The sequence below is a fragment of the Electrona antarctica genome, assembly GCF_951216825.1.
Source record: "Electrona antarctica genome assembly, chromosome: 18".
Lineage (NCBI taxonomy): Eukaryota > Metazoa > Chordata > Actinopteri > Myctophiformes > Myctophidae > Electrona > Electrona antarctica.
The window spans coordinates 32,988,400-33,132,578 of NC_136799.1; the positions used below are offsets into that span (position 1 = coordinate 32,988,400).

Consider the following 144,179-nt stretch of genomic DNA (forward strand, 5'->3'; position numbering starts at 1 on the left):
TAAAATAATTGATATAAATATTTTTGAAAATCTCTATGAAAAAAATGAATGGCTGATTTTTTTAGTGGGTCCAGAAAACGCTGCTCTATATGTGACTTTATTATATATTATTTTATACAATTTTACAGTAAGTAAACATGTGACACTTCTCTCTTTAATGGGTTAAGTTTTGTCTGTCTAGAGCTTGTGGCAACAGCTGTGTTTACAGTTTTCATGATGACATAGCAGGGTGACATACCCTGCAATATAAAATATATATCTAGATCCCTACAATTTATGTCCCTGATAAAAGTTGTTATTCTTACTGACAATCATTTTAAAGTCTAGGGACATTGGCAAATTTGACCACCATGTTTTAAGTTCCCCCATATTTGGTCACATTTGCGTGGTCACGTCTTTAAAATATTTTCTACTTCCATGGGAAACTGTCCTAGAAAGACTTTATCACCTATAATTTAATTTAATTTAATATGTTTCCAACAATTCCACTGAAGAAGCCAAAACTAAGTCAGACTAAATTAATTGAATAACAAAAATTGCTGAAATATATCAGTGTGCGCTGATGATGAATAACCTTTTAGAGCTATAAGCGTGGAACCTTAATTTATTCATATTATACAATCCTTACCATATGTTGACGAGATAGACAGGTAGGTACATGTATAGTTTATAGGCTACATAAAATATAAACACTGTAGGCCTACAAGATATACGATGTATATTGTACAATATACATACGGCAGAGATAAATGAATACACGGTACATGGAGGAGAGGTGCACCCATAAATACAAGGTGCATAGAAAATACAAGGTGCATACAAGACAGCAGACGGGTAAATAACTACCACACATAGGGGACAGTAAATACAGGGTGGACAGATGACAGGTACATAAATACAAGGTGCATTTACAGCAGGACAGGTACATATTGTCGCTGTCGGACAGAAACCTCTTATCTCGACATTGTACGTTTTTTAGTTTGTATTTTTCCCATAAATGAATGCCCTAAAAACCACAAAAGTCAGATCCGCAAGCTCAAAGCGCGTCGCGAAGTGACACGTTTTGAGCTTGTAGATCTGCTGCTTTCTCTATTTTTCAATTAAGATCCTGAAATGTAACCGTTTTGATCGGGAGGGAAACCTAGGTTAGGATTCAGAAGGCGGTTTTTAGAATGGGCCTCAGGTTTAAATGGGAAGTTGCACAGGAGAGGTGCGTGTATACTCTATACGTTACGGCCTCTCCGTTATGTATACTCTATACGTTACGGCCTCTCCGTTATGTATACTCTATACGTTACGACCTCTCCGTTATGTATACTCTATACGTTACGACCTCTCCGTTATGTATACTCTATACGTTACGGCCTCTCCGTTATGTATACTCTATACGTTACGACCTCTCCGTTATGTATACTCTATACGTTACGACCTCTCCGTTATGTATACTCTATACGTTACGACCTCTCCGTTATGTATACTCTACACGTTACGGCCTCTCCGTTATGTATACTCTATACGTTACGGCCTCTCCGTTATGTATACTCTATACGTTACGGCCTCTCCGTTATGTATACTCTACACGTTACGGCCTCTCCGTTATGTATACTCTATACGTTACGGCCTCTCCGTTATGTATACTCTATACGTTACGGCCTCTCCGTTATGTATACTCTATACGTTACGGCCTCTCCGTTATGTATACTCTATACGTTACGGCCTCTCCGTTATGTATACTCTATACGTTACGACCTCTTCGTTATGTATACTCTATACGTTACGACCTCTCCGTTATGTATACTCTATACGTTACGGCCTCTCCGTTATGTATACTCTATACGTTACGGCCTCTCCGTTATGTATACTCTATACGTTACGGCCTCTCCGTTATGTATACTCTATACGTTACGGCCTCTCCGTTATGTATACTCTATACGTTACGGCCTCTCCGTTATGTATACTCTATACGTTACGGCCTCTCCGTTATGTATACTCTATACGTTACGGCCTCTCCGTTATGTATACTCTATACGTTATGGCCTCTCCGTTAAACCAAGACTCACAGGAGAGGTGCGTGTATACTCTATACGTTACGGCCTCTCACAGGAGAGGTGCGTGTATACTCTATACGTTACAGCCTCTCACAGGAGAGGTGCGTGTATACTCTATACGTTACAGCCTCTCACAGGAGAGGTGCGTGTATACTCTATACGTTACAGCCTCTCACAGGAGAGGTGCGTGTATACTCTATACGTTACGGCCTCTCCGTTATGTATACTCTATACGTTACAGCCTCTCACAGGAGAGGTGCGTGTATACTCTATACGTTACGGCCTCTCCGTTATGTATACTCTATACGTTACGGCCTCTCCGTTATGTATACTCTATACGTTACGGCCTCTCACAGGAGAGGTGCGTGTATACTCTATACGTTACAGCCTCTCACAGGAGAGGTGCGTGTATACTCTATACGTTATGGCCTCTCCGTTAAACCAAGACTCACAGGAGAGGTGCGTGTATACTCTATAGTCGTTACAGCCTCTCACAGGAGAGGTGCGTGTATACTCTATACGTTACAGCCTCTCACAGGAGAGGTGCGTGTACTCTATACGTTATGGCCTCTCCGTTAAACCAAGACTCACAGGAGAGGTGCGTGTATACTCTATAGTCGTTACAGCCTCTCACAGGAGAGGTGCGTGTATTATGGCCTCTCCGTTAAACCAAGACTCACAGGAGAGGTGCGTGTATACTCTATACGTTATGGCCTCTCCGTTAAACCAAGACTCAATAGAGACCATTGTCGAATCATTCCACCTGAGATGTGAACATTTAAATCAACTCAAATATACTATACTACGTATATAATCCTCTCACATAAGCAGTTGTGGAAAAGTTGGATTAGATATTCATCACAGTAAGGAAAAGAGGTTGTGCATCAACGATGGGTTTTCTTAGTGGAGTTCTAGATCCAATATCCATAATATACTTACATATCAAACGAATACAAACAAACGCAAAAAGTGGAAATGTGAGTTATTTGTCCTCCATTGATTTTAAATTGTGGATGTGCTACCTTTTTTGGTATTTTTTCAATTCCTACTTTTGTGTTCTGTTGCATTGTATATATACTGTGACAGTGTCCTATAATTTGTGCCATGTGCGTTTAGCTCCAGTATTCGAATACTTCTATATCTCTCGTACTTTAAGATCTGAGTTGTTGTCTCTGTCTCATTATTATGTCCTTATATTTCCTGAGTACCCCAATACAAATGGCCGTGCCACCGTAGCATATTAAGGGCCTGTACAGACGAGGACGTATTCGGTGTTTCTGGGGCAAGTAATTAGCCGATCTACCCTTTTTGTCACACGGAGACGGCGTTTTGGGGGACTTTAACGGCTAATTTTGAAACTACCTTCCAGAGTGGGAAAGTTTGGAGACGCGACTTTCACGTCTCCGTGTGTACAGCGAATGCCGCCTAATTTGCTGAAACGGTGATGTCATAGTCCCCTCGCCCCTCCAAACTAACCAGTGTTAATGGTTTATTTCACCATAACCACTTACATATAAGTATCACAGCTATTTTATATTTGCACATAATGTCTATAAATCTCTTCTCCAAAAATAGCCGATCTGCAGCCCGCACGCATGCAAACCGTTGTTGAGATTGAGCAGGCATGCACGAGAGAGGAGTTGTGTGTGAGGAGCTGATCACAGATAGAGGGAAAGTGTTATATTTGGCCTATTATTTATGCTATATATTATTGACCGCGTCGCAGTCACAGTCACAGAGAGAGAGAGAGAGAGATGCTGCGTGTTAAAAAATAGAAGGGGCGCGCTCTCTCTCGCGCTCTCTCTCTCTCTCTCTCTCTCACACTCTCTCTCTCTCTCTCTCTCTCTCTCTCTCTCACACTTACTTTGTGCTTGCTGCTGTTTTCAGAAGAATGAATCCAAGGTTTGTCATATATTATGGTTTAGTAGGCATACACTTTAGCTGGTCAGTCAGTGTGTGCAGACTCAGAGAGAGAAGCAGCACTGCTCTGCTCATTAAATTGATATGACGCATATGCGCATCTGATCAAGATAATTAGTTATTTGGCAACACCTGTGTGAAATACCAACGCTTTCATATAGCCTTTAGAATAAGCTTTTTCTTTTTTTGTGGCCATCAACAGGCCAGCCATGTGTACTGCATCTTTATCTTGAAAACGAAGCAGTTTACCGGTCTCGAGTGGACGTCGTACATAATTAACATAACCGCAATGTAGACGCAGTAAAGTTTTATATCGTTCACAAAACTTAGGCGGGGAACAGCCCGCGACGTCCTCGTGAAGGCAGCCCCTAAAAGGACACCACAAATGGAGGAGCCCATACCAAAAGGTAACCTGACTCCGCCAGATGGGGCAGCAGAGAGTACACTGGGTTCCCCCCTCCTGCTCCCATCTGGGAACTCTCAGGCAGACTCGATGCCCGGCCACAAAACGGCCTGGCCAATCAGCAGCAGCTAGAGGCGGGATAGCTGCTGCTGATTGGCCAGGCATGTACCAAAAGTGAAAACTTTAACCTGTACATACAGGTCAGGAGTGTGTTAGGGAATTAAAACCTACAGCACTGCTGCTGTGTATTGTCACATCTATCCCCGTGCAGTGCTACCCTGCTCTCCTTTTAACTCCTTAAACCCCATATGGTTGAGCAGAGTCCCTCAGGGCTCTATGCTAGTGTATTTTCTGTTTTCTGTTACTGTGGAAAAGTTCATAATGCGCTTGTCGATCTTCTATTTTCTGAAAAAGCTTTCCACCCATTACGTGTACGGATGCTGGGGTTTAAGCAGTTAATCTGATGGCTATTAGGCTGCAGGTGTTCCACTCCTAGACCAGGGAACAGGAGAGAAACAAACCACACCCATAAGAGGTGTGACATCACACCACCACATCACTGCTTAAAGCAAACTTTAAAAGTCCATAGACTTGGCTGCCACATGACGTCATGTCTGAAAGCCAGATATTGGAGGGGGTAGCATCCCTCAAAAGTTGCAAATGAGGAAAAACAGGACATGAACATTATACACATGAAAGAGGAAACGGAAGGTTATAGAAGCAACAGTACAGGCCAGGGTCAACTAAAGCAGTGGTTCCCAAACTTTTTCACGTCAAGGACCCCCAAATTGACACTAATTAGCCTGTGGGCCCCCATTTGAAAAGTTATGCCAGGGACCCCCATAAGAGAATATTTTTACAGCTCTTGATTCTCAACCCGTTTCATTTCAAGGACCCCCAGTTTGACATGCATTAGTCTACGGAACCCCATTTAATGGAATCTCTGAGACTCCAATTTATATCGTAAAATCAATGTTAATTTAACTCTGAGAGTGTACAAATGGTGTACACTCTCAGAGTTACAGACCCATAAGGGTCCATTTGGTTCCAAACTATCATTTAGCTGGGGACCAGCTGGAACTAAAGAGTGAAGGTCAGAGAGAAAAGGTGAGTCTTGAGAGAAGCTTTAAAAAACATATCTGGACTGGGCCGATCGAATGTGGAGGGGTAGGCTATTCCAGAGCCTGGGGCCAGCCACGGCAAGGGCTCCATCAGCCCTGTTTGTTTGTTTTTCGGCTTAGCTTTCGGGCCGACCAGTAGCAGCTGGTCGGCCGACCTCAAAGATCTTAACTGGAGTGTGGCGGCGTACGAGATCGGCAAGATAGGGAGGCAGCCAGCCCACTGAGATCCTTTAAAACAAATAAAGGTTTTAAATCAATTCTAAAACTAACAGGGCGCCCATAGGTACACCTGGACAGGTACATACTGTACATACTGTACTGTAAGTATTGCAGCATATTGATGGTCAGCAACATATCTTTTAACCCGGGCATTTCTCTTCGACCCCCCTCTCTCTCTCCCTCTTCCTCTATGCGGTCCGCTCCATGGCCTCTCGGCGGCCCCTGCCTTCCTTACTATCTTGTTATCTCAGAAAGTGTTTCCTTTGAGCACCTCGCTCCTCTCTGGGACATGCGGTGCAGCTCGCGCTGTGTTACGTCCACGGGGTATTGTTCTCCTGCAGTTTGACCATCGTAAATTAGCTGGAAACGATTTGTCAGACATGAGGGGGGGAGGGGGGAGGGGGGGAGAGAGAGAGAGAGAGAGAGAGAGAGAGAGAGAGGGGGGAAACAACAACAAGAGCGTGGGCCTGATGTAGCCCCGTCACTGAACCATACATCGGGCAGATATGTTAATGGCTCTCTCTAATTGCTGCAATTCAGGCCATTAAAACATTATCCAGAGACCTCAGAAATACACTAACCGGGAGGAATTTTCTCATTTTATGCCTCCATGAGAATGTTTGACACCGATAGTACACGGTGAATGCCATATGCTTGGCATTTCCATATTATATCCCCCCGAGTGCTGCACTGCAAAAAGTCTGTCATAATCAAACCAATGCTGCCCGCTCATCATTTCTGCTTAATGGTCTGGGTAACTAAATGCAGATGAATGGGAAAAAAAGATTAGTTACATTTTACCTGACTGACACAAATTGATGTTTTCTTTTGTGTTCATGTAACCCACTGCCCAAGTTGGACAAATGAAAAGTGTGTTTATTTGATTTTGCTGCAGGAACCACCCCTGTTTATTCCGCAGGATGATTCCTAATTCTTATTGACCGGCGTCAACATGACCTTCTTTAATGAGGGAATTCCTGAACATCAGAGGATGTCTAATTGTCTAACGCACATCCTGGAACCTTAATCAGCTCTCGCGCTCTCACCTCGACTGCCGAGGGTCGCACAGAGGCGACCCTCATCCACAGAGAACTTCCACTCCTTACACACAGTAAAATCCATTCTGGCTCCATTTGAGTTAAATGAACACTGAGGATTTTATATGTAAACAGATGGCCTGCCCTTATCGGGAGCCAGCGGTTGTCTAAGTGTCCATGCTTTAAAAACACGTCCCCCTCCCCACATAATGTCTGTGACACAACTCTCCAGAATGATGCCGTCTCTCAAGCCTAATCCATTCTGTCAAGCACTTGCCTGTGCCTTCCCCTCCGTGCGTCCCCAGTGTCAGGACCAATGTTCCCATGGATGGAGACGGTGACCCCCACGGCGAGGCAGTGGGGTGACACTAGGCAGGACGGGACCAGAACTTCAAGGTCGCCGAGCAGTCAAGAGGCCCGTCAGAGGAGCTAATATAAAAAATACACTAGTATAAAACATGTCCACAGCATCAGAATGCCACTGGGACATGGGAACACCCCCGCCCTCCTCCCACCAACTATCCTGATAGTCTTACCCCCTGGACGGGGCTGTTGGGCCCTCCTCCCACCAACTATCCTGATAGTCTTACCCCCTGGACGGGGCTGTTGGGTCACACAGGGGGCCCCTGGACGGGGCTGTTGGGTCACACAGGGGGCCCTCTGGGCCTCAGCAGCTGCAGGGTTCCTCCCTGCTACCTCATGCCAGGCTAAACTATGCTGGGAACCAACTTGTGTTACGCAGACAGACTCGAGATTATAGCCCTCGATACACATAAACGTCCGTCAATGCCCAGTGTGGCTTTTGATATAAGGCCAAATAAGTAACGTTTTTAACTAAATTGCTTTGATAAGGAAATGTTTCAAGGCGAGGGAAAGAGACTCTGGCAATCGTCAGGAACATGAAAAATGGCCGTGATTCAGTAAGAAAACAACTCCCCCCGCCATGAAATAACAGTAATCCTGCAACTGTGGGGGAAATCAGAAGGAAGTAGAAGTGAGTTCCTCTCTTATAAGAGACTGGATTGTTCTCGCACTCTTATTGTTTATGCAAAGCTAAGCATGTTTGCTTTAAATTATGTCACAATGTATCACAGGCGTGCCTCTGTTGTTGCACAGGAACAAATACTGTGTATGCCTCATTGGGAACGAGTGTGCATTTGTTTAACACCACATTTCTTCATTTCCTGTGAGGCAAAGTCTAATGCCGGGGCTCATGACTTAAACAATTAATTACACGGCAGATGTTTCTGTCTTTGTTCTTTTGCAAACCACTGTGCAATTCCACTGAAGACATAATAATTGCCATATACAGTCAGACCGAGTTTTAAACAGACACTTTTATGCGTTTTGATGCATAATATTTCTTTCTGTTTCAGACTCTTTGTTCCTACAATTCCCATGATGCATTTCACAGATAAAGCGGTTCCGTCCAATTACCTCAGCCCGATTAATATTTCGCCAGGATCGCCTGAAAATATGCTTTTTCCAACACAAATTTGACCTAGTTTCAGAGACGCACAAAGTCTGTTGGCAACAAATGGAATAAATATACATATGTGTCTCTTAAGTCTGCCAGACCGATAATCTTATCACTAAGTCACCAAGTATGAATAAAGTATTGTTCTCTCTTTTGCACCAAGGGAGAGGGGAAGATGGCCGCTACGCCAGTCTCCTTCCTGCCTGCTTGAAGCATGGTTACCATGGCACCCATGGATGTTGGAAGAGGAGAGGCGGTGACATAAACAACGGCAAAAAAACAAAACAAAAAAACATTGATGTTGTGTGTGTGATGTTGAAAGACACAAATGCTTGTTGGCTCCCCTTCCCCCCTTTGGAGTGCAGGTGTGTGTGTGTGTGTGTGTGTGTGTGTGTGTGGTGGTCTGGTGGAGAAAGGCGCACGTCCAACTGGAAGGGGACCGTGGGTTTGGCTCAGTGTGTCCCTCATGGGCGTCCTGAGGTGGACTTCCTGTCGAGCTTAAGATCTGGCTGCAGATCAGAAGCACTGCAGATGCAGTGAACCTGGTAAACCACATCCGTGACCGGGGTCGTTTACCAGGGTAATGTATGATAAGAAAGAGGCAAAAATTGAGCTTGTAGATCGGCTATTTTCACAATATTTCTCTGTAGAACAGAGTCCAACTAAATCTAATGCTTCAACTCCTACAATCCCAAGTGCTTGTCAGGGTGGGGGTGGGGGGGGTGTCTCCAGTTCAATTACGATTATTTTGGGGGGACGCGGCCTGAAAAGGTCGAACCACTGATCTAGAGGGACAACAAAACATGAGCTGATCTACAAGCTCGCACCCCGTCACAACATGGTGCGTTCCAAGCTTGTAGATCTGATGTTTTTGCTGACTGTTCGTTGCAGATTAGGGATGCTAGGCTGTGATTAATCAACTGATTAAGTCTTGCTTTGCAGAAACTTGCAATTTTTAGCATTTGTGCTCAATTGCTTTAATTGACTATAAACTGCATTTACCCCCACTTGCACCACAAGCTACTGAGTCCAACAGTTCTCCAAGTATATATATTAATACTTCCTGAGACTGCAAATAACTTCTGGCAACATTGTGTTAAACCTGCGTTTCCCTGTAAATCAGTGGTTCTCAAGTGGGGTCAAACAGGGTCAAACATTGAGACTGAGTCTCTTTTACAAGTCGGAACTGGCCAAGAGGCAGAAATAAAATGACACTTCAATGCTTCATTGTGTCAAATTACAGAACAGCTAATAATACATCCATGATACACCTCAAAGTACCTATACAATTATACAACAAATCTTACACTATTAGTAACCGGGCACAAAATTGTGCACAGAGCAAATACACAATGTACAATATAAACATAAATAATAAATATATAGGCCTATACAAAGGCTAGTACACATGCGAACATGTGCAGGTGTTGAACTGTACATCGAAGATGATCCTTTCAAACTTCTCAATGGAACTTTCAAGACCATTTTTTACCCGCCTCAGATTTGAATGCTGGTACTACACAGTACACACCGTAGCCAGGCATTTGATCTGAGCTTTAGACCATTTTTAACCAAATTGAATTTGGAGGAAATGTAAGGAGGCAGATCACCAAGAATGGGCTTCAGCTAAATTAGTTATACAGTTAATACAGCATCACAAAGGCTGACACTGCATTATCCATAATATAGTATGACTAATAGTAGTAGTAGTAGTAGTAGTAGTAGATAGTAGATAGTACTAGTAGTAGTAGTATATAGTAGATAGTAGTAGACAATCTCTCTGAGTGTCTATAGACGGGCTCGTCGTGAGACAGAGAGATAAGCATCTGGACCATGTTCAGTCCGGTTCCTGTTTGTCCTGTGTGAGAAGGGGGGGGGGGGGGGGGGGGGGGGTTCTGCTGCTAAACCTATCAGGGTACGGAGGAGAATGGAACCCTCTCCAGACAACATGACTCCTCCTCAGACAATGAGCCTGTCCTCTGGACCAGTGGCTCCCAAACATTGTAGCTCGAGACCCAAAAAGAGAAATTAGATGTCTCCCCGGGACATGAAGTAGTGAAAATAGCAGATCTACAAGCTCACAACAACGTCGCGCTACTTCTTAACTTAAACGTTACCCCACTTTGAAAACCACTGCCATAAAGGGTCAAAAAATAAAATGAACAGTACAGCTTTGATTTGATCTGTTTGCATTCCTATTCAGCCTCATCATACCAGATTGGTCCATGAGGAGAAAACCAGGCTTGCGTTTTACCACGTGTAGAGCAGCAGGGAAGGAACCAGAAAAGCACTGAATTAGATTGGAATTGTTTAATTCCGGGTGATGTCATCTCGCTATGAAAGGCACACAAAGTCTAACTGGGCTCATGATGTCGTTTTGTTGCTGACACAATTAAGTCTGTTGGAAGCCGTGTCATTTCCCTTGCTAATCTACACCCATTTCCCCCCACGGTGGGTGTCATCCCCCGGCCCGGTGCGACCCACTCATAGAATTACAGGGGTTTGTCACTGTCACAAAGCACAATGTGCATTGTTCCTCTGGGTGCAAGTTGGTTGACAAGGCAAAGAATAAAGAACCAACCAATGTCCTGAACGAAAGAGAGAGACATAGCGACAGCGGTTTCGGTTGATGATGGCTAGAAAAATTGTTTTACCGACATGTTTGAAAAATAAAAAAAGCGTAGAGGTACAGTTCCAAACAAAAGGATGCTAAAGGGATAAACCCAAGAAAGCACTATGGCTTGTTTCTATTGGGGTACTGTAAATTACTTTTATGTGTGTAAGTGTATGTGTGTGCATGTAGTAGTACACGAATTGTACATTTATTTTACAAATGTGTGTCTGTGTAAGTGAGTGTGTGTGAACAGTACGTGCATTGTGGGTGTGTGTGCGCGTGTGCGTGCGTGTGCAGGAAGAGGCAGGAATGAATGTATTATGTGTCATGTTATGTCAGAGCGAGCGGATCGGCCCACCCCTGCAGTGACCTGTTCCCTCTAGGTTCCCATGGCTCCATCATGTCACTCCGCAGCGCAGCCAGGCCTGCAGAGCAGACCTCCCCCTGATTAAAGTACAGTAATACCTGGAAACCATTTGGCTTCACTCTTTCCTCTCGACCTCTCATCATAATAATGGGGAAGTGCTCTGGCCCCCACTAGCCACTGGGGAGCCTGCTGTGGGCACGGGCCTAGTGATGGGAAACTGTGTGTCTCACCGCAGGAAAAAAAAATCTCCTTTTAGGCAGTGGTGGGAAAAGTACTCATTTTTTTGAGAGGCACTAGCCCCTCCTATATACAGCTTTTGTCCACACACGTCTCATATTTGCCAAAGGAGAAATTAGGCCATATGTCCGCCAAATATGATGTAAATTTGTGGCAACACAAACATTAAATGCCATTGACAATGAAGGGAAAATGTACGTCATATGTAGACGAGCAAATTGGCGAACCACTCACATAAATTCAGTTAATTTAAACACTTCAGCTCAGAATGACCATTAACCATTTATTGCAAAGCTATTGCATTTAGTATGGCGGTGTGGCTCTGCTCATATGATATCATATCATCTGATATCATATCGCATTTGATATCTCAGATTATCTGTGCACCGAGACACAGCTCTGATATCAACAACAAACCCCAGAGCCCAACATAACTTTCAATGCATTCCATATACCACATATACTGAACATACATTTCAGATCATAATACAATCCATAAAACACATTATAATCACAGATACCCATAACATAACTAGATACCACATATAGTACAATCCATAAATCACACGAATAATCACAGAATCGCCCATTACAGAACTAATGCCACAGGGAGGAGGCCGGGGAGGTGGAGGAAATTTTAACGCTGACATCTGATCAACAGAGACACAGAGTCAGCTAGCATGAAGACTGAGGACAGGGTAGTTCAATCAGGTGTTCACCTGATTGAATGTGGCCGTGAGTGACTTAGCTGGCAGCGAATGAGAGTGAGGGGAGTTGACATGGAGAGACAGCTGATTTAAAGGGACAGAATTAATTGCTGATAGAGAACGAAGGGGAGATTAGATTATAAACCTTCTGCTTGAACTATCGCCACGCTGGATTTGTTCATGAGATGATGTATGATGATGTATAATGATAAGAGCGCTCCTCACTTCACACGGGTGTGATTTTTTGAGGGGCGCTAGCCCCTCCTATATACAGCTTTTGTCCCAACAAAGTTTTCAAAAAGTTCAGAATTTGACACATTTCGAGCTTGTAGATTGGCTGTTATCAAATGGCCAAAATGTATATGTTACTGTAGGTCTATGTTTTGTATAATGAAATCATCAAAAATTATCAAAAATAACTAGTAACTAAAGTTTTCAAATAATTGTAATGGAGTAAAAGTACAATATTTGCCTCTGAGATATAAGTAAAAGTACAGAAAATTAAAAAATACCACAAAACGCTACTTGAGTAAATGTACTTAGTTACTTTACTAGACTGTGTGACCACCGCAAAAAAAAGAGTAATCTCCTTTTAGGGCACTGAGTGTGCCGGTATATACACCCACACTTTGGCAGTGCCACATAAATTGCAATGATGAAATCGCATGTGGGCTCTTATCTTTATTTATACAACATGACGGATTTATTGCTTGCTTAGAGAAAATGACAAAAATGACCTTCAGGCTATATATTCTCACAGGCTTCATTTTGTGACAAGCGAGGTCATTTTCTTTTCTCTCTCTCCGTCTCAAATGTGTCACTTTATCACTTAAAAACTCAGATGTTTTGGTAGTCTGGTTGCAGGTGCATGGCACCGACTGCCAAGGCACAGTGTTTTCACACGGGGAGGAAGGGTGCGTTTAATGCTCGCGTTGTTGGCAAATGCGCCCAAGCGTTGCTGCAGCGGATTATGCGATGCCAAAACCAAACTGCTGAAAGTCTACCATTATGAAAAAGTATTTAGAATCTTTCTGTTTCTAAAACAAAACAGTCCCTATTAGCAACCAATGCCCTCTTGTGGTTGCCGCCAAAAAGAGAAATGTATGTATTGTATGTGTAGTACTGTCTTTCTTATTGTTAGAATGTAAGTGGGGTTGGCATTAGAGCTCTCTAGTCTATTGGATAGCTAAAAGACTATGCTGGATGCCATGGTAACCAGGCTTTAAGCAGAAAACTCAACAATCCAAATGACCACTATTGAGTTTGAGTCTACGTGGGCATTGAGTGTCTGCTGATTACTGTATTGTATTTTGGAACACAGTTGTTACAGTTGGAGGCCATCGATATTGTCCTTTTCTTTTTGCTGAGGTTTGCATGATCTGCGCAAAAGGACAGTTAACCCATTTTGGGCGGGAACCCCTTTTGGTGTTTTAAACATTATGTTATAATTTAGCTATTGAAAAATAGCAGCTATACAAGCAATACAAGCAATACAAGCTCATAGCGCGCCACCGAGTGGCGCGCTACGAGCTTGTAGGTCTGCTATTTTTTGAAAAATCGTGAAAATATTTCAGAAAACTGGAGGATTTAGAAGGATTTTTTAAAATTTTGAGGTCAGGCCTAAATGGGTCAAATGATAAGGGACAATATCGGTGGCACCCAAATGTACATGATGTGATGTTAAACACGTCGTTGGGAATTCAGGTAGGAATGGGTAAATTATGTCAGAATTATGTCCAGTGCTCTATGACAGTGGTTCGCAAAGTGGGGTCTGGGGACCCCCAGGGGTCCTTGTAGCAGTTCCAGGGGTTCCCAAAGTGGGGTCTGGGGACCCCCAGGGGTCCTTGTAGCAGTTCCAGGGGTTCCCAAAGTGGGGTCTGGGGACCCCCAGGGGTCCTTGTAGCAGTTCCAGTGGTTCCCAAAGTGGGGTCTGGGGACCCCCAGGGGTCCTTGTAGCAGTTCCAGGGGTTCCCAGAGTGGGGTCCGGGGACCCCCAGGGGTCCTTGTAGCAGTTCCAGGGGTTCCCAAAGTGGGGGCCGGGGACCCCCAGGGGCCCGTTCCAGGGGTTCCCAGCTAAATGATAGTTTGGAACCAAATGGGCCCTTATGGGTCTGTAACTCTGAGTGTGTACAAATGCCATTAAATGGGGGTCCGTAGCCTACTGCATATTATCAAACTGAGGGTCCTTGAAATTAAAATGGTTGAAAAAAAATATCTTATGGCAGACCCTGGTATATCTTTTCAAATGGGGGTCCGCGAGCTAATTAGTGTCAATTTGGGGGTCCTTGACGTGAAAAAGTTTGGGAACCACTGCTCTATGCAATGGTGGGGGGACGTTTGTTTATTGAGTGTACCACCCGTTTACACTAGTGTCCTTTTATGACACCTGATAGAGAGGGGGATCCAGCTGTGGAAGAGTGAAGGATGCTGGGAATAATGGGGAGAGGAACACCCACACACACACACCGCTTCCTCCACAAATCACCCGGGACCCTCCGTTGACAAGACCACCAGACCAGCGGACCAACATGTCACAGTCAGCCCCAGAGAGACCCTCCTCATCAGTGTGAAACAAAGCACCGCGGCCATCAACCGACCTGTGATTTTACAGCTGGCGCGTTGGGGGCCATTGTTCTCAGGGCCGCTACTCACATTGTTGTAACTTAAGTAAAAGTATTAATACTGCCATGTAGAAAATGTACTCGAGTAAAAGTACAAAAGTAATGGTATAAAAATGTACTTAAAGTACCAAAAGTAGAAAGTATACTAATTATGCAAGTTTTCAAATGTATAAAACTAGAGGTTCACATGCCTTCGGTGCACTAGCAGCATGCAAATAAAAATAAAATGGGCTTCCTATCATGCACCTGTAACCCTGCACCGCAACGATGCGCGTGTCACGTGATCGGCCGTGGCCAATCGGAAGAAGGAAACACAGCCGTCCACTTCCTGTTTCTGTGCCGTTTTAAAAAACCTTTTTTCTGAGAATGTAGGCTGCATCCACAGTGATTGAACAGAACGCTCATTTATGATGTTATGTTGCGTCGCGGTTACAATATTAACGCATGGGAAAGAGCCCTGGCCCCCACTAGCCACTGGGGAGCCAGAAATGTGTCACAGTGTCACCAAAACTGTTGCCAAGAGGAATGTGGGAGTGGAATTCTTCCAATTGTAATAATAGATGTATAAAGAATCTTTTGAAAATAGCAGATCTACAAGCTCACAATGTGTCACGATTGTGAGCTTGTAGACCAGGTATTTTCAAACGGCCATGATGTATATAGGGCTGAAGTGGTTAATGTACGTTTTGTAATAATAATCTAAATCTGCAAAGTGACTAGTAACTAACGTTTTCAAATAATTGTAGTGGAGTAAAAAGTACAATATTTGTCTCTGAGATTAGAAGTACTGAAAATTGGACATACTCAAGTAAAGTAAAAAATACCTCAAAATTGTACTTAAAGTAAATGTACTTAATTACAGACATGAGATAAGGACTGCGGTGAGGCCAGCGTGAACACATCCACCAACCGGCCCAATTAGCCCAGGTCTGGGTAAAGGCTCCAGCTCATTGCTGTGATACGATCCTCCTACAGTATCTGTCAAAGTTTTGCCGAATGAGCACATCGGCCACTCCGACACACCCTGTCTTCTAAAATGAGTTCAGTCTGGTTCCAGAAAATAAGTCATTTGGCTCTATCTAACACAGCAGAAATCATGAGGGTTAATTTGCCGTTACGGGTCCATTGTTTATGTTCTCAGAGGTACATTTCCACTCAGGGTTTTGCAGTGTACACTCTTGTACTGCAGGGAACAGCTTCTTTTCCCTGTTTCACTTCAGACAAATCACATATGTTTTCCAGTGGATGAATGTGGGAAAGGTGGCCAGCTATCGCCTTACAATCTCACATGTCTGTTTGTTTTGGAAATGTGCATTAGATCGTGTACAATGTGTGCTTTAGTGAAGTGAAAATGCAGTTTTGTTTAAATTTGGTGACATTTGTACTCTCTCACACATAGCATCTAACATTTTACTCTGTGTGTGTGTGTGTGTGTGTGTGTGTGTGTGTGTGTGTGTGTGTGTGTGTGTGTGTGTGTGTGTGTGTGTGTGTGTGTGTGTGTGTGTGTGTGCGCGCGCGCGCGCGCGCGCGCGCGTGCGTGCGTGCGTGCGTGCGTGCGTGCGTGCGTGCGTGCGTGCGTGCGTGCGTGCGTGCGTGCGTGCGTGCGTGCGTGCGTGCAAGCTCCTCCCGGTCCTGACGACTTCAGATGGCTGCAATAATTAGCCACTGCCTCTTCACCCTCATTATACCAGCAGCACCAAAACACTTTGCTCTCATTAGAACCAAGCCATTGTGTCCTGCAGCAGTTAGCAGCCATGTTGCCTTGCCCATTAGAACACAAAGAGAAAGGGGAGGTGAAACAGTTTACCCACAAATTCTCCCTCTGTGTGCCCACTGGTTCACTCCACTTTATTCAGGAAGGGAAGTGAAGGCCATCTGCTCGTTGCATACGAGTCCAATCTCAAAACACACTCCTTCCATACACCCCTTTCACCAGTTCCATTACCGCTGGCCAGAAGATTACTTGACCAAACAACAACAACAACAACCACACGCACACACAAACACACACACACCCCCCCACACAGACACACCAATGGAGGCCAAGGTTGGTCAAGCAACTGCTTTACGCAGAGGCCATTTCTCTGACTGTGAATGCGAGAGCTCTACACCTCACCTCCTACAGGCGTGGGATGAATGGCGTGATCATCCAAGAAGGAAGAGTTGGACGGCGTGGCAGGTGAGGCATTATGGAACGACCACAGCATGGCGGGCAGAGGCATTATGGAACGACCACAGCGTGGCGGGCAGAGGCATTATGGAACGACCACAGCATGGCGGGCAGAGGCATTATGGAACGACCACAGCATGGCGGGCAGAGGCATTATGGAACGACCACAGCGTGGCGGGCAGAGGCATTATGGAACGACCACAGCGTGGCGGGCAGAGGCATTATGGAACGACCACAGCATGGCGGGCAGAGGCATTATGGAACGACCACAGCGTGGCGGGCAGAGGCATTATGGAACGACCACAGCATGGCGGGCAGAGGCATTATGGAACGACCACAGCATGGCGGGCAGAGGCATTATGGAACGACCACAGCATGGCGGGCAGAGGCATTATGGAACCACCACAGCATGGCAAATGGATGGGCAGCTGCTCCCATCTATCACCCTAAAGCCAATAGTATTTACACGACCAACGAGGCAAACAAACAGGCCACAACATGTACAGGTATATAATCCTTTTAGTGAATATGTTAAGTTGTACTGAAATTACTTGTGTTTTCACAGGAATTACCAGTCTGCACTGACACTGCCCGTCTTGACTCCGTCATGTCAGTCACTGATACAGATCTGGTATGGAGGGTATCCGTGTGATAGCATCATCATACCTCCAAACAGAAAAGTCCTATCTGATTGCATTAAAATACATTAAACAACGTTAAACTCACTTTGCCACTCACTTTATGCATACCCTCTATATAGTTTTTCAGTCACTCTCCTTGCACTAGCGTAGCGGTCCTGTACACACCTACTTGGTCGGTGTCTAAATTCAGCATAATAATAAATGTTATTTGTAAAGCACTTTAGATTTGACACAGTGCTACAAAGAGGTCCTTAAACACGAGGGGTGGCTTCTTTATTTGTGTGATTATTATTATTATTTGTTCATTTCAGAACTAGGTAGATTTTTCACTGCGAATTAAGGCATCAACCTGTATGAGTGAGGCATCAACTACTGTATATGAGATGCACGCCCCGGTGCGTACTTACTCTAAGACTGCTTTGGCCTAGTCCCATGCTGATCCAGCTCTCTGGCTCTCTGTTTGCAGGAAACACAGACTAAGACCAAACAAACACACATTCATTTGTGTTGTGTGAGGTTTTTTTAAATGAATATTCAGATACAGCTGTCTGCGACAAGGAGATAGCAGCTGGTGTTTAGGCCCCGCTGCTATCCCAGTGCCATGCCTGGACACAAGCCCCTGCATCTGGGCCAAGACAGGCCCGTGCAGCCGGCCCTGGCCCTGGCAGGCCCAACCTGGCCCCACAATCCTCCTCGAAATCCCACCATTGATGCTCTCGATACACAAGGGGTCAAAGGCTTAATATAGTCCTATACGACAGCCCACAGCAGAAACAGGGTGACAGCTCACAACTGTTATGACGTAGGTGAGGTATAGGTCTCTATAAATTAAACAACAGAGCGCATATTGGAGGTAATGGGGTTTTAATGCTATTTTTTACATCCTATTCAGGTCCTTTGCAAAGACGCACGAATGAGACAAAGCATTACAAAAGGAAAACCGAGCTGAATTTCAGTTCGATTCAGTTTAATTATATCACAAGGACGCGTCCGTTAGTGTGTCTTCGTGTGGTACCGGTTATACAGAGGATGTCCTGTTTTCAAGACCCTCTTGTATTTAGAACCAACGACAGGGACACACAAAAATACTTCCCAGCCACATTTCTTCATTACAGCTAAATGTCACACTGGCTTATAAGGGTATTTGCAAGTTTCCCAGTGACCTTTTAATTATCAAACTTAATCCCATACTAATCCAGCGATATTACCATAACGCGTATAGCACTAGTATGGCGAGTAGGCCTATAGGTTTTTGAAGACAAAGACTGGTGTGGTGAAGGAGTTTTTGCCGTTCGGTGGGCCTGGCATTGGGCGCCTCCCACACAGTCTGCTGGTTGGCCCTGACAATGTGGCATCGCACTGCCAGGCTGTCAGTGAGCCAGGCCCAGAGAGCAGCTGCCAGGCCAAACCAGCGGGCACTAATTCATCCAGCCACAGGGAGCCCCCGCTCCACCCCTTCATCTCCTGGTCCCTCCCCGTGGCTAGAACCACCCCTCTCACACGCACGCACGCACGCACGCACGCACGCACGCACGCACGCACGCACTTCAGGCATTAATTATGCTAAACTTGCCAAAAGCTAATCCCCCCCATCTTTTTAATCAAAGACATTTGTAGCAGACCATGCTGCCAATATTTCGATAACTAATTACAAGAAATACTGGTGAATAAACACATTTGCCTTTGACCAACGCCTTTCTCAATCCAACAAAGTCTGACAAGCGAAGATCAAGGCACATTTCTTTCCCTTTTGTCCTACAGCCAGTGATGCTGTCGAAATGAACAATAGTGACTGCTTTTCAAATTTATGGAGATACTTCTACAAATATCGCATTTGTTAATTTTATCTCAATCATCATCGTCGTACTGACATCGGCACAAATCGAGTCACTAGAAAGACGTACGTTTTGAGTGTGTGGTGTGTGTGCGCATCATTAATTTGCATGCTTGTCGTTGACACGTGTCCATGTTCATCTGTGTGAATCATTAACGTCCTGCTCGTTTCATCATTATCTCCTGTGGATGCGAGCGGCGCTCCACAGCCCTGGGGACTCTCGGCCAGGCCAGTGACACTGGCTCCACAGCCCTGGGGACTCTGGGCCATGCCAGTGACACTGGCTTTACAGCCCTAGGGACCCGAGCCAGGCCAGTAACACTGCGGTCGGTAAAGTGACAACCACGCCGCTCGGATGCGTTCAGCTGCTGTTGTGTTTGTACGACAGTACATGGGTTTGAATGCCCCCGCTGGGTCCTTGGCCCTGGACCCTGAAGCCCAGCTTGCGATGAGAAGGGCAAAGCCGTTTAATTGAGAACATGGAATGGACTCTATCTGGGTCCAGCGCCTAGAGGTCCTGCTATACAGTAGGTCTGACATGACCTTCATCTGAGCCAGGACAGATTGGAAGGCATCTTTTTTTATACCTCTTTGTGTCCATTTCAGTTGTTTTCTCTCTCTATATATACAGTATATATATATACTATATTATATCATCTGTCGGGTGGAAACCTCATACTGTTATGTCAAAAACTCTTGATGCTGTAGTATGATCAAGTAGGGGTAAAAACCATAAGAGGTTTCTGCCGCGACAGTTGCGTATGTGCAAACATACCTGGCAATAGAAATGCATTCAGTTTCTCTGTCTGTCTATCCACACACACACACACACGCACGCACGCACGCACGCACGCACGCACGCACGCACGCACGCACGCATGCACGCACGCACGCACGCACACACAAAAACGCTGAAATATTGATGCTGTGTTTTGTTCTCATTTTTGCTATCCTGAGTGGCCATCTGGACAGGGTGGCCGTTCTCACGTGAAATATTTAGTCAGCCAGTTGCACGCGCACACCTCACACTAAGTTCAAACTTAGCCTAGTTATAGCTTAAATGGCTTTTAAGTCAAGCTTAAATGGCTTGACTTAAAATCCATTTAACGCTATAACTAGGCTAAGTTTGAACTTTAGTGTGAGGTGGTGCAACTGGCTCCTGTAGAATATAAGCAGGGCCAAGCAAGATACAGTAGACTGCAATACTGTAGAGAGAGTGAGAGAGAGAGAGAATGGCTGAGTGTCCAGTCCACTGTCCATCAATAGCCAGTGATGGAAGACGTACCTATTCACATTTATAATAATAATAATGGATTGCATTTTTATAGCGCTTTTCTATGCACTTTGTGCTTACTCAAAGCGCTTTACAATGGTCCATCCATTCATTGGGACTTGTTATACTGGATCTCTTGTCCACTAGTCCCTAACATTTTAGTCTAGTTTTTATTTGTTGATGAAATTGTCAGTATATTTAGTCTTAGTTTTAGTCACCATAGCTTAATTTTCAATTAGTTTCAATTTGTGAAAAAGGGTTGTCGAACATTTTTCGTCATAGTATTAGTCGACGAAATCAACACTGCCCGATAATTGATAACATTAGCCGCAGTCTCAAGTACAAAGGGATTACACGTGGCTACATAAATAATGAAATAGATTACTTTGTTGACACGACTCCTGTAATTTGCTGTGCCAAAGAAATCTAACCTAATCAAATGCAGCCAATTAAATCTGTTTGTTAGTCTCACTCCATTCAGGTGGGACTGATGTGAGAAATGTGTCCATGACACAAATCAAACGTCTCACTGACTGTCAATGCTTCTGCCAGCAAACGTTAAACTCAAGCTGTGGTGTAAAGTAACTAAGTACATTTACTCAAGTACTGTATTTTGAGATATTTCTCTCTTTACTGGAGTGTTTCCAATACTTTTACTTCTACTCCACTACATCTCAGTGGCAATAATTTGTACTTTCTACTCAACCACAATTATTTGAAAACTTAGTTACTTTGTAGATGTTGATTATTACAAAACATACATTAACCACTTATTTACATGTCGAACTACAAGTTGTAGATCTGTGATTTTAAGTACTTTATGCACTGTACAGTTTGATACCAATAGTTTTGTACTTTTATTCAAGTACATTTTGATTACTTTACTTGTAACAGAGTACAGTATTTCTATATTGCAGTATTGCTACTTTTACTTAAGCTCGAGCTCAAGCAACCAAACAGCTGACAAATGTGAGATGATGCTGCTCACAATAAGCATCGTCAGAGCCACATACTGTATAAGTGTGCATGTCAGGACTCACTGGTCCGTCCAGTGTTGGGGGAGAACAACCCACCCATTACAGTAAGTACATCCATTCTGTTAGGACTCACTGGTCCGTCCAGTGTTGGGGGAGAACAACCCACCCATTACAGTAAGTACATCCATTCTGTTAGGACTCACTGGTCCATCCAGTGTTGGGGGATAACAACCCACCCATTACAGTAAGTACATCCATTCTGTTAGGACTCACTGGTCCGTCCAGTGTTGGGGGAGAACAACCCACCCATTACAGTAAGTACATCCATTCTGTTAGGACTCACTGGTCCGTCCAGTGTTGGGGGAGAACAACCCACCCATTACAGTAAGTACATCCATTCTGTTAGGACTCACTGGTCCATCCAGTGTTGGGGGATAACAACCCACCCATTACAGTAAGTACATCCATTCTGTCAGGACTCACTGGTCCGTCCAGTGTTGGGGGAGAACAACCCACCCATTACAGTAAGTACATCCATTCTGTTAGGACTCACTGGTCCATCCAGTGTTGGGGGATAACAACCCACCCATTACAGTAAGTACATCCATTCTGTTAGGACTCACTGGTCCGTCCAGTGTTGGGGGATAACAACCCACCCATTACAGTAAGTACTTCAATTCTGTTAGGAATCACTCATGTCAATAGTCAAAGCTACAATCCCTAGGTTTCAGGTCTGTTGTCTTGATCTCTCAAAGGAGTAAGTAAGTAGCCTTGTAAGTAAGTAGCCTTGTGACCCACAGGTCAGGAGCCCATCTCCTGTTTCCTTAGCATGAGGCAGCTTGATGTACGTACAAGTACAAGCACAGCCCCTGGATATGACGCTGGTATGTCGCAGGGACTCACCCCTTGACGTTGAGTGCCAGGGAGGAATTGCGTACCATTTTTATATTCTTTGGTACGACTCGGCCAGAGAGTAAACCCCAAACCCCTAATCTTTTAGGATGGACACTCTAGCCACAAGGCCTCTGAGCTCCCAACGGAGAGGTGGGGGGTGGGGGCCTGGGGGTTGCAACAATTGTCCAAACTACTATAAAGATGGCTGTGTATCGTGTGTCCAATGCAGTGCACTGTCAACTTCAAATAACGTTATGATATTGTCAACCAGTAGGTTGAAATGTATCGATGGGAGAAGGGAGACCACCTCCATCAACTGCAGCTGTGCTAGTCATGTTGTATTAACATACTCTACCATACAGATGGGTCAAAACAACATTTTAGTCATTAAAACAGGTCCCAGATTGTAGCTTGAAGTTAAAGGTAGGGTAAGTGATTTTCTTTGGATAAAATAAGTGTTATATTAAATAGCTCTATATTCTGATAGTACTCAATAAGGGAAAATTAGCTAAAAAAAACAAAAACAAACAAACAGGTGAGTTTATAAAAGATGTCTACTATCACCTATCAATTTGTTCCAATTTGTTTCCCATGGGAAACGTTACAGCTGCTGAAAGTTGGGGTACCATTAACCCACAGTATATAAGGCAAAATTCTCAAAATGTCATTATGCTTTGTTTAAGTAGCATGGGATGTGTCAAACTAGAGGGTTTTCATGATTCTGAATGAACCATTGCAACCATTAGTTTTTGCACGAAAAACACTTTGGGTTAAATTCGGCCACATTTTGAGAATATTTACTTATACAGTATAGGTTGTTAATGGGACCCCAACTTTCAGCAGCAGTCACAAAGTTTCCCAAGGGAGTTGGCTTGGAACAAATTGATAGGTGATAGACAGTAGACACCTTTTTAGAACATATTTGTGAAGAAAGCTAGTGGTAAGCATTTTGTGTTTGCAGATTTGCCACATAATGATAATTTGACCTTATTATCATTGATATAGAGGGTTTGTTCAGGGATACCAATTTTATCAAATCAGAATGGAAAAATCAGTTAAGATACAGATTAAACAAGTGAAATTGGAAAGAAATTAGCAGACAAAATTGGAACTGGAACGGTATCAAATGAAACTGATGTATGGGTATTCTCAGAATATAATATAGTAACCTGTTAACAAAACCCTTTTTGTTTTAACCAAAAAATATCACTTACACTACCTTTAACCATTTATGGATATGGCAGTAATACATGTTGACTTGGCGGTATGATACTACACTTGGGGACGCTCCACCTCTGCCGCAAACATGGTGTAACATGAAATACACAACACATGATAAACCATGCATCCTCCAGAGGGATTCATTTACAATCCCTCAGTCTTGCATATAGAGCAGAACCAATGCAGGTGGATGCTGGGGAGGAGGTTTTGCAGATAGCAGTAACGTTACATACGTCAGAGTGGAGTGAACGTGAGCATGAAGCCTTCTTAAATGGGTCACCAATAGGTGCAGTGAAAGAGCAATGACAGTGATAGAACTGTCAGTCAAATCTTGAGTGTTCATTTAACTCTGAGTGTGTACAAAATAAATGGAACCAAAATATGTCAACATTCGATGGGATCAGCATGTCCTCCCATTTGCTTCAATGCGTTAACCCGCGATCAGCATGTCCTGCCATTTGCTTCAATGCGCTAACCGGTGAAATGTGTCGTGAGCTGAACACGCTTTTGGCCGGCCAACTTGGCTGTGAATTTTAATGATGTGCTTAGTGCTTACTGCTTAGGAGTGCAAACCAGCTAACAACAACAACAACACAACCGTTCTTAACAAGGAGCTGTTTAAAGGGAGTGGTTTGAGTAAACTATCCCTTCTCCATGCTTAATAATTAATAAAACCCCATTAATTATGAATCAATCTGTAGCCCAACACTAATGAAGAGGGAGGATGGTTGCTTAGGAACATTGGCCTGTTTTGAACAGCAATGTCCCCTCAGTGTTGTTGGTAATCAGATCCCACTCCCACCCCACAACATGAAGGGTAACATGGTATAAAGTAAATAAAGTGCTGGCTCGGGAGACACAATAACATTTGTTTTGGGTTCTCACTGGGGGGGATACAAGCCGTGGTGATCAATAATGCAGTTTGGCATGTGTCCGGATTGCTTTGTGGTCTGGGGCATTCCTCTTCTGACCTGCCTGTAGCACTTAGAAGATGTTGGAGACATAATGACGGTCGGAACGGTTTGAAACATAAGCCGAGGATGTTTTTCAAAGTAAATCTGAAGGACCTAGCCATCTACAGTATGAGAGGCTTGGTGTGTCTGTTTAAGTTTCAAGGTGCTGCTTTAGTGTTACGTCTTGTGTACAGATACATACTGTAACAGTAAAACATCTTTTTGTTTGACTTTCTTCAAACAATGCAGCAGCATACGTAATAATATGGTATACAATGCAGCAGCATACGTAATATGGTATACAATGCAGCAGCATACGTAATAATATGGTATACGATCAGCCAAAAAAAAAACAGTATTTCAGTATCTGCCACATTACTTTATGTCAACAACTTCACAGTATCTTCCATAGCCGTCTGTCCCTATATTATAATCTCTCAAGAACAGATTCTGAAACAAACAGCAGAGGGTGCCGTTTTTTCTTTTTTTTTGCCGATGGGTTCCCAGATTGGCCCCTAGATAATCTCGCAGATCTGCTGGACCAATCTGCCATAAAAATGACTTGTGCACACATTCACAAGGCAAACTTTTATTTAATTGTGTCCTACATTGCCCAAATATACAGTACTTATACATCATAGATAAGGTCATAGATACATCAGACCAGTGGTTCTCAATGTGGGGTCAAGGGACCCCACGGGGGCCTTGGGCAGTCTACTCAAAGATAGCAGAAGCTAATCACTTTGTGCCATGCTGCAAATTTGTAAAATACCTTGATATGAAAAGGTTTGAGAACCAAATTGCCATCTGAGATCCACATGAAACCACGCTATTGGACCCAGCCAGTCCTGTTTTCACACACTGAAGATGTATTTCATACTTTGTCAGTTTGTCATACTACTGTATGAAAACCTTTGAAAGACACATACATTTGTGGAAGATTTTCACCTATAAAGACATTCCCAAAATAGGGATGCCAGGCTAAAAGCAGTTATAACTGCAATAGAAGCTTGTAAACAGGAGAACGGCAGTGAACAAAACGACTGTTTATGCTTGACCCATATTCTGTACATCTTGAGCAAACACCGTGTTTCCAGGTTATCATCGCAAAGAGCCAAAACAACAACTGACCCAATGTGGTCGAACCTCCACTTTTGGATAGCAAAATCAACACAGCTGGACATCCTAAAGTTTGTGTTTATGTCTGAATGCTACCTTTCCGACTTCACTCTAAAAATAGCGCGGCAACATCCTGCTGTGATGCTGGAGGTGCAGTCATCTTTCCCCCTGAAGGACACAACACTGTCTGAAGTTTGGGGGGCCAGGAGAGGATGTGGGAGGAAGCTGTGACTACCGTGTGACAAGCGCCCTGTTCCTTCCTCCCAGAGCCTGAGAAACAGGAAGTGGAGCTCATAAGGCATTATTGTGACGGACAGGAAATGCAAAGGTCCTCTAAATTAAGATCACCTACTCTTGCTGTCAATGACAGGAGTCTGTCCTCCACGGCCCCACAGAGACTAGGTATTCTGCACCCCCCTGTTGGTTTAAAATGTTACGAGTGGCACAGAGACGCAAACCCATTAAGGAGAAACAGAAGCAGTCACTGGGTGTACACTTGCAGAACTGACCCTAAGAACTGACCCCTCCGATCACTGGTACCTTTGACTGAAGTTTGGCAGGTTGAACCGATTAAGGTTCATGTACTGTAAAAGTAAATCACACTATTCAGTGTGTGTGTATTGTAGATACATGAGTCTCAGAAAGCTGCCAAAGCTACGATCTGTAGGTTTCATTTCCTATCAGAGAGAATAGCAACTAATTAAAATAAGTTACAAATAGGCCTGTCACAAGTCAAATCGAAATGATTTAAGATAATCACTATACATTTTTGCATAATCGTCATAATCATTTAAATGTGAAATGTTTTCAAAATATATGAACATTTTCAAAACATTTAAAAAACAAATTGAAATAGCAGATGCGATGCGCTTTGAGCTTGTTGAACGGCTATTTCCACTATTGTTTTTTTTTGTTTAAGTATATAAAGTAATTTCATTTGTCATATCTGCCCTGTGCAACTTTTGTTTATGAGGCCTAAAAGGTAAACGGAAATGTAATTTTTATTCATGTTCCAATGTTAATTGAGAAACAATGAAATCTTTAATTGCAATTATTTGAGTGACAATTCATCGTCAAGTAAAATGTCATAATTGTGACCGTCCTAGTTCCAAATTGCACCTTTTAAAAAAAAGAAGAAAAATAAGGTGCAGCAAGTGATATTTCTTAGATAAAATCTATATTCTGATAGTATGCATTGCTATAGACATAGCTCTATTTTCATCCATGCTAAACCCCTTATCCCTAAAAAACAAATTTGAATAGTTACAATAGCCAATCTACATCGACATGTTGTGAGCTTGTAGATTGGCTATTTTAACTATCCAAAAATGATTTTCAAAATAGTAAAAAAGCCAAAGTAGTTTAGGGATAAGGGGTTTAACATGGACAAAAATAGAGCCCATAGTGTTTGTTCAGTAACAGCCAGGGTCTCCATCTCTCCAGCAGCTCAGGATACCAATTTTATCCAATCAGGAGATAAATCATACACGATACAGGATGAAAGTGAAAAAGAAAGTGAAAGTGGAAGAAATGGCAAAGTTGAGAGTGTAACACTAAAACTGAAAAAGAGTACCGTCTCCTGATTGGATGATATTGGCAAGTGAACTTAAAATGCATTATTTTTATTAGAGTCAGCCATAAGTTACTGAAAGAAATCTGAATATAGATTTAATGTTTTCACACAAAAAAAAAAAAAAACATAACATTTCAAGTGATAAAGACAGGTCCTACTCTTCAGACAATATAAATCACACCATGTTTCTCAACCATAAAACTAATTTGCTGTACTATATAGCTCCGCCCCTGTTCAATTTGAGATCAGCTAAAGCAGTGCTTCAGAGGCTTAAGGAAGGCATATGGGTGAATCCACCCCGCTCCATCCTTTGCGGAATCCGAGGAGCTGGTTGCTAAGAGAGATGCTAAGGCTTTGTGCAGAGGGCTCCCTCCCAGTTAATTAAAATCCTACTTTATCTGTTTCATGCTATCAATTAGAATGCCCTGGCAAGGGCCCAAGCCTCTATGTGTAGATAACCATGGCAATAAGATGTGATTGATGCAGAGAGAGGGGGGGGGAGCTAGCGAGGCCCTGCTGTTGTTTGAACGTCTTGTTTTGTCTTCATATCCTGTTTTGCTCCCAAGCCCCTCCCTCTTAAGACCCAGCCAAAAATGGCTGCAGTGGTGCCCGTCTATAAATTCTGCATGGCACCTCATCCACCATGTTAGATTGATAAGATCTGTTTAATATCCTCATGTGGAACATGGCAGGTGTCAGCCACTTGATCATTGTCAGCTGAACTACAGGGGCGACCGAGGCTTCAGATGGACAGTATCAAGGCTCTGCCTGTGCCAAGTCTAATGGTTTCATCTGTAATCAAAAGAACCATCCGGGAACAATGTTTTTGCTCAATTAATAGCAGATCCATCAATGCTTGTCTTTTCTTTTCACCCTCAATTAACTGCAACAGGGAAGCCAGGCTACACAACCAATCAATCATGCTGAGCCTAACAGAGTAACCGGTTTTGGTTCCACGTCAATTTGCATTATGTACTTGTGATTATTCACTGGTGTTTTGAGTTGAGAAGAAAGCCTTCAATTGTTTTTCATACAAATTAAAATAAAACTTCTTCAATGCCAAAGTGTGGAGCGACAGAAAGCAGAGGAAGGAGGGAAAGACTTGCAACACATGGCTTCGGCTGGAATGGAACCAGAGATATTGCAACCATATGTGACTAAATTTGACTGAGGGACTGCCATTGGATTTTTTTGAATTTTCGTTTTGTCATATCATATGAAAGCAGGGAGTCATAGCTTCAAATAGAGATATTGGTTGTTGAGTTTGACCCACCAGTTTGACCCACCAGTTTTGAAGCTTATAGAGTAATGTCTTGCAGAAAACAACAAGTTGAGAAAACAGACTTGAAAGGTTCACTTCTGTTACACCTAACATTACACCTAGCACCTAGTTTAAGCATTTATTTCATATTTACATGTCGATTTCAGCTCTGACACTTATTCCAGACATGCTCTAGTATGTGAAGAGTCTGCCTGTGATATTAACTCATTCAAAAAAAAAAATCTTCTCTGGTGAAAAGCTGGAATTTGCGCGATGGCAGGCTCTCAAATCTGGTCACATATGGTTGGTGCTCTATGACTTCTAATGCGGTGCGCCTCCCCAGTTACAGTACTTTTTTTTAAAGTTAAAATTTAAAGGATTGCTTAGATACCTTTCATATGAATTCACTTCCTTTCTCATCATTTGTATTAAACAATGACCACATGCACTGAGTCATCACCAAAACACAAGCCAGAGAATTTACTGGAAGAACACAGACCTTTTATTATAGAAAAAACAAAACAGAAAAATGGGATATACTCGGGAACCGTTCGCCCCACCGACTTCAAATTCGACACACGCGTTCCACACCACAGCAGGGGGTGCAGTGCCCGGTGTCGAGTCGGTCGGACCCACGGTTGTCCAGAACCACCTCAAAAAGGCCTCTCCCGGGGCTCTGGACAGGGCCCCTGCCCAGGGTCCATATATGGTGCTGGCCTGTTCTGACATCATTCTGACATCTGCATAGACTCCATATTTGGGCATGCCTGACAAAGAACTCCATATATGGCCATAAAAGGGACACAGACATAATATCTGGGTGGGGCATTTCCAACTTGCATCGTTTCAAGTAGGCCAGTGCCCAACGGGCACCGCTGTAGAGGCCCCATGGGCACCGCTCTAATAATAATAAACACATACAAACCAGAAAAAGTGATGTAATATGAAAAATCGGACAGATCCGTCTTGATCACATGACTATAGAGATAATGGCCCTCATTTATCAATGAGATTTACGCCCAAAAATGGGCGTACGCCAAAATCAATGCAAATTTCCGCACTATCATTCCAGTGTGACTTTGAACTTTGATGTACGCCACGCCAAATCGTTATGTTTGGACAAAATCTGTAAGAGTAATGGCAAAACAATTGTATGGCAAAACAACTGTTTTCCAAAAATCGGTGGCGCTACAATACAAATTTCTTCCTCGGTCACATGACTATAGAGATACTATGTACCATTTTGCGTCATGTTTGGACAAAATCTGTACGAGTAATGGCAAAACAATTGTATGGCAAAACAACTGTTTTCCAAAAATCGGTGGCGCTACAATACAAATTTCTTCCTCGGTCACATGACTATAGAGATACTATGTACCATTTTGCGTCATGTTTGGACAAAATCTGTAGGAGTAATACATTTAGCAAAAATCCGCCTCCTGGTGCCACTATAACTGGCCGATGTGAAATATTTTGGGTAGAGGTTCTGCTCTGGCAACCAGGGAGTGTGTGCACAGTTTCACGTTGATAGGCCCAACTGTCTTGGAGATGAGCTGTTCACAGACGAACGGACACACACATACACAGACGGACGGACAGGGTGCAAAACATAGTCTCGGCCACGCCTTCAGCCTGGCAGAAACAATAATTACCTGAAGTAACAAACAATATTGGTGAAATAATACAGCTTTAGCCAAAACAGAACATTTACTGTCATCTAGTGGTCGATTTGGAGTAATACACAGATCTCTTCTCAAGCCACTTACTCAGTTTCACATCACTTCTAAGTGCTTCTGAAAGAGTTGAAGGATCGACTGAGTGGACTGAGCTGGGAGACGAGGTGTTGAGGTGTCGGGTTACTGTATCCTACCTCCAGGCCAACATCACTTCCAGGCAGGACAGTCTTGGGTATGGCTCCGTTGGCAGGGGTGGATTTCAGAGTTGGAGGAACCATCGCCCCAGGTGTCTTCTGGGGTTGTGGCATGTGGACAGGGAAGCCTCTTCCAAAGGAAGGGAAGACGGGGAAGACGGGGACAGATGACTGTGGGTCTTTCTTCAAGGGCCATCCTCGACCTATTGTGTCCATCATCATCTCCATGAGGCCAGGGGCTTCGTCTGGTGGTGGTACAGAGCTGCTGGGGGTTTTCTTTAGGTCTGACGCAGGGGCTGTGGCTGGAATCTGGGCCACTGGGGAAGGAGCATACGGTTGGGGACAGGGAGAGTCCACTCGCATTGGGGATATGGGTTCAACCGTTGCAGGGTAAGCGGAATCTACTAACTCCATCTGGGGTAATGCATCTTGGTCTTGGTTCCAGCGCCCATTTGCTGGTGGCAACATCTCTGGCTGAGGTCGGGAGTTGTCTAGGTTCTGGTGGGCATTTGCTGGTGGTGATATCTTGGACTGAGGTCGGGAGTTGTCTAGGTTCTGGTGGCCATTTGCTGGTGGTGAAATCTTGGGCTGAGGTCGGGGGTTGTCTTGGTTCTGGTGGCCATTTGCTGGTGGTGATATCTTGGGCTGAGGTCGGGGGTTGTCTTGGTTCTGGTGGCCATTTGCTGGTGGTGATATCTTGGGCTGAGGTCGGGGGTTGTCTTGGTTCTGGTGGCCATTTGCTGGTGGTGATATCTTGGGCTGAGGTCGGGGGGTGTCTTGGTTCTGGTGGTCATTTGCTGGTGGTGATATCTTGGGCTGAGGTCGGGGGGTGTCTTGGTTCTGGTGGTCATTTGCTGGTGGTGATATCTTGGGCTGAGGTCGGGGGTTGTAGCGCTCTAAAAGGCCCTGGTCTGTAAGAGGGTACATCTGGATTGCCATCTCATACCGCTCCTCGCGGATGCGTTCCATGTCCCTCAGTTCCAGGGGCAGATCCAACTCATTGCTCTGTAGGCAGATGTGAGTAAACATAAGGCGTTCCGTCTTGCCATAAAAAATACAATTTTGTTATACATCACTCAGTTACTGGTGTAATTTACTCCAGTTCTAATCAGCGCTGTGCATAACCAGGGACGGTAGTGGCTCAGGTAGGTTAGTGTCCAAGTGTCCTTGAGCAAGACACTGAATGCTCCTGATGAGCAGGTTGGTGGGGCTTTGCACGGTTTCCTCTGCAGTCGGTGTGTGAATGGGTGAAAGTAATGCACATCGTACAGCGCTTTGGATAACACAAATCGCAATATAAATGCACCTTTTACCATAAGCTGTCACATCCTTTTAAACTCTCTAGCAATGGCCAAAGAAGAGGACGTGGTCATACAGCATAAACAAAGGCACAGTTGCTAATCTCATTCCTTGGACAGCATATTCATTCTACGGGCCGACGGTGGAACAAACTCTCACTATACCTTCGAAAGGGAGCCTCTGTAGACATTTTTAAAGCACAGCTCAAGACCTACTTCTTCACTCTTGCTTTTAAAATCTTTGTTATTCATGTTCTCACTGTATTGACTTATTCACTGATATTATTTTAATGTCGTCTTTTGCCTTTGCTTTTCTTTATGTCATGAAAGGTGCTATACAAATACATTATTATTATTATAATAAGTATTTAAGTATTATATTTATTTAACAAACAATGTCCCACTGAGATGATCAAAATCCACATTTCCATAATAGGCAGCAGTACAAATAAAAAGGTGGTAAGTATTAAGTCCTATTGCCAACTATTTTAGTCAGAGGACTCCGAGTTGAATATACTGCATACTCAAGTGACCATGGCCTTGCACACTGCCGCACGACTACAGAGCGAACAATGCATAGCTCAAAACCCTGATGCTAGACAGGAGGGTGTGGAGGGAAGTCTCGCATCGCATTCTTTTGAGGTTACTCCATCTTAATTCCAAGGAGACCCACTGGGACATAATGGTTAATCTTATATTCAATATTTTGCACAGAAAATGAACAGTGGCACAGTTAGTTGAGGCATAAAAGTGCCAGTCATTCCACAGGCAAGCCAGCACAAAACTGAAACATTTACGGGCTCCTTTTGTTCAGTCTGTGCGGGTTAATGGTAAGACCTAAACATCTTCATTTTTATAACTTTTATAACTTCAGATTCACACAGTGATTTCCAAATGTAAATCAATCGACGTAACTAACAAAAAAAACAACAAGCTTGTTTGTGTGTATGACTGACCAGGTATCCGGGGTCACTGGTGAGGTAGGCGTTCACCAGATCCGTGTAGTCCTTCATGAGAGCGTCCAGCAGCATTAGTCTGAGAGGCTGCAAGTGGATCACTGACAGAGCCATTACCTTGAGCAGGGCCACAGGGCAGGGACGCTTGTACCATATCTCCCCATCTTCCTGTCAAACCATGCATATTATAACATGCATGAGCAAGCCGCATGCACAACCATAGACGATGTGTAAATACACCGTCTTCTATTCATCCTTAACTTAACCAGGTAGATACAAGGAAAACCTAGCTAAGACAACAGCAGCAATAAAATAAATACAGTTCATCATACAGTATCATGGCATAGTGATATAAAAGCAATGAAAAAGCTGTCACAAAGTGACAAAAGGCATCCTGTCCTGCTAGGCTGGGTGCTGGAACAAAAAATGTACATGAAATAACAAAATCTGCACACCAGAATGCTGCTCCCCTCATTCTGGTGTGTGGATTTTATAGTTATTTCATAGATAAAAAGCTAGACACCCTTTTATTTATTTTATTTGTTTAACATGTGCTCAGCTCTATATTTATATTTTGATCTACTACTGTGTGTAGTAGGTATTATAACCATATTGCATGTGCAGTGTGTGAGAAGAACCTTGTCCTTGATCATGCATAAAATCACATAAGCACATAAAGTAGGCTTTATGATGCGTTTGATTAATAGTACAGCATTGAAACGGGGACCCAATAAGTCGGTCTACAGAAAACAAGTTCTTACTCAAATCTCAAAGTTTTAATTCACCAAATGAAGTGTTTTCTAGTTCAGCAAGTGCTCCATCTAGTGGACCTGGTTTGGTAGCTACTAAAGGCAAAGCAAAATGAAGCTACAAAGATAGGGGAAGCTTCCCTTTGTTGGCATTATACTGTATAACACAGTGGTTCGTGCACCCCTTGTGGTGTGGGGGCGCCTTCTAGGGGGTGCGCGACATGAAATGGTGGTGCTATGGTTTTATTTTAAATATATTAACATAGTATGCCAATATATGGCAAGTATATAGCCTATGCTGCCATATTCAGGTTCATATACAGGTCCATCTCAAGTAATTAGAATATTTTGCAAAAGTTCATTTTCTTCCTCAATATAATTCAAAAAGTGAAACTTTCATATATTCTCAATTGATTGTGCATAAATTGAAGTATTTAAAAACTTTTTTTGTTTTAATCTTGATGATTATGGCTCATGAAAATCAAAAACTCCTATCTCAATGAATTAGAATATTTTACAATACCATCTGAAAAGTATATTAATGTATGCAGTTAATACTTGGTCTGGGCTACTTTTGAACAAATTATTTCATCAATGGGGCGTGGCATGGAAGTGATCAGCCAGTGGCACTGTTGAGGTGTTATGGAAGCCCAGGTTTGCTTTGATAACAGCCGTAAATTATTTTGTATTGTTCAGTCTTATGTCTACACCTTCCTCTTGACAATACAACCTAGATTATCTGTGGGGTTCAGGTCAGGCCAGTTGGCTGGTCAGTTAAGCACAGTAATACATGGTCAGTACACAAGTTACTAGTAGTTTTGGCTCTGTGGGCAGGTGCCAAATCGAGCTGGAAAGGAAAATTAGCATCTCCATGAAGCTTGTCAACATACTGAAGCACAATGTACTCTAAAAAGATGGCTATGTTGAAACCAGTGTTAAGTTTTCACTGTCAGTGGATCAACACCATAGCAGATAACATGGCCTAAATCATCACTGTGTTTTGTCATTTTATACGTTGGCTTTTCAGAAATAGCAGATATACAATCTCACAGTGCATCACTTTGTGCTGCATCTTGAAAGTGAATAATGTTTTAACACAAATCTTCTCTTCTGTAGGTCCCTGGCACAAAACATTTCCAGATGGGGGTCCGTGTCCAAATATATATCAAATTGGGGGTCCTTCAAATGAAAAGGTTTGACATGTACCTTGGTGAGCTTGGACTTCATGAGCAGGGAGGAGAGTCTTGAGGATGGCACCTCCAGGTGAAAACCTACAACCTGCTCTAGAGTACTGACTCTATCTGGGAGAATTCCCCCTGTCTCCTTGTAGAACCACAACACATCGGCCACCTAAACAGATGCAGACATTTAATGAAAATTAAAGATAGATTCAAAGCTAAAGAACAACAGAATGCTACAAATGATTGCCATAGAAACAACTGCATTGAACGCAGAAAATGTACATTTACAAAAACGTTAACAATAGATGTACAAGCTCACAACACACTGCAATGTGAAACTCGTGTGAGATTGATGATCAGCTATCCTTAATCCTTTAAGAATTTGAAAGGTGTGCAATACCTGTGTGTCAAACACATTGGTTAGCTTTACTCCAAACGAAGTCGTCAGACAAGCAGCAATGCCTTTGCTGTCATGAATGACCTATAGTGAAGGAACAATTCCAAACATTAAAACCAGGAAAGCATCGGTGTCCTTGTCCGGGCACCTAGGCTCCTAATGCACATTGAGGGTTTGAGTCCCGGGGGGGGACTCAAAAAGGTTTGAGATGGTTAAACAAAAGACAGTCTCAGATTCTGAAATGGTTTCTTAGCTCACCTTCAGAATGCGTTTACTTTCCAGGATCATGGACAGGCCATTTTTGAAGGCACGGCCTCCAAGCTGGAGGATGTCGAACAGATAGACTGTGTTCTTTGTTGCAATCTTCAGAATAATTTGACAGACAATAGTCAGAACATATCACATTTTTCAGCATCCATGACATATCAAACGTCATCAACCTGCCTGCCTCAGATTAAGATTTGAGCTATCCCTTATCATGGATATAGAATAGTCCTTTCAGAATATGGTAAAATTAAGTGCAACATCGCCGCCTGTTGGTATGCTAAACATAGGGACACGTACAGAACGGACAAAGCTGGGCATTGGAGTGGCTGCACCCTATGGTTGCACCACTCAATAAATAAAGGGCAACAACAGGAATTGAATAAGGTCATTTTATCCTCTGTGCAAACGTAATCATTGCAGCTGAATTACATTGTTTATACTGTACATTCATATTTGCGCAGTGCAGAATAGACAGTAGTAGGCTGAATGAATGTACGCTGTCAGCCCCTGTCCTACTTTCGTCTTACTTAACCCAAGAGCAAAATAGCCACCATGTGAATATGGTAGATTCCAAAGACCAAAGCGGCTGCACTCCTCATCACCTGCGGACACTCATCCTCACCTGCAACCAGCAGAGTCTCTGCATCGCCTCCACTCCATCAGCTCCTACACCAATCACCTGCTGTTTCTTGATTTGCATCACCTGATTGGACCAGATGACATGAACAAACAGGTCAAAAGACACTCTACATAATATAACATGTACATGGCAATATTCCCTCTTCGGAATATGAAGCTAGAGCAAAATGGCCACCGTGTGAATATATGTAGACATTTCAAAAGCATGAAGTGTGTGTGTGTGTGTGTAATAAGAGGCTTAACCTACAGCTGGTCCAAACTTCTCGTGAAACTCATCAATGACAACAAAGTTGATATAGTCTTCTTCGTCATCTTCATCACCATCTAAAAAACAGGATGAGCACGGCCAAAAATAACGAATGGTTTATATGAATTATTCATGATGGGAAGGAACACTTCATGTAAATATGAAAGTGCAAAGCAAATATTGAAAAGAAAAAAAGAAAACATCACCCAATGTGACACTCTTCCTGTAGGGCTGAAATTCGTCCACTATGAGATGGCCTTCAAGTATCTGGTCTGGGGGTTTTCTGTGTAGATTAGAGACTAGATTCAGCAAGTGGCAAGAAACAACACTAGACCAAATACAATACTGGAGCAATCATTGCTTACCTGCTTTGTGTTTCATCAGGCATTTCCACTGAAAATTAAGTTAAACAAGATAAGTTATCAGATAAGGGAAAAACAAGAATTACGAGTCATAACTGCCAGGTGCAGAAAACTCTTGTTCATGAACATCTTCAGGATAATCAGTTTGTGTGCCGCAGCCTCTGCCTCAGCTCACATCTTCACGTTGCAGTGTTCAGAGTATGGGTTTTATGCTGTTCAGACTATGGGTTTTATGGGTAAGTCTCCCATTGGCTTAGAGGCAACCTAGACATACTGTAGAGTAGAGATGAGGCAGCCAATCATGAAAGAGTGTCTACAACGGTCGCTACTAGAGGTAGTAGTGAATGTAGGCCAGGATGCTTTTCAAGCACCTGGCAATATGCTGCAGCCCACATGAGGTTTAACTGTCATATTAGGTCAGCTACTCCACTGTGGTTAGTCTTCTATGATGAGAGACTTGGCTTGTTAAGTTGTTACTAGTGCACTGTGTTCAGTGACCGTTCAGGGGCGAGGCCACCATTTAGAACGCATGCCGGAATGGAGCTTGCCAATTCTGGAGAACCGCTCATCTGATCGAATTCACAGTAGACACTGCACTTCCTGCAATGCCAAGTGTGAAATCTATCGGCTAACAGTTAAAGATAAGCAAATGAGTCAAACATAAAAAGTAACAGATTCCTGGAATGTACAGTATAGGGAATGAAAACGTTTGAGAATCTATCAATCTAGGCCTATACTATAGGTTTTCATTTCAAGGACCCCCATAACAGAGTGTTCAAATGGAACCAAATGGTACTACATTTGTACTCTTGACGCCTGGCCCTGGCGTCATTCATGTGCTATGGCCGTCATTTGTGCATATTTGCTTCTAATCATGACGCACACCGGATCTGGAGAACCGCAGATCAGACTTCACTCCACTGCACTTCCCTTGGTGTGTATATCAGCAATAAACACACCAAATGAAAAGGCAATGTATTGGATGGTTCTTGATATATGCGAAAGAGAGACACACACAAGACAATACACCCATACACACACACTCAGAGATTTGTTTGTGTGCCCCTGGAATTTATAGAGCTTAACAGTGAGTGGCATACTGAGTCCGGTCAGCCTGACCTATATACTACTAGTACTCACCATTCAGAACCTCATGTCCAAAGAACATTTTCACCCCAGGAATCTTTCTTCCATTCTTGACATCAACAACTGTAACAATGAAATCCCATAATTTAAAGTCACACAATTGCTTTTGCAATGCAACAATAAATTGAACGTCTTATGAATATGACTTAGAAAAAGTAATGTTCTTCTTTCAAGTCTCCCCAAAAACGCTATAATTCAGAATGCAGCCGCTACATTTCTTACAAGGCTCTAAACTCTAAAGGAAGCTGAAGACATTCAAAATTCAATCTCCATTAGTGGTGCTACTCAATCTCAATATACTGTAGATGCATGCCAGGATTGGGACACAAAAGCAAGGTCATCAACTTTCAAGAGAAGACATAACAGTTAAGAGTGACATAACAGAAGAAAAGCCATGTTAAAGTAAATTAACTTTAAATTCTAGTCAAGTGTTGTTTCACAATAACACAAATCATGCGTGTTGTGTGGTCAAATTCTATTAACTTTAAAAAACCTCTCAGACATGGTACCATGCAGTCAGAGATCACTCAATTTTGTATAGGCTGCCCAAATGTTTTAACTAAACTTCACCAAATAGCATAATAATATACTTAACCGTGGTATATTGTATAAGACATATCTTAGTTTCTTGAGACAGCCATATTTTTTTTTAAGTTAAGAAGCTGCTGCTGTGTTTTTCATTCATGCTCACTGGGAGGAGTTTGACATTGACAACACATTGGCACATTGAAGCTAAACTACAGTTGTTAACTAAAACGATGATCATAAACTAAGCCAAGACCGCATGAAAATGGTAGGCCTACTTAACGAGTACCAATTGATTGATTTGACTGATTGACCAAGTAACTGACAGTTTGCAAATAGTACAGTGGTGGACAGTGCGATTTTACAATGATTGCTAAAAAAAAGGGGGGCTTTTGTTGTTTCCATTGCGGTCCTGTGCATTCAATTAATCGAGAATAACAACATGCATACGGAAATAAGATCCAAAGTAAAACACTTGACTGACCATCCTCTAAGATGATGGTTTTGTTGAGGTTGATGCGCTGCACGGTGCCGATGTATGCAGCCGTCCTGAGGGTCAGTTTAATGCGCTTTCTCTTCAAGATGTCCACGAAGTTGAAGTCTTGTGAGGACATCATGTTTGTTATCTGTCCGTCTGTCAAATAAATGCTTTGATAAATCTTCTTCAACGACGTTCTGCTCAACTTCAACTTGTCCGTCCGCGTGTTGAAGACCAAACCAACCTCGCTCTGCAGCTGCAGGTGCAATAATGGCGTCTTCTATCTGGGAGTGGTCAAAAGCACGGTTGCCAGGTTTTGCGAGAAATGAGCACTTTAAACATATACGTTGTCTGAAAATATCCGATCTACAAGTTCACGTTGACGCGTTGTAAGCTTGTAGATCTGGCAGATCTACAAGCTCGCTTTTAATAGCAGATCTGGTCTGCTATTAAAAAAAGGGAAAAATATCGTGTGTGTGTGTGTGTGTGTGTGTGTGTGTGTGTGTGTGTGTGTGTGTGTGTGTGTGTGTGTGTGTGTGTGTGTGTGTGTGTGCTAGAAAATATTTTCAAATATATACGGTACTTGCTTTACATAAAACAAGCCCAAAGTCGCTTATAATAAGCGGACAGAGCAACACTGGTCAAGGGGCCTATCAGATCTGCTATTTGCGGAGTGCCCCCTCCCAGCATGCCCTCTGGTGGTGTGTGATGTTATTTATGTACTTTTTAGAGATTTGTGTTAGTTTTTGTTGTTTACACACCTTGACCGACATGTGACAGGCTAGCCTATCTATAGGCTATGGTAAGTGTTTTTGAAAATGTTTGCCTATAATGACATGCAGTAAATAGGGACACACTAGATTTAAAGAGATTTAAAGTTAGCCCAATGAGAGAATGTTTGAGAAAGAATGATCCGAACGATTTAATGGCTATGGGCAGTAGGCCTAGTCTGGTGCAGTGGTTCTCAAAGTGGGGTCCAGGGTATTTGAGGGGGTTCCAGGGGGTCCCCAGCTAAATTAGTTAATCAATTAACCACTTTCATCGTACAGTATATAATTCAGCTACGGTATTTGAAAATTGCATATCTACAGCTCAATGCAATGCAATGCAATGTATGCAATGTATGCAATGCTATGTGTTGTCAGCTTGTAGATCTGCTATTTTCAAAAAATTAAAAAAAATTGAAACATTTTTTCAAAACAAGGTATAGGAGTTCCTGGCAGTAAATGTCTTCACATGTGGCCCGTACATAGCCAAATACATTAATTTAGGGGTCTTTTTTGACATGGAAAAGTTTGAGAACGATTGTGGATAATGTCATACACATACTGTACTGTACATGATTAGGTTTAATTAGTTTGTGTCTGCATGGTCTAGATCTACGTGTTTCACTTGTGCTGTGGGGGGTGCATTTAGCATGCATATATATACTAATGTTATTCTGAATTTGTTGTAACCAAATTGAGCTGGTGGGCTGAAGCTCTGAAGGTGGCTGCCATCCAAAGATCCTCCAGGGGTCTGAGGTGAAGATGGATGAACGGTTGAGTGAGGAGGTGAAGGCCTGCCCTGCATGTTCCTCTGTTAATTCAATTCAATTCAATTAAAAGGAGATTTATTGGCATGAGAAAACATACGTTTACATTGCCAAAGCAAGTGTAAATATATAATAAAAATCACACCTGTGTGAAGTGAGGTGCGCTCTTATCAGCGTACATCATCATGACGTAAAATAGACACATTGTCTGATGTGACTTTTCTGTTGAAATGTAAATCAGTGTGTCACAGGCACAGCCCCTGGCCTGCAGGGCCTGTGTTGTCTGTGTATATCATACTGTGCTCTGGACCCCTATAAAAGAGTGTGTGCCAGCCATTCTCCCTTTCCAGATGATGGCACCGTTTTGATTGTTTCCCTTTAGTGACTAGGGTTTGTAGACAGGGGCGTAGTGTTACTTTTAGAATATCTCTTTACCAAAAATCACACCTGTGTGAAATGAGGGGCTCTCTTGTCATCGTACATCAATTACGTTAGCAGACATTCATTGCTACATAAGGTGGTACATAAGGTGGTCCCTTATTGGCCAAGCGCTCCCACCAACATGTGATTGGTTAGCCGATTTGCTCGTTTACATATGACGTAAGTTTTCCCTTCAATGTCAATGGCGTTTAATGTTTTGATGTTTAATTTACGTCATATTTAGCGGAATTATCATCTCTTATCATTCATGCACCATCATGCATCATCTCATACTGGCCAATCAGAATGCCTGTTGCCTGAGATTGGTTAGATGATTTGCTCGTTTACATATGACGTAAATTGTCCCTTCAATGTCAATGGCGTTTAATGTTTTGATGTTTAATTTCCGTCATATTTAACGGAATTCTGACGTCATTTCTCCGTTCATTTATCAATGGCAAATATTGAGACGTGTGGGGACAAGATTTAGTGGACCTTTAACCTGAATTCTAAGTGGAACCTGAATTTGAAGGGGCGCGTCTCAAGATTTGCCATTGACAATTTGTCAATGACAAAACTTGAGACGCGCCCCTTAAAAATAGCTGATCTACGAGCTCACAACATGTCGCAGCACGATGTGTTGTGAGTTTGTAGACGTGCAGACCATTTACCATATGAGATTATGAGCATACTATTACATTTACTGGGTAAAAGAAAAGAAAATCTATTAAATATGGAGGTGCAATGGATCGCAATGCATTGTTTGGCCACAAGGTGGTAATCTTGAGCTTTCTTAAAAATCTGAAACATGATCTAGTCATCTAGTAGTCACCGGTCCTAGTGTTGTTTATAGCTGGTTAAATTGTAATTATAACATCATACTTGATGTAATCGTGACAAAATACAAAGTTCTGGTAGTAGGAGTTGTGTGTGTTGTGTAGAAAATCTAAATGGCTAAAATCTGTCATAGTGTCAGTGAGAAACAGGTGACAGGACTTGACAGACACAGCATGATCTGATCTTCCAATAGTTATTGCTGGGTTGCAGTAGTCAGTGATGAGGATGTCTGCACATTGATGAAATAGGATTCAGCCCTCCTGTAGTTGCCTGGGTAGCTAGCCACCTGCAGATGGTCTAGTACAGGGGTTCTCAACCTTTTTGGCCGGGGACCCCCGAAAATGCTTTGGCAACGTCTCGGGACCCCCGCCCCGCCCCCTCCTGACCCCCAATATAAATTGACTGCTACAATAACCTTAATAATAGAGACAATACACCATAAATAAATTCTGAAACCATAATCATTAGGGAAGGTGTATGCATGTACTATGTCACGTGTACTATATGTAAACTCTTCATTTCCACTTTACAGCCATTCAGCTTGTAGATCGGCTATTTTTTGCTAGGACAGAAATATGCAATGTGGCACTCTGGAGTGAGTGTGGAAATATTTGGCCCTTTCCATCATCAAGTTGCCCACCCCTGGTCTAGTACACTGGTTCTCAACCTTTTCAGGCTGCGACACCCCCAAATAATCATATTTTACTGGGGACCCCTGGAAAGCACTTGGAATTGTAGGAGTTGAGGCATTTAGTTTGACTCGGTTCCACAGATAAATATTGTGAAAATGGCCGTTCTACAAGCTCACAATGCCTTGCGTTGCGTGGTGGTGAGTCCCACTGACCAAACAGTGGGACAAATGAGGGAATTAAGGGTTGAGGTATTCCCTGAAAAAGACAACATTACATTACAAAGCCTGAGCAAGATGGTACTGGAAAGCAGTGGTTCTCAAAGTGGCGTCCTTGAGGGGGTTCCAGGACGTCCCCAGATGAATTATTGATAAGCAGGAACTAAATGGACGCTTAACTCTGAGTTACAGACCTCAGACTGAGCTATGGGGTCTGTGGCCTAATGCATAGCAAACCGGGGGTCCTTGAAATGAAAAACATTGAGAACCACGTGCTGTAATGCTGTATACTGTATGTTGCCATTCAAAACAGTCTTGCTTGAGTTTACTTTAACCATGGTGAACTGAATTAATTATGTATGACCCTACTTAGGACATGAAACCACAAAGGTAGAATTACCTGCTGGACAACACAGGGGTATTTTATTTCACGGTTCCTGACTTACAGATAGTTTTAACAGGTTATAATGGGAAGACCGAAGAACTAACAAGAGCCATGGGTACATTTTTACAGCAGGAGGTAGACCTATATTTTAAAAATAATGTTTTGAGTAAATCAGTAGCAACGTCTATTCTGTCCTTGGAGTCGCTCTCCTTAAGAAATGACGATTGTCCATCTCCGTCAGATATCCCAGACTGGGAAGATGAAGATACAGACTTGGAAGCTGATGGTGGTGAGTAAAGTATACGCTGCAGTTAAAGTTCTTGCAAACTCAGTTTCCCTGGTGGTGATGTGATCAGAATTAATGTACTGCATCTACCACTATATGATCTACATCGCTGGTTGACTATGCCATAGTCACTATGGTGATGCATATAAACAATATGCATACCTCTGCTACCACTCTCTCCAGGCTATAGACAGTCTACCATGGACCCTTACGTTTGATTTGAAATCCCAAATCCACTACACATCATTGTTATCTGTATGACTGCGTCTGTCTGTCTGCATTATCCCATCGTACATGGCTTCAATGGCACACTTTTTACTAAGAAAGTCATCAATGGGCAATTCGCTGCATATGGCTAGCATCCCTTTCAGTGTACTTTTATGGGTTTAGCCTGGGTTTAAGTTATATTGTGATTACTTGTATTTCTTTTACCAAAATCAAATCAAGGATGGCTTTTGGTTTTTATGCTCTGTGGTCCTGGAATAAGTTCCAGAAAGACTGGAACACATTTTTGAATAGTTCAAATTTACAAGCTCACAACGTGTCGATGTAGATCGGCTAGTTCAAAATAGCAAAAGAAAAGGCAAAGATTTAGCATGGCGAAAATAGGGCCCAATGTCTGCAGCACATTGGATAGTTGTCTGACATAATTGTCATTCTTATTCGCTACCAGAGGTGGAGAATAGTAACAACAAGGACATGTCTACGGCTGATGTATACCTGCGGGCGTGTGAGCTGGTGGGAGTGGTTCCTGTCTCTTATTTTATACGGAACCTAGGCAACTCTACCATGAACCTCAACCACCATGGACTGGGACCGCTCGGCTGCAAGGCACTGGCTATTGCTTTGGTGGTAAGTCTGGACTGAGTAGCTGGTTAAAAGATACAGACTTTTTAAGATCATTACTAATTGTTTTGTTGTTATCTAGACCGACATGCACATCAACAAGTTGGAACTGGTAGGCAACCACCTCCTAGGTGAGGGAGCCAAATATCTTGTAGAGATGTTGAAGGCCAACCTCACCATTCAGAGTCTGGTAAGTGTTAACAGCAGTTCTCCTCACCTTCCACTAGAGGGCATAAGTGTTTTGCAGGTCATTGTTGGACATTTCATTTTAACTTTATAGCATACAATGTAGAAATACTCTGTTACAAGTTAAAGTCCTGTATTCAAAAATGTACGTAAGTAAATCAAATTTAAATATAAAATTATTATAGGCCTACATAATTTTTCTTCAAAAGTTCAAAATCTTTTGAAAATAGCCATTGTACAAACTCACAATTTGACGCAATGTGATGTAATCAGCTATTTTTGAGGGGTGCTATCCCCTCCTATGCCCAGCTTTTTCCGGGTTTGTGTAAACACAAAAGTAAAGACGCAAATTGTGATTGGCCCGAATGAGATGATGTAAAATCACACAGGTGTGATTTTTTTAATAGACAAATTGCTTTGGTTAATGTTATGTTTTTGTTTTGTAGCTAAAGTTTTCAAATAATTGTAGGGGAGTAAAAAGTATGGCAGTGGAGTATTAGTATAGTGAATCGAAAAATGGACATACACATTGTAAAAGTACCTCAAAATTGTACTTAAGTATGTACAATACTTGAGTAAAGCTACTTTACCACTGATGTTTCCTTTCCTACAGGATTTGTCCAACAACCATCTACAGACTGGAGGCGCTGAGTGTATTGGGCGGATGTTGCTGGAAAACATTTCCATCAAATCTGTCAAACTTTCAGGTAGAGCATTATATCTTGTTATATTTTATACTTACAGTATATATTTTGCACATTTTAGACCTATAGTAATGTCTTGTTCTGTTTGTTTTTTTAATAGGAAATGGATTTACTGAGGATGACGCTAAATTCTTTGCGGATACCTTGGCAGTAAGTAGTTAGTGATTAACAGTATATCATTTGATGTTTAACATCATGATGGCTGACAGGGTTCTTCTGTAATATTTCCCCCTTTAGAGCAATTACAGAGTGAAAGAACTGGACTTGAGTCATAACAAATTCTGTGGCGGTGGAGGGGAGCATTTAGGACAGATGCTGGGTAAGGTGAACTTCACTGAAGCAGAAAAGTTAAAATGTTGCTGTGCTCAACGCGTACAGTGCGAGTCACCAGGATGCTTGTATTCACTTTGCCGGTTTTCAAATATGGCAAAGAAAGACAAAATTATAGAGCTGTTGTACAGATGTCGCAGCCTGTGGCCATCGTCTTGTACTCGGTGTGCACATGCTGTGTGAACCTGCAAAGTATTTAGCTTCACTGATCACAAAGTATTTTCTAATTCAGGGGTTCTCAACCCGTGGGTCGCGACCCCTCGGGGGGTCGCCAAATTATTTTAGGGGGTCCGCAAATTATTAAAACATTTTATTTTCACGATTTTTCAAAAATAGCAGACCTACAAGCTCGTAGCGCTATGAGCTTGTAGATCTGCTATTTTTCAATAGCTAAATTATAACAATGCTTAAGACACCAAAAGGGGTTCCCGCCCAAAATGGTTTAAGGTTATTGTAGCAGTCAATTTATATTGGGGGTCGGGAGGGGGCGGGGCGGGGGTCCCGAGACATTGCCAAAGCATTTCCGGGGGTCCCCGGACAAAAACGTTGAGAACCCTTGTTCTAATTGAGCAGCTATAAAGTAGGCCTATTCCAAGATTCAGGAGTCACCGTAATGGAAAGAAATTCTGGGTTTCATTTGTATCTTTCTGCTTCATTTTCCTTCCATTTCTAACAGCAAACAACGAAGGCCTGGAGGTTCTGGATCTAAGTTGGAATCATCTTAGAATGAAAGGAGCTGTGGCTTTTTGTGCTGGTCTCAAGGTATGGATGTATAAGCAGTAAGCACCAACAGTCCTCTTCTTGGACCTAATGTGCAACATACTGTAGCACATGCTTAACCATTTAAGCCCAGTGTAAAAACTGACATGAAAAAGTTTTAGCACCACTGATGTAGCATCATAGGTTTTTCAGAAAACTGTAATTGTGGATTTTGAATACATTTTGTATAATCAGCCTCAGGTCTTAATCACTTCAAACATCTTTGTAACTTCAAACTCCATTTTAACCATGATAGATTCATTGAAAACACCCGTCCTTGGTTCTAGTGACTGATATTGTCCTTTAATGCATACTTTTTTTTTAATGTTTACGTTTATTTGAAAGTGAAATATCCCTTTAAACGAGTCCATCCGCTCCATCTAGGCGAATGTCACATTGAAACACCTGAACTTGTCTTGGAATGGTTTCGGGAACGAGGGGGCTCTGTCTCTGGGGGAGGCCCTGAAGTTCAACAACACTCTGGTGCACCTGGACCTCAGCAACAACCGCATCACCAACGAGGGCGTGGGCATGCTGTGTCGAGGTCTGGAGTGTAATGACACACTCAGAGTCCTACTGGTGAGTGAGTGGAATACTTTCTCTTTCTGCCAGGTGCTTGAAAAGCACCCTGGCCTACATTCACTACTACCTCTAGTAGCGACCGTAGTGGACACTTTTTCATGATTGGCTGCCTCATCTCTAGGCTGCCTCTAAGCCAATGGGAGACTTAACCCATATACCTGGCAGTTATGACTCCTCATTCTTGTTTTACGGTGTGGATCTGCAAGAGGCTCTCCATCTATGTTCGTGTGTGTGTGCGTGTGCGTGTGTGTGTGCGCGTGTGTGATCAATAAAAACCTAGTGTGTGCTAGTCATCAATCAACGTTAGACATCAAAACCGTGATAACAAAAGGTGATAAACTGGTTGTAGTATCTGCATGTTCAGTTTCATACATAGTCGGCAATCTAAAATAAATAAATCCATTGAAGTTGTTTGCTCTTGAAATGAGCAATTTAGGAGGAGGAATGGGGATCATGGATTTGTTGAGAAATGGAAACATTTTTGACTATTACCTGTACATCTTCAAACATAACATCAGACTATATGTTCAACCTCTAGCAGCAACTAGCAGTGATGTTTATATCGGCTGATAAATTTATATAATTTGATGAGATTTAAAAATAAATCACACCTGTGTGAAGTGAGGGGCGCTCTTATCATCGTACATTATCATGCACCATCTCATACTGGCCAATCAGAATGCCTGTTGCCACAAATGTACGTCATATTTGGCAGACATTTGACCTAATTTCTCCGTTCATTGTCGATGGCAAATATGAGACGTGTGGGGACAAGATGACAAGCTGTATACAAGAGGGGCTAGCGGCCCTCAAAAATCACACTTGTGTGAAGTGAGCGGTGCGTTTTATCATGATGATGATCATGTATGATGATGAAGTCATCATACATCGCTTTTTAGGCCCACAGTGGCCATAAAAGTTTATATGTTCCGTAAAACGTCCATAGACTTGCCTGCCACATGACGTCATCGGAGGACACACACAAAGCCATGCGTTAAAGCTTTTGGATATTAGAGGTTTAAAACCTTCTTTGAATCAGTAAGTGTGCAATCATTTCACAAGGTCCTTCATAATCCTTATCGAGGAGCCTCTGTAGCCTCCACCAAAGTGATTCCAGTGATTCAGGTAGTGGAAGAGCTGGTAAAGCTGATTTCTCTTTGCGAATCCCGGCGCCTTGGGAATCTTCCCATGGTAGGCAGAGTAGAAGGAGCTGTCGAAACCACCGAACATCCCTGCGATGGCCAGCTCGTACTCTGAATGGCCATAGAACGAAGCCGGGTCAAAGGTGACGGGGCCCTCGGAGTACTCTGCCACGTTGCCTCCCCACAGGTCTCCGTGAAGCAGGGCGGGAATCACCTCCATGTTCGCAAACATCTGAGGAATCTTGCACTGCAGCAGAGTCCATAACTCCCGGGCCTCTCTGTCCCCATAGGACGTCTCCACCAGGTTCAGCTGATGCTGCAGTCTCTGTGTGGAGTAGAATGTCAGCCAGTCGTCCTGCCACTCGTTTTCCTGTGGTATGGAACCACAGCATGTAGGTACATGGAAGCCAAATTCTTCCACGGCGACCACGTCAGACTGCTCAGCCCCCTTTCCTACCGTCTGTTGCTCTTTATTTCGTTTGTCCAGCTGTCTCTTGTTGTGAAGATGTAGACTTGCCATCTGCTCACCAAGCGCCTTTGAATACTTCTTGGTGAGGCCTTTCATGTCCACGTGTTCCATCACAAACACAGATCCTCCCACGTCGAGCTCGATCACCTTCACAGGCCTTGGTACCTTTATGGTTTGTGTGTTTATGATGGCATGCAGGCTGGCCGTTTCCCCATCAAACATCAGTTTGGCCTGACTCTTGTGGTTTATCTTCACAAACACTGTCCCATTGTCGGTCTTATAACTGTGTCCCTCGCTGATACATCCACTTCCAGAATATCCTGTGGACTTCAGCATGGAGGTCCCCAACTCCTTCTTGAGCTTAGTTTCCATGGTTCAGAAGACAGTACTGTATGTGATACTGGCACGATGGCGTTGGGAACGCACGTGGCATAGGTCATACGGAAGCCGTTGTGTACCGGTAGTCATAGTACTTAGAGGCCGGCCTATGGTGTCATTTATGTCAGATTGATGTCATCAGGGATCTCTATATACGTATGAGCAGTCAGTGACACACATACAAACACTATCTTCTCCCCCTAGGACTCATCTTAAAAAAAACATGGCATCTCCCAAATATACATGCCCCTAAATAGAAACAGCAACAGCTCCTGTCCCCTCTCTTTGAATGTTTAAAAGATATTAAAGCCTGGATGGCCCTACATTTTTTAAATATTAATGAAAGTAAAACTGAAGTAATAATGTTTGGACCAAGTGTCATTAGTAACTGTTCCCCCCTAGACCTGGGCCCACTTCACTCCAATTTAGGAGTTGAAATGGATAATGCTTTTAAACTTGATACTAGATTCTTGTCCTAACACAAACATTAAATGCCATTGACAATGAATGGAGCGCCATAAGAGCGCCCCTCACTTCACATGGGTGTGATTTTTTCCACCACTGATACTGTACATTAATTAGACATTAAAGCTTCCATGTTGTTTGTCCTGTGTTTGTTTCAGCTGGCGTACAACTCCATAACAGTAGAGGGAGCACTGACCCTGGTCAATGTAGTGAAGAACACACCGAAATCTGCCCTGGAGGAGATCAACATAAGTGTAAGTTGATTGCTGTGACCCCTGCCTCATGCGCCCTGGTCATCATCGTGTTCACTCTGCTCTCGGGTGAAGTGATGTTTTCAGTCACCACAGCTCAAACGGAGCCCGGGGGTGAAATCAGCCCTCAACTGCTTCTGACATACATCCTAGGGCAAGCCCAACCCAGTAGTCACTTTGAGTGGCACCACACGAAGCCACGGGTGAACGCATGTACTTTATGTCGGACATTACTAAACCTACCCATAACCCTAACCTCCTGGATTTGAACCCAGGAGGTATGGCCATTGAAAGTCTCTTGACTAACGAGTCATGCTGGCTGCTGGAATGGTTTTCAAGACTCTCTTGAAAACCTTTGAACCTTTGAAAAACTTTTCTTTGTCCTCTGATAAAAGCCTGTCTCCATCTGGTACTGAGGACCAAGTCACAGCACATTATTAGAGATTCTACATATTATTTTTTAATATTAGGACATATTTGCAGAACGGATGATCAAAATGTTTTCAGCACTCACATGAAGCTGCTGAAATGTATCATTTTCAGTCGTAATGATAAACAAAAGTCCATTTGAACACAGTCTCTACAACAGACTGTGGTTGAGAACCACTCAACCATGCAGATATCAATTTGTACCCTAAATTGATGTGTACAGTATTTGGTCATGGTCCTCCATCTGAAAAGATTGACTCTAGTAGATTATATGACAACGTCATAATCACACCTGTGTGAAGTGAGTGGTGCAACTCCGTGTGGGGGTCCCCGGGGGGGCGAGCCGCCCAGCGTCCAAAATGGTTGAGAAATGACAGAGTTACTGTGTGGGGGTCCCCAGGGGGTCCCTCTACTGTACTGTACTGTCACTGTACTGTACTGTCACATCCGAAATCATCATATATACAGTTAATATAAAGTTAATGTGTGTGTGTGTGGTGTTTCTCTGTACAGAACGTGCTGGTGAATGAGAACTTTGTGAAGCTTTTGGAGCTCACGTGTGAGGAGCACCCCAGCCTGGAAGTGCAGTACGGCGGTGTTGGAGGTTTCATCGCTAAGAAAGCACCCAAACGTCCCGACCCAATGAAAGTCATCCAGGTCTGCTGGTTCGCACCATTGACATGTGTTGCCTTTGCAACTGGAAACTAGAAATGCACTCTGCCGAGATGCCAACTTGCACCTTACACACAAGTAGGCCATGTATGGCCTACTTGTTCGCAAGCAGAGCGCGCCATTAGGTGTGCTCACCATTGGCATTGACCTTATACCAACCTTGAAACATACCTTAGTTACGTCACCAAGAATGGTGGTCCCTTATTGGCTGTTGATGGTGACGTAATGCTGGTCCCTGATTGGCCGGTGGAGTACACCAACATACATAAATACCCAGCCGATTGCAGTATTTGCGCTCTCTGCTTGTGCAAGTAATAAAAGCTGCCAGGCTCTCCAAACAGGTAGTGGTAGTACATCCATAGAATATTATTGGTAAATGTTTTTGAAAAAAATGGAACCGTGTTTTGTATGTATAAAGGAAACTATTAACCACTTATGACAACTATAAATGACATGAAAGTAAGCAAAATGCTCTCCCTCTCTTTTCAAGGATTATCTGGACAAACGCAAGCTCCGCCTGTGGGATTTCTTTCGAAATATTGACAAAGATGGTACCATGCAAGTCCCGGTCGCTGACTTCAGAAAGGCTGTGGAGGTTTCTACATTCTGTTTATTTATTGGACTGTCCAGACCGACTCTTTACACACCGGTGGCTTAGTATGACAAGTGACAACTATAATGACGTGAAAACCTGCATGAATTGAATTCATTTCCATTAATAACCATACAAGATAAGTCACTGTTTTATCAAATAGCTCATTGTTTGCCTCCTCTCTCTTGTAATTTGTAACCATAATAGCAATCCTCAATCCCATTGGATCGCTTCCAGATTGAGCGCTTGATACAGAGACTGGACCGTGATGGGACAGGAATGGTGGATTACAGGTGAGTTTGTAGAGCTATAGAGAAGTGGTTCTCAAACGTTTTTTGGCTCAGGGCACCCGCCCTGTTAATAGCTTTTTCCTCCACGGCACCCCTGAAATATAGCACCTCACATCTGTGTCATATTACAGTACATAATAGGAAGAAAACTTGAGGCAATATCTGTTTTCCGTTATAGGGCAGATTGAAATGAACTTTATACTTGAAGTAACCACTTATGAACCCCAGCATCCCTATTCTGGGGAGAATACTCACCAAAAACACAGATCTACAAGCTCACAATGCTAGATCACTGCCTACAATGCAACCAGCTGTATTGTATGTGATAGTAAACACCCAGCTTGAACCTTGAGTGGTCTCATGTTTCTGTGCAGGGGTCTGGCGGACACTAGGAAACAGATGATGAGGGACCACCGCCGGCAGCTGCGGAAAGCCGAGTCACGTGAGAAGAAGGAGAAGCAGAAGAGCGACCGCATCCTCAAGACCTTCCAGAGCGCCGTGGAGGCGGTCACGCCACGCGGCTCCCTGGTCATGTCTCCGGGAGGCGCCAAGGAGGACTCCGACGGTCCGCAGCATTTCTCTGCCACCCCGCTCAGCTCGTGGCACCACATCGGCATGACCAACAGCAGCCGCTACTCCGTCACCAACCTCAGCGCGGGACACCATCGACCACCCAGCTCCCGCTCCTACATGCTGGACGACTCTGACGCAGAGCTGGATCCCGGCAAGCTGAGTCGCACCGCTAACCACCTGACCAGGTCCAGGCCTGCGCTCAACAAAACCAAAGGCAAGAAGAAGAAAAAGAAAGGCAAGAAACATGCAGATAAAAGCTCACAGAATCCAACGGAAACCTGAAGGCGAACGATTAAGCAAAACCAAACAAGATTGCGTTATGATTCTTTTTCATTGATTTTTTTATTCAGAAGTTGAACTACTTAAATATACTAATATTTAATAAAGTTTACAGAGACAAGCCATGATTCAGTGTGATTATTTTTAATTAGTGACCACTGACTGTGTGTATCCCTCCTCTATGACTCATCCCTCTGAAGAATCAACCCCTCCTATCCTGGTCTTGGCTAAGGTTGCAGTATCTGATACATTAGCCTCCCTGTGTGTTTCCTCATCCTCACTCACCCCCCCTCCTCTCCCTGGGTCTGTGGTGGGGGCAGCAACCTCCCCTCTCTAAAAGCCAGCACTCCCCAGGGGGACAGTTCTTTGTGCTCTGATAAAAGCCTGTCTCCATCTGGTACTGAGGACCAAGTCACAGCACATTATTAAAGATTCTACATATTATTTTTTAATATTAGGACATATTTGCAGTACGGATGATCAAAATGTTTTCAGCACTCACACAAAGCTGCTGAAATGTATCATTTTCAGTCGTAATGTTAAACAAAAGTCCATTTGAACACAGTCTCTACAACAGACTGTGGTTGAGAACCACTCAACCATGCAGATATCAATTTGTACCCTAAATTGATGTGTACAGTATTTGGTCATGGTCCTCCATCTGAAAAGATTGTGTGCTAGGGATTGTGTGCTAAAATTATTCAAAAAGTGTAATAGTAAAAAAGAATTAGCAGATCTACAAGCTCAAAGCGCAGGGCATCATGACACGTTGTGAACTTATAGATCAGCTATCTTTTTCATAGCTGAAGCATAAAATAGGGTATTAAATATTTGTTGTTGGGCCCCCTGGTCTGGAACCCCCTCAAGGATCCCTGGAGGGTCCCCGGACCCCACTTTGAGAACTGAACGAGTTCGGTGGATGAGGGCTATAGGCCTACAGATGACAAACCAGAAATCAACACAACACTATTTTCATTCATAATGTCTTACACTGGCAAACACGTACCCCTGGCAAGTGGTATAACCCAACCCAATTGGAGTCCTCCACCTATAAAAGGAGCCCTCAGTCATGTGTCTCTTTTCATATCCTCTGACCAGGAAATTATCCCCTGTCCGTGCATGACAGGCTGACTAAATATGCAATTTCACCCCTGTCTAAAATATGTACGTGCCTGTCCTAAGTTTATCATGTAGCTAGCCAGAAATATCTTTCGTTTTTGGAAACAAAACTGCAAAAAGGGTTTTCGCCACTGTTTTTGGACGGCTCAACCCCTGTTCTACCGATGCAAGGATATCCTGACACGGAACCTCTTCTGGGAGCTAAGAGGCGTAGAGTGAGGTTTGTTTCCATTGTGGTCCTGTGTATTCAATTAATTAATCAATATACGTTTAAAGACGTACAATAATATACAAACAAGACATCATCAACAGCACGCAATAAACGTGTACAGAAAACTGTGTGTGTGTGTGTGTGTGTGTGTGTGGGGGGGGGGGGGGGTGGTGTTAAGCTTAGAAGTAGTGTTTTACATTCTAAAGAAGAGAGCCTTGTGAGGCTGACAAACCCCACCCACTGTCTCTTTAAATCTACCAGCATCTGGCAGGATGAGGGGAGGGTAAGAGGAGGGGGCGGGGGGCGTGAGCGCCTTGTATTAAATGGTACCCTTTTACTCTTTTAGTGACATCATGCTCAGCCAATAGGAAGCCTCAGTCTGCTCCTGTTCCCGGAGACAAGCGTGTCTTCAGGCTGCTTGCTACTGTGCTGATGCTGATGCTATGCAGGGCGGATGCCTGGTCCTCCTGGATAGATGGATGGATGCATGCATGCGTGCATGGGGGATCATCCATCCATGATGATGGCACGTCGGCGGCCTCACATCAGGTACCGTGCGTTTGCGTGAACGTCTTTTAATCTGCGAGTCTGACTGTGCTATTTTAGTGCAATTTTCAATTCCATTGCTATTCACGAAGTGGAATGTGGAGGAGATGAATATGCGGTGCTGCAGGATGAGGAGGAGGACTGAAGATGTCCCCGTTTCTTTTTTGCAAGCCTGCTAAGGTCGTACGACGGTGTCGCGCGGCGAAAACAGCCGACCTACAAGCTCTCAACGCGTCGCGTCTGTGACGCGTTGAGAGCTTGTAGGTCGGCTGTTTTCGCCGCGCGACACCGTCGTACGACGGAGCGTAATTGAAGAATCAGCGCTAGAGGCTGCTGCCTCCATTACATTACTGTACTACTGTACACAATCACGCGATGGACGTTCATGTTGATGTTAATTGTATTTCAATGCTTCATTGACAGCAGAGAATAGGAATAGGCTACTGCATGGGTTTTATTTCAAAACATTCTTGCAGTAGTACAAGTTTACTAGCATTAAAGCCATTACTGTTTGTTTTTCCCAGTTTAGCTCCTTCTATGATGATTTTCCTGTTTTTGATTATATTGAAGTGTATATTTGTACGTCTCTAAATGTTCTGATTGAAAAGGGTGAACCCTATTGTAAACAAGTGTAATGCTTTATGGTGTCGTCCACATAACAGTTTTTGTATTGAGTTGTGCTTGAAATGTACTGTAATTCTCCAAACTGTTAATAAATAGGCTACTTCAATCAATCAATCAATCAATCAATCAACCAATCAATCAAATTAGACTTAGTCTATTTGTTGTCTGTCTGCTACTAATTTAGCTATATATTTTATCATGAGTAGTCCAATGATCAAAGTTAGCATCACAATTATCATGAAATTATTTTTATCAGCAGATAATTTCTTTGTTGAGTTGATATCAATTAATCATATGTGACATATGTGCGTGTCTGTGTGTTCGCACATTGTATAGGTAAGACTGCTGAGAAGACATTAAGGCTTGTCTTGTTGTCTGGGACAAGAAATAAATCTTTCCGGCTGATATGATATAGCCTACTTCAAAAATTCATTTTAAGTAGCCTATTTATTGTGCTGTAGCCTATATGCATGTAAAAGAGCCTTGTGACATAAATGTAGAAAGTAGAAACAAAACAATAGCATCTCTCTGTCTGAGTCATGTCCTTGTCATCATGTGCGTTCGTTCGCTCCTTCGCAGCTGGGCACTTTCCATTGATCGGTTGTGACCGCAAGCTTCTACTCACTTCCTGTTCTAGTCTGAAGGTTAACCCTTTCTTTCTCTCCTTTCTTTTATAGCGGCGTAGATCGACATGCTCAGCAATAAAGACTCCAGCCTTGAGGGGCAGACGCACACTCTGAGCCTGTTGACAAGTCACAGAGATGAATAATGCCACTGCTGATAAGAGCAGGGAGCAAAGGTGGGTTACACTCATAGAGTATATAAAGGGGTTACACTACAGTCACACACATTGCTACTTAAATATCGTTGCTGTCGGGTGGAAACCAAACCGTTCCCTTTTAATTATTAAAATGTCTTTGAAAATAGTGACGATACATGATCTGCGCAACAATCTTGTATGATGAAGTATGGCTTTAATTTACAAAATAAAAAGGAAAAAAGCTGAAATATGGATACAAGTTTTCTGCTCGACAACAGCGTAAGAACGGAACCAGAACTATGTTGTTGTCAGTTGTGTTTTCTGTTCTCGTTTCTTTTTATTGAAAAGACCCGCACAGCTATAGCACCTGCATATCTGAATGTACATGGTTAGGTATCTAGGACCGATTAGGACAAATAAGAACACAGATATTAACATTTACATTTTACTGTGTAACCTGGTTTTGTGTGCCAGGCTCAGGCCCATCCGGACCTTAACCGGGCCGAACAAGGAACGCCATGGCAAAGCGAGATTACCTGCTGGAGGCAGCCAAGCAGATCCGCATGGCACTGGACCGCGAGGTCAACGAGGACTATGAAGCTGCTTTTAGCTACTACAAGAATGGAGTAGACCTACTGCTCAACGGGGTGCAGCGTAAGTGCACATTCTATGTTTGTTTTTGTGTCAACCTGCTTGACAACTAGTTTATGTTTAAGTTAACACAGCATTTCAAATGTCCTTTATCACCACGCAGCTAAGCTACCAGTACATGTTTAAAGGCACTCGTTTCAATTCACCACATGCCCAAAGACAAAAATGACTAAATACACGTGCAGTAGAATGAGAATCAGACATTTTATTTGTCACATCACAGGTTTACTGTGGGGGTGAAATTACTTTTTGTTCGTGCATGCTCCATCATTTTATAGTATTCCTTGTGAAGAGAGATGGTAGAGTGAGAGCAAAGGGCAGCCTATTAAAATCGGTCAGACACACACCGCTCACCAGTATCGCTCACTCTTGACTGACTCCCTGGTGATCAGACACACATGACATGGCCATAGAATACATAACCTGTCCTCAACACTCAACTCAAGTGGAAGTATTCTACTTGAGGAATAAATGAGCTGTCAGTATTGTTTCATACCTGACTTGACCTGGCTTTGGTGCGTTCGTACATTTCCTTTCACCGTCTTCTGTTCCTGCATGGCAGTGAGCATAGACACACATCAACGTACAGACCATCTAGAGAGGCTTTCCATATTATCGACATAGTTTCTTCTGGGCTTTAAGCGTGGCCTGTATCTTGTTATGGCTCCCCTTCTCTCACAGATTCACTCAAATATTAATTAACACACTGCTGTGTCACTGAGGAGATCCAACAGTGATCCGGTACCGGTCACTGACTGGTACCAGGCAGCATAACATTGAGAACATGTGCATATATAGTGCCATACATGCATGCTTATGGTTGGGGGAATGCAACGCCAGCAGTGCAGAGAAGCCTCTGTACTGCATGTTTGAAGCCCCATCTGTGGCATTTCCAATACACAGGCTTGTGTCCAGTGTCAAATGCTCAAGGATCTCTGTTAGCGACTTGACAAAGAACTATCAGTGGACACTGTGACAAGCCTCTCATTGACAACATCAGTCACATACTTCAAAACAACTGAGCATTGATCTTGATGTTGTTAGGTCCTGCGTTGTTCCCGGCTAAACTGAAAACATTCCAGCTTTCTGCCTGGATATCCTTGGCGATGTTGTCCTGAATTAAGTTGTGGATTATATCGATCACAGAGACGGTCCTTTTAATCATTTTATTTGAATGCAGCCTCATTTTCCTCCTCCTGTGTAGCTTTAACTAGCTTAGGCCCTACAGTATCTTCTCTAGAAGAACCCCTTTACTTCTTTCTCCCTGTTCCAAAACCTGACACCTCTTCTTGACCTGATCTCTATACGCTGTCAGCTGTCTGACCCCCTGGAGGTTGTTGCTGTCAGCCTTTGAGCGGTTTAAAAAAAATAAGCTTTGGCACAATTTATTTTCTTTTTTCACGCTGTTCGGTTCTCCTGTGCACGCGTCTCCAGTCTGACATTCTATAGTCACAGAAACGCTGCAGTCAGTCGCCTTGCTGAAGGCCAGGCATACAAAACAAAACAAAGCATGACATTCATTACAATACATCAGCCACTTCCTGCTTGTGCTGCCACTTCACCTGCTTGAACGCCACACTCTCGTTTGGCGTGATGATTTAAAAACACATGCATCATAGCAGTATCAGCCAGGACAGACCTGTGCTTCATGTCTTTCTTGTTCACTGCTAACTCAACAACCTGGCTTGACTAGACATAAGGAGAGAGAGCTTATGAGGTATTAAAAGGTGCACTAACGTTTGTGTTGATTTAAATTATTGCACATTAACTCAAAATAAGAATTTATAAACACAGCTGAACTGACCTGTCTGTCAATGAATTCCAGGAATGTCTGATTGTCTGTGTATTTGTCTGCATGTCTGTGTCGCATCAGTATTGACGTCATAATACTGGCTTCATAGGCTGGCCTACTCTGACCAATTAGGTAGTTAATTGGATTAATCATCATCAAAGATCAAAGTTCATCATGATGGCATTATCCTGACTGAAGCACTTTGATTAACAGTGCTTGATCAAAACACAGCTGATTGATGACACAATAGAAGACAGAAAACGGAATCATCATGTGACATGACTTCCTCATCCTGTTTAATAGTATAAATGTGCCCATCACATGCCACATGGTCAGTGTGTTTATAACTGGCCACTTCCTCCCTATCACCAGATTTATATTGAGTCTATAGTACTATAGTAGTGGCTGCCTGTGATTGTATTGCTGTTATTTAAGATCCACTGTGTTGTACAGTGGATCCAAACAAGGATCGCCGGGAAGCCGTGAAAAGGAAGACAACTCAATATCTGAAAAGAGCTGAAGAAATCTTCATCTCACATCTGCAGGACAACTTAGGAAAGGGAAGCTCTCATCTCGGGGTAAGATAAATATCCTTCACTGACACGAAGCTACCAAAGCAAGTTGTGGTGACTGATTAGTGTTACAATGGGTGCATAATATTCCTGAATAATCTCCTACTCCTTTAAAGTGTTACTGCAAATCCCAACAGAACAAAATATAAAGGTTATATATTTTAAAGAAACTCATTCGTTTTTTATCTAATATGAAAAACAAGGCATACAAACCTGACTGCTCTCTTCCCTGTACTGAGCCTTAGCCAATGGGGTGCATGTGTTTGGTCCGACATACTAACAGTCCTACAGTCATGAGTCTGACACCCTACCCAAAACCCAACCACTAAACCTAACCTCACAGGAAGCCACAGGTTAGTTTTAAACTGCCACGGGTTAGTTATAATCTGCTACACATGTTGGGAGCCACAGGTTAGTTTTAACCTGCCGTGCATGTTGGGAGCCACGGGTGAGTTTTAACCCAGCCACGGGTTAGTTGTAACCGCCCATGCATGTCGGGAGCGACGGTGTTGTCGGACTAATGCCTGTCGTACTGTTAGTATGTCTAACAAACGTATGCACCCCTATTGATTGATTGATTGATTGATTGATTACTTTATTGAAAATACATTCAAAAGGATACAGACCCAAGGAAGCTGTTAGGCTTGTTTCCGTTGTGGTTCGCTTGGGAAAAGGGGATGGGGAGCAACAATACAAAACAGACAAAAACAAAATACCTTTGTATTTTTCCTAGCTAATGTCTACCATGATTTTCTGTCACCAGGGCTACAGCAGCCTGAGATTCCGACCAATCAGACATCTGAGTTCCCCTGTGGAGGATCTGGAGATGTGTAAAGTAGTAGGGGTCGTTGATAAGGTACGTAGTACGTAGCACCCTTTGGGCTCTTTCTTTGACACAACAAGAACATTCATTTTCTTACAATCTTGGCTGTACGTGATGATTTTGACAATAATGACACACCGAAAACAAGGTTAATATGGTAATATACTGATGCTGTTAGGGCAATAGAGGCCTTTCACAGAATGCTTAGAATTCCTGTTTATCCTCCATATTGGAATAAACAACGGTTGCTATATGAAAATAAACTATGCGCTGATAGACTGCATGAGATTATAACAATCCGAATATACAGTAAATTGAGTTGTATTAAATAAATAAAAGGTCCTGTACCTGCGTCAGTAATTCTTCATACCGTAATTAAACCCTGTATTGGAGACCAAAACCCAAACACAAAGCTGTTGCTTTTAAAATCCCCTGATCTTTTGTCCCTTCCCCAGTCCCCCAACTCCCCCAGTTCATAAAAGTAACGTAATCCAGAGTAAGTAATCCAAAATAATCCAGTAATATTCAACAAAAACAGAAAATCTTCTGTCTGTCCAAAATTCTTGTAATCCTGAAAGTCCAAAAAGAAAATAGAAATGCATTGCATTAAAAGAACAATTATATTCCTCTCACCCAAAGCTCCAGTAGATTCCAGTTATACACCATCAGAATATCTTCTTCGCACTTGTACTCTTTAGATACCTCATATAAAATGACACAGTGTACACATCGAAAAGCCACACAGCAGACAATAATGTGTTACAGTTGCCTTCTGTTATTTTCCAGAAGCGATTACTTTAGTCATTACTCAGTCATTCAGAAATAGTGTTTCTTTATGAGCTGGTCACCGGGCTCTCAATGACTCCAATGCATTCCACAAAATTTCCGGGTATAGTTTGGCTCCCATGGTGCAACGAATCTGCCGCCTGGAATTGCATGATAGATCGGTGACTTTACCTCCTTACCAGTGATCACTTCCTGGAACTTTTACTATAAAACCTGACAACAGAGAATGTGTGTGTGTGTGTGTGTGTGTGTGTGTGTGTGTGTGTGTGTGTGTGTGTGTGTGTGTGTGTGTGTGTGTGTGTGTGTGTGTGTGTGTGTGTGTGTGTGTGTGTGTGTGTGTGTGTGACTGTGTGTGACTGTGTGTGTGTGTGTGTGACTGTGTGTGTGTGTGTGTGTGACTGTGTGTGTGTGTGTGTGTGTGTGTGTGTGTGTGTGTGTGTGTGTGTGTGTGTGTGTGTGTGTGAGTGACTGTGTGTGTGACAGTGTGTGTGTGACTGTGTGTGTGACTGTGTGTGTGACTGTGAGCGGGTGATCACAGACTTTCCATCCTCTGAAAATGTTGTTCTTGCCTCCAAAGGTCTTGATTGTCCAAAGCATGGTCAATAAGGAGACGTTTGTTGTGAAGGTGAGTTCTAACTCTATTCTAAAAGACATTACGTATATGCTACAGGAGTTACTCAAAAATAGCCACTCTACAAACTCACAAAGCATTGCATCTGCTATTTCTTACATTTTGACAAATGTAAGCATATTGTCTTTATGGGGTCCACTGGTACTGTTCGGTTATTTGGCGTTGTTGGGCCGAGGCTCCGACCAGCCCTGGTACTAGGCAGAGTTAAAGGACTAACACGCACAGTTGAACCAAATGCTCCCAATGATAGCTTATATTTGATGAACTCAAACGTGTATTTTATAGGGTTTTTATTAATTCATATTAATTAAACACGTACAATCATACATTCACACGTTCTGTTCACACTTCCCCCCAACTCAAGATGAACACAGTAACCCCGGAATCTGGATTACAGGTCCTATTGGTCTGTGGTTCTATCCTAACTCTGTCGGTAGGGTTTACTATCATTTAAACACTCTAATCTCCCAGATCATGGTACAGTTTAGCTTGTCATAGTTGTTTCTCAGACTTAGTTCAGTACATTAATGGTACATTAATTAAGTGTACATTAAGTGTAATCATGTGGTTTTAATTCTACCTTATCGTTAATCAGATGGTAATTGATCAACGATGGGGAGACAAGAACACAGATGACATTTGGTTACCATCTAAACATCATATTACATCAATTATTAATAATGTACAATTATATCGCATAATACATTATAGCATATCATTTATAGCAGATACATACCGCTGGTCTCTGCCTAGACATGTTTCACGTTCGATGGTATTGGTGAATCTAAATTAACTTTGTGCCATACAGAATAGTCAATGCAGCCTTCTGACTGATCCCACCTCCATATTAACACTTTCAGCCAATCAGATCCCACAGACCAGCAGCCAGCACCTCTGGCTGCTGTGGCCAGCTCCTGTTACAGTCCCTGTAATGCCCAACTAAACTGTTTAGACTATTACAGGTATTTATCATTTAGGCTTTTTACCAACCCAATATAACATAGGTTATTAGAACACATTTAAACAATTGAAGAGGAATTAGGTTACTTCATTACTGTATGTTCTAAATGGGTTGACTTTCCCTGTGGAGAGGAGTCAATAATGGCCTGTCTTCCAACAGGAGAAGGGCTGTAAAACCCCCAATGGAATGTGGAATGGAATGTGGGGACTGGCTCTCTCACCCTAGAGGAGCTTCTTAATCTCCAATCAATCTGACCCAATATATAATTTCTCATTATGAGTACAAATCTCGCACACCCATAATAAACCAAACACCCCTCACGTTTCAGTTATGAAAATTGATATGGTTATTCATTTTCCATAAACTGAAAGATTATTTTTGATATTAATTTTTTTCGGAAATATTATTTTTTGATATTTGGGCGTATGCCATTTTTAGTAATTTCGGAACCTGTTAAATAATACTGGATCCACATACTGAAGTTATAACATTATACAACTTTGAAAAACACATTAAAATAAACACAACCCATTAACTGCATAAATCAATAAACAATGAAAATAATAAAAGGTTTACATGCGTCGATATCGTGGACATTTTTTGTAATTATCCCAACGCACCCTTAAGTATTAAATTCAGTTACAGCTAATCAAACTTATGTATACTTGTAGTAATAATGTGATACAATGCATCTCCACTTTGTAGGAGAGTTGCTGTTTCTGTCATGTCAGTTAGGGGTTACCTAACTGACATGAACTTTTGGTCACCTCTGTCCGTTTAATCTTATGGCTGTTTGCCCGGACAAAGCTTCAGACTTATCTAAACAACCCCCTTGTTTGAGGAGGAAGAAGACAGTTATTTTCCACACAAGACTGGTTCCTTATCTTTAAGAAAACATTCTTCCCGTGCTCCCCCACCTCTGCAAACGACTCTTTTGGTTGCAGAATGGGCCCAGTTGGTAGACACAAGTTTAAACAATGCAGTATTACCCCTGGTTGTTTCCAACAAACATGATTACAAACTTGTCTTAGTATTTTGTCACCTTGCTAGGAACTTCAAATTGTGATTTTAACAAAATAACCGATTTTGCATCTCAACAACTTGGTATCATTTGACTTTTTGGATTTTTTACTTTGACTTTTACCAAAAGCAACCCAATTGAAAATTGCAAACCCTTGCAACATTTTAACCACATTATGTGTCTTTCACACATGCAGTCTTTGTGCCTGTGTGTGTGATAGTTTGTGCGCGCGCGCCCACGCGTTCACGCACAAAACCCACTTGCACTTTGAGAGACAATGTTCCCCCCTCCCAATCGAAGGAAACTTAATCATTTTACCAGCATTCTTTTTTACCTTTGCCCATTTTCCATAAGGACTTAATTGGCACAAATTAAATCCACTTATCTGCTACTCGTTCTAGTACAGATATAATGAACCCACATACATCATCACATTTATTACGCACAGATCAGACACACATCTCGTGTGTGAGTGTGTGTGCGTGCGCGTGCGTGTGTGTGTGTGTGTGCTGTGTTTGTGACATCTTGTTGTCACTCCCCAATTGTTCCCTGCTGTAGGAACAAAATGGGTGGAGAAGCATTTCACATGCTACTCTCCTGTCCCAGTTCTGATCTCGCTGGCATGAAAGCGTTCTTCCATGGTCTCGTTCCTTTTTCAGGATCAATCAGAAAAGGCGTTATTGTGGCCTTGTTTTCAGCCGCTTTACAAACTCGACACAACAAATGTGTCGACACTGCGGTTTTCTGTACCAGACTGGACTTTGCCATTCCCGGTTTGCCACCCTTCACGGGGGCAATCTTCGGGTGACCCCTCACGAAAGTCACCCCAGGGTGCTTGGCGTGTGTGTCATGCACCTCCCCCACCGCCTCTTGAACGCGTGGACATATGATGGCAATGCCACCAATCACGCTCGGCGTTTCTGTGGTGAGAAGGATCGACGACCCGTCGGCCTTGCCCACAACGTCTGCGGGCATGGCTCTGATGATGAACGGTGAGGCGTAGGCAGCCTCCAGCTCCGGAAGGCCGCTCGCCTGTTCCGCTCCCGTTGACAGCTCTGCTGCTGCTGTCGGTCCCACTTCGATGTTCGGCCATTCCTCCTCTGTCGAAGGCTGCGGAACTGCGTGGTTCACAGGTGCGACGTCTGCCGCCCGTTGGTTTCCCTCAGCTCTGCCCGTAGCTGCTCTTGGCCTGCTACGGTGCTGACTGAGGGCTTGTCCTGTCGTGGGTTCGTTGCCCACGGTAGAGGGCTCTGGCTTCCCTGCATGGATACTGCAGGCACCAGGCTCCTTCGTTGTGACAGGCTCCATCTGCTCCCAGTCTGGATGGCTGGTAGCCCTGTCTCTTCGCCCCTCAGGGGCTGTCCCAGTCCCCGCTGGCACCGTCTCCGCTCCGCCCGTCTCTGCGCTGGCGAAGGGGCCCGTGATGTCACATCTCGTGACGTCTGGTGCTGCGTCTGCGGGCTGGATGCCCCTCTCCTCTAGGGCTCCTATGTTCCTGCTCTCTGCAGGACACTCACAGAGGCCTGCTGTGACGACACCTCTGGCTACCCTGTCATTCTCCTGACAGATAGCAGCCCTGATTAAACGGTATCTTTCACTGTTGTACTGTTTAACATATAAATTCAGTAATTCATTTTCTATGTGTGCGAGTCTATCTTCGTTTTGTTCCTGAAGGATCATCTCGTAATCTACTGACGCGTCTATCACAGCGTCCATCGCCCTGTCCAGCTCAGCAAAACTTTCAGTTATCTCGCTGGATGAACCCCTGTCCATACAAAGATCCACCCTATAGGTTGTGCTATCAAACATAGCTTGAGCCTGTGAGCTCTGTATCTTTAAAGAAGCCATTTTTCCACCCCCTCTGTCCCTCCCCTTAACAACAGTACAGGAACTAATTGGACTGGGTTAGTGGTTTAGTTGACTTCACAAATCATTCATTCACTCAAGTAAATGGTTAGTTTTTTGCCCAGCTTTAATTAGCGGACTCTGACCTGGTACTCAGAGAAGCCCATACTTCCTTGTTACTACCTTCACCAAATAAACCTTTTTATACTATAACCTTTTTATATTATATAGATTATATATAATATAAGTATATAGATTTATATTGGCCGTGGGCGGTCAAACTCTCTAGCCTTCCGTTAAACCTGGATTACAGGTTTTGCTAGATGCGTCACGCAACAGTTATTATAGACACGCCCTTCCTTTATGCGCACTTCAAAGCGCGCTTTCAGCGTTAAACATTATTGACTGGTAAGATTATTACATCGCCTTTAATGCTGAGTTTAAAACCCTATTTTGTTCTAAACATTTATCACCGCTATTAATTACTACGTTGGTAGATTATACCGCATGACAGTAATTACCAGTCCCCCTGCACTGTCTCAGCACATTGGGACATTTCATGACAGAAAGAGGAATTTCCCCCCCCCCTCTCACATGCACTGAACTGCTGTTCTCCTTGGTGCCCAACACCCAGCAGGAAACACTTTTATTGTGGTTACTATAAAAAGCACCTCTCTTGGTTTAAACGACCGGTGTCTTATCCGGTCTCAATTAAACTTTATGTTTGGTTACAAATAGTCTTTAATAATCAGTTTCCTAAACTGACCGTCGATTAGAACTCTGCCTTATCGAACAATGACTCCCAAACTATTGTTAAACCCGCAGTCACTTGTGGCTTACGGTTTTAACAGCTGTTTTTCCCATGGCCCCATAACCACATGAAAACAGTTTAACGGTGTCGCATTTATTAGTAGCACAAATCAAACGGCATGCCGTCACGGCAGCATTTATAGTTGATTTAATCCTGTGAATACTAACGACTGCGGCATGCGCTGCTATCAACGCACGGCTTGAATTTCAGTTGAATACACGTCACACCAGACAACCACAATCAAACGGGGTGCCGTCTTTCGGCCCCAATTCTGTCTGATTTAATCCTGTGGTTATTAGTGTGGCACGATTCAACTCTGTGTGCTGGTCCCAACCCACTGTAATTTATCTTTGTTACAATTGTGGTCACTTTAGTGACTTTACACCGATCCACGCTGTTTAATTTAACAGCACGGCAACTGAATAAATTCAACCGTCTCAGTTGAACTATATTCTGAATTACAACAACTTTAAATTGCAGCTCCCTTTAGTGACTGCTATTTAAAGCCCTTTACAACGCGGTAGCAATTTAAACTGTAATATGTCAAACGGTTTCGGTTCAGACTATATTATATCTTAAATATGCCCGGGCGCGTGTATTACTGCACGCTGATCCCAGCGGCACTTTCTTTCTGTTCAAACCAGGCACTTTAGCGGCTCTATGGTTTAAACAGTTCGCACGGCGGCGAATTACTATGCACTGATCCCAATGCACAGTACGACTGCCTTTAAATTGCGGTCACTTTAGTGACCACTAATTTAAAGTTCTTTAAACGCGGGAGCGATTGAAACCATAATATGTCCAAACGATCTCAGTTTAGGCTATATTATGCTTCCAAACCGCCCGGCCGTGATCTAAGATGTGCGCTGATGCGCACGGTACAGATCTTGTCGCTGCACGCAGCGATTTACACTAGCAATATGTCTAGATTATAGGCTATTACTAGTCAAACCGCCCGGCCGCGATTTCAAACTGTGCGCTGATCCCAGCGCACGGTACTTTCTTTTAAATCAAGTCACGTCAGTGACCTACCCCGTGGTAAACTGTAATATGCCTAGATTATAGGCTATATTACGCTACAAAGCGTGTGCACTTTAGTGCACAGCGAATTAAAACTGTTCGGTTATTTGGCGTTGTTGGGCCGAGGCTCCGACCAGCCCTGGTACTAGGCAGAGTTAAAGGACTAACACGCACAGTTGAACCAAATGCTCCCAATGATAGCTTATATTTGATGAACTCAAACGTGTATTTTATAGGGTTTTTATTAATTCATATTAATTAAACACGTACAATCATACATTCACACGTTCTGTTCACACTTCCCCCCAACTCAAGATGAACACAGTAACCCCGGAATCTGGATTACAGGTCCTATTGGTCTGTGGTTCTATCCTAACTCTGTCGGTAGGGTTTACTATCATTTAAACACTCTAATCTCCCAGATCATGGTACAGTTTAGCTTGTCATAGTTGTTTCTCAGACTTAGTTCAGTACATTAATGGTACATTAATTAAGTGTACATTAAGTGTAATCATGTGGTTTTAATTCTACCTTATCGTTAATCAGATGGTAATTGATCAACGATGGGGAGACAAGAACACAGATGACATTTGGTTACCATCTAAACATCATATTACATCAATTATTAATAATGTACAATTATATCGCATAATACATTATAGCATATCATTTATAGCAGATACATACCGCTGGTCTCTGCCTAGACATGTTTCACGTTCGATGGTATTGGTGAATCTAAATTAACTTTGTGCCATACAGAATAGTCAATGCAGCCTTCTGACTGATCCCACCTCCATATTAACACTTTCAGCCAATCAGATCCCACAGACCAGCAGCCAGCACCTCTGGCTGCTGTGGCCAGCTCCTGTTACAGTCCCTGTAATGCCCAACTAAACTGTTTAGACTATTACAGGTATTTATCATTTAGGCTTTTTACCAACCCAATATAACATAGGTTATTAGAACACATTTAAACAATTGAAGAGGAATTAGGTTACTTCATTACTGTATGTTCTAAATGGGTTGACTTTCCCTGTGGAGAGGAGTCAATAATGGCCTGTCTTCCAACAGGAGAAGGGCTGTAAAACCCCCAATGGAATGTGGAATGGAATGTGGGGACTGGCTCTCTCACCCTAGAGGAGCTTCTTAATCTCCAATCAATCTGACCCAATATATAATTTCTCATTATGAGTACAAATCTCGCACACCCATAATAAACCAAACAGGTACAATATCTTTGACATGAACATGTTTGAGAAGGACTGTGTTACAGTATAATATACATGCAGCAGCACTGAACACCCAGAGACAAAGCCTTTATCAGCTGAGAGCACATGTTATGGGGGAGGTTCTGTGGCAGCCAGCCAGCTCCTGTATTCTGTGACAGCCCCGTTAATGGGAGTCTTCATTGATCTATCTAAAAGCCCTCTGCCCTCACCCCTTAACAGACAATGCACCTCCAATTTCAGTAACCAGAGAAACATGCGGAAAGAGGCAGTTCCTTTTGCTCGTATTAGATAGTAAAGCAGGGAAAGGGAGGATACGGAGAGTGGCGAGAGGAGATGACAGAGGTGTTGAAACAGATTCATATCCAGGGCATCCCAAACTACTGTACTGTACTGTACTGTACTGTACTGTACTGTACTGTACTGTACTGTACTGTACTGTACTGTAGAACTGTACTGTACGTAGCGGGCGGCCGTAGCTTAGTGGTTAGAAAAGCGCTCTAGTAAGCAAAAGGTCACCCGTGGTTCGCTTCTTGACTCTGGTCTATTTGTCAAAGTGTCCATTAGCAAGACACAAGAATGTTTCTGGGAAATTCAGCAATGCATTGATATTAACCAGAATATTTACTTCATTTACTGTGTGTGTGTGTGTGTGTGTGTGTGTGTGTGTGTGTGTGTGTGTGTGTGTGTGTGTGTGTGTGTGTGTGTGTGTGTGTGTGTGTGTGTGTGTGTGTGTGTGTGTGTGTGTGTGCGTGTGTGTGTGTGTGTGTGCGTCTCGTCGCAGAGCCTGGCCAAGTCGAGTTGGGAGAGCAGAGACCAGCCAACCATCATCCCCCAGGGGGTTCCGTACATGGTGAAGCTGCTGAGGTATTATGTCAGTGAAGACGCTGTGTACCTGCATCTGGAACATCTTCAAGGTGACCACCAACACTGTTTATCCCATTAAGACCCGAGGCTGAGATTTGTGTTTCAAAAAGCAAAACACTTTCAAGATTTTTCAAACTTGTTCCACCGTTGTCCATATTGATTGATTCAATGATATTGATTGGGTTTTGTCTACTACTCTCTCAGGTGGGAGGCTCTTCTCCAAACTGCACAAGGTGAGGAGCGACAGGGTCAAGCAGCACAGAGAAAGCCTGGGTCCCATCCAACACGGGGTGAAACTGAAGAACAGTCACACGTCTCCCACCATCAGCACAGACTACCAGCACAACAACCACAGCGGAAGCTCGGCCGTGACCTCCCTGCCAGAGACGGAGAACGACGACGGCCGCGATGCAGAGTCCACCACTTCGTGGTACGAGACTCAGCAACGCCTGGAGAGCTGCGGCACCCATTCCTACATCGAGGAGACAGGCTGTCTACAGAACACGCGCTCCGCAGCCTCGTTTTATGCTCGGCTGGAGCGGCCGACTTCGCTCTCTGATCCCACGAGGACACACGTCAACCCCCGTATCCATCCGCCAGCCCCCAGTCTGTGTTTGCAAAGCAAATTAGGAACTCAGGAAAAGCCCGCTCTTCCGCTCGCTTGCGCCCGCGTCAGTCACGCTCTTGATGTCATGTCGGAGTTTCATAAAAAGACAGCCGGAATGGGACTGATAGAGTGTAGCTCCGAATTTGAAGTTGCTTGGAAGACTGCAGATCCAGCGCAAAACTCCAAGACTATAAACCCCTATGCAGTTACTGACGCGGATTTAAATAGAACTCAAGGACATACCGCACCGCATACAAACAAAACAGGGTCGACAAGCATGGAAAACAATGGTATGAGTCCTGGCTCACAAAGTTCCTCTCCGGCCGTTTTGCAAATCCCCTTTCATTGCCAAACCCAGATGCACGGCAGGGCACCGTGGATCGCCAACGGCCCTCTCGAGGGACCTGTGTTAAGCGATACAACCTCGTATGTTGGGAACACTGCGGACCCGAGCAGAGTAGAGGGCCAAATCACCTGTAGTCCCACGGCCGATGAAAGGAACGCTATACCGGTCATCAAGAGCACAGACAGAGCAGTGTTTTCTGAGTGCACGGACACAGACACCTTAGGAGGCAACCGCTCTTCCTCTGCTCTTGGCTGCCACAGCGGCGCTGGGGGGAAACACGGGATCTCCCTAGCCCTCTCGGGGGGGATGTTCCCAGGGGAGGCCCGCTCGAAAGAGCCAGGAGAGGAAGTGGAGGAAGCCTGGGAGTTGCTGAGCCCTGGGGGGAAAGACGGCCCGACCGCAAGGGAAGGGCCCCTGGGCGGCGATCCGTATCCGTCCCATCCTCCGGGGGCTCCGCCTCAGAGGAGGAGAGGAGACATGGATGCCTTTCTGAAGTCAGAGGGGCAGGAGGAAGACCAGATCATCGAGGTGGACGGCTGGTGTTACCTGCCGCGCTTCCCAGGCAAGTCTCCCGGGGCCGACGAGAAGGCTGGCCAGGTGGGCTGGGGGACGCCCGAAGCAGAGGCGCGGGTCTGGGGGGCACAAATCCTTCTGGCCCTCGAGAGTCTGCATCAGCAGGGAGTCCTGTGTCGGGACCTCAATCCTAAAAACATTCTACTTACCAGCAATGGTGAGTTCATCAATTTCCTGAAAAGCAGTCTGCGCAAGGAGAAGACGGATACTTTTTATTATTTTAAACATAACATACTGTATATAATAATAACTTGTTTCTCCAGGAAAGGTGTGTCTGTCATTTTTTGGCCAGTGGAGTGAGGTTCAGTCAGAGATCAGCCCCAGAGCAATGGAACAGATGTACTGTGCACCAGGTAAGAATGCTGTAACACTTTACTTAAAGCCAATGTCTCCCAATGTATGTATCATAAACATACTGTAGAAATACAGGAACACTGTAGACATACATAAGTCTCTCATATGTACTTGTAATGCTTTATAACAACAATCGTAAGTTAACACATTATAAAGCATTTTATATCACTTATAAGGTATAAAGTACAAGTATAAAAATGTATTCTGCATATTCATATGCGGCCAGCAATTATGAATTATGATACCTGACCGTATAAGTCAATATAAAATGCTTTGTGTTATTGTTATAAAGCATTATACAATTTACAATTTAGGCATTGTAAATTAATCCAGAGCGATTTACAGTAAGCATTATAATTTGAGTGCTTATAACTGTAATGATATGTATATGGAGATTATAATGTAATACATGATTATGGTATAAGTATGTTATATAGTTCTATAAGGCATAATAGACATGGGTTTTAAGAATAGTGTTACCAAAAAGTCTGGTACTGTAAAGCTACTGGGTTCCTTGGTAAAACCTGCCACCTAGTGGTGGTGGTAGAGGCTAACATGTTCTGAATACATTTCCTTTCCTCCTTTTTTTTGTCCGATGGGTTCCCAGATTGGTGGCATAGTAATACAAAAGTAAACACATCAAATAATATGACAACACATTTGCGTGATTATAACGTAATCTAATTTAACCAACAGAGATTGGAGGAGTGTCCAAGATCACAGAAGCTTGCGATTGGTGGAGTCTGGGGGCCTTGTTATTTGAGCTTCTGACAGGAATGGTAAGAAGATCTTATGTGTTGCATCTCAAACAGCAGAGCTCATGAATGTGACATGTTTGAATTAGTGAATGGCAACTCATTCAAACCTCCCTCCTCCTCCTCCTCAGCCCCTGTGGCAGCTTCATCCAGCAGGAATACACTCTCACACCCAGCTGTTCATCCCTGACCACCTGAGCCCTGCGGCTGCATCCCTGCTCACCGAGGTGAGCCCTGACCACTTAAACCCTAATATGGTTACCCGGAGAGAGTCCCTCAGGGCTTTATACTAGCGTTGTTTCTGTTTTCGCTCTACATTAAATATCATAGCCGATTTATTATATGTGTCACAGCTATTTTCTGCAAAAGCATAAAGGAGCAGTTCACCCAAGAAATGACTTATTTTCTATCAATGACACACCCCATGAAGCCTTGAATTCACAAAGATGTTGTCGCATTCCTGAGACAATAATTTGATGTCAGTAGGAGACTCCACATTTGTAGTATCGGCCTCAGGTCTTAATGTTATAAGTAGTAGTACTGTGTCCTCCACCACTGCTGTCAACACTGTGTTTTGTCTGCTCCCTATAGTTGCTTCAGTTTGACGCTGGCTATCGCTTGGGCTCTGGAGGAGGAGGGGTGAGCGACATCAAATGTCACCCCTTTTTCAGCTGCATCTCCTGGAAAGCTCTGTCTTGCTAGCTGGACACCTCTGCTCAGTGACCACAAGTCCTGTTGTCATTTTTGTTTTTTAAATAGCAGATCTGCTATTTTCGCTGTTTTCTAACATAACATTTGACGGTTTTGGCCAGTTTTCTTATACAGTATAAAATAAATGACGTCCACATGGTGGGGAAGCCAAGTTGAAAATGGTTGCCTGAACACTAAGCATTCTAGCTGTACTGTACCTGAGCGCCCTCACATGGCCAATTCATGATGCTGCAAGTCTAGTTCCCTGCTAGTGCTTTCTGTTAATGTCAGACTGAAGCAGAACTCATGGCATTTGACACTCTGGACTCTTGATATAGGACGGCAACAGTTTGAGTTGTGAAACATTGTTATATTGTACAGTACAGTTTAAACATTCATTATTATCTCCATCACCATGCATGACAACTGATGCCTTTTCTTCTCAAATAATCATTAACACTTTTTGGACTATCTGCCAAAGATGATAGTTGGCAAAACGAGGGCATTAGGCAATAAAGGACAAGGTTTTACCTCTTCTGTGATTATGTGATATTTCCTAAACCTAATCTGTATATTAAAAAATGTTTTCATCAATGTCTTAATTTTCAACATTGTTTCTACAGACGTGTTTAGATTCACCAACATTAACTAAAGTCAGAAGAAAAACATTTAGTTAAGACATTAGGATAGATGATAGATTCTTAAAGTTTCATCCATCCATCTTCAACCGCTTATCCGTAGTCGGATCACAGGGGCAACAGCTCCACCAGAGCTCCAGACTTCCCTCTCCAGAGCAACATTAGTGACTTCCTCCTGGGGGATGATGTTCCAAGGCCAGTGAGTCGATGTAATCCCTCCATCTGTGCCTTGGTCTGCCCCGGGGTCTCCTCCCAGTGGGACGTGCATCGAGGACCTCCCTAGTGAGACGCCCGAGAGGCATCCTAACCAGATGCCCGAACCACCTAAGCTGGCTCCTTTCCAGGCGAAGGAGCAGCGGCTCTACTCTGAGTCTCTCCCGCGTGACTGAACATCTCACCCTGATCACCTTCTCCGTCCTCCCCTCACTCGTGAACAAGACCCCGAGATACTTAAACTCCTTCACCTGGGGTAATGCCTCATTCCCTACCCGGACTGCACAATCCACCGGTTTCCTGCTGAGAACCATGGCCTCAGATTTGGAGACGCTGATCCTCATCCCAGCCGCCGTACACCCGGCTGCAAACCGGTGCAGTGAGAGTTGAAGGTCTTGGATCGATGGTGACATCAGGACCACATCATCTGCAAAGTAGTGATGCAGCCCTTAGCTCACCAAGTCGAATACCCTCTCCGCCACGACTTTGCCTCGAGATCCTGTCCATGAATTAGGTTCTCAATTTGGGGGTCCATGACACACAAGGAATTGTTTGAGAACCACTGGGCTAGAGAGATAGGGGCATAATGTAGGCCTATTTTTGGGTTCAAAATGACTGAATGAATCTTAAGCAGAGGCCGGTCTCTCTCATTGAAAGCAAATAGTCTTAATTCCAAATCACACTTGGTTCTCTGGTTCTTGGCTGGACATAGCCAATGAATGATATATGGCTGTCAACAGGGGATCTGCACGTAATTCTGACATGCAGGACACTGCAAGGGGTTATGAATGATATATGGCTGTGAACAGGGGAAGTGATAGAAAATGGTGTTAGTGGCTTTAGAGTGGGTTAGTCACTGCACAATCATGTAATCATATGTACTGTACAGTATAAACCAGTACTGTAAAATACAGCATCCGCTTTATCCTCCACCCAAGTTTGCCTGGGCAATCACATTTAAATGTCCTCAATCCCTCCACATTGTATGAGCCTTTCTTTACAGTGAAAGAACATATACAGTATCTATCACCCTTTTAAAGAAAGATCAAAGTCAGGTAATGCAGCTTTTATTGTTTAAAATCTTTTTTCTTAAATAGTGACTCTCTTACACAGCATAAACATGTTTCCTCAGATGTTTCTGTGAATTAGAAGACAACCTCAAGGTATTTGATACTTTGGACATTGTAGGACAGCGTTTCTTGGTTTGTAGTTCAACATGTGATAATATTGTTCTTCTCTCAACTAAATGAAATGACAATATGCAGTTCAGCTAACTTAAAGTTGCATTCATTTTGCTCTTATTTGGAATCTATTCAAATTGTGTGTAGAAAATGGCAAGTGACGCACATGCGTTGTACAATATCCTTTTTGATCTACAGAGATCAGTCACTCCTGAAACCCCAAAACCATTTTTAAACAGCCGCAACAAAGCCAGTCATTTCCATCCATGGAAAGGTCCAGTGCACTCCTCGCTCTCTCTCTTCCAATCTCCCTTTTGCTAGTTAACCAACACAATAATAAATCAACTGTAGTTACAGTGTGGATCATCCGGAGGGCACAGCCAGTTTGTGTGACGGCGGGTTGTTGTTAGCCGGAGTTCTGCTGGTATATAAAGGGTTTACATGCCCAGCAGCAACAGCCTGGGGTCCTCCACCACTGACTTGATCCTGCGCAGGAAGGTGACGGCCTCCCTGCCGTCGATCAGACGATGGTCGTACGTCAGGGCCACGTACATCATGGGACGGATCTCCACCTGACGGATTGGGAGGGGTTCAGTCGAGGGAATAATACAGCCACTTAAGTCTATACATTCTACATTTAATTGTTGCACAATTAAAACGACAATATACCGTACATGTCATTGTCTATTCACAGCTTCGTCCATTTATACAATGTTTCTAATGGCTTTTAGATTTTGCATTAGTTTATATTTTCTCCATGGTCTTAAAATGTTACTGTACTTATGAATAAATGGTGAATAAGTCCAAGGACATTTTGTTCGTTAATAAATCTTTTCTCTGGGGACTTTTTTTTAATAAAAACTAAAATAGCAGATCTACAAGCTCATAGCCTCATTTATGAATATTGAGTTTGTAGATCTGCTATTTTTGAAGAATTATGAACATTTGTGCAAATAGTTGAATATCTACCTGGAACAAGCAAATACATATAATTATTCTTTTTTTTGGGGGGGGGGTCCTTGACATAAATATTTGAGAACCACTGATATATATAAACAGGATTTTCAGAAAAGGGTTAGGGTTAGATTTAGGGCAGATTCACACAGAGTCCGATTGATTAGACTGTTCCCAAATACGATTGCCTGGCCGCCGCTAGCCATGATTCACATTGGCCTTGATTCTTCCAGACCGGAGTACACATTATTCAACTGTAATGGTGGCTTTCACATTGCAGCTATCTCAATCGGTCCCGGGAACAGTTGAGTGATCCGCTCCCGGGAACGGTATGCAGCATTCAGTGGTCCTGAGTGCACACCCAGGACCATAGTGTGAATCTGCCCTTAAAGGTAGATTAAGAAGCAACAATACAAACCTTGCCCCCGATAGCAACAGGCCGGTCAAATATTCCATGCATTCCCAGAATGGCAGACTGTGGGGGGTTGATTATCGGGGTTCCGAACATGGACCCAAACACTCCACCGTTGCTGATCGTGAACGTGCCTCCGTCCATATCCTCAACGGCAAGTTGGTTTGTGCGGGCCTACAGGCATACAACCACAATTAGTCAGGACCAACATTGTAGAACAAGTTAGTTGATTTAAAAATATATTGTATTTATTTATGAAATATTACCTTCTCTCCCAACATGTTGATAGTTTTTTCAATGTCTGCAAAATTCATAGATTCGACTCCTCTAATTACAGGTACGACCAAACCCTGTGAGAGAGGAAAAGTAACGTGACAGTGTCTTTTACACTACAGACAATAGCAGAACATAAAGGCTTACTTATTATAATGACATTGTTGTACCTTTGGTGTGGCTACTGCAACACTTATGTCGACATAGTCCCTGTACACGATCTCCTTTGTGGTGTCATCGATGACTACAAACGGAGTACAAGAAAAACTTTATAGGTATGATTATCAAATGATGCGAATCCACATAATCATGGGTTTATTACAGAACGACCGTGGAGCCATTTTCATGGGTTGCAAGTAAATCATTTATATATAAAACTTATGTATTTAAAAAAATAAATCCAGTCAGAAAATAGCAGATCTACAAGCTCTCAACACATCACATTGTGACACGTTATGAGGTTGTAGATTTGCTATTATCACGATTAAATAGAGCTTTAAAGTGGTTAGTTCATAATGCATTCATGTACGTTTGGGTGCCCAGGGAGACACCATATTTATCTTGTGGGTCCCGAACGGATAACGTTTTGTAACCATTGATATAAAGAGCCATACCGCCATTGACAGCGGGTTGGTCAATCAGCGCGTACGCTGAAGCCTTCACAAATGCTGACATGAAGCCCAGTTTGATGTTGTGCTTTTTGAGGAAGGCATCCTTGTAAGTCTTCCTCATCTCTGACATGTTGCTGTGGAGAGAGTGCAAGAACTTTAAGACATTGGACAACAATTACAATTTACTGCAATCATTGATGCACAAGTGTAACACCCAAGCTAAGGTTTTTGTGTGTCTTGAGTTGGATTAGTGGCTTTGTTTTATTTGCTTTCCCTGCATTCCTTCCCATTGTTAATGGCACAGATATTCACAGTATATGCTATGAGGATTGGGGGAACAATCAGTACACAATCGTCTTGAGACATTTATGTGGCGTCTCTTGAAATTCTGCACAACATTGGTTTCACTAAACTAATTTCCGGTTTCAAATGTACGCAAGCGGTGTCTGTCAGTGTCAGACATGACAAGCTGAAGCTCTGAGATTTATCATGAAACCAGTCTTTTTCAAAGTGGTGGTCCAGGCTCAGGGTTCCTTGGTTGAGGGTGTTCCAAATGGACCCTTACAGGTCTGTAACTGAGTGTATAAATAAAATGGAACCTAAAGGACCCTTATAGATCCATTTGGTACCAAGTTATTGGTGTTCCATGAAATTAAAACGTTTGAGAACCACTGATGTAAATTACTTATTTAATTTACAGTAGGCAGTAAACTACACTGTACATAGATCATTACATTCTTATTAGTATGTAAGGCTATCTTTGAGGAGGACATCAATGTTTTGAACTGATGCTTAACACCCTGAGCGCACAGGACGGAGTTCTCCTCCCTATCAATTAGTAACGCCCAGCGCTCAAGATGGAGATTGATCAAAAGGACGGAGATTATTGATATCAAAACCGATCGCTCCACAGGCTGGGAGCGTCTGTTGCGCAACACTCGATGTTATTTCATCATCGAAAATGTTCCCCCCCATTTTAGCCGACGAGATTGAAAATCTTAAAACGTGAGTAACTCTCGACGGAATGATTTATCATTCCGTCCCATTCTAAGAAAAGATTATGTGTTAAGACGGCCCACCGCAGTCGCGTCGCTAGTCGCGTTAGAATTAATCATACCTCCCGTTATTGCCAATCGCCTCGAGTGTTTTGGCTACATCAAGCTACTTCAGCCACATCCGGGATAACATCCGGTCCGTCGCTAAATGTGCTCCGCTGCTATAAATCGCTGGGCACTATGATTTAATGGATTAAATAACCCCGGGCGTTTGGGGTGTTAATGGAAAGTATCACTGGTGCGAATGATTAAAATCTGGTTAACAGTTTTTTTACAGGAAAAAACAAGAGGTTTCAGGTCATGGTGAATAGCTGCTATTGACACTGACGTGCTAATCGTTTCACCGTTGCTCATTTTACCACTTGTATCTCTCTTTTTAATTGTTTGTTTTCCTGTCTCTAACCCTGTTGAGGCTCTAGGGTTTCTCCGCTAACACAATTAGCCCGTCCCCCAAGACACACACTCTCCGAGAAAGGAGAGAAGAAGCGATAAAAATCTTCACTTTCTAGAGCCTGTAAATCTTATTGGGCCGTCATAAAAGCCCATATCGGTTGAGGTAGCTCTCCCACTCAGAGTGCAGGTCTCTGCGGGCCCCTGCAGATGCTACAGCCTCCTGCTCTGAGCGGCTCCTTCGGCTCCAGATGAGCCCAGGCCTGGGAAGTCTTCCTCCAGACGGTCAATGTCAATTCAATTAGGATACACAGAAAACCCTGAATAGCTGAAAGCCGACACCGGGCATCTGAGGGGGAAAGAAACCCTCAAAGTGTCCTCTTCAGCAGAGGGGGCAAAGCGCAGACAATAACATTTCCTTGTAAATTAATAAAGCCTGTTTTAACAATTCTTATCTTCGTTTTAGATGCCATTATGACCAAATATTTACATTCCAGCATTTAAAAGGGTATTGGGTTTCAGAAAGCTTTTCCTATTGGGCAGATTCCAATCTATAACCATTTGACAGTGTGGTTTCCTCTCTTAACACTTTAGAACAGAAAGATCATATTGGCTAACTTTTCCTCCAACACTATGTTCATTTATACAATGTTTACAATGTATTACTTACTGTAGCTACAATTGAAGATTGTATACATTTAAAAAATAATGTGTGGGGGGGGGGGGGGGGGGTAAGTGATTTTCTTTGGTTAAATAGCTAATGTTCTGATAGTACTCATTGCTATTGTGTTCAGTAACAGGTCTCATACAGTATATTCTAAATCATGTTTCTGTTAATGTAAATCTGTTTTATTCTGACATGTGATCAGAATCAGCATTTCAAGTCTTGGTTGAAGCTCGCCGTTGGGTCCAGATCCCAGCATGCCCGGCTGGGCAGCCGGCCCAGTAGAACACTGGGTCGGTACCGAGGGCCGGGCAGCCAGACCCTCCGATGTCAGAACGACACCGGGGGGCATCGGAGCCCGGGCTCAGCACAACTCAGAGAATGGATAAACTGTTGCATCATTTCACATGTTTACTTCAAGTTTTATTCAATCATCCTATAAGCTGACAAATCAGTACTCTCTCCTAATTGGCTGAAATTTTGTCACCCGTTATCAAAAAGCTGGAGAGACACAAACAAACACACTAGCAATGATTAAGTAAGTAATGATTAGCAATGATTACTATCAGAATATACTGTAATGCTTTAACAAAAATGTTTTGTTTTAACCAGAAAATATCAATTACCGGTACCCTACCTTGGCTTTAACTTAGATGAAGATGTATTTCCAACTTTACTATATGCGGTAAATTGAAGCATTTGCTTCAAAAAGCCTAACTTTGATGTGCTACAACATGGTGGATTCACGGACCTCCGAACGCACTGAGGTCTTGATAAAGTATATATGAGCTAATGTTGGATTTTCCTACCTCATGTCAATCTCATTAAAAGTAGTCAACATTGCACATGTGTTCTGCGCTTCCTTCAGTCTCTGGGCTATTCTCAGTCTCATCCGGTTCATTTTCACCTGATAAAAACACAACCACAGGGTGTTAAAAACAATACCTTAAGACAACTCTATGAGCGCTTTGTTACTTTTGTTAACCATGTTCACTGACGCTAGCCTTTGGAAGAGTTCTTACCCGGTTCTCTGTCCTGGCTCCTTTAGCCCCTCCCTCGGCCTGGGCCACTGGGGCAGGAGGAGCTGGGGTGGGCTTGACTGCAGAAACTATGGCAACGAGGCAAAGAGGCCGTTAGTACCACTTAATGCATGGTTTCGCAACATAGGATCCGGGGACCATCAGAGATGCAAATTGACTCTTACGGGACTATAGACTGGGGTTCCCACTTCTCAGAGACTTAAAGATAAACTCGTATCAAATGGGGGTCCATGGTCTTAAGCATATCAAACCGGGGATCCTTAAAATTAAGAACCATTTAGCTAACGCAAACCCCAATCTACACTGTAATCCTCAGTGCTCATTCAACTCTGAATGAACCTGCTGGTCCCGAACCTGCTGAGGGAACAAGTGGCTCAATGTAAGGTTAGGCACATTTAGCCCATAACCACTTTACTTCATTATTTTTTGTGATTTGAATTTTGTTATTTTTCACGTCATGGTTATGAATTGAATACCTAGAACCTGAATGGAAACAAGACAGCAAGGACTTTTTTTTCGGTGCCATCCTTTTAGACTCAAGTGTTTGGCTGAACTGTGCTGTTTACATTGCTGCCTAATAAAGTATTCAATCAATCAAAGCACCCGTCTACACGTGGAGGAAAAAGGATTCATCACTCTCCCTTAATCAAGAGAGCAACAGAGGTCAAGTTAAACACTTCTCACATGACACAGGCTGACTGCCCGATGACAACTAACCTGGTTTGGAGTCCATAGCATGTGCTGACACAGGTGGCACAGGGGGCATGCTGGTGGGGATGGGGCCCATGGCTGAAGGCGCAGCAGGAGGGGGTGGGGGAGGCGGGGCTGCAGCAGCAGGGGGTGGAGCCTCAGCTTTGGGAGCCTCCGCAGCTTTGGGAGCGGCAGCTGAAAGACGCACAAGTGAACACATGAAGAAACATTAAGCTTTCAAGTTTATCACCGCATTGTTGTTAATGCAAGCACAAGTCCAGTTAAGCTCTCAGACCTCCTTTGCGAAGCTTGAAGAGAGGAGTTCCGCCCTCCACCTTTCCTCCATCAGGGATCAAAAGTTCCTCAATCACACCGGCTGCAGGAGACGGAACCTGCACTGAGGTCTACAAAAGAACATTTATTATTAAATTAAATACAATAACATTTTTTTGGTGTGCAAAAATCATACTAGATTATACTTTGGAAGGGGAAAAAATACATACTTTATGGCTAGTTTCAAATGGCTAGTTTCAAACTGGTCAGTCGAATTATTAGTAGGATAAGATAAGAATGTAAACTAGCATATATAAGGCTTGTTTAGCTTATGAGTTTGAATCAATATTCATGTCATGTGAAGGATTAATACAAGGCTAAAACTTTGAATAGACACATTGTGGACAAAAGTATTTATGCCTAAACTAGATAAAGTGATGATAAAGTGGTCATATTTTTGCACCAAATAATATTCAATGTGTCTATTAATTGTCAGAATGACTCGCAATGGGTTGTGAGCTTGTGGATCTACTATTTTCACTGAATCTTTGCCAATTATGAAATGCCCAGATTATGGCTCGTACACACTGCACGATATTTGCTCCGATTATGCTGTCGGGGCAAATTGTTGGCGCTCGCCGACAAAACTCCCGATCTGATGTAAAATCAGGCTTTGATCGGCAAGGTTTTGCTCGCTGTGTGTGAAAGGCTCTGCGATAAGATATAGCGCCGATAAAAGTGCTCGCCGACGTCTCCCCGACGTCTTCTGAATATCTAGCAGGTTTGGCTCTGTCGCCGACTGGACATTGTACAGTATGAACTGGGTTGGGAGCGCGTCCCGAGAAGTCCTGTATTACAGCCAATGAGAGCACTTGCACCGACACTGACTGTCGTCGACTGTATCGATAGATGATCAGATGATAATAATATGTACAACCTTTATTTCTTGGGTAAATACCTGTCCTGTGTCGTACAATGGTAGCTATATTAGCCCAATGTTGCTGTTAAATAGTCTATAAAACCAACTCATTTCACTTGAATAATGTTGATAAAACCACATCGGAGAAAACTTTTGGACCTTGTGCGTGTCGCTCTCTCTCTGTGTGTGTGTGTGCACGCGCGCGCAGAGAGACGGAGAATTATATTTCATGAAAATCAAGATTTAACGTCCTGTCTCGCTGCAGCCCACGTAGGCTACACGCTATCACAAACATTTCGCCCTGTGTAGCCTGGCTATCCTGTGTGTGTGGCTTGCACGCAGAGAGAGAGAGAGAGAGAGAGAGAGAGAGAGAAGCGTCCTGTGTCGGTCTCGCGCTTGTATCACGGCATCCTGCAGGTGCGTGAGATGTAAAAATGAATAAAATAAAAACAAATTAATATCGGGTCTGGATCGCATCTTGGTGAACTCTTGCAGTGTGTGATGCCTAGTCTGCGACCAATCGTTTAGTGTGAAAGCCACAACGATATAATGACAGACGATTTAAAAAAAAAGACTCCTGCAGTGTGAAATACATAACGATCTGATGACTCGCCGACAACTTTAAAACTCCTGCAGTGTGTAGGGGCCATTAGGGACAAGTGGTTGAACAATGTACCGCCAGGTTGTTCATTTTTATTAACCAAACTTCTATAATATTACACAGATTAAACTGACACTTACTCACAGTAAAATACATTTACATTGTTGAAAGGGTACAGCGAGTCATTTTACCACACATCATTCATTAAACCATGTGTATTTTACAGAATATATATTGCCCAGCCTTAGCCTTAACCTCTCTGACCTTTCCACTTATATCCATTTCACTGAGTCTAAACAGTACAAACTATGTAAAGAGGTTTCAGAGATAAAGTGTATTACTGATCTGCAAAGCAATATGCTAGTTTCTACTCAATCTTTTGCATTCCTAATTTCCTACGTACTGTGATACAGTGTCAGAGAACATATAGTACCTCGCATTTATGTCCCAGTGAGTCTAAATGTCGAATGTGTCATACCTTATCAGTCTCAATTTCGCAAACCACTTCATCTTCTCTGACGGTATCTCCAACAGCTGTAAGCAGAAATCAGTTTGTTTTTTAAAACGGGGAAAGACTTTTGACCTCTTGCTCAACAGCTCTGTGAGGAAGAGAGCCTGGAATTCAGAACAATGTCTACACAGTAGCAGCAACCAACATCGGTATAAGAATAGAACATAGGCACATACCTTTTTCCCACCTCACGTCTCCTTCCGATACAGATTCTGCAAACGCAGGCGTATTAACTGTGACAACTTCGTTCCCTTTAAGATAAAGGTGAGACGGGGAAACCAGGTTGATCACTGCATACACTGAAACTATTAACCCATTAAAACCGGGAAAGCATCCGCGTCATTTTTTTTAATATATATATATATATATATATATATATATATATATTAGCGTTAGCACATTGGTTGGCTATTCAAAAATAGCAGATATTCAAGCTCATAGATGCGCGATGAGCTTGAAGATCAGATATCTTTGAAAAATTGACATGAAAAGGTTTGAGAACCACTGATGTCTTTTTGACTTTCCCTCCCGTTACCATAGGCGGTGATCTATGGCCAGTGCCAGCAGAATACACGAAAAATCCAGAGAAGAGGAGCTGTCTTCATAAATGGTAAATGGTGCATTTATATAGCGCCTTTTATCCAAGGCGCTTTACATAGATTGTGCATTACATTCACCCATTCACAGACACATTCATACACCAATGGTGGCACCAACCAGCACATCAGGAGCAATTTGGGGTTCAGTGTCTTGCTCAAGGATACTTCGACACTAACTCTGGGGGAGCCCAGGTTCGAACAGGCAACCTTGCGGTTACCATCCAGCCACTCTACCCCTGAGCCACCGCCGCCCCATGACCCGGAAGTAATAATCGGCCATTTTCAAGCCAGGGTCACGGCCGTGTTCTAGCGATAAAACCCTTGATATGGTAACCGGGAACTTGAATTAATGTTTTATTAAGCTCACAAGACCGTACTTTACCCCATTCTGAGCCCTAAAGCCAGCGTGCGCAAACACATGCACGGTGGATTTAGGATCTCGGTTCTCGGCTGTTTCTACCATGGTAGCTAGCGGTGGCTAGCGACGGTAGCTAAAATCCGGTAAAAAATATTATTATTAATTCTGGATTAATACTGTTTTATCAAATCTCGTGTTTGGCAAAGGAGGGTTTAATATCTTACCACGAGATATCTCGAGAATGGCATGGATTGTGTTAAGCTAACTGTTAGGCTTTAGAAGACATTTTTATGATGAATGATAATGGGTTAATTTAGACACAAGACATCTAGGCTGATTACAGTACATACTGTAGGCTACAGACGTCCTGAAGTACTGGATCTGGAAGACACTGGACCTAGGATCACATTTCCTGAAGACAAAAAGCACAGGAATTCAGCAGCTGTCCAACTGAAATGTGGCTAAATCAACCCTGCATCTTTTTACGACGATACGATTACCATCCTGAATGCATAGAGATATACAGTACGTTAGGGATGGGACGATAATTGTTTATCGTGATAAAAATAAATAAGACAATCGTGAAGATTTTAATTTATCGTGAAATTGTCCTCCGTCATACACTAGGATGATTAGCTTTTGTTGAGCTGCAAATTCAGTGCCACTTGACTTAAAGCCTATACTTGATCAAACTCAACTGACCTGTAAAGAGCACACTTCTACATATTGATTGGTGAAAAATAGTACATCTACAAGCCCGCAATGTGAGCTTATAGAACAGCTATTTTTGGCGAACATTCTGGGGGTTATTTTTATATAGTCCCATCACTAATATATGTATGAAATTGAATACAGTACTAGGTTGATTTAGGATTACATTGCAGAACACTTTGGGTTGCATGCAACAGGGCACAGTTATGCATGCCAAGGTCATGCAACCTGCACATGCTTTATGATAAAACAAAGATTACAGAGGCCACTTCACTTGTGTGGTTGACCGTTCTCAGACAACAGCTGTTAGTTGGAAGGCAATCATGTGACAGTTTAAAAATGGCAGTGTGACATATGATGGAGTACTAGGAGGAAATCTGTGAGGCAGGGTGGTGGGTTGAAGGAATTTCATGCAAGGAACTTTTAAGATATGTGAAATATCAAATGAATGCTCAAAATCTACTCCTCTACTGCCATAGAGAATTAACAGAGTATGTGTTTGTTTGGGGTGTAGCACTTACTCATTGTTGAGCGTGATACCATGGCTAGCTGATAGAGCTGAAACATGACAAGATGAGCATGTGGATATGATTTCCTTTGAGCAGCATTAGTGAAAACAAAAAGGTATTCATGATTTTAAGACTAAACAACAAAATGTCTCATACCTGATGTAGCTCGACGAGCTAAAACATTATTCCCCTGTGGAAAGAGACAACCAGTTAAGAACTGTAAGCGTTTCATTTCCTTTCACATTGAAACATGCCATGTGCTAAAAAAAAAGACAAGGGACAGGTGGAAAAGTTCAACAAGGGACTGACATGATAAACAATAACTTCTTTGCCTATCCTATTAGACAGACGGACCCATGTTCAACTGCTGTTCACATGGAACCCTTCTCCACTTCGTCCTTCAAAGTTCTCATTTGAATATTTGCTACTAGCCTACTACCACCAAGATCTGCATTCCGCAGCGCCAGCTCTGCTTACCAAAAGTGGCCCACTGGGCGCTTGCATTTAGCCGGGGAGCCACAGGCCCAAAAGCTCAAGGAATCGAGATTAACCTTATTTGTGTTTTTCCTATTAATTTTGTCATTAAGCTCCACAGAATGAGGTCTGCTCTGCCGGAAACAACGCAAAAAAAAGTTATGGCCATTTTTGTATACCACACCATAGACAACCAATATGAGGCAAAATAATTAACATGTCAAACTAGGGGGTTTTCATGATTCTGAATCCATTCCAAGCGGGTGCAGTACTTAGTTTAGACAGTTTTTGGTTTAGACTAGTCATTGGTTAGACCAGTCATTAGTCCTACAACTACAACCTATCTCAAACCCTCACCCTAAACCTAACCTCCCACGGGACAACACCTAAACCCATGTCTAACCAATCTGACTAGTCTAAACTAAGTATGCACCCCTTCCAAGCATTAGTTTTGCAAGAAAAACACTCTTTGGCCTAAATTCGGCCATAGCACAGACGGCTATGGCCGTTTTTAGGCCAAGGAGTATTTTTCGTGCAAAAACAATGCTTGGAATGGATTCAGAATCATGAAAACCCCCTAGTTTGACATGTCACATGCTACTTAAAGCATGATGAAATTTGGAATTCTTTAACTTATTGGTTGTCTATGGTGTGGTATATATAAACTTTTTTGCAATGTTTCCGGCAGAGCAGATGTCATGACAGGTCCTCTCAAATTTTGGGTGAATGGCCCCCCAGCCAATTCCATGCATTTGGCATGTTTTGCTTTGCTTAGAGTGTAGACACAGAGAGAGGAGGCATGCAGGACATAACAGGAGTCAAACTTGCATCCTTGCAACTCACAAGGAAGGAGCATGTGGCCACTGGCCAGTGGACTGGACTAAGTAGCTGAGCCACATGGCAAACCAAAATAATATATCCATTATTTATACCTTTCCAAAACAAAAGTTATTCACAGAACATGATTGATTCAAAAAACAATTAAACATGAGATGAGAATTATGAGTTTTGAATCAAAGATCACTTCTGACTCATGATCTTTGACACATTCATTAAAATTGTCACTTTAGGTACCATCTGCAATTTAAAACGTAGAGCTAAAGACACCAGGCACAGTTCACTTTATTTATCTCATCTCTGTAAATGGTGTATTTATATAGCGCCTTTATCCAAGGCGCTTTACAGAGATTGTGCATTACATTCACACACCACACACCACACACACACACACACACACACACAGCGGTGGAAACCATGCAAGAGACCAACCAGCACATCAGGAGCAATTTAGGGGTGATTGATTGAAACAGTTTGTACAGTACAATTACAGTACATTTCAAGCACAAACTCAATACAAAGACTGTTAACTGAGTGGACGACCCAATTAAGCATTACACTTGTTTACAAGAGGGTCCCCCATGTTCAATTCATCAAAATTCAGTGTTCAGTGTCTTGCTCAAGGACACTTCGACAGCAACTCTGTGGGAGCCCGGGTTCGAACTGACAACCTTACGGTTACCGTCCAGCCACTCTACACCTGAGCCACCGCCGCCCCTGTGAAAGTTCAGTGGTTGTTTTATTGTTTACCTTTGCAGTGGATTTTTAAGGGTGCCTGCCCTGTCAAGTGTCAATAGAGTTTTACTTTACTGCGACTTTGCTTTTGGATTTGCACATCCACCATTATCTTGTAAAGTTACCTAGTTGCCCATTAACAAAAGCCCTGTTATACAAAGTCTTGATTAGAGTGGCAATATGACTGACACCCTTCCGAAACCAACAAAATGTTAATCAAAATGCAGTGCTAGACAGCAAAGTTGCCTCTCTCACACAACCCTAAGTTGTGTTCCATCTAACTTTTAGCTGTCAATAACGGAATAAAATGTTTTTGTTTTGCATTATAAAAATAACCTTTTTCTGACTTGAGTTTAAATCATTAACTACACTGAGTTTTCACATCAGCACCTAAAAACCATCAACAGGTCGGACACTATAATCACACAGGTGCTAAACCCCACACAAGCAATGACCTACACACCTGCCTGGGAGGCTAACTAATCAAACCAAGTGAATGTACATTTAGCCAGTGTGCTAGCCTGCAAGTGTTGACCTTTAAGTTTAACAAGCCCGGGCTGCCAAAATGCGCAGAAAACACATCTTTTCCAAACTTTAATACGAGTTGCACCACTGATTGTGGGGGGCGTTGAGTGTCATGCTGTCCTTGGGGCTGCAATGCTACGGGCCTAGCATGCCCGGCCTAGCATTAGCATGCTAGCTCTGCACTGCTTCGCAACCACAGCCCCCCCCCCCCCCCCACACACACACACACACACACACACAGAGACAGCTAGGGTACGAGTTGTCCTTCCCTAGCTAGAGAGGGTGAGACTAAAAACAATGACATGGCATGCTATTATGCGTATTCTCGCCTACCTGGCGGATGGCAGAGAGGGAGCGACCGAAATTCCTGGTGAGACACCGGGAATGGGATAGCATGGTGTGGCCGTTTGACAGCAACCTGTCTGCGGGAGGGAAGCTATCCTGTCACACCGGTCAAGATGAGAAGCTCAAGCTAAGGAAGTGAAGTGGGATGGACCCGGATGGACCATGTGATCTGGCCTGGAGGGGGTGGGGTGGGTGGGATGAACCATACATACACGAGATGATGTCTGTGATTGCAGGGGGGGGGGGAGTCTCTCTCTCTCTCTCTCTCGACTCTCCCTCACTCTCTCTAACTCTCTCTCCCTCCCCTCTCTCCTATGTATTTATTTATTTGTCCACAAAGACAAATCGATTGGTCGAGTGAATGGTCTATATAATATTGGTGGAAAGCCTGGTGAGGCGAGGTTAATATAATATAGGCATATAATATTCTTATAAATCTTATAATCTTGTCTAAGTCACTTTTAGCGATTTTAAAAGTGTATTCCTTTTCCAAAAAAATCTCACACACACACACACACACACACACACACACACACACACACACACACACACACACACACACACACACACACACACACACACACACACACAATTATATTATTTCACGTTACAGCTATGTGACAGAGATGACCACAGTGTGTCAGTCAGTCAGACAGACAGACAGACACCCAGATTTGCGTCCGTCCACAGAAGAGCTTTTCGATGATGGCCACGCCTCTGGTCCGTTCTGTTTGATGCATTGATGTCTACTCTCTCTCTCCACTCATCCCTTCAACTCACTTCACTTTGGTTGCAGGCCATCAACCCGACACAGCTCACACAGCAGCGCAACAGGTAAGAACTCCACTGTTCTCATACATACATAGATAGATAGGCCTAGCTTGTGAAGTGTTTAATGCTGCATTGCTGCATGCATACAGCTAATGTTTTGAGATATTTTGCTATTTGAGAGACTTAATTGATAATTTTCCTTTTAATGTTTCTGACCCCCTTTTTTAACCCAGTAGGATTAAACAACAATAAAAAGATTACAGAATTTGAATTATTATTTGTCAAAAAGAAAACAATTCTAGATGAAAATATAAAACCATGGAATATCAAAATATCCTACAATATTGTACATGTATGTTAGCTTAATAATGCATAGAAGAAATAGGCTATGTGACCTATGTCATAGGATATATAGAAAAACACTGGTGTTTTCTTATAGATCTGAAGTTATCAGATCTGTATAGAATCTTTTCCAGTTGTATATATAGACAATATAGCAGAAAAAGTATGTATAGTTAATTGGCCTATATATTTGTACAACTATACTGCACTCAAGCTTTCCCCAGGCTATTCATTTAGATTTCATTGTATTAAGTGTCTTTTTCCATCATTGTAAAAAGAAAAAGAAATAACAACAACACTCAACTTTTTGTTGTGCTTGCTTGAAAAGTAATCCATCATCTGACAGAGTATATGATGTTTGCTGAAAGCTAAAATATTTTCTCCTCTGTTGTTCCGTTTTGAAATGCAGGTCCATCCATTATGTTTGCAAGTTGATATTAAATATAGATAACTGGAGCTCTACCATGATTTTATAGCTGTTGTTAACATTGACATTGTTGCAGTACAATACATAGGATGGAAAAATACACAACAACTTAAATATTCAATCATCATTATTTAATGTTAAACAAGTGAACCTGGATTCCATAAATTAGGATATAAAAACTAGCTTTTACTATTTTTTAAATCTGAACAAAGATTACACATTGATGATTAAATATTTGAAAAACCTAAGATGAATTCCCCATATTCACTTGCACCTATTAAAAATTAATATATTGTGTGCAGGTAGTCTAGGTCTTTCATATATTGAAATATTCCATGCTCACAAGTATAAAGCAATTCTTCTTTTATCCTTTATATTAAATGTCATTACAAATCCAAGATGAAAGGATACATAAGAGTAGATTCCCATGTTCCTTAACGTCTTTGGAAATATCTTATATGAATCTGTCAGTCTTGGAAATAATAAGGAGTCCTTTGACATTCTATATACCATGAATATGTAATACAAATTTAGTTAGCTGAAGTAGTCATTATAAAAACATAAAGGCAATTTGAATGGATGCGCTTTACCCGTAAAGGTGATCTCCACTATCTTTCCCCCCTCTCCTTTCCTTTTTTTTTCAACCGTTGTTCAGTTTAATATACCTTATTTTAAATACTACACAAGGAACAAAGAGACTATTGGTTTCAAAATTATATTACTCATACTTTACTTGAAACACTTTTCTAATATATTTAGCTGGTACATGATCTATGAGATTAATGGCTCACTGATTTCTTACTTTCCAGATATCTACAGAGTGACAGGTGCCAGCCGTATACGCAGTGTTCCCATTCAGCATGAACCTCAGCATACCTGACCACAACATGCACAGCAACAATAACGACGGCTGTCTGGACGACGACAAGCCCGACCTCATGATACCGTGCTTTCGCAGGAACATGTACGACGAGCCCCTGACCTCGTACTCCAGCGGATCCATCATCTCTCAGCTCCTCCGCAAGACCATCCACAGCAAAAGATCACAAGACGAGAGCCACTTCTATCACCTGCCCCCTTCCGCCGTGTCCAGCTCCACCATGGCCGACTCCAGCCAGGAGGACCGAAGCAGCGTCTCCTCAAAGGACAGCATGGTTGAGGCCGCCTCGCCCGGCGGCCACCTCTCCACGGGAGCCAGTCCGGAGGCGGAGCGGCCCCTGAGCGACCACCTGCAAGCCAAGAGGGCCCGCGTGGAGAACATCATCCGAGTCATGGCGGGCTCGCCCAACAGCCGGCTGCACGGCGAGAGCGAGAGGTCCGAGACGGACACCATCAGGGACACGAAGGAGACCAGGGAGGCCTACAGGGAGAACAAGCGGAAACAGAGGTTGCCTCAGCATCAGGAGCACAGCATCGGTGCCGGAGGCACGGCCAGCAGAGGTGCTGGGGGTGGCGGCGACACCTGCAACAACAAGGATGAAGAGTGTCACAAACTGAAGGAGCAGCTCCAGAGCATGCAGAGGCTCTTGCGTCAGCTGCAGGAGAAGTTTCTTCAGGTCTACAATCAGGAGGATCCAGAACATGATGACAGAGATGAGACCTTCGACGCCATTGAGCGCGACCACTTGGTACACAATAGAGCGTCTAGCTACGTAAACGACCAAGAGCAGTTTGAGAGGAGCCGCGATAGAGTGGTCAAGGACTGTAAGGACAGAATGAATGCAGAGAGTCATCTGGTATACCAGAAAGAGGGCCAGCATCTCCAGGATACGCTAAAGCAGGAGCTATCCAGGGCTGTGAATGAATGCGTGGACAAGGTTTTCAGCAAACTGTCTGCTGCATCGCTGGTCCCACCGCAGCGCACGTGCCCATCTCCAGGGATGCAGACCAACATGGGACAGGAGAGGAAGGACGAGGTGGCAAGCTGTGCCCCAGAACAACCCCACCCCGAAGACATCACAGTCAAACTCAGGCCTCTGGAGTACTATGAGAGCAGCGAGGCACAAAGCCCACAGGATCAAACTGAGGCCCTTTCGCTGGTGGTCCGGAAGCCTTCCATGGCTCCTCTGAGCTCCGTCTCGTCTTCGGTGAAGAGGCCCTACCCCTTACACCAGCCACCATTTCAGTTCAACTACAGCACACCTCTGCATGACAGCCAGATCCTGGAGCATCTCCTTAAGTATGGACCACACACTAACTTTGGGGGTCTCCCGTGCATGCCCCCATCACTTGACCGGACCTCCCCAGACTCAGTGGACCTACCCTGGGATACTATTGCCATGAGGTCGAAGGTAACGTCCAGCCATCTGAGCCACCACTCTCGTCCCACAGCCATGGGACCGGTGAATGTGGACAGCATGTGTCTCCCTCATGTCAAGATGGAGTGTGCTGACCTGCAGAGCATGGCTGAACGAAACCCCTACATGTCTCTCAATATATCCTTTCATTATAACCCCCCCAAAACATAACATTATTTGTCTGACTAGTTGCAGGATTTGGTTGTAGTTATTGCAGTGCTGGACCACTATACCATTTTGATAATGAAATTACAAATTTGTACAGTAGGCCAATTTGGTTGGAATAAATATAGCAGGGAAATGTGGAAAAAATAAACGATATTAATATGATATATGATATTTGACAAATAATAATACAGATTATTACTATTATTACTTATAATATTGGATTTATGAGTGACAAATAAATATTTATTAATAAAAATGTATTCATTAGAATTTGTCATCTTAAATCGTGATTTTCGAATAAAAATCTTTCATATATAATATTATAGATACAATGTTAACCGTAGTATTTTGTACTACCTGACATAATATTATATCTAGTCCTTCCATTTGAACAAGCGTAGTTAAGGAACATTGCAATACAAGCTCTTCCACTAACAGACTTCAAGGAGAATTTCTTTCTTTGATCTTGCCAACCCCAACGAAAATTATAGCATCTTCTTTAATCTAAGCAGAGTAATGACTTTAAGTCCAGAAAAGGCAAATAAAAAGGAATAGAAGGCTTTGATAAGAACTGTCAGGAACAAAAGCCGGCTTTCAAAGGCAAGAGAAAGCATCAGTTTCTGTTTCAGGTAGCATTGTTTTTTTGTGTGGGCTTTTTTTTCTTTTTTTTTTTAGACTTGAAAAGGTGCGGTAGATAGATGTCTCCACCATCAGAGTGATGGGAGTGCATGTAAAAGGTCACTTCTGAGTGCCGCTGCAAACCACAAAAGCCGTCCACCCGTAACACTTGAGCTCTTGTCTTGAGCATTTGTTGTTGGACACATCTGTCAGAAGGTATATCATAGAAATACATCACAATTCCAAAGTATTGGGGAAAATAGGAGGAGAATCACTCAAAGACCAGGAGGATATTTTTTTGTAGTACTGCTATGCGAGTCAAATAATATTTCACCGTTTCTGTTGTTGTTGATGAACGGTGTTAGAAATTAATTCACATATTTTTAATGACTTTAATTTACGACATGTCTAAATGTTGTCAAGCAATGGGAAAACATGCTGAAATAGTCACAGAAGTGTTTTGTGTTGTTGTTCATATTGTTTTTTGTCATAATGCTGTGTAGAAGAACATTATCAGGTGCTTCTCTTTACAGTGCAAATAGATGTTTCTCTTTGAACAATGCTACATCAATCTTTCATCCCAACTTCCTTATTTCAAAGGTAGAGTTGCCTAATAAATGTATGGCGTGGTGTGACCTGATAAGGAAATATTATGACCTAAGGCGTTATACCGTAGTATGAACTACAGAGGGAAGGCTTCACAGTGTGTCTTCAGTGCCACAGGGGGAAAAACTTGAGAAGGAATTGAAAATATTAATATTTGCGATGAAGCCAATTCATACATTTGGCTCCCACAAAACAATAAATTGTTTAAAATAATATTAGAAAACACAAATATGAACTAGAACTTAATTTCATGTGATTTCCAGATTTTACACAAATAAGCATTTTGTCTGAGAAATTATATACAGTAACGTGGCGTCGTGACATATGTTGTCTTGAACTCAACTTAATTATATTTGAAAATCAACTCCCTTGTTTCAAAACATTTCAAAACAAACCTCGCTTCACTGCCAGACATGAAGTACTTCAGCCTCTAATTAAAAATCCCTAATCTAATTCGTAATGCTGTTTTGCCAATAAACACATGTTAGGGTCATTATTGACTCCCTGGTTAACGCCAAGCTGTTCTTTAGTGAAATTCAATTTCGCCGAAGATCGAGGCAACACAATACTCTGGCCTACTATCACCTTGCAAAGCGCTGTAGGGGGCTGCTGTGCGCCTCACGTCTAATTGTCAGCTTTCGCTGCCTTAACTCCAATGTTCACATTCAGGAAGGTCTCACCCCCAACCATCTGAAGAAGGCCAAACTCATGTTCTTCTACACCCGCTATCCCAGCTCCAACGTGCTGAAAACCTTTTTCCCCGATGTCAAGGTGAGTTATTACGATATATACAATATTGGCCAATTAATTCAACAGGTAGAAAATTAAAAAAAAAAAAAAAGAAGAAGAAAAAAAGACCAAAACAAAACAGAAAAGGGAATTACTGTGTGCTGGGTGTTTATCTCCTGAACATCTACTTGTTGCTGGACGGTTGGGATAGAATCAGCAGTGTGTCGTAGGATAGAAACAAAGGAGCAGAGGGTTTACACTAACAAAGCCGCTAAGCTGCTAGTATGTCCTGGGGGCAGAGGGAGATAGAGGGGCATTCTCTCTTTAAAAAGCCACTCCAGTCAGCAAATGGAGTGACAAAGGACTCTGTAGGCAAGGCATTGCTATTGAGTGTCAACACAGAGCCGGTATTAGACTTGCTCATAGCGTCCAGTCTGTGAGCTGTGCGCGCCGGCTCTAACCACAACATCCTGTGTGTTTTGGCCGTGCTGTCCTGTCCTGTCCCCCACCCCCTGCCCCCCCTCCCATCCGCCCCATACTTCTATCTCCTCTTTCCTGCCTCCTCTTCTGTCTCTTCATCACCTTCCCCTTACGTTACCTGCTCCACATTTACGGTCATCCCCACTCCCTCTTTTAACTTATCTCCTGACTCCTTTCCTATAAGTATACAGTATGCCCTTAGTCATACGTGGGTCGGCGGTTCGAATCCCGGCTCCTCCTGTCTACATGTCGAAGTGTCCTTGGGCAAGACACTGAACCCTACATTGCCTCCAATGAGTCTGTCGGTGCAAGTGAATGTGGGAAGTGAGTGCGACTGTTCGCCACTTCACCTCCCAATGTACAGTATGAATGAATGAACCATTCATTGGAAAAACGCTATAAAAAATAAAATGCAATTAAAAACAATTGTCTGGCAGAATAGCTAGTCTCCAACATCCTTTAGTTTCTCGTCTAAAGGTTCCTCTTTTTTTATTGACGGTTCTCCAACAGCCTCCACCTGTTTCCTCCCTTGACTATGATCCTCCAAACCTCCCTTGTCTCCTTCTCTTACACACATATTTTAGTCCTCACTGTCTCTCGCTTCGTCTCCCATGCCTTGACCATAGACACCATAGCCCTATGTCGTATAGCTCCCACTGTGAGTCCTGTTGGGCCCTCTGTCTGCTCTGACCCCTGGGGGTCAGCGGGGAGGCAGGCCTGCGAACATCTCCTTGCCTACGACCCTGCGGTGGGAAGTGGCACTGAACAAAAGAGGGCCCTAATCCCGGTGTCTGATTCCATTTTATCAGCTGGAGTCAGTGAGAGGGAAGCTTCCTTCTGCCCTTACGCTGCCGCGTTCTCACCCACAACACCAGAGAGAAGACACGTCTTTGATGCCTGCCCAGCCCTTGGGCGTTTTTTTCTGTCTTTCTGGATGAAGAGATAGAATAACAGGACTAATGTCAAGACTGAGTTTAGAAACACATTACTCTGACAGATGTTGTTTTCCGCAGCCAGACATTGGTGGGAAAAGATCAACGCAATTCATGTTGAGAGGAGTGATGGACCGTCACTTGTGGAAGAGAGGGGGATTCTCATGAGAAAGTGTTTAATCACTTTCAACTTGGCGCCCCTATGTTGGTCATGTCATTATAAGCACATTTTCAAAAATCTAAATTCTATTCTATACTAACTATCTAAACTATCTAAAGTATTTCTAGTAAAGCTTGCAGATCTGTTATTGTCACCGCCATTGTATGATGATATAGTACAACATGGGAATTCCATAGTTCATTGGTTTTCAACCAGTGGTCCGGGGACCACCAGTGGTCCTTGAGGGGGGTGGTCCCCAGCTAAATGATGTAGCATTGGTAACCAAATGATCTTTGGCTCTCAAGAGTTAAATTGTTGTTAAACATCGGCATTACTTAATTAATTTACAAGAAGTCTACACAATTAGAGAATGTAGAAAGTTATTTTGATCAAATAACAAATAAGTTTGCCTGTTATCTCTCCTATGGTACCACATCAATACAGCATGGAATTGCACGCAAACCTTATCCAACGACAACAAAATATGTTTGTTTTGGGTCTGAGAGTCTAAATCTCATCAAATTGTGGTCCGTGGCTCAAATGCGGCATAAATAATGGACGTTGATGTGAAAAGGGTTGAAAACCACTGCCTTAGTTAAAGCCCTAATTAATTTTGCAACCTGAAAAAGGCATAGAAAAAGCTTTATATTAAGCTAAATCCCTGCATTGGCTCAAAGAGCACACCCTGATTATGTGTGAATTTACTGTATATGAACTGCACGAAGCCAGAATTTAATGATGCATGTCTGTCTGTCTCTCCGTCTGTCTCTGCCTGTCTCTCTGTCTGTCTCTCTGCCTGTCTCTCCGTCTGTCTCTCTGCCTGTCTCTCCGTCTGTCTCTCCGCCTGTCTCTCTGCCTGTCTCTCTGTCTGTCTCTCCGTCTGTCTCTCCGCCTGTCTCTCCGTCTGTCTCTCCGTCTGTCTCTCCGTCTGTCTCTCTGCCTGTCTCTCCGTCTGTCTCTCCGTCTGTCTCTCTGCCTGTCTCTCTGCCTGTCTCTGCCTGTCTCTCTGCCTGTCTCTCTGTCTGTCTCTCCGCCTGTCTCTCTGCCTGTCTCTCTGCCTGTCTCTCCGTCTGTCTCTCTGCCTGTCTCTCTGCCTGTCTCTCCGTCTGTCTCTCTGCCTGTCTCTCTGCCTGTCTCTCCGCCTGTCTCTCCGCCTGTCTCTCCGCCTGTCTCTCTCAGTTCAACCGCTGCATCACGTCTCAGCTGATCAAGTGGTTCAGTAACTTCAGGGAGTTCTACTACATCCAGATGGAGAAGTTTGCCCGCCAGGCAATCGTGGACGGCGTCACCGACGTCAAAGACATGTCGGTCAGCAGGGACTCGGAGCTGTTCCGAGCGCTGAACATGCACTACAATAAAGCCAACGACTTTCAGGTAAAGCCTCTCCTTTTTTATTAGTTTGCTCTGGGCTCCTACGGTAGCGGTTCATTACTCTGAGATTCGATCAGCGTGGGGTTTGTAACCATTGTTTATGCAGCTGCAGTTTGAAATGAGCTCCCGTGAACCAGAAAGTAGAAATGCATCTTGTTGTCTGACATCACGCAGGCGTAGCATTTCTGATCAGCATGGTGAAGTAGCTGGATCATGTGCTCTCATATATCATGGCATGCCCCCATCCTTGTGGGGAGGTATACCCGGAGGAAATATCCTTGCTTGATAGTATATAGTATATTTATTTACAGTATGTATAGAAATCATATTATTTAATCCATTAAGACCTGAGGCCGATTCTACAAATGCCTTCTAAATAGATGTACAAGCTCGCAGCGAGGCACGAAGTGACGCACTGTGAGCTTGTATATCTGCTATTTTTTAGATGGGTTGAATACATTGGAAATAATGAAGTATTCACTTAACTGGAAAATAAATAAACTTCTAGTAGTTTATTAGGCCTTGAAGTTAGTGGCCAGAGTAGCGCTTGAACTGCAGATAATATTCAGGTGCTGCCAGCATGGAGCAGTGGTCATACATGTCCTTGTCCTGACCTACTACTGTATGTGTCACTCTGCACCTGTGGCTGGCCAGCCTTTACAGCCATTATCTAAACTCCAGAGTGATGCTTTATCACACTGTGGGAAGAGGAAGCCGCAGAATCCCACTAAAACAACTCAGGATTAGAGGACCAGTACGCCTGAGCGAGACTCAGATTGCTACTGATGCGGAATGCTGAGAAAGACGCTTTGGATTCCGAGGGAGAAGGCCGTTTGGTGGGAAAGGGACGAGACCGTTTTCTTTACCTTGGGACCAAGACATTCCTTTCCCAGGGATGCTTTGTGTCAGGAGATGAGAGCAAAGAAAAATAACTTATGCCAACAACTGCCGTGTTAACCGGCCAGTGGATGGGAAACAAGGCCAGCGTGGGCCTTCTCCCAGCATCCATTGCATCTAGACTCTGACGGTTGATTGGTGCCGAGAGCACATGGTAGAATTCCTGGGAAAATAAGAATAAGAAAACAAACCTATAGCTTATCAAAGCAGAGACCTGATATTGATGAGTTAATGATTCTGACATTGTGTTCATTGTATGTATGCAGAGTACAAAGAGAGATGAGTTGCCTTTTATCGTTGTGTGAAGAAATGTGCTGTCTTCCTTATGTATAATTTAGCTGAAGTGAGAAGTCTTTTAATCTGTGTCGCAATATTATTTTAACATAATGACTATTGCAACAGTATTAGAACTAGGACAACTAGGGCTGTCCATGACTAAGGCAATTGTTTGTCAACTAATAATCATAGGTATTTGGAGATTAATTTATTAGTTTGTAAAATTGTGTTTACTGCGCACAAATATTCAGAGACCAGCCTTGTCAGGTTGGTAAGATTAAGAACTGAACATTATAAAGCTGATTTCACAATGACTACTTGCTCAAAATAACAGAATTACCGGGTTATATCTAGAATTTACAAGTGAAATATGGAAAATGGAAAAAAAAGACTAACAAAGGTTGGACCACTAAGACCAAACCAAATTATTTGATTAATTGACTATGAGGGGACAGCCCTAATTGGAACAATGTTCTTAGAATGAGGAATGGTATTGACTATTAAACTAATAATGTTGTGTCTTCTCACAGGTTCCAGACAGATTCCTAGATGTTGCTGAAATCACCTTGCATGAGTTTTATACTGCCATTTCCACCGCCAAAGATTCAGAGCCCTCGTGGAAGAAGGCCATCTACAAAGTGATCTGCAAACTAGACAGTGACGTCCCCGAAGAGTTCAAAACATCCACCTGCTTATAAGACTTGTTAGAAAGAGAAAGGGGGCTTTATTTGACATTATTACCACATCATGTCGTGTATTTTATCGAGATTAAAATTTTAAAAGAACTTAGGTATATACACACCACTTTGTAAATCTGTAAAAAATATATATATTTTGAAAGCTATCGCTCTTCCAAAATACTGTACGTTCTTCTTTGAGCAAGAGGTAGTTATCATTACATTGCAATGTGCTCATGATTTATTGTCATGTTAGTGTATACATACAGTACATACAGCACATTTAGAATTGTATTGAGTTAAAAAAACAAAACAAACAAACAAACAAAAAAAAGAAAGAAAAGAAAGAAGAAAAAATGGTCAACATGTTTACAGAGGTGTTCTTTTCATATTAGAATAATCTTTAATCCTTATAGGTTAGGTATAGTTTGTTTTGGATAGTACAACTTGAAAGCTTTAGAGTTGTATCGGTTATTGTCGGTAGCAGTTTAGGTTTTTTGTTTCATTTCATATTACATTTGATAGCTGTATTCTGTATAAATGTAAATGCACTGGTAATTATTGTTGTATATTGTTTATGTTTTATTATTATGTCATAGTTATTAGCTTGACAGACTCTTATAATGCAAGCGACTGGGTTTTATCATCATGTATAAAAACGTATCATAAAAGGAACAATCATTTTTAGTTATTACACATTTGTCTACCATATTGAAGTGAAATAAATAAAAATAAAATAAAGATCTTAATTATCTTGTTACGGTAATGTAAGGTATTCCTTTAATTACTACGTTAACAAGTGCACGTACAACATTTTCATTTCATACACAGACACAACAAGCACAATGTAAACATTGACTCTACACAGTACAATCGTCAGTGTTCATTCATCCATTTGTAACATTTGTACATTCTCAGAGTTAAAATAACACAGAGGATTTTACTGCGTCTATATACACGACAAGCATTTGCAGGCTCACCATAATATTCTAGCGAAGTTCAGAGGCCCTTAGGTACCCCTTAGGTACCTCTAATCCATGTCACACAGCCAGCTGCTAAATGTCCTACAAACTATGCTGCTCACATTGTTCACTGAAGCCAATTCAAGTCGACTTTCTAAGGCCTGCATTCATTGTGTGTCCAGTGCGGATGCGAACAATTGCCATGTCTTAAAAACAGACACAATGCATTCCCTCCAAATGACTAATGCCCGATGTGACCTCATATCGGAGTTGTGCCACCAAAGCAAAATTCCACAAACCCGTTGACTCTTTCTTCCAGGCACCGCCGCTCAAAGTGTGCTGATCACTTCACAGTTCAGACACGTGCACAACAGCACGCACACACACGCACACACACACACACACACACACACACACACAAACCGACACACACACACACACACACTATCACAAATCTGCAATGAATTTGACTGAATACAATCCTGGCAATTATCTACCCCATAGTTTAGTTTGAATAAATTCATGTTACCTACTCATGGTGAATTATAATTTCACACCACTACATTGTTGATATTCTGAGGACACTTCAATGCATTCAAGGATACAATGTGCTGTTAAAACAGGACATACAGTAGGAAGGAAAACTAAGTCTACAATAGCTGAACCACTTGATCAAAACACAATGTTTCTTGTTAATGTGTTAGATTACATTGCCAATGCCCAGAACCAAACATTTAATTGGAAAACCTGTTAGGTGCCCAAGCACCAATTACATCAGAAATGATAACATTAAGGAAATTAAAACATTAGCTTGCTAGTATTGGCTTCATGAGGAGGACTGGAGAAAATAAACCTCTGTCTAATCTTTTAATAGGCATTTCTTTTCAATTAGATCAGTCTTCTTTGTTAAATTGATTTATGTTTTCTACTCAATTAAAATGCCACCGGTTGAACCAAAGTACTCTGCGCAAATTAATTTGTCGTGTGACATTTTCAAAACAAGACTTGGTAATGTCTAATATAATGAAAGAAAACAGGGAAAAAATAAAAAAGGACCCTCAACTCCCCCAGGGGACGTCACTTGGACAGCCTCAATAGTGTGTTCTCTGCAAAGAGTTTTGAGATAGACAATACATTTTACAACAATAAATATTGTGTGTGAAAACAAAGACACTGAAAAGTGACCAACACATGGTCAACAAAGATGGTATACAGAAGTACTCACATGAGCATTCTCTGTTATCTGAAAGCTTTGGCTCTGTCTTGTACAGAGCCTAACTCTTGCATGTGACTATTATTGTATGCAAACTTGTATTTCATTGGTGCAATTTAGTTAATTTATTATTTACTCGTGTTTTTGCCTTGTCAATATTGATGACAATATTGTGTAGTAATTTTTAAGGTTTGGCGATGGGTGTGCCTGATAGATTGACATTAATGCATTAAAACCGGGAAAGCATCTGTGTCATTTTAGATTTTAACCACTTTAACCATTATGTTATATTTTAGCTATTCAAAAATGCCAGTTATACAACCAGGGCACTGGTGACATCATTGCTGTGAGACTTGGCATGAGGTTCAGCGTTGGTGCTAGTGTGTACTCATAGTTGTCTACTAACTGTAGTTATAGTATAAGTCAGAGGCATTGAAGGAGAGTTGCGTCAACTCAGTTCACTTCAGTGGGCCAGGTCTTCTACGCACGCACGCACGCACGCACGCACGCACGCACGCACACGCACACGCACACGCACACGCACACACACACGCACACACACACACACACACACACACACACACACACACACACACACCTACTACCTACTGTAGTATTGGCGAATAGTGACAAAGCCCTGAACCGGAAGTTTACGGAATGCACTGTAGTCTCTATGGGAATTTGACACTATTTCGAGTTACATGAACCACGTGACCGGCACGGTTTTCTGCCCCCTCAATGGCACAACTCTCAATAGAAGGTTCTGGTATAATTTGGGCGCGTTCGGAAATACCGCACCGGAGCACACTCGCCTATTAGTTTGCATTGCACAGTGCGCTCAGTGCGATATTTCCGAACGCGCCCTTTAAGTGTCCCAAATGCTATCTAATTAGCCCTGTATATACCAACTCTGGGCCAGCCACTGGCATAGCAGTCTATGCGGTTACTTGGCTACAACCACTAAAGGAGCCGGGGAGGTCATAGTCAAAGAAATTGTTCAGACTAATTAAGAAACATGTGAACATTCATTCCCACACTTCTTGAGAAAGCTATAGGCCTTTCTTCCTTCCTATGCCTCTCGTTGATCAGCATGCTGTAAGTAATTTCCAATGAAGATGTCTGTTCTTACACCTTCCTAGAACTAGACAGAGCGAGCCGAGGAGATGACTCATAGGGATGTAAATTGAACATCACACTCTGTGATGATGTGGTCAAGAAGAGGAGCAGCCACTCTTTCTATGGTTTCTGCAGGAGCAGGAAGAGAGGCAAAACTCACAGGCAATCAAAACGTGTGATCCTATGTTCGACCTGAATGTTCACAAAATTCTCAATTGAGTACTTTTTCCACCACTGTATGCCTATCTGTTGGCCAGATATAGTAGTGACTAATCACAACCAAAATGGCGCACCCCCCGAATTTGCATACCAAAGGTGCGAGGTTTGCAAGCCCTATTAGACTGACTCAAATGGCAGTCAGTCTGAACGACTATGGTCAGAAATGTAATAACATTGACTGGTTGAAACTAACTGTTGAACAAAGGTTAAAAGATCAGCTTTTGCAAAAGTGGAACTTTTTATGACATGATGACATCATGACATCATGTGACATTTTATGTTGAGTACAAGCAAGAGTTTATATATATTTTTTACATACATTTTTATCCCACGATTTTGTAACCCCATTTTTTCACCCAGTGTCAATTATCGAATGTAATCCTGGGCGCTACACTCCCTCTGCCAACCTGGGGAGAGCAACGGACTGACCTCATACTTTCTTCACTGCATGAGGACTCCAAGCCACCTTTTCACCTGACAGGGGGGAGTTTCCCTGGCTGGACGTATCGTGTGGAAGGAACACGTTATTCCAACCAGTTCCTTTCCCCTCCATCATGCGCGGGGTGGGGGGGGACAGTTTAGAGACCAGGATTACTGTGTGTTTTTAGTGAGGGTACCTACAGTACCCTAGGGGACACGGGGAGAACATGAAAATTCCACACAGAAAGGCCCTTTCGCCAACCCCGCCTCGGGTATGGGCACGGGTACGGAGGAGACAACAGGCCCCCAGCACCGACAGTGTCCCCAGCGGAAAATCAAACCCAGGACTTTCTAGGTGGTGACAAGGTGACAGTGCTACTGACTGCGCCACTGTGTCCCCAACAAACAAGAGTTTAAATAAGAAAAATACCTTTTATGTACAGACAGGTCATTTGTAACTTTAGGTTGAACAACACAATAATCTCAAAGGTCACAGATATAAAGGGCTGGAAAGAAGTCAGAAGCTATACAATCCTGCCACCCTAATTAAAACCCACGCACCCCGTTTATCCGGCTGCCTTTGTCCGTCTTCTCCTACCAAACCACACCGTTTGCCCACATCTCACCAGGCACAACACCACCGGCATGCCTGTCCAGACATAACGCACTACTTTGCATCCATGCAACTGTTATAATTACTGTACAGTTTGCATTTGCATGACAAACCATGTTATTGCGCAACATTTCACAGTAATGCAAATTACATCACATTTTAGGCCACACCCCATTCCACAGACACACACACACATTTTGATTGATTGATTGATTGAAATATTTATTAACAGTTTGCAGAATTACAGTACATTTCAAGCACAAACTCAATACAAAGGCTGTTAACTGTGAGTGGACGACCCAATTAAGCATTACACTTGTTTCCAATAGGGTCCACCATGTTCAATTCATCAAAAACATTTAGAGACGTACAAATAGACACTTCTATATAGACAAAGAACAGAACAGGAATTCATCATAATGGAGGTAAAAAGGGAAAAGAAACATATACAGTGAGGGAAAAAAAGGGGTGGGCGGTGGGGGGGATTCACGTTCAGCTCCATTCATTTGTTTGTTTTCCTGGGAGGAGCTGCGTTGGGTCCCCAAGTCGGCTCCGTCGCCGTACCTTGAGTTGGCTGTGTGGCCGTGACCGTCTCTTGTGTTGTCCTTGCGTTGAGTCCCCAAGTCGGCTCCGTGGCACACACACACACACACACACACACACACACACACACACACACACACACACACACACACACACACACACACACACACACACACACACACACACAGGGCGCAGCAGTATAATATTGCACAGTACAGCACAGTATGGTACAGTACAGTACAGTACAGTACGGTGTAGTATTGTACAGTACAGCACAGCACAGTACAGTATGGTACAGTACAGTACAGAACGGTATAGTATTGTACAGCACAGCACAGCACAGCACAGCACAGCACAGCACAGTACAGTACAGTACAGTCCAGTACAGTACGGAAAAGTATGGTACAGTACGGAAACGTATGGTACAGTACAGTACAGTACAGTACAGTACAGTACAGTACAGTACAGTACAGTACAGTACAGTACAGTACAGTCTGCTACAGTACAGTACAGTACATTACGGTACGGTACGGTACGGTACGGTACAGCACAGCACAGCACAGCACAGCACAGCACAGTACAGTACAGTACAGTACAATATGGAACAATACAGTACAGTACAGTATGGAACAATACAGTATGGAACAATACAGTACAGTACAGTACAGTACAGTACAGTACAGTACAGTACAGTACAGTACAGTACAGTACAGTACAGTACAATACAATATGGAACAATACAGTACAGTACAGTACAGTACAGTACAGTACAGTACAGTACAGCACAGCACAGCACAGTACAGTACAGTACAGTACAGTACAGTACAGTACAGTACAGTACAGTACAATATGGAACAATACAGTGCAGTACAGTATGGAACAATACAGTACAGTACAGTACAGTATGGAACAATACGGTACAGTACGGTACGGTACAGTATGGTACAGAACACTGGCCACCTGGATGGCGTGGCTCGGCGCTGGCCGGTCGAATTCTAGTTTATGTAATGAAAACAGAGTTGGAGATAGTATCACGTTATTTTGGAATGTAAGAATAAATACTAGCATTATGAACGTTAGACAAAAAAACATGCCAATTTATTTTATAACCCACCCATCCGCGTTTAAATTACTTTCATTACTAAAATCTGAAAGTACAGTACAGTACAGTCTGCTACAGTACAGTACATTACGGTACGGTACGGTACAGCACAGCACAGCACAGTACAGTACAGTACAGTACAGTACAGTACAGTACAGTACAATATGGAACAATACAGTACAGTACAGTATGGAACAATACAGTATGGAACAGTACAGTACAGTACAGTACAGTACAGTACAGTACAGTACAGTACAGTACAGTACAGTACAGTACAGTACAGTACAGTACAGTACAGTACAGTACAGTACAGTACAGTACAGTACAATACAATATGGAACAATACAGTACAGTACAGTACAGTACAGTACAGTACAGCACAGTACAGTACAGTACAGTACAGTACAGTACAGTACAGTACAGTACAGTACAGTACAATATGGAACAATACAGTACAGTACAGTATGGAACAATACAGTACAGTACAGTACAGTATGGAACAATACGGTACAGTACGGTACGGTACAGTATGGTACAGAACACTGGCCACCTGGATGGCGTGGCTCGGCGCTAGAGTGAGACCGGCCGAAGGCCGGTCGAATTCTAGTTTATGTAATGAAAACAGAGTTGGAGATAGTATCACGTTATTTTGGAATGTAAGAATAAATACTAGCATTATGAACGTTAGACAAAAAAACATGCCAATTTATTTTATAACCCACCCATCCGCGTTTAAATTACTTTCATTACTAAAATCTGAAAAAACAAATCTATAAAGTGGGTGCTTTTCTGTTGAGTTGCACTAACCCCTCCTATTCCCAGCTCTGTGTGTTTGTGTGTACCACATAGTGATGATTTCATTGGCTGAGCAACGAATGTGATGAATGATGATGTATGATGAGAAGAGCGCCCCTCACTTCACACCAACACACAGACGTAAAGGGTGTTCAATAACACTGATTTATGAGAAGAAAAAAATCTAAAAATGGAATTAGGTGCATGGTTTCCTCCCGACAGCCATGAATAATATAGTGTATGCATATACTGGGTATGTGTGTATTGTGTCCCCCGCTGCCCCCTGGCCCCCAGTGTGAACACCACTGATCTGACGGACGTCTCCATTCTCCAACTATCTGCTCATTAACAGCAACAGACTAGCATGAATGTTTTTTGGACATTTCTTCACATCTTCACAGATGTGCTTACAGTCTACCAAAAATCGGTTTTACACAAAAATCTCCACACAGTGGTGCTCTACTCACAGTCAAGATGAACAGATGTGCGTGTGTGTGTGTGTGTGTGTGTGTGTGTGTGTGTGTGTGTGTGTGTGTGTGTGTGTGTGTGTGTGTGTGTGTGTGCGTGCGTGCGTACGTGTGTGTTTGTGGTGGTCCTGATTGAAAAGTGCTTCTTTCCCATTGTATAATAAACCCCCCTGGGGTCTGGAATGGCATAAACCATTTTTTATTGTTAAATCTTATATCACGCCTGGCTATCTCAGCAGCATGTTTTCTCACATGCGTGTGCATTATAAACGTGTGATTATGCGTGTGTACTAGTGCATGTGTGTGTGTGTGTGTGTGTGTGTGTGTGTGTGTGTGTGGTGTCATGTTAGTGCAATACTGTAAGCCGATCTTGCCCTGGGTACACAGGGTCCTAAAGAGACAGAAGCTGGGATCAAAGACCCCGTGGCAGGGTGGGTGGGGTTGGGGGGGGGGGGGGGGGGGATAATCTCCCGTTCCCTGCTCTCCCAGTGCCGATACGGGCTGTATGTACGGCCTCACACTGGGAGGGCACTGGGAGCACGGGGGGGGGGGGGGGGGGAGGGAGTGGAACTTGAGAATAAGCGGGCGGGGGCTGACTTTAGCCTGCCCTTCAGAAACGGGCACTCCTTGGCGCAGTTTGGCGCGATCACCGGTAAATCTTTATTAATTTTAATTGGAGCCCCCATTTAAAAGAGCAATTAAAGCGGATTAATCGAGCCCATCCCGTATAATGTCTTCTGTTAATTAGTTTGTCAGCACTGTTTTAATATCGCTTAATGACTTCATATTTCAGGGATGACATTAAAGGGATGCTGAAGGAAAAGAAATGGCCTTATCACAATACGCTGCTTTAATGGGAGATGTCCCCCGCCGCCGGGCAAGGTCAGGCCCAGGACCGCCGGGGAGAGGGAGCAGGCTTCAGGGTGGCACCGAGCCCCAGGGGTGGAGAAAGTATACTCAAGTGATTTACTTAAGTACAAAAGTACCAATATAGAACTATAGAAACACTACAAGCAAATGTCCGGAATTCAAAATTGTCTTGAGTAAAAGTACAAAGGTATTGGTATCCAAATGTACTTGAAGTACCAAAAGTAAAAGTACTCAATATGCAGAATGTCCCATTTCAAGTTATCAAATGTATAAAAAATCTTCTGAAAATAGCAGATTTACAAGCTTGTACAGTTTGTACTTCATGTTCATTTTGAAGCCAATACTTTTGTACTTTTACTCAAGTCAATTTTGAATTCCTGACATATAGTATACTTGTTGTGACTGACTATTTTCAAATGGCCGAAATGTATATACTGTAGGGCTGAAGTGGTTACTGTATGTTTAGTAATAATCAAAATGTACAAAGTAACTACGTTTTCAAATAAATGTAGTGGAGTAAAAGTACAATATTTGGATCTGAGATTTTTGAAAGGACTGAAAGTACTGAAAATTGGACATACTCAAGTAAAGTAAAAATCACACCGTGTGAAGTGAGCGGTGCTCTTATCATCATACGTCACGTCATCATACATCATCTCATTGTGGCCAATCCTAATTTGCATCCTCACTTTTGTCTTCAATGTTTGTGTTTACACAGACCCTCAAAGCTGGACATAGGAGGGGCTAGTGCCCCTCAAAAATGCCTCAAAGTTTTACTTAAAGCTGCTATAAGCAATATGTCAAAAATGTAATGACCTTTTTTGAGTGGTGCAAACCACTCCAACAACCAGCTTTGTCTGTATCTACAGGTATGTGTCTATGTATGTGTGTACCTGTACCTGTGTGTACCTGTACGTGGCCCCACGTACATGTGAGCATGTTAGGGTTTAGTATGATAGGACCCAAAAGCAGAACTCAGAACCAGATGAATACAAACTCAGGTATTTTATTCACAAAACAGGTGAAAAAACAAAAATAAGCTGGGGGCTGTGTTGGGCTATGTTGAGCTGGTCGGCAGGCAGGCAGGCAGGCGGCGTAGAACACTGGGGGCACAAGGAGACGAGGAGTTAGAATAAAGTTGATTTGCACGCAAAACACGTAGAGCTCAGAGGCACAGGTAACTTTACCGATCGGCAACTGACAAACTGGCAAGGGCTGGAGTGACGAGCCAGGTCTTTTATCAGCTGGGCTTGATGAGGTGATGACCCCAAGGTGTGCAGTTCCACAGGAGGCAGATACAGCACGTCACAGCCCAGGAAGTCAGTCACACGCCCATGCCAGACCATATAGGGAAAAAGGGAAAAAAAACAGAAAAACAGCCAGCCCATAACAGCACCCCCCCTCAACGGGAGCCTCCTGGCGACCCACCAGGCTTATCAGGATGGGCTAGGTGGAAGTCTCTGACCAGCTGAGGGTCCAGGATGAAGGACCGAGGAACCCAGGACCTCTCCTCCGGACCGTATCCTTCCCAGTCTACCAGATATTGATAACCCCGGCCACGGCGACGGACATCCAACAGCCGCTGGACAGTATATGCAGGGTGGTCATCTATGATTCGGGCGGGCGGAGGGGGCTTGGAAGGAGGGCAGAGAGGACTGGAGGATACTGGTTTAAGTTGAGACACATGAAATGTAGGATGAACCCTCATAGAGCTGGGCAGCTTTAATCTGACAGCAGAGGGATTGATGATACGTTCCACCACAAAAGGCCCAATATAGCGTGGGGCCAATTTCTTAGATTCAACTCTGAGTGGGATATCCTTGGAAGAAAGCCAAACACTCTGACCTTGTTTGTATTTGGGAGCCTCTACCCGATGACGGTCAGCGACCCGACGGTTGTTCTCAGCAGAGCGTAGTAGAGCAGCACGTGCATCTTTCCAAACCCTACGACATCTACGAAGGTTCAATTGGACGGAGGGAACAGCCAATTCCTCTTCCTGGGAGGGAAACAACGGTGGCTGATAGCCTAAAGAGGCCTCAAAAGGAGACAGTCCTGTGGCAGCACTGGTTAGAGAATTATGCGAATACTCAACCCAAGCCAGATGTGTACTCCACGAAGCAGGGTTGGTAGCCGCAACACACCGTAGGGCAGCCTCCAGATCCTGGTTAGCCCTCTCCGTTTGGCCGTTGGACTGGGGATGGAAACCAGACGATAAACTCACAGTTGCACCCAATGCTTTACAGAATGATTTCCAAACATGAGATACAAATTGAGGGCCCCTGTCTGAAACAATGTCCAATGGAATACCATGAAGGCGGAAAACGTTGTTCACCAACAGATCAGCAGTTTCATAGGCAGTAGGGAGATTCGGAAGGGCCACAAAATGAACTGCCTTAGAAAAACGGTCAACAATGGTGAGAATGACAGTGTTACCTTGGGAGGTGGGCAACCCAGTGACGAAGTCCACTGCTATATGGGACCAGGGACGACTGGGAACAGGTAATGGATGCAACAGACCAGCAGGTGGACGATGAGAAGACTTCCCCCTGGCACAAACGGAGCAGGCGGAGACGAATGCCCGGGTATCTGCCTCCATGGAAGGCCACCAAAAGTGACGCCTGAGGAGTGACACAGTGCGGTTCCTTCCCGGATGACACGCAAGTTTGGAGTTGTGTGTCCATTGAAGGACCTGAGAACGAGCTGAATCGGGAACAAACAGGCGGTTAGGTGGGCCATTACCCGGATCCGGCTGTGCTCGCTGAGCCTCCCTTACGGCCGATTCAATCTCCCAGGAAACAGCTGCCACCACTGAGGAAGGGGAGACGATGGTGTCTGGACTGGGAGGCTGCTCCTCAGGAGTGTGCTGGCGGGACAGAGCATCAGGCTTGACATTCTTAGACCCAGGGCGATAGGTAATGGTAAAGTCAAACCTCCCAAAAAACAAGGCCCAACGAGCCTGGCGAGAATTTAGACGTTTGGCTGATTGAATATAGGCCAAGTTCTTATGGTCAGTCCACACAATAAATGGGTGCTCAGCTCCTTCTAACCAATGCCTCCACTCATCCAATGCCAATTTTACTGCTAGCAGCTCCTTGTTACCAACATCATAGTTACGCTCGGAGGAGTCAAGGGTATGAGAAAAAAAAGCACAAGGGTGCACCTTCTGATCCTGGCTGGACCGCTGAGAGAGTACTGCCCCAACCCCTATATCAGATGCATCGACCTCCACAATAAACTGCAGGGAGGGATCAGGATGAACTAGAATAGGAGCAGTGGTGAACAGATGTTTGAGCTTATAGAAAGCCTGCTCTGCTTCTGGGGTCCAATGAAATGGGACAAGTGTGGAGGTGAGCTTATTAAGAGGCGCCACGACTTTGCTATAGTTCTTCACAAAGCGGCGATAAAAATTAGCAAACCCCAAAAATCGTTGAAGTAGCTTACGGGTAGTGGGTGTAGGCCACTCTGCAACTGCTCTGACCTTTCCTGGATCTGCTCTCATCTGTCCTTTCTCCACGATGAAGCCCAAAAAACTGACCGTATCGACGTGGAACTCGCACTTCTCTGCTTTCACATAGAGTTTATTCTCCAACAGCCTTTGGAGAACCTGGCGGACATGGGAAACGTGGTCAGACATGTTCTTGGAAAAAATAAGAATATCATCAAGAAACACAAACACAAAACGATTCAGGAAGTCCCTTAACACATCGTTTGCCAAGGCTTGAAAAACCCCAGGAGCATTGGTGAGTCCAAAAGGCATTACCAGGTATTCGAAATGTCCTAATGCAGTATTAAAGGCCGTCTTCCACTCATCTCCTTCTTTAATTCTGACCAGATGATAGGCGTTCCTGAGATCCAATTTAGTGAACACAGTTGCTCCATGGAGAAAATCAAAGGCAGAGTTCATTAAAGGCAGAGGATACTTGTTTTTCACTGTGATGTTATTAAGCCCTCTATAGTCAATACAAGGGCGCAAAGTACCTTCCTTTTTGGCCACAAAAAAAAACCCTGCACCCACAGGAGAGGAAGATGGGCGCATAATTCCTGCAGCTAAAGAGTCTTTAATGTATCTTTCCATGGCCTCCCGCTCAGGACGTGACAGATTGTAAAGTCTACTAGACGGCAAAGGGGCACCAGAGAGCAGATTAATTTCACAATCATAAGGACGATGAGGCGGTAGAGAGAGGGCCAGATCTCTGCTAAAAACCTGTCCCAGGTCATGATAATTAGCAGGAATGGAGGACAAATCAACAGGTTCAGGACGAGAGGCAACAGTGACCTCAGCAGGGGGCAGAGCCGATTGCAGGCAGGACGAGTGACAAAATTGACTCCAGCTAATAATCTTTCCAGCAGACCAGTCAATGTGAGGGTTATGTAGTTTTAGCCAAGGAGAACCCAGCACCAGGGGTGTTTGAGGAGAGATAATTATCTTGAACTGAATTAACTCCCTGTGATTGCCAGATAGGACCAAAGACACAGGTACAGTTTGATGGGTTACACGGGCCAACAATCTCCCATCCAAAGCATTAGCAGTAAGTGGCTTTTCCAACTGAATAAGAGGGATCTTAGCCTGGTCGGCAAAATGGCTATCCAAAAAACTGTCATCTGCACCCGAGTCTACAAGAGCAAAAAGCGGCAAAGGGACCTGATTAACACATAAAGTAGCTTGAATCTGCATCCTGGTTTTGGATAGGGTTGAACAATCAGTATGGCTCACCAGTACCCCCACCTCTACTGACGAGCCAGGTCTTTTGGTCGGGTGGGACAGGCAGCGCGCAGGTGACCTAATTGACCACAGTACAGGCACTCACCCGCCCGGAACCGACGAGAGCGCTCGTCAGGGGATAAGTGGGCTCGACCCATTTCCATGGGCTCATCTTCAGTGACATCTGATTGCCGTGAGGGGTAAGATTTCACAACAGGTGGTGAAGGGAGAGAGGAAGACGGAGGACGAGGACGGTTCCCTCTCTCTCTGCGTCGCTCACGCAGCCTGTTATCCAGCTTAATGGCAAGAGAAACAAGGGATTCAAAGTCAGTGGAATCATCACGAGAAGCAAGCTCATCCTTCATCTGTTCACTGAGAGCATTAATAAAAACCCCACGAAGAGACTGGTCACACCACCCCGCATCAGCAGCTAGGATTCGGAAATCCACAGAGAAGTCTGCCACACTCTTGGAACCTTGATGAATATATAGCAGACGTTTAGCAGCATCACCACTGTGATCCGGATGATCAAAAACTCCCTTCATTTTTGACACAAAATCATTGAACATGAGCATAGTCAAAGGTTGACTAGAATTAGCTGCCTCTGCCCAAGCCAACGCCCTTCCTCTCAATAGCCCCATTATATAATGTACCTTAGATTGATCCGTAGGAAAGGTAAGTGGTCTTTGCTTAAACACCATGGAGCATTGGAGAAAAAAACCACGACACTTATCCACATCCCCGGAGAATGGCTCTGGGTCCGGAGCATATGAATCTCTGACAGCAGGTTGCTGTGGGTTGGGCGGAGCTGGAGGAGGTTCTGCAGGAGTGAGTTGAGAGGTTAACAGGTTCATGCCAGCGGATAATTGGCCAATCTGATTAATCATGAGTTGATTGTTGTTAGAAAGTTCTTGCAAAGCTTGTTGGTGTTGTCCCAATAGTCTTCCTTGGTTCTCAAGAATTTTTCGTAACTCTGGTTCTGAGTCAGCTGAATCCATAGTGGCCAGTTTGTTCTGTTAGGGTTTAGTATGATAGGACCCAAAAGCAGAACTCAGAACCAGATGAATACAAACTCAGGTATTTTATTCACAAAACAGGTGAAAAAACAAAAATAAGCTGGGGGCTGTGTTGGGCTATGTTGAGCTGGTCGGCAGGCAGGCAGGCAGGCGGCGTAGAACACTGGGGGCACAAGGAGACGAGGAGTTAGAATAAAGTTGATTTGCACGCAAAACACGTAGAGCTCAGAGGCACAGGTAACTTTACCGATCGGCAACTGACAAACTGGCAAGGGCTGGAGTGACGAGCCAGGTCTTTTATCAGCTGGGCTTGATGAGGTGATGACCCCAAGGTGTGCAGTTCCACAGGAGGCAGATACAGCACGTCACAGCCCAGGAAGTCAGTCACACGCCCATGCCAGACCATATAGGGAAAAAGGGAAAAAAAACAGAAAAACAGCCAGCCCATAACAGAGCATGGTTGCTATGGTTAGTGTGTGACGTCACTGACTAGTTGCACCACTCAGTTCACACGGGTGTGCCAGAAATGGGTAAAACGCTCCCAAAAAAAAATGAGTCTCTGTGACACATCTAATCTTTGAATCTGCATTCAAAGATTTTCCTAGAAGCTTTGTCATTGGTCGATTTGCCTGATTGGAAAAATAATAATAAAACAATTGAGAAATTGAGAAATACTGCTTATAGCAGCTTTAAGTACAATACTTGAATAAATGTACTTAAGTTACTTTACACCCCCCCCCCCCCCCCCCCCCACACACACACACACACACACACACACACACACACTCTCCCCCCGTCTTCTCTCTGATTGTCTTTCTCCCTCAATCTCTGCCTCTCATACTCCAACTCCTTCTATAGAAGGAATACATCACGCACTGTGTTGTATACTGTAGCTCTAGTAATGTGTCCTGCAGTCTGGGTTGTATACTGTAGCTCTAGTAATGTGTCCTGCAGTCTGGGTTGTATACTGTAGCTCTAGTAATGTGTCCTGCAGTCTGGGTTGCACTGTGTTGTATACTGTAGCTCTAGTAATGTGTCCTGCAGTCTGGGTTGCACTGTGTTGTATACTGTAGCTCTAGTAATGTGTCCTGCAGTCTGGGTTGTATACTGTAGCTCTAGTAATGTGTCCTGTGTTGTATACTGTAGCTCTAGTAATGTGTCCTGCAGTCTGGGTTGCACTGTGTTGTATACTGTAGCTCTAGTAATGTGTCCTGCAGTCTGGGTTGCACTGTGTTGTATACTGTAGCTCTAGTAATGAGTCCTGTGTTGTATACTGTAGCTCTAGTAATGTGTCCTGTGTTGTATACTGTAGCTCTAGTAATGTGTCCTGCAGTCTGGGTTTTGCGGTTGACAAGTCCCAGCCATGAAAACTGTACTTGCAGCAGAAGAAGAGAGGGAGCTGGTTGTCACCATGGATCGCCATCATGTACGACTGGAAGAGCTTCACCCTCACATCCACAGCGGTACGGGACCTCTGGAAGAGCTTCACCCTCACATCCACAGCGGTACGACTGGAAGAGCTTCACCCTCACATCCACAGCGGTACGGGACCTCTGAACTGAATGATCCAGTGCAGGCAGCATTACCACTGGCTGACAGGCTGGCTGGCTGGCTGACTGACTGACTGACTGACTGACTGACTGACTGACTGGCTGGCTGGCTGGCTGACTGACTGACTGACTGACTGACTGGCTGGCTGACTGACTGACTGATTGACTGACTGGCTGGCTGGCTGGCTGGCTGGTGGCTGACAGGCTGGCTGGCTGGCTGGCTGGTGGCTGACAGGCTGGCTGACTGTCATTCATGCCATGGCAATCATAATTCTGTGAGGTAATAGGCTACATCACAAACAGCACATTTTCATCTCTGTATGGAATTGTGCAAAGGCCCTTTGAAATGTGAATGTTTAAACCACTGTCCAAAGAATTCCACGCTTTTGAAAGTGATATTAGTGGCGTTAACATAATCCCTTTACACAAATCTCAGACTCGCACATTATATAGAGATAGCTGGCCAGGGAGAGAGAGAGAGAGAGAGAGAGAGAGAGAGAGAGAGAGAGAGAGAGAGAGAAAGTTGATGAAAGCCAACAGCACAAAAAGGCTCATCCTACTTATTGCTGCCCTGCCTGTCGTGCAGCCCTGCTAATTTGAGTGAACCCTCGCACCTCCACTCTCCTCGGCAGATTCATAAATCTCATTCCCATTATCCCGCTAATTAGCCAGGATTACAGGAGCATGTAATGCCCCCGCTTCCAATAGATTGATTGGAGGACGGTCTCTTTGTTTTGAAATCACTTCCTGATTGATGTACAGAGCCCTGGTTTGCAATTGTAATGGCCCAGATGTTAACAATCAAATGCGTTTCCGCTCCAGGAAGTAACAGTCTGTCATGGAAGAGGAGCCAGCCGAGCATGTAACGACACATCACTGGAGTGTGTGTGGGGAAGGAGGGAACAGGGAGGAGGGAATGGAGGGATGGATGGAGAGATGGAGGGATGGATGGAGGGAGGGATGGAGAGATGGATGGAGAGATGGATGGAGGGATGGATGGAGAGAGGGATGGATGGAGGGATGGATGGATGGAGGGATGGATGGAGAGATGGAGGGATGGATGGAGGGAGGGATGGAGAGATGGATGGAGGGATGGATGGAGAGAGGGATAGAGGGATGGATGGAGAGAGGGATGGATGGAGGGATGGATGGAGGGATGGATGGAGAGATGGAGGGAGGGATGGATGGATGGAGAGATGGAGGGAGGGATGGATGGAGGGATGGATGGAGAGATGGAGGGAGGGATGTAGGGATGTATGGAGAGCTGGAGGGATGGATGGAGAGATGGATGGAGAGATGGATGGAGAGATGAAGGGAGGGATGGAGGGATGAATGGAGAGATGGATGGAGGGATGGAGGAAGGGATGGAGAGATGGATGGAGGGATGGAGGAGGGGATGGAGGGAAGGATGGAGGGAGAGGTGGAGGAAGGGATGAATGGAGAGATGGATGGAGAGATGGAGGAAGGGATGGATGGAGGGATGGATGGATGGATGGAGAGATGGAGGAAGGGATGGAGGGATGTATGTATGGAGTATGTATGTATGTATGTATGTATGTATGTATGTATGTATGTATGTATGTATGTATGTATGTATGTATGTATGTATGTATGACTGACTGGCTATCTGACTGACTGACTGACTGACTGACTGACTGACTGACTGACTGACTATGCAAGGCAGAGGCATCCACCCCCCTGACTCTGAGTCCAAGTTTCACTAGACCGCATACCTATGTATGTATGTATGTATGTATGTATTTGGTTAAAATGGGTAAGGTTTTAAAAAAGGCAAAAGCATGCTCTGTTGCACTGGCCTAAAAGTGGGTCCTCTAAAACTGCTCCAACTTCTGAGAATGTGTGTTTGGTTCATTAGCCACCAGATGGCATACCTTATAAGTATGTATGTATGTCTGTATGTCTGTATGTATTTAAAAGGGGGGCTTTTTTGTAAAATCCCAGCCTACAATACCTTAATATATTTAAAATCCAAAGTAAGGTTACCAGTGAAGGGCAACCTGCCTATTCACTGGGGACTATGCAAGGCAGAGGCGTCCACCCCCCTGAGTCCAAGTTAGACTAGACCGCATGATGTATGTATGTATGTATGTCTGTATGTCTGTATGTATTTAAAAGGGGGGCTTTTTTGTAAAATCCCAGCCTACATCATCATCATCCTTCGACTGTCGTCGAGATCGTAGATGCCACGTCTTTCCATCGGGTCCTGTCAGCCATTGCTGCTCCCAGTTCTTGGAATGTCAGTCCTGTGTCCCTGGAGATTGTGTCAGGATATGTATGAGGCCTGGTTCCTCTGGACGATTGGGGGAGCCGCCATAGCAGGATATCTGATATTACTTGATCCTTGGAGCGGTAGCAGTGACCAGCAAAGATCGCTCTACGACATGCTACGGTTGTTGTTATTGGTGGCAGTTCACCATAGATCTGCTCTTTGGTTGGATGAGTTTTCCAGGAAATGTTTTTAACACACATGAGGAGTCTTGTATATGTGCCATCAAGCCGGTCTTGTAATTCCTTCTTCATAGTCCATGTCTCAGCACCATATAATAGGATGCTTTCAACACAGGCCCTGAAGAAAGAGACCTTGGTGGAGGTTGAAACGCTGGACTGCCAGACTCTGAGGAGTTTGTTGCAGGCGTTCCAGGCTTGTCCCTTTCTGGCAAGAAAGTCCTTTCTGCTGTCAGCCACATATGAACCCAGATATTTAAAGTCCTCGACTTCCTTAATGTGTGATCCATCCATTGATGTAATACTTGGATGGGTAGGGTCCTCATTCATAAGCATGCACTCCGTTTTCTTGGCATTTTCTACAATACCTTCATATATTTAAAATCCAATGTAAGGTTACCAGTGAAGGGCAACCTGCCTATTCACTGGGGACTATGCAAGGCAGAGGCGTCCACCCCCCTGAGTCCAAGTTAGACTAGGCCGCATACCTAAACCATGGTCCGAAACCATCCTCTAAAACACAATGGTAAAATGGATATACTTGGTAAAAAATGGACATTAACCTAAAAACCTTAAAAGAGTAAAAGTTCACAGCAAGGCCTGGATACAATTTATTTAATTGAACAGAAAGATGAACATAAAAATGAATGAGGTGTGAGTGTAATATGTAGGTGTTTGATAATCAGCTTCTTTCATTTAGACCAGTGGGTGTTACTGTTTGCAATTTCTTAATGTATGTATGTATGTATGGATGGATGGATGTATGGATGGATGGATGGATGGATGGATGGAGGGAGGGAGGATATATGAAGTAAGGGAGGGGGGGGAGGTGAGAATACTGGCTTGTGTTGCTGGTGAAAGAAGGTATATGTGCCTTAGTCTGTGTACTGACCCTTTATTCTACCATATTCTCATTTCACAATAAAGTGATGCTTAACCCATTATGACCTGAGGCCGATTCTATTAACACCTTCTAAATCAGTAGTTCTCACACTTTCTAGATTTTTTTGCGAAACAAAATGGCAGACTATGTACATTGTACAAGCTTGCAGCGTGTTAGCTTGTGCATCTGCTATTTTTGAAGCCAACGCTAAGATCTAAAATGACACAGATGCTTTCCTGGTTTTAATGGGTCAATAGCCATGCTGACTCACGTGGCCAGATTTGAGTCTGGCCGCATAAGAGGCTAATGCTGATGGCAGACTAAAGATTGTGTGTGTTTCTTTTGTCAAAATGTCCCTTCAACTCTCTCAAAGCCTACCCATAGGCCACATAAACAGTGTGGTCTGGTAGAGCTTCAGAAAAGCCAATCATACAGAACAGCACTGGCTTCTTTCACATGTGAAAGGCATTGTGGTCTCAGTGCCAACTCCTGCTGTGGTAAACCATGCTTGGGGTGATCTGCGCTACAAACAGTAGAGGGCACTATTGTCTAACTGAAGCCACCCTGTCTCCCTCTCCTCTCCCATTCCTTTTCTCCCCCTTACCCTTCACCAATAAATCACTTTCCAGGATAGTTAATGGATATAGAAGCAGATCATGAGTGAGCTATCTGTGGGGCGATAATTTAAGTGAAGATCCCCACACTGATTGCAGTGAAAGGTTATTTATTTCAACAATAATGCGGGACACAAAGGGGGAATCTGGGCCAGATTACTGGCTGGGGGTACGCTAGAGCGCACATCTCCAATGGAGCGGCGTGGAAATTGGGTTCACTTTCCCCAATGAAAATATGGACCGCAGTTTATTTCGACTTTATGCACACGGAGAGGCTTCTGCTTCCCTCACAAGGGTGGATGGGGAGTAAGAGATGGCCGTGTGCATGCGGGTGGGGTATGTGTGGCGGGTTGGGGGGGTTGTAGACCTTGAAAAATGCACCTTTTGTCCGTGAGCCTCTAGAAGGCTGAACTATAGAGGTACGCCCCCCCCCCCCCCACACACACACACACACCACATCCTCTGTTATACCTACTTTCCTCTAATTAAAAGGCATGACGACAATAAGGAGAAGGTTTAAAGCCATGTCTTGAATAATGGACAGAATAAGTCTGGGCTCTTTTACACACCCAGGACAGAGACCTCTATTTCTGTGTGTTTGTGCAAGCGTGTGCATGTGCGTGTGTGTGTGTGTGTGTGTGTGTGTGTGTGTGTGTGTGCGTGCGTGCGTGTGCGTGCATGCGTGCGTGCGTATGTGTGTTTGTGTACACACGACTCACCTGCATGTGTGTTACTGTATATTGTATGTATGTCCGTGTGTGTGTGTGTGTGTGTGTGTGTGTGCGTGTGTGTGCGTGTGTGTATGTGTGCGTGCACGGGCACGTGTTATACATAGGCTACAGTGGTGTTAAGCGTTATTGATTGAGTGCCTTTGGGGGGGGCGGAGGGGAGGGGGGGGGGGCACAGAAAAGTCCAGCTCTGCACAGATATTCCAGTCGTCCCCTCATGCAGAGAAATGCATGATTAGGGCTCAGCTGACATGTCTGAACAGTGCTGGAGAGAGCAGAGGAAACGGCTCCATATGCCGTCCCATGTGGCTGCAGAGTCCCCCGACAGAGCTGCATGCGCCGCTGACTGACTGCTTCTGCATCACTTACAACAATGGCCCTTAATCACTGGGGTTCACACGACCACGGCATCGGCCAGGAAGCCTGGCTTGACCACCAGTGGTGGGAAAAGTATAGCTATACTCACATTTTGTATACTTAAGTAAAAGTACCAATACTGCACAATGCAGAAATACTCTGTTAACAGGTAAAAGTCCGGAATTCAAACTGTACTTGAGTAAAAGTACACAAGTAACGGTATCAAAATGTACTTAAAGTACCAAAAGTAGAAAGTAGGCCAACTCATTATGCACAATGTCCCATTTCAAGTTTTTAATTGCATAGAAATCCGTTTTGAAAATAGCAGATCTGGCCCGGGCCGGCACCTAGGTTGCTAATCCTGATCCCGGCGACCTTTGCTGCGTGTCACTCCCCATCTCTCTCCCTCTCAACTTACTGTACACTATTTAAAGAAGGCAGAACAAAGCCAAAAAAATATCTTAAAAAAGAAAATAGCAGATCTACAATCTCACAATACGTCGCATTGCAAGTTCAGCATGTGAGCTTGTAGGTCGGCTATTTTCAAATGGCAGAGTATAGGGCTGAAGTAGCCTGGCACCTGGGTAGCATTTCTTTTCGGGTTTATGATCCGGTCGGGAGCGGATGATATCGCTACGTCATGTTGTAGTATTGTTTTGTAGTCAGCAATCATCCGGAACTTCCTTTTCCCTCAAACCGATTTTTCTCAATAAAAGCCGCAGGCTACAAGAGCTTTTATTGTTATTCTTCCGGTTTGAGGGGAAAGGAAGTTCCAGAGGATTCTTCCTGTCTGATGACTACAAAACAATACTACAACATGACGTATCGATATCATCCGCTCCAGACCGGTTCACACGGCAATTTTGTAACACAGACCAGGCTTTCCTCCGGGGTGGAAAGCCTGGTGACGCTGTTAGGGCTGAAGTGGTTTAATGCATGTTTAGTAATAATAATCAAAATCTACAAAGTAATTACTTTTTTTAATATTTACTTGACACCACTGCTGACCACACAGAGCCTATCGGCCTGTATTTCTGCAAACATTTGGCAAAAACTGCAGATCTAAACTCAGCCTGTCACGCTGTAACGCTTTGTGAGCTTGTATAGATCTGCAATTTTGTCCGAATAGATTTGAAGGTACGCTACAAAAGGAGTAGACCTAGTATAGAGCCCTGGGGCACCCCGGTCAACTAAGTATAATAGGGTTTAAGTGGTTAAAAGGCCAAGTGCAGGAACTGAAAAGCGTCGATCGGTGCACATGGGTATGCAGCGGATACTTTTACATGTCTGTCATGCCGCAGGCTTCCGGCTCTCCTGTCAAGTGAGATATGCATCAGACACGGCTCCAATGCCGCGTGAGATATATCCATTGGGTATAAGGAATGAGAGCCCCTGAGCTGCATGATAAGCGCCGTCACACAGACATAACATATGTATCTATATGCCAATGCTTCTTTTTTTTTGCTAAACGTTCTCGCAGGGTTCTTCGGTTGGATTCACCTGCGGGCCGGCGGTGGGAGATGAACGCAACATGACTCACGCCGAATGCTGCGGAGTGGGAGAAGGGCCTCACTCAGACCTTTACAGCGTTGTGAGTGTCATGGCCGCCCCAATGCATTTCCAATGGAGGTCACATGGTCTGTTGTATGGCTTTCAGCTGTGTTTCGACTGCCCCCTCCCCCTCACACAACACAAATGTTGTGTCAAACCATGTGACCTCCATTGGAAATGCATTGGGGCGGCCATGACGCTACACAACATTCATCCAACAAGCATACAGCAATGCAGTAAAGGTCTGAGCTCAGCCAAGGTCCAAGCCACATGAAGTTCTACTGTGTGCAGGAAGTAGTGAGTAAGCAATCCTGAGGAAGGTGTCCTTTGGAGGGGACACTTTGTTTGAGGACTCCTGGGTTCCTGTCTCCAGCAGTGGTGGAAAGTAACTAAGTACATTTAGTTAAGTACTGTACAATTTTGAGGTATCTGTACCAATACCCAATACTTTTACTTTATCTCCACTACATCTCGGATCCAAATATTTTACTCTTACTCCACTACATTTATTTGAAAACTTTTGTTACTTTGTAGATTTTTATTACAAAACATGCATTACCCACTTCATATACATTTTGGCCATTTGAAAATAGCCGATCTACAAGCTCACAATGCCTCGCATCGCGACACATTGTGAGCTTGTAGATACTATTTTCTAAAGACTGTTTGAAAACATGAAATAATATTTTGCCTGATGAAGACCTAGCAGTCGAAACGTTGCCGCTTTTTGCCAAATGAATAAAGTAAGTCTATGGAGCTCTACAAACAAGTGTGTGGATGTTCCTACCTTCTCCAAAACGTGAAATGGGACATTCTGCATAATGAGTACTTTTATATTTCAATATCGCACCATTGATACTTTTACTTAAGTCAAAAATAATGCGAGTAGTCTACTTTTTCCACCACTGCTTCTATCCCCAGATGGACTTGCTGATCGGTCTTCTTTTCCTGGGGGAGGTGGTGGTGGTGGTGGTGGTGGTGGGGGGGGGGGGGTTTGCACAACCCTTCCCAGTGAAGCCTTCCTTCACATCCAGATGGATGGATCACAGGTCAGGTCGTCACATGCTACCGGCGGGGGACATCCTAGTGGCTGGTCCCAGGGAACAGGGGGTAGAGAAGGGCGGGGGGGGGGGGGGGCCTCCTGAGACTGGCAGCTGTATCCCCGGCTGGCCCCTGCATGTGCACACCCAGGGGGGTGTACTACCTGCTGCTCGGGCTCCTGTGCCCCACTGGCATGTGACAAATGGTGACATGCTCCTGCTCTCCTGCTTTGTTAGATCGGTGTCCCCGATTGAAAGGGAAGCGAGCAGCAAGGAATCTCTCAGATGCGTAGTGCGGTACGTCTGTGGGGAGATAGGACGAGGCGACGAGGGCGGGTATAGCGGCGGCGCGCCTCGTATAGCTGGTTTTCGGGGCGAAACGACGGGACAAAATGAAAACGAAGCGATGGCATTCAGACACGTTAAATGTATGCGATTCCCCCCCCCCCCCCCACAATGATGGTGTAGTTGGTGGTGGGGGGTGGTGGGCATACTGGGCTGCCGTCATTTGATCTACATATGGATGAGTTCGTCCTTGTTTTAATACACACCATTCTCTTCATTAGAATGTGTGTCTCAAGCCGATGGAAGAAGGAGCACCATATTTCACCGTGAAATGAGGAGAGCACCACGAGAAACGTGAAGAAAGAAAACAAGATAGGAGACAACCGAGCCCAGCCTCCCTTTGAAGTTCCAGCAGCCTTTATTAAAAGTGTGGTGTGATTGATAACCTGTCAGTCATATGAATAATCAGGACCAATCGTGTCGCTCGCAGACGCCTCTGCTTCCCGCCCTCATTCTTTATACCCCCTATCACCCCCAACACATCCACTTGCCATTGAAAACCTGTAATTGAATGAGTTTTTGTCATTATTTTGATTAATCATATTAATTTGTACTAATTAAGAGACGGTTTGCAGTGATGACAATTAGATTAATGAAATTAGTTTTAACTTTTTCTCACCCAACCATATATAAAAAAGGGACTCACACCAGGACTGTTATACGAAACAGTTGGCAATCTGGATTTTGGGACTAATTGAATGTCTGATTTTATTAATGATGAAATTTATAAAAGTCCTTGAGGGGGAAATTAACGCAGATTCAGCCGCTAAGAGCGGAAAATTAATTAAAATTCTTCTAGATATTCCTGACGTTGGAGACATAGCCCCCCCCCCCCCCCCCCCCCGACCCCACCCCCCAACCCCCACTCCTCCCCTGTTAACCCTGGTCCTACTGTGTGTGAAAGACTGCTTCACAAGGCTCCCCACGTTGGCTGGCTGGAGGTGTGTGTGCATAACTGCACACACTGTATATGTAAATAAAGAAAGCGACGGAATTATGGGCAGCGAAGAAATATACAGTGGGGGAAAAAGTACTCAAATGTTTTACTTAAGTAAAAGTATTGCAATGTAGAAATACCACAAGTAAATGTCCGGAATTAAAACATCTACTTGAGTAAAAATACAAAATAGACCATCTACCAGCTCACAATGCGTCGCATTGTGAGATTGTAGATATGCTACGTATGTTCAAATGGCTGAATGGGGCTGAAGTGGTTAGCGTGTTTTTAATACAAATCTAAATCGACAAAGTAACTATAGTAACTCAAGTTTTCATATAATTGTAGTGGAGTAAAAGTACAATATTTTCCTCTGAGATGTGGTGGAGTATAGAAGTATTGGAAATTGGTCCATAGCGTTAGTTAAGGAGAAGACCTTCTAACGCTATGGACCATAGCTAACTAAATCCATGGCCTCGGGTCTACTCTGTCCACATGGAAATGTTTGTCGGGAAAACACACTAAACATTTAGCCCCCCCCCCCCCCATTTATTTTCAGTGTGACTCAGAATGCGTATTTTTTGGGTCCATTCCAAGCGATCCCTGTCCCGGTGCTTGGCTGGGGCTACTGGTGATTGACACCCAGGTCAACCCCTGCCACTCCGGGTGCAGTGGGGGTCTGACACGTCGTGTATCCGCGGGCTCGGCGCACGCTCTCTCTCTCTCCTTCACTTCTGCATATTCACCAGCCTGTCTCCCTTCTCCACAGGCCAATTCATAATTAACAGCTGTTGGCTTGTCAAGAGTGGCCCTGGCCGTGGCACACGCACATATATTTATATTCACGGAGAAGACCCCCGTGCCACGGATGGATTTCTGGGGCCATGAACCCATATCCTCTCTCTCCCTGAGTGATGGACACTCACCTGAAAGCTCAAACGCACACTCAGTCAACCCGCTCTCATGCCCATGTCGAAAATAGGCGTCGCATCCGCAACGCTTTGTGAGCTTGCAGATCGGCTATTTTTGCCGTGCAACACCGTTGTGTGCTGTAGTATAAATCAGGCTTAACACACCCATGCACACACTTTCTCTCTCACTCCATCTATCTCACCCTCTCTCTGCCCATCTCCCTCCCTCTCCCTCCCTCTCTCTCTCTGTCTCTCTCTCTCCTCCTCTCTCTACTGCTCAGCACCTTCTGGCTTCTGCCATTGTGTCAGGAACTTTTGCATAAAGTCCAGTCCGTCTGCCCTGTGAGAAGGCGGCCGTATGAAAATGAACCACGGCCAACCGTGCTCGGCCCTTCTGCAGCGTGTGTGTGTTTGTCATGGCTGCTGCTTAGCTGAAGTTGAAATGTAAATATAGACCGTGGGGGAGATCTCGGCCCGCGATAGGCTGCTTGAAATTCTAATAAACAAGTAGCTGTCGACCTGTAATAAATGATACCCATAAAAGAGGGGGTGATTCCTTGAGCAGATAAAGATGAAAAGTAATTGTTTGTGCTCACACAAAATTAATCAGATCAAAACAGGGGCAATCATTTTAAAGCGACACTAGACCCATAAAAAAAAGGCAAAGCTGTGATAAAGTATTGTCTATCAGCCGTGCAGTCTGGAGGTTAGCATTACAATAATATGGAGGGCCGGTATTCTTGTGGCTGGAGATAGGATTATTGCATATATTCAAAGAGGGGGAAATGTTTATGGTACATATACAAGCAGAGGCTCGCAAAGGCATCCTAGGTACAAGGTCACGAACAATGGAGAGCCGGCCCGGATGAATATTATCATCTCATTTTGTCTTGTTCACACCAACACCACACGTAGAAAACTATTTGAACTTTTTTGACACATGGATGCCATAATATTGTAATTCTGTACGCTTCACCACTTAAGCCCTCCTACAGTATATACTATGTTGTACGCCAAACAGTTAAAATATATGTTATACGGTCACATACCGTTAGAATTGATATTCTTGCTATTTAAAATAAATAAATAAATCTTTCCCCCCCCCCCATTGCACAAAATATGGACACCAGGGTTAATGTGATGAAGTGTATAAATAATGCAATATTATCATAGAAGTTTGAAGACCCCAATCTACAGATTGAGTTGAGTCGATACATTAACATCAATCATTTTAAATAATTCAAATGAACATTATTTAATCGGGTGAATCATGTGAAGGTATACATCATTTATGGATTAGTGTGAAATTAATAATAACAGTGTGACATGATCCTTTCTCAGCTTGCAGCTGAAAAAAACCTACCCTGTCTCCATTTGACGAGTAGAGTAGACACGCTTTTCAAGTCTGTTCGAGCGGAAGCCAACATGCGAATGAGGTTTGTATCTTAATTGTTTGTTTTGCCACGGCTGTCATCGCTCCTATTAAAACCAACACACACTTGTGGTGCCAGGGTTGGGGGGACGGGGGGGTGCAGATGCCACAGCGATGGGCCCACAGTGTGTGTGCCATCCGACGGGGGGGTGCAGATGCCACAGCGATGGGCCCACAGTGTGTGTGCCATCCGACCAGAGGGTCCAGATATGACAGACCACCTGGACAGAGGAGAGTGACGGTAAACATGGTTATTTTCACAGCTTTGATATGCTGAACACACAGAGCCCACTCCAGAGAAAAGTGCCAATGTCCACTGCACGGTGTTTAGCCATTGCAATGGTTCAGGAGACTTGCTATGTAGGAGCTCTGCTCACTGGCCATGGTCCTATGCAATGTATTCATCAGGCCAGCCGAGAGACAGCCTGATCCTCACAAATAACAACACCAGAGCTCTGTGCCCCACCAAACACACTTTTGGAGATTGTCCATAGATTCTCTCCAGCGATGAATAATTCACTGGGTATCATCGCATTTCTTTACACTAGGGCTGCCCCTCGACTACAGACATTCTTTGGCGACTAACGGTCACACATTTCAATAAATATTGTGTTTTATTTTGTTGTTTTTTTGTTTTTATTCCAGGATAAAGCAAGTCTCAAATCATCTCAATCACAAATCACTTATCATGTCCTCTTGCCTGACATAATGATGTACACATTTTCCTTTATTTTTTTGTATACGGAAATGAATAGCGCCACAGTTTCAAGATCCAAGTTTTGAGTCTTGGAATGCAGATAAGGCTCCAAATCACTCAGTTTTCCAGACACAGACCCCCCCTTATCACCTTAAATTGTGGGGGTGGGGGTTGGGGGTTAACAAACAGAGAAGCTGTGACAGAGTCAAACAGATTGGATCAACAAGTCTTCCATTTAGCAGCTGTCTTAATGGAGTGTATGATGAGGAGTAGGTCTTCTCTGGAGGCTACGGGGTATTTGGGCGAGTGTCTCGTCTGGTTACAGGCATACAGATTGCTTTTGAAAGGGAGGGAGAGGCAGCAGCCAGCCAGCCAGCGGCGGCGGCACTTGTGAGAAACTCTTAACGCACACCAAATTCCCTACTCTCTTTATTCTTGTCTGGCAGGTTGTAATGGAGTTAATTGTACAGTAAAAGCTATTCTCTAAATCATTTCCTCTCTGTCCATACAAGATTGATCATGGAACCAATCCTATCTACTGCTGTAATTTTCATATTTAATGAGCGTGACTCCAAAACTATTACACTAATTAGTCAAATCTCACATATCGCTAATGATGCTCGCAGTAATTAATATTGTATTTAATTAAAAAATGACCCATTTCAATGGCTTGCATGCAAAGGCATTTGCTGGTTGGTTTGCCTGCGGGTAGGAGGGGATGTGCGTGTGTGTGTGTGTGTGTGTGTGTGTGTGTGTATAGGCAGGATGGGGGTTGGGCTGTCGGACAGCACCGTGGAGATGGATAGAGAGCTAGAAGTGATGGGGAGGGGTGTGTGTGTGTGTGTGTGTGTGTGTGTGTGGGGGGGGGTGGTCAGGTGTAGGTGCTCTCTCTCTCTCTGTGTGTGCGTGCGTGCGTGCGTGTGTGTGTGCCACTGCAGATTTCCAGTTTCCTGCAGCATATGTCTGTGTGGTTAGCATGTGCTCAGAACGCCCCCACACCCCCTCCTCTCTCTCTCTCTCTCTCTCTCTCTCATTGGAGGCAGCCAGCCTGTGTGATTTATGTGGGGCCCCTGCTCCACAGTGCATACACTGGAAAATCTCCAGTTTACACAAGAATTGCCTGAAAAATGAGATCTGTGACTACATTCTTTTCATTAGCGGCTTACGCTAGCGTGGAGCCCGGGAGCCTCTGAGCTCCTAATGATGCAACGCGCTGCAGGCCCGCGCGCTCTCCCAGCTGCTCGCAGCCTCCCATTACCAACAAACATCCATGTCACAAACACTCTGATTTAATTTCCACAACAATTAAAAAAGGAAAACAGTCGACTAAACTTGTGCTACTCGAGACAGCTGATTGGTGAGTGCTCAACAGCTCAATGTTTGTGCAACATGCGTACACACACACACACACACACACAAATGCGTGCACACAAGTACATGGACGTCGCACACACGCCCGCTTTGATTTTCAGCCGTGCCAGATGCTGTAATAAAGATGGCCTATAAACAACAGCTACTGTATATTTTGATATTGTGTTCTGTGCAATATGCAGCTGAAGAGCTGAAGATAGGGAAAGACATTGCGGGATGGATATGCTACAATGACATTTTATTGCCAAGAGACTCACTTCACAAATGCACACTTAGAAATCCCAAACCCATACTGGCAAATGTATATACAGTGACAGATACTCTTTGTATCTATAGCCTCAGTACGGCCACCCTCCCCTCCCCACCCCACATGCACATTGCGCACACACATACACACACACACACACACACACACACACACACACACACACACACACACACACACACACACACACACACACACACACACACACACACACACACACACACACACACTTGCACAAACAACATTCAATCTCGCTTATAGCATAAAAACATGCAAAGACTAGCCTTGCTCCCCCAACCCCCCCCCCCCCCCCCCCCCCCCCCCCCCCTCCCCTCCTCCTCTCCACCTCTCTCTAGCCATCAGTAACAAACAATGATGCTCTCGTCCCGGGCAGCAGTTCAGTCCTCTTATCTAAATAAGATTTAGCCTTCATTTAAACCGGGCCTCCATCAGTTTGGAGAGATGGCAGAGGAATAGTCAGCGGGATGGGAGACCTAGGGCACCTCATTTTATCTTTATTTATGTCTCTCTCCCTCGCTCTCTCTTTCCCAGCAGCGGCGGCTGGGTGTGTGCACGTGCCACTGCCGAGGAGACGCACTCAACAATGTAATTGGGGTGATGAAAAATTATCGTGATTGGGGGCATTGCTCCCCCCCCCGCCCCCCCCCCCCCGGCCCCTTATCCCTCCCCGGCCTCTGCTCCCCATGCAGCCCTACTCCTCCCAACGACACCCCCCCCCTCCCCCCGGTCCCTTCTCCCGCCCTGGCCCCTGCTCCCCAGCCCCACTCCTCCCAACGACCCCCCCCCCCCCCCCCCGTTCCTCTCACCCCCACCCGGCCAGTAATAACATCTCCGGGCCCATCTGTCACCATCTAATGTGACAAAGTTTTTATCGCATGTATTAAGGCGCCCAGATTAAAAAGTAAATACGGCAATCTCGCCAGGCCGCCGCGCTGGCAGGTTATGGTGCATTTCACGGTGGCCTGAGCACCTCATCAGTGTTCTGCCGCCTGTGCCCCTGGCAGGGAAACAAACAGGCCCCTAGGGAGCGGAGCCTGGGGGGGGGGAGGGGGGAAGTGGAGGTATAGTGGGGACCCCGGGCTTTTGTGGGTGGCTGCAGGGGGGGGGGGGGGGATCGTGGCAGAGACGGAGGGGATTGGAGGATCCCGGCAAGGCTGGGGGGGATTGGGGTTAAGGAGATGTTAAAGGATACCATTAATGTTATATGTCTTCTTCCCACCCGAGAGGTATAGATGGGAGCCCGCATAGCCCTGTTGTAGCCCCTCTCTCCCTAGACCCTCTCGGGTCCTATGACATAAACAATAATAACAACAATTAAAAATTCTCAAAAGCATGGAATCTACAGTATGTACAGGTTGGGGCCGAAGTAAGTCGGAGAGGGGGATGGGGGCGATCACCTACTCTCCCTTTGACCTGCTGACAGGTGAATCTTTAGGCCTGTCTTAAAGGAAGCCAGTGATTTGCTTGTTTTGAGGGAAGGGGGCAGGGCATTCCACACCTGAGTAGCAGTGCTGTGGAAGGTGAATTTACCCATATTTGTTTTATAAGTGGGTGGCACCAGATCATTGTTCACGCTCCCTCTAATATTGTGGCAGTGGGTGTTGCTCACTTTTTTTTAGGTAATTAGTCAAGTAAGTGGGTAATGAGGGCATGGAGGGTAAAGTAGCAGCCGTGCAAGTATAGCAACGGGCTCTGTTCAAGCACAGGCATTGCATTGCACAGCACACAGATCAGCATCTAAAGCTTAATTATTGGGTGGAGTGGAATGGGGTGAATTCTCCTAAACCTCGGGCCTATACCTTCGCCAGGTGACCTGTCCGCCGCTGGACCGTGTCTCACGTGTCCGCCGCTGTTCGCTTAGCTCGCGCTGCGTGTTATACTGTGTCCATGGTCAGTGGCTCAGCGCTAACGGTTGCTTTTCCATCTGGCCCATCCATCCCAGCGCTGCACTCAGGAGGAACACGGCGAGGCTCCCAGTGCCGGGGCTGGCAGATGGGGAGCTGAATGGAGTGTGCCTCTCAGATTAGCTCCTGTAATGGCTCATTTGGGCTCCTATGAGGAGATATTAGCACATGTGTTCCATACGTCTGTGCCGAGCACCATTACACCACCAGGAGAATCCTTCATAAACACAAAGTGCACACCTCGAGAGTCTCCTTAACGAAGGGAGGAGCGAGTGAGGAAGGATATTAACGAATTTAACGGCAGGGTTGCTGGAAAATCTGGAGATACGGTTCCATTTTTACACTCTGAGTTATTTAACAGATTTCATTGTGTGTATACAGTACAAGGGGACCTGGCCGTAATAGACTCCACAGCGTTTGACACATGAGGCAACTATGTTGTGTTGTCTCAGCCCCACTATTACCGCATATAACTTCATCACAGCCGTTCGCGACATGAAACGCGCGCTGTGTTTTATTTATGTCCCGCGTCTCATAAGGTGTGTTGATAATGAAGTGGCCGAGCCCCGATTAGGACGAGGCTTTAATGATTTTATTTTTTTGCAGCAGGAGGCTTGGCAGAGCATCCGACAGGACGGAGCGGGGCGGTGCGGGGTGGGGGGGTGGCGTTGTGGTTGCGATTGTCAGCAGCGCACCTGGGATAGCGGGGCGAAGCAGCGTGCTGCTGGGCTACGTGGCAGACAGGCTGGCTGCTGACAGCTCTGTGACAGGTCAGTGTCTGTGCCGCAAAAACGCTATCTGTAGCCTCCTCCAGAGGGAGAGCTAGTGAACATGTGTAGCTGTCTCTCTGGCTGTCATTAGGGGCTGCTTACTGAGAGAGAGAAGGGCCCCGACGCGCCACTCCAGTTCACAATTAACTTTGCAGGGCGCCGGGCGTGACAGACAGCAGAGGGTGGGAGCGGGGTGCGGTGTCGGGGAGCCGGCGGCGAGGACAGGGCGGCCGCTGCGCTTCTGCTCCCGTTCCGCGGCAGAGCAGATGCCAGTTCAGATGCCCGGGACCCCGGTGTCACTGACCATGTCTCGTCGCCACGGCGCTCCGCAGACCCGAGATGGCACTTGGACGAAGACCAGGAAATGTGATGGGAGCAAATACAGTATACGGCGCTCGATACACATGTCCCATTTTAGCCTAATCGTCTTGTGTACCTGGGCAGAACCTGACGGGTCAAAAAGCGGGTCTACCAAAGAACCATGCTTTACAACAGTCTCAGAGTTAGATTTTCTGTAATATTCGGAATTTTGCCGCATGGCAAAAGATAAAACACTAAAGCATGCCAACAGCAGACCGTGTTGTGCCAACAGCAGACCGTGTTGTGCCAACAGCAGAGCAGCTTGGCCAGGCAGCACTCCAACCAACACTATTGTCAATGTATGTATATATATGTACAGTATGCAGGTGGGACGCCGGCAGAGGATTGTGTTGTCTTTGTTGCAGCACGAGCAACTCCTATGGGTCGGGATGCCTGTTCAGTGGGAAGGAGAACTGGGACAGATAGAGTGATAGTGTGAAGTGTACAGTATACACTCTCGCTCTGAAACTCCTCGCCGTCAGGTGAAAAGATCACATGAATGCATGTACTGTACAGTTGGGTGCCACCGATATTGTCCCTTATTATTTGACCCATTTAGGCCTGACCTCAAAATTTAAAGAAAATCCTTCTAAATCCTCCAGTTTTCTGAAATAAATATTTTCACGATTTTTCAAAAATAGCAGACCTACAAGCTCGTAGCGCGCCACTCGGTGGCGCGCTATGAGCTTGTAGATCTGCTATTTTTCAATAGCTAAATTATAACATAATGTTTAAAACACCAAAAGGGGTTTTGCGCAGATCACGCAAACCTCAGCAAAAAGAAAAGGACAATATCGATGGCCTCCAACTGTATATATCAGAGGACACCCTCCCTAGGCCAACAATTAGCTGTGACAGCTCACTGTGAGAGTGCAGTACTAAAGTTATTTATGATGACACATTTGTGGAGAACACACAAAAACCCATTTGAAAGGTAAAATCCTTTAAGTCTGTTTTCTCCCTCTCCCAATGGAGAGAGCGGTAATTAACGATGTCCGAACTACTGTACAATAAAGATTACTGTGCTTCTAGTGTCCAATCCAGTACACCATCTATTAACTTTATTGACGTTGTCGACCAGTAAGGTGCCCTGCCTAACACCAGGATCAACATGTCTCAATGGAAGAGTAGCGAGACCACCCCCAACCACTGCATGTGCAACTTATTGTATTAGCATACTCTACCATTCAGGTTGGTTAAAATCAGTGCTGGAAAAAGTACTCACATTGTTTACTTTAGTTAAGTAAAAGTATCAATGCTGCAATATAGAAATACTCTGTTACAAGTAAATGTCCGGAATTCAAAATGTACTTGAGTAAAACACATTTCAAGTTTTCAAATATATATTTAGGACTGAGGTGGTTAATGTATATTTTGTAATAATAATCTGAATCTACAAAGTAACTAGTAACTAAAGTCAAATAATTGTAGTGGAGTAAAAGTACATTATTTGGATCTGAGATTTAGTGGAGTAGGGCCTCACTCAGACCTTTACAACAGATTGCTGTATGCTTGCTGTATACAAAGGGTGTGACACAGCTTGCCCCAATGCATTTCCAATGGAAGTCACATGGTCTGACAAAACACTTGTGTTGTATGAGGGGGAGGGGCGCAGTCGAAACACAGCCGAAAGCCATACAACAGCTTGTAGTCCAAAATAGTCCTCAAACCATGTGACTTCCATTGGAAATGCATTGGGGCGGCCATGACACTCACAGCATTCATACAACAAGCATGCAGCAATGCTGCAAAAGGTCTGAGTGAGGCCTAGAAGTAAAAGTATTGGAAATTGGAAATACTCAGGTAAAGTACAAATACCTCAAAATCGTACTTAAGTACAGTACTTAAGGTATATTCAGTGATAATTCAAATATCACTTATCTTTTCTTATTTTTTGGATAATCCTCCCTACTATAGTGTGCTGACCATATAAGGAGTTCCTCCCTGTCCCCAGTGAGCCCCTGGGGTCAAAAAACCCTAGTTTCGGTTTTGGCTTTGGGTGGCAAAGCCTTCATCCAATTAGGATGAGAGGGGCCTTCCTCCAATCATGATCGAGTGTGGCTGGCATTGGTGCGCGTGCTGTTGGTCTGTTGTACTTCCCCCACTGTAGAGCGTGTGCATGTGCACATCTTGTTACCGGGTGGACCGGGTTTTTTTTCCAAATCACCCAAATCACTGAATGCTCCTTTAAGTAAATGTACTTAGTTACTTTACACCACTGGAAACGTCATGCAATATTCCAACACGACACCTTGTTCTCAACCTGCATGTTTCAATACCTTAGCAATGGTCCTAAAGATCTGTTTGCATCGTGCTGATCCGGGGCTTCTTCCTCAGCATGCTCATATGTGAGTGTATCGTGTGCGCGTGTCCGTGCGTGAGTGAACGTGACGTGCCGACAGGCTGCTGATGTCTGCCAGCCCGGCCGACACCGCAGATGGGAGGAGGACACCCGCGGTGGTGAAAAGGCCAGGGCCAAACACTATAGGAGTCAATTCACCAGAACAGAGATGCCAGCAAAGGTCAAGTGGACACATTACTGCATTCAGAGAGGAAGACGTGGACTTCATAGGGCGGAAGAAATCAATTCATAAACTCCTAACTGAACGTTTTTCTTTGTGCCCGTGCGCGTGCGTGCGTTGTGTGAACACATGCCGTCTCCCTTCCTCTCGAGACAAATGTATGCTTCGTTGCATGACAGTGGCGCACGGACAATAGCAGATCTACAAGCTCACAACGTGACACGGATCCGACACATTGCGAACTTGTAAATCTGCTATTTTCGGCACGTGGCACAGCTGTATGTCGAAGCATAAATCAGGCCTCTCTCTCTCTCTCTCTCTCTCTCGGAGATGTGTGTACTGTATGATGATGTGCTATTGAATGACCTATCTTGTATAGAGTAATCTTTACGCACACAAACTCACTATTTCAGTCACAACACTCACCTTATCCTACGCCTGTGCACTGCATCCAAATGGCTGACAAAGCGTAAGAGTATAATACTGTACAAGGAACAATCTTCTTCTGTAGTCTTTTAAAAGGCTGGAGAAAGACATTTTATGCACAGTAATACAATATACCCAGATATACAGTGTGGAGGAGAAATATGCAATAAAGTCTTAACACGTTCAATTCTTTTCTGTCTTTTTTTTCTTCTCTCTCCAGTATTTCTGCCAAGGGGCTATCTATCATTGATTCCTACAGCCATTGTGATCAGATATGTGAATGACCTCTCATTAAATCAAAAGCAGCAGATTAATCAGGGCCGATGGGCCCTCTTCAAGAGACATAATGACTCGGGTATGAAATGAGATTGAGAGGAGAAAAGGAACACTGCAAAATCAAGCATTCGTTTTACTCGGAAGTGTAAAAATGGACCATTATGGGTCAGCTCAAAACCAGGCAAAGTCCTGATTTACCTGTGAGGGTCTGCAAAAATGAACACTGCTTTGTGCAGTGAAGGTAAAGACTGAAGGTGAATGGACTGTCCTTCTAAAGGAGTGAACATCTGTGGATAATAATACAATACAGTGGAGAAACGGTCAAACTGTATCTCTATATTAATAGGTTAATGAATTAATTAGGTAATTAACATACAATAAGGTCAGACTAAAGAGGTCCTTTGTCCACCAGTCGACTTTGAGGCTTAATCAAGAGTTGTAGTAGCCATGGGGTAATCTAGGTGGTGGACATTGCTCTTGTCTTCATGTCTTTATGTATGAAATATTGTTTTGTTCTTTGTGCTATGTCAAATGTGTGTATATGTGTTCTGCATACATGGCTGCTCGGTCGACGGTCGCAAGACAAATTTCAGTGTGAACTGACAATAAAGTACTATATCATATCATATCATATCAATAGGTTTCTCTGAACCTGCAACAGTAAACACGTTGTTTACTGTTCTTGTTTAAAATAACATCTCAGCTGCGACAGGACATGCTTCCGATACAAATACTGAGTCACACAGCATATATGTGACAAATTAATTTAAAAGATGACAGCACAGTCTAAAATGTTCAACAATAATTAAACTTAAAGTATATGTAGTTAAATGAAAACAAAGAGAATGTTTTAAAAACGTCCAATTTCTATGATCTGTAAATGGTTTGAGAAGTAGCTCCTGATGCAGTAATTGATTAGATATTTGTAACCAGAAAATCCTTCCATATATTACTGTACTATGATAATCGTACTGTATTATCTGCCTGCTGACTGTTGATATTTCCGCTGGACCCTGCTGTGTGTATCTGGTCACCTGAGAGCCCCCTCATCCTGTGTTGTGTGGATATTGACGAGTAAGACAAGGTCAAGGGCCAGCGGCCCTCCCACCTCCTCGTGCATGGCAATTAACATTGAAGCAGTGGGTGGGAGCGGCCTGATTTCACTAGCTAGTCAAAGTGCCAATCAACTCTGATTGGTCTTAGTTCCCCTGGTGTGGGTGTTGGGGAGGGGGAGAGGGGGGGTCTGAAGGGTATCTATAGTGACGGTTGCTGTGGGGAGGGGGTTGGGGGGGGGACTTATGCCAGTTAAGCACAACTCCCGCTACTTGTGTTGTTAGCATCTTTGTTCGGCAAAACGGCATTCCTGATTTAATTAACACTTCAATTAGGTCGTGATTGCATAAACATTCTTCTAATAACAGCCGAAACGCCGGTTGCAAAGCGGCACAACATTTGAAGGAGTTTCTCTCATTACGGCAATGAGAGCAATCTTGTTACACAAATGATAATTAGGTGTCATTAGCAGATACAAAGTGGGTTAATTAGAGAGCAGGGGCAACAAACACTTTAGAGATGGACGGATCAAAGTTCTGCTGTGGAGTCATTAAGAGAAATCTCAGCTAAAGCCAACGCTTTTGCCCATTATCACTCATATCAGCTGCTGAGATAGTATACACCAAAAAACAAAATATGAATACACAGAGAACCATCCATTATGGAATGTATTTTATCATACGTCCAGGTTCCTCCTTATCGTCCCAGAGTTTCCTCTCTGTTTATTCATGGAATATTCCTGTGGTAATCTGTAGCTGCTCAGAGCATCCCCCGCTGCTACAGCAAGACGCTAGACTCACACCTGAACTTTGATACTCTTTAGAATAATTGCATATCAGCATACAGCATCACCGTGGCGCACACCAAACAAGCTCTTATGCATGGCAAAAACCCCACTGTTTGCATAAGCCCATTTATTATGAGTGATAGCGCTGCCTTCACTGACATTTCGTAAACTGGAAGCGCCTAATCTTGTTTGGGCTTGATACTTATTAAAATACCAGAATAGTCAGGCGGGCCGACGTCCAGATAGGCGTCCGTGTTTTTGGTTTCAAATATAAATACATTTGTCTTGTGGCAGGGCTGGCTGGCTGGCTGGGTGCGTCTGTACCCGACCAGCGCGCTGTCCGAGGTGAGAGGGGCCCAGTGGCTGCCTGCCTCAGTCACATGATTTATGATCTCAAACCGGCAAGTAGTGAGACGTGCCTGAATATGAAAAAAGTTAACAATGGCTGGCCAGAGACCAAGCCTGTCTTTCAGTCCTCCCCCCAACGCAACCCACCCCACGCCACCAACCCTACACTACAACAGTGGGGAACAGCCGTGGACGGTGTCAATATCACATGAAGATGATCACGCGTGTGTGCTCCTGCACGATAAAAGGCAGGTGGACGGGGGCCCACGTAATGGTGAGGGGGTGGGAGGTTAGCTGGCTGAAGACAGGTGGGGGTTGTGTTGGCAAAAATAATTGAATTCTACAATGGCTGGCAGATATCTGAATGTGACTTTGTGGAGCTCCAATCCTTTATCCCTTCCCAGTCTGAGTATTGACAGCTAAAAACAACAGCCATTATCTGTTAATTACATTAACATTTTATCAGCGGCGGGTTGCCGGGGCGCGTGTCCCGCAGCTGGAAGATAGCTGTCAGTCAGCGGCGCCGGTCGGGGTGGAGGAGAGCGGGCCCTGGAGACCCGGCCCTGCAGGACCCTGCGGGCCCTCCACTCCGAGCTGCCCTGCTGCCCCCTGTGCCCCGGCCCCCCTGTGGGCCTAACAGGGGAAGGGGGGCTGACAGGCAGGGCCCTGCACCACCACCTCTGTTGTCCTGGCCACAAAGGGAAGGCTAAGATAAGTACTGACACCTGCCAAGCTCTTAAACCCCCGGGCCATGCAGGGGGCACACACACACTTACAAACAACCCATTCAACCCAACGGACTTGCAGGGGGCACATGGACGCGAGTGTGGTCAATGTCACAGTGCAGCTCTTCGTTAGAACTAAAGGTGGAGCCATTGGATCTTTCCGATACAGCTGACAACGCAGGGCCATTCCACGGAGGGGTTCATTGGACCGGTCTGTAGGACAGCCCTGTTGGCCCCGGAGCTTGTTCCTCATTACAGCTCTCATATGTTTTATTTATGCCGTCTGTAGATGTTCCAGCTCGGCCTGGCTGGGCAGTGGCATGGGTGGCAGTGCCAAGCAAGAGGACAGCAGCAGCACACGCTACAGGACTTGGCATTGGGTACCGTGTGACGGCCTCAGTCAGGGAGAGGGGTGGGGGTGGGGGGACCCTGGCCGCAGGTCTTCGGGGTGATCTGTGGTCCTCAATCGCATTACCATCCGGGCTTGCGGGGCTCCTCGCCATTGGGACTTGGCCCTGCCCTCCCCTGCTCCCGGCTCTGTTTATTGATTGGGAGCTGACTTATAACTTAATATTTCTCCTGCTTATTTCCCCCACAGAGGCTGATTCCTGTCACAAGGGCGACGGGGGGGATCAATGGGAACCTTGTCTGCGCGGGGGAAGGTCCGGGCAGGGGTCGGCCACTGATTGACAGGAGCCCTGCGTCCAGCTGGCAGCGGGACAGCAATGTCGCTCTGGTCCATGTTGGGCCGATTTACAATTAACAACATTACAGAGTTTTTACATTGACAGGTGGGACAGGAAGGAGCACGGCTCTATACAGGCCAAGTACTGTCCAGTCACTCAGGGGTTAAAGAGCAGCGCCTATGCTGAATGGAGTGTTGCTGGAACACACTGCCTCCGTACGCGAAGAAATGCTAAGAACCACTGCTGACAGAGAAGGAGTAAGAAAGAAAGAGATATCAAGTGTAGTAATCAAAATGAAAAATGGGTCTCCGGCTACTTTAAACAAGAGCTAATTTATCACCAGAAAGTACGGATAAGTAGCCGAGTTGTTGCCGTTCAGTAAGTACCCGTTCTGCACCAAATTATTCCACCCCTGCTTGCGTGCAACCATAAATCATACACTTCCACACATCTTTTCCTATTAGCGGCCATGCTAGGCATGGGCGCGTGCTCAGCTACCAAACACAGACTAATAGGCTACAACTTTTAATTTTGAGAATGCAACTCCCCCACTTCAAGCCTCCCCTCCCCCAATCCCTCATTTTCTACAACCCCCCCCCCACACACACACACACACACACACACACACTTGCACACCTCAACCCCCAGCATCCTCACAATCTCACACAATATTCACATTATCACATACAGGAGCAATCATGTTTATCACCCAGAGCCAGCCATTCAGGATTGTGCACGCAGGTACAAACTCTAGGCTATTCGTCCCTCGGCCCTGGTTTTCTGTAGTGTGACTGGGGGTCTTGGTGTTACCGACTGGGGCACAGCCCACCCCTATAGATAGAGCTGATCTTTTAGCTTCGGACACAGTGGGAAACACTTCCTATTGCAGTTCTACACAGTTCTACGTGGATAGTACACATCAGAAGAAAGGCAAATATTTATTACCAAAAAAGAAAAGAAAATTGCCATGAACTTCAAGGGGATTTTCACAACATGGACACACATTTTAGTTTTTTTGGACAATTACCGGTACGTATTAGAACGTCATATATTTAAAGAATATACAATATGAAGTCATACTCCAGCAATTGAAAGGGCTCTGCAGTGGACAAAAGATTCACTAACCCCCAACACGCTTTAAAAAATATATATATGTATTTGGGTTTAATCAAACACGCTCTTGTTTAAAGTTTAGAAAAAAACATTTCAGCCATAAGCAAATGTGTGCTCTTTCTAAATGCATACAACCGGTCCTGTGCAACACCAACCACCCTCCCCCCATCCCCCAGTGGAATAACAACAACAGCAAAACAATGGCCAGTGCAATAAATTCATCACACAGACTCGCGTGCGACACTGGGAAGTCCCAGGGAAGACAGCGAGCGCCGGCCCCAGTCAAATGCTGAGGGGGAACGTTAGACGTGATGGATGGAGTCTTTGACTTCCAGTAGAAGTGGCATGATGGCCTGGCATCTCTCTGAAGTGCTCCGCTCGCATTGTGACCAAATCCTGTTATGTCCCTGTTTCATTGTGGTGACAGTATGAGGAATGCTTGGTTTTGTTCTCCCTACTGTTACAATCCATCATCTGTGTGGCGAGAGAGAGAGAGAGAGAGAGAGAGAGAGAGAGAGAGAGAGAGAGAGAGAGAGAGAGAGAGGCACTATGCTACCTACCACCCCCCCTCCCCTCCCATTCCTCCCTCTTTCTCTCTGCTGCTCATACTCTGTTGAGACGTCTTGTCTCTTGCCACAGTGCACCTCAGCCCTCTCGTCGACACGTGTGCCGCTAAATTATCCCCCCATGTTTTTCACCTACACCCTCTCACTCCATTCCAGGGGATCTCTGTTTATGGGCCATGAGAGAGAGAGAGAGAGAGGACAGAGAAGCAGCAATGCACCGCGGCTCTATTCAGAAACACTTAGCTCGTAAAAGACGGGCTTCCCTTTCCCCGATCAATCCGGTACTTAGAGGCGGATGTAATTTGATCTCAGTCAATGTGCTTGGTGTTGAAAGCATCCTGCCCTGGTTTTCCTAACCTGGGGAAGGGAGGGAAAAAAAGGACCTATATGTCCAAGCATCTAATTAAGGTTGGAGTCTCACTTGATCACATTCCAGAGGTGGGTGTTCTGGGGTGGGGGTGTAATAGTTTAATTATCACCCCAAAGTGGTTAAAGCTAATATTTAATTAGGAAATAAACAGAAAGCGGAGGCCTTGGTATGCAATCATGGTCAATGAAGCAGAGAGCGGACCTACAGCGTAATAAGGGGGGAAACTCCCGGCATATATTGCCACATAAAAGAATCCTAATTAGTCAAACGTAATTAGCAGAACATTACAGAATTACTGGGCTGCACGAGGATGCCTTTCATGCTTGTGTGAGGAGAAACCAAGGAGATGGCTAATCACTGAGCCTATCACGCCACATTTAGAGATAGTGTTTATATCACAGACCTTGGAGGTGTGTTGTCATGCAGGTAAAATCCTCAGTGTTCATTTAACAATTTGGACCCATAAGGGTCCAATCTCTGCCTTAAATGAACACGATAGATGTTTTACTATGCATGTATAAAACCATGCCTTGTTTAGATTAGTAGTAAGTAGTATTAGTAAAGTAAACAAACACCCATGATGGCACAGTAATTTGTCATTCGTATTCAGTGCGTGATTACATTGAATAACTGGCATTGGGTAGTGTTCCACGTTGGTACTGTTACCCTGTACACACATGCATGCGTGCACACACATACGCACACGCACATGCACACACGCGTACACACACGCGTACACACACACACACACACACACACACACACACACACACACACACACACACACACACACACACACACACACAATTTTAGGCAAGTACACCGACTGCTATTGACTAATAAGCATTCCCGAGCCTGCATGGGACCTGGCACCACGTGCGAGCGAGAGTGTGTCAGTGTGTATGACGTGAGCTCAAGTGTCGAGATCTTATCTTATAAAGAGGCTTATAAATGTACAACTATCTCATGTCACATAAAGGAGCCCATCTGATTTATTCCTATTGATCAACTGCCGGGGGCCGTGACAGCCTTGTAACGGAAATCAACACTCTCTCACAGCCAAGGCGTCCAGGCTGCTGCGATGCATTGAGACGTATGCACAGAAGCCGTCCGCCCGGGCTATACAGATTAAAATGGAAATTATGCATGATTTATCATGCATCAACTCAAAGTGGCTGTATGGGAGGAAGCAGGGTGTGGATCTTGCGGCTGGTAAGACTTGGTGGACAGGTGGACACACAGTCCAGACTTGCATGAATATTGCAAAAGGAAAAACTCTGTTAGCACAAAGCCCTCTGTCCCCAACTTTGTTGAGCCTTTAGCAAAACAAGTAGAGTAAACTGACACCCAAGTTTACTCAGTGTTTACGCGACATCACAGCTGACCAGTGCTGGACAATGACCCTCAACCTGTCTCGGTATGGTGCCCCAGAGGTGTCATAAAGCCTGGGCAGGGAGCTTTGCTGGGGATGACAGAGTGCCAGGAGCTCTCCCACCAGGACCTAATTTCCCCCTGCGAAAATGGATAGCACGTCCATAGCGTAGCTTAGTTTAAAATGCAAAATGTGGACATTATCTGGCATGGAGATTCAGCGGCATCCATCACGCTATGCTAATGCAGCCCAGTGGTTAAGATATTCTAATGTAAGCCACCCTGGAGATGTAGGGGAATTAACACAAACAGAGCAGGGCGGCAGGAACACAGAGGGGTCAAGAGATAGGAGGGGACAGGGGGAGCCACTCCTGAGACAGGTGCTGCCACACACACACACACACACACACACACACACACACACACACACACACACACACACACACACACACACACACACACACACACACACACACAGGTAGAAACAGGTAGAAACATGTACCCACACGCACACACGCACAAACGCACATGCCCATGCACAATTCCACACAGGGCAGAGCAGGGGATACTGGGATAGGGCCTCCGTGGGGTCTGCTAAGCTGGGGAGGAGGACCCTGTGTGCACACACGCATGCACACACACACACTTTAATAAAGCCAAACACACATAATTGTGCATCCAAATGCGAGCACGTGCACACACCCACATGTTTGTACTTACTTACATGTCTGAGCATGCAGTATACTGTACATACTTGGACATGCATGCATGTGCACGCACGCACGCACGCACGGCACACACACACACACACACACACACACACACACACACACACACACACACACACACACACACACACACACACACACACACACACACACACACACACACACACACACACACACACACACACACCAATAAATTACTGTCTCCCTGTACATCAAGCATACAATTTGCATTCACATAAAAAGATGGCATATCCTCTGTCATGGCTATAAAACTGTCAAATTGACAACTCAAGACTCTGCAGAAAACACTCTTTGATCTTTTCAATATTCATAATTAATCAATTATTTAATCAATTCAGCCAACTTCATCTCACGTACAGCATTAATTGGCTGGATTTCATTAATAGAAGCACCATCCTGCACTAGTTCTACAGTACACAGACAGAAAAACCGTTAGTATTCATTTACCAAAAGGACCCATACGGGTCAATTTGGTTCCATTTGTAAACTCAGAGTTAAATGAACACTCATATAGCACTATATTCCATATCATTCTCCTCTGCGTTTTCATGTTTGCACATTTGGTACAGCTGCAGCGGTGGTGGAAAGTAACTAAGTAAGTACTGTACTTAAATACAATTTTGTATTTCCAATTTTCTATACTTTTACTTCTACTCCATTACATCTCAGAGACAAATATTGTACTTTTTACTCCACTACAAATATTAAAAACTTGAGTTAGTTACTTTCTTTCAGATTTCGATTATAATTACAAAACCTTTTATTAAACCACTTCAGCCCTATTCAAACTTTGGCGATGCAACACGTTGTGAGCTTGTAGTAGATCGGCTATTTTCAAAAGATTTCTTTTACATTTTATACACTTGAAAACTTGTGAAATGGGACATTCTGCATAATGAGCACTTTAACACTTGGTAGTTTAAGTCTATTCTGATGCCAATACTCTTGTACTTTTAATTGTGAACACTTGTACAGTACTTGTGACACACACTTATTTCTACAATAGGGTATTGATACTTTTACTCAAGTAAAACATGTGAGTACTCCTTCCATCACTGTCCTCAGTGTAGCAGCCCCCACGGAGGCCCTATCCCAGTCCCCTGCTCTGCATCACTGTCCTCAGTGTAGCAGCCCCCACGGAGGCCCTATCCCAGTCCCCTGCTCTGAGTACTCCTTCCATCACTGTCCTCAGTGTAGCAGCCCCCACGGAGGCCCTATCCCAGTCCCCTGCTCATCACTGTCCTCAGTGTAGCAGCCCCCACGGAGGCCTTATCCCAGTCCCCTGCTCTGCATCACTGTCCTCAGTGTAGCAGCCCCCACGGAGGCCCTATCCCAGTCCCCTGCTCTGAGTACTCCTTCCATCACTGTCCTCAGTGTAGCAGCCCCCACGGAGGCCCTATCCCAGTCCCCTGCTCTGAGTACTCCTTCCATCACTGTCCTCAGTGTAGCAGCCCCCACGGAGGCCCTATCCCAGTCCCCTGCTCATCACTGTCCTCAGTGTAGCAGCCCCCACGGAGGCCCTATCCCAGTCCCCTGCTCATCACTGTCCTCAGTGTAGCAGCCCCCACGGAGGCCCTATCCCAGTCCTTCCATCACTGTCCTCAGTGTAGCAGCCCCCACGGAGGCCCTATCCCAGTCCTTCCATCACTGTCCTCAGTGTAGCAGCCCCCACGGAGGCCCTATCCCAGTCCTTCCATCACTGTCCTCAGTGTAGCAGCCCCCACGGAGGCCCTATCCCAGTCCCCTGCTCTGCATCACTGTCCTCAGTGTAGCAGCCCCCACGGAGGCCCTATCCCAGTCCCCTGCTCTGCCCGCCAGAGCTGCAAGGGAAGGCATTATTATCATTATATTAATGTGACATTAATTGCTTTTACTTTTTCACTCCATTAAGTGTGCTCTATCTCTTTGGGAGCCTGGCCAGATGGTTTATCACTTCCCGTGCTGTTGGTAGCGCCATTAATGGGCTAAGACACTGAGCTATAAAATAATTGCGCCGCAGTGTTGGAAATGTTCATCGCGCTAATTGAAAAGTAATTGTGGAGGTATAGTGCAACTGTCACGCCATAAAAGGCCTGTCATGGGAGAGGGGGGGGTAGGGGGGCTTTCTAGTAAAAGGCTATTGTTTGCAGGCGGTGCAGTACAGGAGAGGAGAGTGGTCAAAGCGAGGACCAGCCTCGACGTTAAATGTTAACACAGGCAATGATCCATTGAAAACACAGACTCTTTTCCACCACCTCATAGTTTTATGTCATAATTATATTGGAGTGATAGTCTTTTATATTGTATTGGTTTACATTATCTCAGGGTTTTATTGTATTTGTGAACCATGTCCCCATATAGTGACACTAATATCATGCACATGCGTCGGTTTAAAAAGATAAAGAAGACATTGTAGGATCTGTAACCTGACATGACTATTGGCACCTACACTTAATAGTACCAGTAAGACGGTAAAGACGCCTGAGGTCGCGTGCACGCATCCGCCTAGGTGACAGCAGACTGCTGGGCGAGCACTAGCGCTTTGGCATGGGGGGGTCAGATCAACAGAATAGAATGAATTCTGTACTGGCCATATGGAGTGTGTCTTGAGTGTACAGGGTTTGATGTGGTCAGATCAACATATGGAAAGTCAGAACAGGTCAGCTCCATATATGGAGATCTAAGGGTGGCAAACGGGGGCAGTGTCTTGAGTGTACAGGGTTTGATGAGGGCCCAGGTAGGGCTGGGCCTTAATATTGGGGCCTGTTGAGAACTCTAGTTTTCGCCAGCTGTCGGGCGTGGCTGCACTAATATCTTTGGGGCAGGCCCGTCTAGAGTTTAAATGGTCAGGTATCAGTCAAAAGGGAGACATCGAAGAGGAAGGATGGATGGGTAAGGATCAACATATGGAATGTCAGAACAGGTCAGCTCCATTTATGGAGATGTAAGGGTTTGAGGTTTGAGGTCAGATGTACAGTTGCTGGCCAATATTGATGACATCAGGGATCTCCATATATAATATTGATGACATCGGGGATAAACGTGATGTC

The 144,179-nt window shown here is 44.1% G+C and overlaps 6 protein-coding genes across 9 annotated transcripts; 3 read left to right on the forward strand and 3 right to left on the reverse strand.

The window, feature by feature from the left end:
- Positions 1-29,162: 29,162 nt before the first annotated feature.
- exd1 (exonuclease 3'-5' domain containing 1) lies at positions 29,163-39,091 on the reverse strand. Its single transcript, XM_079528922.1, has 11 exons — positions 38,809-39,091; positions 37,794-37,862; positions 36,657-36,684; positions 36,498-36,574; positions 36,292-36,368; positions 36,028-36,108; positions 35,397-35,501; positions 35,142-35,222; positions 34,767-34,910; positions 32,812-32,979; positions 29,163-31,562 (listed from the first exon to the last, which is right to left on the reverse strand). The coding sequence occupies exons 1-11, from the start codon at positions 38,939-38,941 to the stop codon at positions 30,471-30,473; spliced, it is 2,055 nt and encodes a 684-aa protein (XP_079385048.1). The 5' UTR covers positions 38,942-39,091; the 3' UTR covers positions 29,163-30,470.
- Positions 39,092-39,480: 389 nt separating this feature from the next.
- Positions 39,481-52,125, forward strand: lrrc74a (leucine rich repeat containing 74A). Of its 4 annotated transcripts, XM_079528566.1 has the most exons (15): positions 39,481-39,604; positions 40,269-40,325; positions 43,067-43,114; positions 43,785-43,963; positions 44,040-44,147; positions 44,757-44,850; positions 44,948-44,997; positions 45,085-45,166; positions 45,854-45,939; positions 46,321-46,515; positions 49,131-49,226; positions 50,166-50,309; positions 50,815-50,919; positions 51,124-51,209; positions 51,581-52,125. In XM_079528566.1, exons 4-15 carry the CDS (start codon positions 43,811-43,813, stop codon positions 52,059-52,061), a joined length of 1,680 nt encoding a protein of 559 aa, XP_079384692.1. In that variant the 5' UTR covers positions 39,481-39,604; positions 40,269-40,325; positions 43,067-43,114; positions 43,785-43,810; the 3' UTR covers positions 52,062-52,125. The 4 variants fall into 4 exon arrangements, with proteins under 4 accessions (XP_079384692.1, XP_079384694.1, XP_079384693.1 ...); XM_079528567.1 differs by lacking the exon at positions 40,269-40,325 and having other exon boundaries at positions 39,526-39,604; XM_079528568.1 differs by lacking the exons at positions 40,269-40,325; positions 43,067-43,114 and having other exon boundaries at positions 39,517-39,604.
- LOC306942574 (ketosamine-3-kinase-like) lies at positions 47,569-48,501 on the reverse strand (the record flags this gene model as incomplete). The annotated part of the gene is made up of 1 exon (XM_079528569.1): positions 47,569-48,501. One exon carries the CDS (start codon positions 48,499-48,501, stop codon positions 47,569-47,571), a length of 933 nt encoding a protein of 310 aa, XP_079384695.1.
- A 1,734-nt stretch (positions 52,126-53,859) lies between the features above and the next one.
- rps6kl1 (ribosomal protein S6 kinase-like 1) lies at positions 53,860-72,162 on the forward strand. Its single transcript, XM_079529060.1, has 12 exons — positions 53,860-53,937; positions 55,236-55,357; positions 55,793-55,972; positions 58,215-58,339; positions 59,097-59,189; positions 60,520-60,567; positions 68,242-68,374; positions 68,529-70,007; positions 70,114-70,203; positions 70,901-70,983; positions 71,091-71,186; positions 71,551-72,162. The coding sequence occupies exons 3-12, from the start codon at positions 55,837-55,839 to the stop codon at positions 71,659-71,661; spliced, it is 2,394 nt and encodes a 797-aa protein (XP_079385186.1). The 5' UTR covers positions 53,860-53,937; positions 55,236-55,357; positions 55,793-55,836; the 3' UTR covers positions 71,662-72,162.
- Positions 72,163-73,551: 1,389 nt separating this feature from the next.
- dlst (dihydrolipoamide S-succinyltransferase) lies at positions 73,552-87,349 on the reverse strand. The gene is made up of 15 exons (XM_079528422.1): positions 87,156-87,349; positions 84,408-84,441; positions 84,264-84,300; positions 83,382-83,443; positions 82,251-82,325; positions 82,042-82,097; positions 80,066-80,174; positions 79,798-79,965; positions 79,063-79,148; positions 78,850-78,947; positions 75,935-76,065; positions 75,491-75,564; positions 75,314-75,397; positions 75,054-75,221; positions 73,552-74,253 (listed from the first exon to the last, which is right to left on the reverse strand). The coding sequence occupies exons 1-15, from the start codon at positions 87,216-87,218 to the stop codon at positions 74,119-74,121; spliced, it is 1,380 nt and encodes a 459-aa protein (XP_079384548.1). The 5' UTR covers positions 87,219-87,349; the 3' UTR covers positions 73,552-74,118.
- A 582-nt stretch (positions 87,350-87,931) lies between these two features.
- On the forward strand, positions 87,932-98,205 carry prox2 (prospero homeobox 2). The gene is made up of 5 exons (XM_079528006.1): positions 87,932-88,001; positions 89,517-91,148; positions 93,066-93,167; positions 95,877-96,071; positions 97,772-98,205. The coding sequence occupies exons 2-5, from the start codon at positions 89,568-89,570 to the stop codon at positions 97,937-97,939; spliced, it is 2,046 nt and encodes a 681-aa protein (XP_079384132.1). The 5' UTR covers positions 87,932-88,001; positions 89,517-89,567; the 3' UTR covers positions 97,940-98,205.
- Positions 98,206-144,179: the final 45,974 nt, after the last annotated feature.

What these genes read in the sequence shown, in the direction of transcription:
- exd1 (XM_079528922.1), bottom strand. Translation starts at nt 38,941, where the DNA reads ATGATGTCCTCACAAGACTTCAACTTCGTGGACATCTTGAAGAGAAAG. An exon ending in CCTGATGAAACACAAAGCAG is followed by an intron (nt 36,575 to 36,656) that starts GTAAGCAATGAT and finishes TAATCTACACAG; the next exon opens with AAAACCCCCAGACCAGATAC. An exon ending in ACGAGAAGTTTGGACCAGCT is followed by an intron (nt 36,109 to 36,291) that starts GTAGGTTAAGCC and finishes TGGTCCAATCAG; the next exon opens with GTGATGCAAATCAAGAAACA.
- lrrc74a (XM_079528565.1), top strand. An exon ending in CACTGGCTATTGCTTTGGTG is followed by an intron (nt 43,964 to 44,039) that starts GTAAGTCTGGAC and finishes GTTGTTATCTAG; the next exon opens with ACCGACATGCACATCAACAA. An exon ending in CAAATCTGTCAAACTTTCAG is followed by an intron (nt 44,851 to 44,947) that starts GTAGAGCATTAT and finishes TTTTTTTAATAG; the next exon opens with GAAATGGATTTACTGAGGAT.
- rps6kl1 (XM_079529060.1), top strand. Translation starts at nt 55,837, where the DNA reads ATGGCAAAGCGAGATTACCTGCTGGAGGCAGCCAAGCAGATCCGCATG. An exon ending in ACTGCTCAACGGGGTGCAGC is followed by an intron (nt 55,973 to 58,214) that starts GTAAGTGCACAT and finishes TGTGTTGTACAG; the next exon opens with TGGATCCAAACAAGGATCGC. An exon ending in CATTCTACTTACCAGCAATG is followed by an intron (nt 70,008 to 70,113) that starts GTGAGTTCATCA and finishes TTGTTTCTCCAG; the next exon opens with GAAAGGTGTGTCTGTCATTT.
- dlst (XM_079528422.1), bottom strand. Translation starts at nt 87,218, where the DNA reads ATGCTATCCCATTCCCGGTGTCTCACCAGGAATTTCGGTCGCTCCCTC. An exon ending in CCCTCTCTGCCATCCGCCAG is followed by an intron (nt 84,442 to 87,155) that starts GTAGGCGAGAAT and finishes CTCTTTCCACAG; the next exon opens with GGGAATAATGTTTTAGCTCG. An exon ending in GAGCCAGGACAGAGAACCGG is followed by an intron (nt 78,948 to 79,062) that starts GTAAGAACTCTT and finishes TGTTTTTATCAG; the next exon opens with GTGAAAATGAACCGGATGAG.
- prox2 (XM_079528006.1), top strand. Translation starts at nt 89,568, where the DNA reads ATGAACCTCAGCATACCTGACCACAACATGCACAGCAACAATAACGAC. An exon ending in ACATGTCTCTCAATATATCC is followed by an intron (nt 91,149 to 93,065) that starts TTTCATTATAAC and finishes GTTCACATTCAG; the next exon opens with GAAGGTCTCACCCCCAACCA. An exon ending in CCTTTTTCCCCGATGTCAAG is followed by an intron (nt 93,168 to 95,876) that starts GTGAGTTATTAC and finishes TGTCTCTCTCAG; the next exon opens with TTCAACCGCTGCATCACGTC.